Genomic DNA, 144,179 nt, shown 5'->3' with positions numbered 1-144,179 from the left:
TAAACTTACCTCGTTGTGTAGAGTATGAACCTCATTATACAACGATACTACCATCTCACGTAGAGCGGTAACCTCACCACGTAAAGTAGACACCTCCACACGCCATGCACCATCGTTATCGCGTAGAGTACCGATCTCCTCACGCAAGGCATTGACCTCATCACGTAACTCCCTTGACTCATCCCGTGGAGGTGGAGAACAGGGAGATAGAAGTCGTGGCATCTTTGCCGGTCGCCTATCATGAGGTGATGGTGGAGAAGAGGCTCGATGATGTGATGGGATAGGTGATGGCTCTCGTTGTAGAGGTGTATAGTCGGGTCGATCAGGTGATGGCTCTGGGTGAGGTGATGGCTCTCGAAGTGGAGGAAGTGGAGGATGCTCATCATTCGTGCCATCAAGAAAACGCTGACTAGCTTGCCACCAATCAGTAGCAAGCTTAGCCTCCGTGGGTGTCAGTCTCATTAATGGAATGTTGGCCTCCTAAAAATATAAAAACTCAAATAAAGTTAAACGTCTACTATTAATAACTTGTTTATATATGATAGTATTTGTGTTAACTTACATTATTTATTGTCGCATATGGTATTAAGTCTTCCCAATCCAACAGACGTTTCCTCTTCCAGGAAATAGCCCTAGGAATATCATTTGAGGTTTTTAATGCATATATCCGTATGCTGGGGAAAGCCTCAAATATCCAAATATACAAACAATATAATAACAAACATTAGTAATTGTTAAATAATTAATTATAATTTTGAAAACATTATATATAAATTCTTACCTTAAAGGCCCAAACAAAGCCTGACAAAGTGTATTTCGACCCATCGCCCCGCAAACTTTTGCGGTCATCAAAGGCAGACGACAACTTAGTCCAGGTAGCTTTCCATATATACGAACCCCACGGAAACAGATTCCATGCATTTAGGTCCTCTACCAATAATATTAGCTCCTGAGGAATAGGTTGTCTGGCCTCTCTGCCTAAAAAGCCGGCATACAAAAGTAGTAGAAGGCATACTCGGACAACATCGACGTCATTCATCCGAGTAAAACCATCTTTCTTATTAAACAATTTCTTCAGGTCGTCGACGTGTAAGTTCGGCTTCTCTATTGACTCATCAGGAAAAACTCTGGATAATCATGATGGGCGGGTGATATGACGAGTGTACCGGCCTATATCATCGTGTCCGAATCGTAGACCAGTGATTAAGCAGAACTCCTTCTGCCCAAAACAAGTATACGCCGGTGGAAAATGAAACCATATCTCTTCCTCACCACGTTGTATACTGTCGGGTAGATCGTTAGTCATGGTCTGAAGCCACAAATGGGTCAAATTAGCATCTCCACCCAGATGCTGTACTCTCAGCCATGGCCCGAAGCAGGTTTCCTCAAACAATTTTCTTTGTGCAGGTGAAAGCTTCAAAGCAATTGTAGTGGCTAGGCTAACTTTATTCCTTAATGTCAATGAAGCCGAAAAAAATTTCTACAAAAACAATAAACATACCAAGTTAGATATACCAAAAACTACAATGTGAAGATATACCAAAAACAATAAACATAAATAGTAGTTTATTCTTGAAACTAAAATTTGCAACACTGTTTTGTCTTTTGGTTGAAATGAAAATCGCAACGCGGAAATGACTATCGCAACGAGAGAATCGCAACGCGAAATGACTATCGCAACGAGAGAATCGCAACGCGAAATGAAAATCCCAACGAGAGAATCGCAACGCGAAATGAAAATCGCAACGCGAAATGAAAATCGCAATGCGATTTTGGTTTCGCGTTGCGATTATCTCGTTGCGATAGTTGTTTTCGCGTTGCGATTTTCATTCTCGAAACTATTCTTCTTCTGCATTACTTCAACCAAAAGACAAAACAAAGACAAATATTAACTTCACAGGGTTAAATACTAAACAGTTTAGCAGTATTGGCAGCAATCGAATGAATTTAATAAGAAATCTAAGTGAAATGGTTAATCTATTATTGAAATTACCAGTAAACTTATCATCAATTTCAATATGAAAAACCTAAAATAATGCAAAAATTTCAAAATAAAAATAATTAAAAAAACTAACCCTCGGAGGTTGATTTTCCATTTCTGAATGATTGTGAGGGATTTCTGACCGTGAATGGTTGTGAGGGATTTCGCCGGAGATGGGGACGGAAATCTTCAGAGATGGGGACGGATTTCGCCGTAGAGAGTGAGAGATGGAGATGGGACTGAGTGTTGTGATTTTAGGTTTGAGGTTATGAGTTGCGATTACTGTGGACGGTCCAGTTTCCGATATATTAAGAAAAAATTCGTGTTTGGAATTTGAAAAAAAAATACGCGTTAATACGAATGGCTCTATATAAATCGCATTGTGATAGTAAGATTCGCATTGCGATTTACGTATTCGCATTGCGATTTTCCTAATTCGCATTGCGATTTTCCTAATTCGCATTGCGATTTACTTAATCGCGTTGCGATTTACGTATTCGCATTGCGAATTATGAAAATCACAACGCGAATACGTAAATCGCAATGCGAATTAGGAAAATTGCATTGCGATAGTCAGTATCGCATTGCGATTTTCCAAATTCGCATTGCGATTTACTTATTCGCATTGCGAATTGGGAAAATCGCAACGCGAAATTGGAAAATCGCATTACGATAGTCATAATCGCGTTGCGAATCTGGAAAATGATTTGCGATAATGGAGATCGCGTTGCGAATTAGCGATCGCATTGCGATTTTGTTGGTCATTTTGGCAAATCCGGAAAAAGTTGGTTAAAATCGTATATTATGTGGGATTTTTGATCACTGAGGTTATTTTCTCTTAATATTATTGATTTATTAAATTATGATAATTTATATGATGACAGGTTATCTTAGTAAATGGTGTTATAGTTTAAGTAGTTCTTGAACTTTAGATGAAATACTATTTTGACTTTATACAAGATATTGTTTTGATTTTAAATTTTAAATAATAAATCGATTTGATCCATAAATTCAATTAAAATTTTTAGTTATTGATCATCACTTTATTGTAGTCGGTTAACATTGATCTTCATCACTAATGATCTTTGGATTTTAAAGTTTTTTTTTTATAAAAAAAATTAGCATCTTGAACATAAATTCAGTGTTCGTTTCATCGATAAATAATTCAAACTCAACTAATTTAGCCTTTTTTTTACTTCCTTTAAAACTAAATTGGTAAATTTACCATTAATATATTTTAGAATTAAATATACTCAAAATTTAAAGAGTACACTACACGTTTAGTACATAAATTATTATTTTTGGTTTATTTTATTACTTAAACATTCAATATTTTTCAAAATTATATCTAACGTTTATTTTTTGTTTCATTTTAGTATTTCTGTTAAAAATTTAACGTCAAATTTTGAAACAAATTAAAAATTTATGTATCAAAACGGACCAAAAATGATTGTTTAGGTACTAAATGCGTTAAGTTTTTAACGGCGAGTACTAAAATTAAACAAAAAACTAAACATTAGGTATGCTTTTGAAAAAATTAAAAGTTTAGATATTAAAACGAACCAAAACTTATAGTTTAAGTACTAAATGTGTAATTTACCCTTCGATTTTTTATTTATAATATATTATAAATTTTATTGTGTTATAATTTTCTGGTCGAAAGATGATAGCAAGTGGGGAGAAAAAGAATTATATTATTATTGAAACAAACACAACGCGTGACAGTAAAAAATAACACTAGTTGCGCAATGGTGTCTATGAAATATAATTTTAATTTAAATCATTAAAATTATGATTCATATTTTTTTTTAATATTTCAATTTTTATATCAAATATTCATTTATCTAAATTCAAATATAAAATTTAATTTAATAAAAATTAAATTTAAAATTAATATTTTCTCAATTTATGCAATATATATATATTCACTTAGAATAACAGTTAAAAATCTTATGGTCCGTTTAGTTCTAGAAAATATTTTCTGTTTTTATTTTTAGAAAATAGTTTTAATTTTCAATTTTTTGAAAATTAGAAAATATGTTTGGTTAATATAAATGAAAAGCTAAATTCAAAAAAAAATTATGAAAATATATTCGATGTCTAATTTTTTAAAATAAAGATGAATAAATAGTTATTAAATAAGTAAATTAAATATAATTATTAGAAAATTTCATTATATAAATTTAACACGTGAGTTATGTAAAAACGATAAAATTGATAAGATATTTTATAATAGAAAAAAATTATTTAATTTTTCACCAACTAAATCAAACAGGCAAGATGATTATATGATAGTTGACAAAGTGTACATGACAATCTACAATGTTAATGTAATAATTAATTATGTTGTTGTGGCATTACACGACAGATAATGATGTGGTGAATGAGTGTAATTGATATTTTACTAAGTTTGAGGGCCTAATGAATATTTTAGAAAGTTTGAAGATTTATTTAATTTTTTTAAATTAAGGTATTATTTAAATTTAAAATATAAAATATAAATAATTATTAAGATATTTGATACATTAAATATAAAAATGCTAAAGATTAAATTATTAAAAAATTAGTTTAAGAACCACATTGAGTGTAAAAAAAGTTTATGGACCATATTGATTTTTTTCAAAAGTTTGAGAGTTTTAGATACCATTAAATTAAAAAATTATTGTTAGAAGGATTTGAACATATTTAAGTTAAGTTAAAAATCTAGATTTCATATTTTTATTTTTCAAATTTCCAAAACAATTTTAACGAAAATACTAAATATTTTTTTATGTTTTCATATTTTTACTTATTTTTGTTTTTTATTTTCTAGAAATCATTTTTTAATTTTACTACCAAACATGTTTTCTTCAATGTTTTCTATGTTCTAAGAAAATGAAAATAACTTATATTTTCTTGTACCAAAAGGACCCTTAATTTTTCTTATAAAAAAAATCTTAATTTTCATTGTGCTAGAACCTTAGAGGATTAGTGAGTTGTTCACTATGTGGGCTAAAGGCTACCGCATCTGATCCGTATCTAAAATTTTATTCAATTTTCAATAAATTCAAAATTAAAATTTAAGTTATATGTATCCGATTTGACTATCCACTTTTATCTCAAATATCCTGTAATTTCTTAGATTTATTCTAGAAGTTACAACTGAATCATATTGATCACATAAATAATCCACGAATAAAATTTGTTTAATAAATTATTTTAAAAATATTAACCAAATATACTATCATAAATAAATTCAAGTCACGTTTTAAAGAGGTTAAAAATAAATATTAAACATCTTACAGCATACAATCGAGACTACACCTCTATTAGCCAAACTCGTCTTATAATTGGATAGTTTTTTTAATTAAATTAAAATTAAGACTAAATTGATAGAATATATAAATAATGAGGACCTAATATGTAATTATACGAATTTTATTAACTATCACGACAATATCTCTGTTTGCTATTAACAACCAATAATTTGACTGACAATAATTAAATAATTTAAGAATCTGATTGAAAAAAAAAATTAAACAATTGATGATTAAAATGAAAAGAAACGATATTTAAGTGATCATAGATATAATTTACTCTTATTATTATTAACCCATGCAAGCAAATCCGAATAATTTAAAAATAGAAATCGTGATTTAGACTCCCAAATTATTCTCTTCGCCGCACCTTTACCAGGTTAATTTTCCTTATTCTCGGAATCTATTCACTATTTGGATAAAAACTTTTTTCCCCATTTTGCAAATTCCACTATTATCGATTTAAGGGAAATTTAATCGTGCGACAGTTTTAATATACAGTTAAAGAAAGATGTTACTAGTTTTGTTATTATTTTTTTAATAAAATCGATAAAAAATATCTAAAACATTATTATTTCTATCTAAAACATTAATTTTTTTAACATTTCTGGTAAAGTGTCAAATAATAACAAAATTAGTAGAAAAAAAATAACAAAACCAATAGCGCTTTACCGGATATATTAACAAAACCGGTAAAACGGCCAATAATAACAAAATCGATATAAATAATAATATTTTTGATAAATTTTTTACTAATTTTGTTAAAATAATAATAATAAAACTAGTAGTACATTTTATTAGCCGTATATTAATTTAATACATGCTCTTTGATTCCTCCGTATGCCAAATCTTATTCCATTCTAACCTTTGACCAATTCAACAATCAACCCTACCTTTCCTTCCTTGAGTCAACAACACATAATACCCTCTTTTGATGAGCACATATACTCCCACATTTTTTTTATTGCCCTCCAATTTCAAACTTCTATTCTGATTAATCTCATATCTTTTAATTATTATAAAGCACAACAACAAAATGGTAACGTTTATTTAAATAATTATTTTAATTTTTGTGTCTTTTTTAAGTATTTTAATCTAGTTTATTTTAAAACAAAAAAATTCATGTAAATTGTTAGTTAATAAACGATCAATACTCCAAAATAAGAAACTTTTTGCCCTAAAATGAAATGTTGGGAGATAAATTGCGGAAAAAAAGAGAGAACTAAATTAACTATCTAATCAACGTTAGAGACTTTTTTGCCCTAAAATAAAACATTGTGACAAAAATGCTCGAAAAAAGGAATATGAACCAAATTAAATATTTAATTAAACAGTAAGGATAGGGGTGGGCGTTCAATTGAGTCAATTCTAAAAATTGAGTTATTCAAATTACGAGTCTTATTTTATAACTCAAATTTGTGTGTCATGAGACTTGATAAACTCAACTCAAACTTGAAAATTAATCTATTAATTACTAAAATTTCATGATATTCGAGTTTTATTTAATAACTTATCTTGAATTTATCATTTTTTTCAAGTTGAGTTTATAAAATTATAATTTAAAGTTAATTCAAGTCATTTATTTTCGAGTCAAATCAATCAAAAATCAATTTTTTGAGTTATGTTTTGCTCCCCTAATTAAAGGAGTTTTTTTAACATTATACCTTATTATAACTTTAAAAGTAAATATACTCATGAAACCAAAAAAAAAACATATACTTTTGATTGCCGCACAAAACATGAAAACTCTCTCTCATTGCTCGTGTGAGAAGACAAATTGTTCAAATACATCTTGGTTCTTAAACAAGCAAAGATTTGAGTGAAAAAGATAAGATCCAATTCATGCAACGAACTTAGAAGACATGTAGAGCTTTATCATACTTTACCTTTTGTCAAACACAAAAGGGTTGCAGACGTTAGCTAGGTTTCTCATTTAAGCCATCCGAAAACGAATCAATGGCATAGACGTTTTGTCCGACCAGGAGCCCCTCCTTTTAGCGATAACACGTCGAGGACAATCCTGGATAAACCACAAATGCCTTAGTCAAGGACCAAATCAAGTCATGGCCTAGCATTTAAAAGGGGGAAAGAGCAAGGATGAACTTACAAGTTCTTCGATTCCGTCTCTAGTTCTGGTGTCTCACAATTAATGAGGATCTTGTTATCCATTTTGGACACCGAATGGTTCGAAGGCAGAGCAATCCCTCTGGGTGCTGAATGACATCTAAAATACGTTACTTTCCAAATGTAATGGGTAAAATGGTAATCTTAATGTAACCTTCTTACATGGCTTATGATTACTTGGTGAACTTCCATCCAGCCGTAGGAGTTTCTATATTGAACCGAATTCATCAGATCATGATAAATGAAACTTAATCCTCTGTAAACGAATTTCTGAAGAACTTACGACGCATATAACATAGTTGAAGGCAAGGGGAAGTCACCTTAAGATTCTCATAACACTCCTCTAGACTATCATTATATAGTATATGATCAAAGATGCCAGATAGGGGTGCTTAACAAGTTGAACAGCTCGAACTCAACTCGGTAACTCGAACTCTTAATAAGCTGAGTCAAGCAAAGTCTAACTCGTCTCGATAAATTCTCGAGCAACTCGTTAATTTTTTAAAATATATTTTTATTAATTACTTTAAAATTATTTCATTCAAAAAAATAAATCTAAATAATAATTACTAATTTATTAATAAATAATAAAAAATAATAAGTTAACTATTATTTTTTAATAAATAATAAAATATTATTAATTAATAATATTATTTTAATATAAACAAAACAAAACAAACCCAACCCTAATATCCTGAAATAGTATTAGTAAATTTTATTTCTAGTTAAAAAATAAAGGTAAATTTTTTAGTGAGCTTAACGAAAAACAAGTCGATGAATGAGTCGAACTTAACGAAAAACAAGTCGAGGAACGAGTCGAGCTTAACGAGCAACGAATCGAGCAACAAATTTTTTTAAGAGCACAAGTCGAGCACAATTTTAACGAGCTTAACGAGCAATGAGTCAAATCGAGCAACAATTTTTTTTAACAAGCACGAGTCGAGCATTTTCCAAGTAGCTATTGACTCACTCGATAAGCCCCCTAATGCACGATTTCCCTTGCTCAATTTCTGCTTCTGCATATCGGAGCCGCTTTAGGATTTGCTCCTCTGTCTCAGTCCCCCTATTTACAGCATTCTAATTATAACAAGACTATGACAGCAACACGGTGATAAATATCATATGGATGTTACTGACTCACCTTGCACGGAGTCGCTCTTCACGCTCTCTCATTGAAGATGGGCAGATAAAAATGAAAATGGCATCAAGAGAATTTGCTCTCACAGACCTTGCTCCTTGAACATCGATGTCAAGAATGCACCTCTATAATGAAATTTAAAAAGATTTAAGATAAAACGCATTCAATTGAGGAGAAAGGTAATATTATCTAAAGGTCCAAAATTCAATACTGAAGTCTGAACCATATTTCAGTCCTACCTACATGATATCATCTAAAGACCATCAAGTTGCCTGAAGTATATACAAGTGGTATACCTTTGCTAAAGTATGCAAGGAGATCATTAGTATATCATTAATTGTTAAAAAGGGTTGGCTGATGTGAATATAATTGCATAAGATCTTATATGTTAAAGTGTTCCCATAAGAAAGCAAGCTATCTTTGTGAACTGATTCAATTATATTCGGATGTTAAACCACTGGGTTTTCCATTTAGTACCATGACTACTATTAATATGTAAAGTTTACCTTCCCAGAGGCTGCTACTGCCTCAACAGCTTCTGTAAAGTCAAAAAGGGTGTGCCACTGATTTCAACAATTCGGTGCCCAATTTCATTGAAAATAGAAATAGAATTAATTACATTTTAGTCTCTATACACTTTAGGGTATTTACAAGATTAGTCCTTAAACTTCAACTATAAATATCCTAATCTATTTAGCTTCATAATCATTCCAAAATCATTTCTTCTTCCCAATACTAAAGAGTTTAGAGAGTTTTCTTGTGAGTTGTGAATATTTTGTAAACACCTGTAAATTTTCTCTCTTTAGTAAAAGATCTGCAGCAGTCCGGAGACGTAGGCATAATTGGATGAACTCCGTTATCAATTTCGGGTATTATTTTTCCGCTTTTATTTCGTATTCTCACTAATCTTGTTATAGGGAAATTACTCGTTTATTTTCCAACAACTAGTATCAGAGGTTTTGGTGATGATTTTTTTTTTTAATTTTTCTGCAAGGTTACTATTTATGTGAATAGTAAATTTTGTGAATAGTAAAATTTGGTCGGCGATACGAATTTATCGACGGAGGTGTTCTAATACACGGTGGTTCGTGGGAATTGTAAAAAACGATCCAAAAGAAGCCAGATTCGAGTGGGAGCGATGGCTTTGAGAAACGAAGTGGATGAGCTCAAAAAGGAGCTGCTCATATGCAAGGGAGAAATGAGTGAATGGGGTACGCTCAACATCTTCTTGGAAGGACTTAGACCAGGGGCGATGTTCGGGGAGAGCAAGGAGATGACAGAGACTTTCGGAGGCCATAGTTGTAGCCGGAAAGCTGACTGAGCTTGCAAGAGACAAGCCAAGTAGCGATGTGTCGTCCAGGCCCATGCCCAGGGATAGTGTCAACAGTGGGGGAGACCGGGAAAAGGTGCAGAAGGGAGATGGTAAAGAAAGCTCTTTGAATGACCAAGGTGAGCCATCGATTGTTCGTAGCCAAGGAAAGCCATCATAAAAGAATGACAATGCTAAGTCCGGTGTAAAGAAGAAAGGGAGCAAGGAAAAATTAAAGTTCTACTTCTGTGATGGTCTTCATTTGATTAGAGAATGTCTTGAGAAGCGTCGTCTTACAGCCATCATGAAGAGGATGGAAGAAGGAGAAGTAGCGGGAATTGACGAGGTCGTAAGTGTTAAAGCTACCGAGTCAGGAAAAAGACTTGGCCCGATTGATGGGATCAATATGGCAAAGCAAGGATCGAGACGAGGCAAGACTGTTGATGATGAAGCGGCCAAACCCAGAGGAAAACCCGATGTGATTGCAAGTGTCCAAGCAATTAAGACTAGGGAAATACTTGGTGAGGCTACGTGTTCCAAAATAGCCGAGTAAAGGAGCAAGAGTAGTGCGACTACAAGTTCTCATGTAGTCAACTCAGGATCAAAACATGACGAGACTGCGGATGTCAAAGCAGTCGAGCACAAGAAAAGACCCGATGCGATAGTAAGAGATAAAGCCGTCAACCCGAGGGTGCAAAGTGAGCAAGTCTGCTCACAGTATGCCAGGATGGAGGTGTGGTCCAAGTTGAGGCATCTCAAGCATAAAGGGACACTTAAGGAGTATGTGAGTCGATTCAGAAAACTCATGCTCAAAGTCCCGGGTTTGACTGAAGAAGATGGATTATTCACCTCCATGTTTGGATTGAAGCCATGGGCGAATAGAGTATTGGAGAAGGGAAGTCAAGGAGTTGTGTAAAGCTTTGACAACCGCCGAGTCCATCAAAGAATATGGAGTCAAGAAGAACAAGACTTCCAAAGCAAAGCCGAAAGCCGAGGGTAGCGACAAGAGATTCCGTGATGAAGGCAAGTCAGAGGATGAGCAATGTTGTTCCTCCAATGGTAGAGAAAATCCACTCAATGATGAACCAGATGGTGAGTCTGGGTAAGATGTGTGCAGTCTTGGCATAAGTTTGAGTGTCAAAGATGCTAAGTCGAGGGTAAGAGTCGAGCAAACGAGGGGGCACATACTTAAGATGCCAGAAGTGTTGCAAAACTACCCGAGGGGAGCCAAGTCATCCAAGGTGATGGATGAGCCCAAGATCAAGTTGTCCAGAGAATAGGACAAACCTAGGATCGAAGAGGCATTGAGAGTTGGCTCAATAAGGTTCATTTCTACCAAGGCAAGTAGAAGCCAAGTGCAAGAAGAGTTGTTCGTATCCAAGGCGTTTGTTGAGCATGTTCGTGTAGAGAACATGGCTTCAGAGACCATCTTAAGAGAAAGGTTGAAGCAGGGGCTTGCTGAGGATGTTCAAGTGAGGAACAATCCTTCAAAGACTAGTGGACAAGAGTCGAAGAGAGCCAAGATGTTGAGGGACAAAGAAACCACGAAGAAACTGCCCAATAACAAGTGGGTTTACAGGACGGTGACTACGGACAAACTGAAGTTGTATTCAGCTTCAGTTGGCATGATAGAGTAACGAGACCAGAAATGTTGTTGCATCGATCGAGGTGTGAAGACAGATTAAAATCAGTCTTCAAGTGGGAGATAATTGTAAAGTCAAAAAGGGTATGCCACTAATTTCAACAAAGGGGCATCGAATTTGGTGCCCAATTTTGTTGAAAATAGAAATAGGGTTAATTATATTTTAGTCTCTATACACTTTAGGGTATTTACAAGATTAGTCCTTAAGCTTCAACTATAAATATCCTAATCCATTTAGCTTCATAATCATTCCAAAATCATTTCTTCCTCCAAATACTAAAGAGTTTAGAGAGTTTTCTTGTGAGTTGTAAGTATTTTGTAAACAACTATAACTTTTCTCTCTTTAGTAAAAGATCTGCAGCAGTCCGGAGACGAAGGCATAATTGGCTGAACTCCGTTATCAATTTCAGGTATTATTTTTCCGCTTTTATTTCGTATTCTCACTAATCTAGTTATAGGAAAATTACTCGTTTATTTCCCAACAGCTTCAATACTAGTTCCATATAGATTCCCATGTACAAAAGCAAACTCGAGAAATTTCTCATCTTTTATATCGTTCTCCATTACACTTCGATCAGTGAAATGGTAGTGAACTCCATTGTACTCACTGTCCCATGGTGCACGGGTTATGTGGCTGACAGAGAACCCAAGCATAGATAGGAATTCCTTCATAAGCATGTTTATCAATGTCCCCTTACCAACTCCAGAAGGACCACTGATAACAAGTGGCTTCTCAGCGTCGCCTCTCATACCCTTACTCTAGGAAACAACTTCAGTTCCCAAAACTTTTTCCTGTTCCTTAAACATACTTGGTCTCCACGTACCAATATTTGAACAGATCAAGCACTTTCAAACAATAAAATATTAAGAAAGTTTTTAATCAAATCAGAAGCATGAGGTTATTGAATGTACAAATGCAACGAGAACGATTTATTCTAATTCTAGGGTATGTCAAGCTCATCGTATTCATATATTAACCCTTAAAAGATCTTAAGTTTTCAGAATACCACCTCAAGAAACCACACGCAGTCAACTAGGATTGAATCCCTAATAATAATCATTATTTGATCTTCATTCAAAATAACGGTTGAATGGCCTTTGCATGGCATTGGTTTTGTTCCCAGAACTGTGGGAATCACCCTGAAAATAATACCAGAAACAAATAACTCATAACTCTAAACTGAAACCCGAAAGAAAAAGAAACTGTATAAGCTTGTTCTAGCCAAAAGCTAACCATTTGCCTGTCGATTTGTCATAAATTTGAACCCCAATATATGATGTAGAATCATTGTTTGCCCCACCAAACACGTACTGCAAAGAGATACAAACAAAAATCCTCAGACAAAAAAGATGGTTGAACGTATTAACTAAAAGATAACAAGTACCAACCGGTGACAAAGAGAAGCACTTTATAGGGGGAAAACAAACAAACTAAGCATTAAATTATCATACTGTTATATCACCAATGCAGGCAGAGGTCTCAAAGCCTTTGGATTTGAAACTGTCGTAACCGTCTTTCGGTTGAGCTCGAAATTGGGCTTCAACTTGAATGAAAATGTATTGGAGTCGTCACCGATAATTTATTTTAAAACAAATGGGTTGATCGGATACCCTATTTCTTACCTGATATGCGTCTTACCAAAGATGTGTCGGATTTGGGAGTCGGTTACAGTTAAGGAAGGATTAGCACCATTGAACTGTCATTTCGGTTCTATGTAATTTCCAGTTGTTTTTAATTAAGAAAATTGAAAGTTTAAATTAAAAGGTAAAATAACGATCCAAATTACTTACCTTAAATTGACTTATGAAAATACCCTTAAAATATCAAAATAAGATGTTAGATGAATAAAATAACTAAAAAGTCTATGATAATAATAAGGATGAAGTAAAAAAATAAAAACAAATACAAAGAATGATAATAGTTATAACAAAAATAAATAAAACAAAAATTAAAAATATGTAAAAATTTTAAATAAAAAAAAAGGTAAAAAGGCTATCCCGTCATCTTATTGGCAGTGAGAGGGTAATTTGTTTTAGAAGACAAAATGCCCCCTTTTATATATATATATATATATATATATAACATGTTGTTGAATAAATTAACAATAATAATAAAAATAATAGATATATATATAAAATAAAAAATATATATATTATTAATAAACGTATAAACATATAAATAAAAATAAAATACAAATAAGAAAGAATAGATAATACAAATAAATAATAAAATCCAAGCAAAAAAATAAAAAAAAGAACACATATGTGTATATACAGTAAATAAAATAGAAAAATAAATTATATAAGAATATGTACATATATATATATATAAATAATAGTAATAAATAATAAGTATATATATATATATATAGTAATGTTTTAAAAAAAGAATATATATATATACCTCACATCAAAGTATTATTAAAATAATATATATATATATGTGTATATAATAATAACATTTAAACAACTCCCTCCCATTGTTTCACCGAAAGTGGGGGAGGAAAAAAATTAGTGGATGGAGACAAATGTGGGGGCTAGGTAGGTGTGTGTAGGTAGTATAATAATAAAATAATGTATATATATATATATATAATAATAAAGATTAAAGATAAAAGATCTAAAAAATAAAAAAAATATATAATATAATAATAATGAATAAAAATGAAAATAATAAATATATAGAAAATAAATAAAAATATAATTAAATATATACATAAAATATAAAAGAAATAATAAAAATAAAAATAAATAAATATATACACATGTATATATAGTAAAATAAAATAATCAAAATTGTAATAGTATTAAAAACGCAATATATATATATATATATAATAAAAATATAGTTAAGTATATATAATGAGGGTTAGATTGACATAAAAACGAAATTTAGTGGCCAAATTTAAAGATAACCGAGGGAATTAAAACCTATTTGGGGCTAAAATGAAGTAATTAAAACAAGGGAGGACTAAACCTGGATTTACCCTTTTATACACAAAACGCGCGGATCCTATATGGAAGGGTCGGGTTGCACGCATGTTATAAATGATCCATGGATCATGTATTTAAGCCAACAATTTTTTTTAAAACACATTAGCCTCATTTTTGTAACCAAAAGCCCCCTCATTTCATCGTTCTCTACCCAGTTCATGTGTTCTTGATGAACATATGAATGCCACCGCCAAATCCAGATTTCGATCGCCGTTGTTGGCGTCGATCGTCGCTCTCCAGCGACAAAATATAAAAAGTTTCTGTTTTTTGAAAGCCCTTCGTATACTCGTTCCAAAAATCTAAATAGTTTTTTTAGATCAAGCCTCGAGGAGATTAGATCTACGAACTAAGGTTCGAAAAATCCCCCTCCTCTGTCATTTGCTTCTTGTTTCGAATCAACCAAAAATGGAGTATGAACGACACACATGCAAGATAAAGAACGGAACATAAGCAAGGTAAGCTTTTTACCTATTATTTCACTGCAAATCGAGTTACAAAAGACTCTGAATTTGTATCGTATTTTTCTGGTATTTTGCGTGTAATCCTCTTGAATCTTGTCTGTAAACGTTACATTTATTTATAGGAAAATAAAACACTATTTTTAGTTTACTAATTGAACTAAAAGTCTAAGGTTTGTTTCTTGTTGACATTGGTGCCGAGAAATCCGGAGGAGAACACGGTTGTGGGGCTGGAACGGCGCTGGGATAAACTGATGGAAGGAGAGCGGCGTACTAGGGTTTCCTGGAAACCCTGATCTTAGAATAAGTCTTGGGCCGCTTGGGTTTTGGTTGTTGGGCCTTGTCCCTAATTTGTTGCTATTGGACCAGAAATGATGTGTCTACAGGTGCCCCTCTTTGCTTGTTTTCGTGTAACAAAAATAGAGTAAAGATTAAAAGACACGAATTTTGTCCATATCGAATGCACTCTGTTGTAGAGTTCAAATCTGATGTTAAGGTTGGTTTGTCAATTTGATCTGAAATATGAAATGACTCCCTCATCGTGAGGTCGAGTTGAACTGGAAACTTCTGAGCACGATATCCTTCGTCGTGAAGTTGAAATTGAACTTAAAGCTTTTGGCAAGTGACTCATGAATCGCCTTCTAGCTCAAGATACTTTGTTGTGAAGGTGAAACTTGACCTAAAGACTTTGGTGTTGCTGTGTCACAGATGACTCCTTTGTCGTGAAGTTGGATCAATTTGTTTGTGAAGTTGGAATCATATATGGCCCCTGCGTCGTGAAGTTGAGCCTGAGAATTGGATATCCTTCGTCGTGAAGTTAAAATCCAATGTAAGTTGCGCTGTTTCGAGGCCAATATCATTCGCTGTGAAGTTGAGATTGACCCTAAAACTGCAAAGTTTATTGACAGACAATCCTTCTTTGAGTTGGATATCCTTCGTCATGAAGTTGTAATCCAATCTAAAGATGGATGCTGCTTGTGTACACGATTCCCTTCGTCGTGAAGTTGAAATCGCGGGTGGCCCCTTCGTCATAAAGTTGAGCCTGGAATTGATATCCTTCGTCGTGAAGTTGAAATCCAAGTAAGTTGTATTGTTTTGAGTCCAATATCCTCCATCGTGAAGTTGAAATTGGTTTTAAAACTGGGAAGCCCCTTCGTCGTGAAGTTGAGCCTCAAATGGCACGATATCCTCCGTCGTGGAGTTGAAATCGTGGATGTGTGGGTACGATATCCTCCGTCGTGGAGTTGAAATCGCGGATGGCCCCTTCGTTGTGAAGTTGAGCCTTGACTTGAATATCCTTCGTCGTGAAGTTGAAATCCAAGAATTGTATATTGCGGGTAGACACGATTCCCTTCGCCGTGAAGTTGAAACCGTGGATGACCCCTTTATTGTGAAGTTTGGCTTTGAGCTAGATATCCTTCGTCGTGAAGTTGAAATCTACTCTCGAAAAAATTGTGTTGTTTCGAGTCCAATATCCTTCACTGCGAAGTTGAAATTGGCTCTAGATAAAACCTGCAAAGATATGCATATATGCAATGTTACGGATGTAATGCTTATAGGTATGCCTACAATGCATATGCAACATATGTTATTCTGGGCTCTGGAGAGAAATCTCGATCTCAGGTGGCCTTTCATTGTTGACTCTTGATTTTGGAATCTTGAAGTTTTTGATCCCTGACCTTAAATTCTTCAAATGTTCAAATCTGATGTGCACATTCTATTTGTTTCTTGATTTGGAAAATGCTTCTCGACAATTTCAAGTATGTGCCTGAGCCTTAATCGGCTTCCGGGTACCTGTACTTTTCAATGAATCTTTGTACAGTAATATGCGATTATCTTTTGCCGAAGTAAACAAATCATTAGGTTTAAATTCAATCCAAGATGCTCAAAAATGAATTGATTTAGAGAAAAATATTGTCTTTATTTATAAGGAAAAAAAAGAACAAATAGTACATGAAAAATACTTTGGAGAATGAATGCATGGTGAAATATGAAATGAATGTCTTTAGATCTCGATAATGTGGGCACTTCTGAGATGAAAAGCTGTAAGGTGGTCTTGAATGCAACCCTTGCCAATAGATATTCAAAAAATGCGACAACATTCAGGAGAGTGCAACAGTTCTCCGACTCGTTGAGTCTTGTAGAAGATTCTAATGCCGAGATGTTTCCATTGTATGGATTTCTTGAGTCAATATCCAAATTGCCCTTTTGGGTTTTCAACTTGGACTCATCCTTGGTCGCAAGACGCCCTTTGCGGGTTTTCATCTTGAACCCACCTTATTTTTCTTTTTCTTTTTCTTTTGTTCTTTTTTCTCTTTTTTTCTCTTTTTTCCTTTTTTCAATTTAGGCAGCCCTTTCGAGTTTTCACCCTAAACGTTTTTTTTCCTTTTTCTTTCTTCGACTTAAGACGCCCTTTCGGGTTTTCATCCTAAGCGAAGTACTTTTTGACTGCATTCGAGTTGATGGGATGTGGCAGTTCAGGTCTGTCCATTTCCTTCAGGACAAGGGCTCCTTCGGAGAATACATTTTTCACGACATAAGGTCCTTCCCAATTTGGTGTCCATTTTCCACGGGAATCTTTCTGGACTGGCCAAATTCTTTTTAACACCAGATCTCCTTCGCAGAATATTCTCGGGCGTACCTTTTTGTCATGTGCTCGGATCATCCGTTTCTGATAGATTTGACCATGATGAATGGCTTTCAATCTCTTTTCATCTATCAGATTAAGTTGATCATATCTGGACTGTATCCATTATGCATCATCCAGTTTGACTTATGTCAAGACCCGAAGTGACGGAATCTCCACTTCGATGGGTAGCGCTGCTTCCATTCCATAAGCTAGTGAAAATGGAGTTGCCCTAGTCGAGGTTTGTACTGAGGTTCGATAAGCGAACAAAGCAAAAGGCAATTTTTCATGTCAGTCTTTGTAAGTTTCAGTCATTTTCTCCACTATCTTCTTAATGTTTTTGTTTGCTGCTTCTACTGCTCCGTTCATCTTTGGTCTGTAAACAGTGGAATTATGATGTTTTATGTTGAACTGTTCACAAGCAGCATTCATCATCTTGTTGTTTAAGTTTGTAACATTATCGGTAATGATCATTTCATGTAGATCATACCGACATATAATCTCTTTCTTCAGAAACTTGCAAATAGTAGACTGAGTGACACTGGCATATGATGCAGCCTCTACCCATTTCGTGAAGTAATCAATTGCCACGAGAATGAAACGGTGACCATTCGAAGCCTTTGGATAGATTTGCCCGATAACATCCATGCCCCACGCAGAGAAAGACCAGGGCGATGTCATTACATGAAGTGGATGAGGTGGAACATTGATTTTATCTCCGTAAATCTGACATTTATGACATCTTCTAGCATAGTTAATGCAATCACTTTCCAGTGTGGACAAAAAATATTCGTATCTCATTATTTGTCTTGACATCATATGTCCATTTGCATGTGCTCCACAAACTCCATCATGTACTTCTTCCACTATCATTTTTGCCTCTTCAGCATCGACGCACCTTAACAGGACTTGATTATGGCATTTCTTGTACAAAACCTCCCCGTCAAGGACGTATCCAGCTGTCATCCTTCTAATGGTTCTCTTATCAGTTTTGTTGGCTTCTTCTGGATAACTCCGATGCTTGATATACTGCAGAATATCGTAGTACCAAGGCTTAGTGTCTTTAACTTCTTCAATTTGGTAACAATGAGTCGGGTACTCATATGACTGCATGTCAATTGGCATCATTTCAGACTCCCCTCCAGCCTTGAATACGGCTGCCAAGGTAGCTAAAGCATCAACCATTTGATTTTCTTCTCTAGGCACGTAGTGGAAGGTGACTTCATCGAATTCTTTGAGCAGATCCAATATTAGTCACCGGTATTCAATCAGCTTTGTATCCTTGGTTTCCCATTCTCCGCGGAGCTGATAGATTACTAATGCTGAATCTCCGTATATCCGCAAGGCCTTTATGCTTTGCCCCAGTGCAGCTCGGATTCCCAAGACACAGGCTTCATACTCTACCATGTTATTGGTGCAATCGAAGTTCAGTCTGCTGGTAAATGGGTAGTGATTCCCTTCCAAAGAGAACCGGATTGCCCCGATGCCATGTCCTAATGCATTTGATGCACCATCGAAATGCATTCTCCAGGAACTGTTCGTTGAAGTACTTGCTTCTTCTAAGGATATAACCATCAAGTCTTCATCTGGAAAATCAAAGTCCAAGGGCTCGTAATTCTCATCGGTTCTACTAGCCAAGAACTCCGATATGGCACATTCTTTGATTGTTTTTTGGCTCACATACTTGATGTCAAATTCAGACAAGAGCATCTGCCATCGGGCTAACCTTCCAGATAGAGCAGGTACACTCATCATGTACTTCAGGGGATCTAACTTGGAAATCAGCCAAGTAGTGTGGTACAACATGTATTATCGGAGTCTTTTTGTGGCCCAGACTAAATCACAACAAACCTTCTCAATAGGAGGATATCTAACCTCGCAATCGGTGAACTTCTTGCTTAAATAGTAGATGGCTCTTTCCTTCTTCCCGGATTCATCATGTTGACCCAGGACACACCCCATGGAGTTCTCGAATATGGAGAGATACAAGAACATGGGTTTGCCCAAGATAGGGGACATCAGGACAGGAGAGTGAGACAAATACTATTTTACTTTCTCGAATGCAATCTGACAGTTTTCATCCCATGTTCCTGGATTGTTCTTTCAGAGAAGACGGAAGATTGGGTCACATTTGTCAGTTAATTGAGATATGAACCGTGCTATGTAGTTCAATCTGCCCAGAAAACCTCTGACCTCTTTTTGTGTTCGTGGTGGAGGTAGACTCTGAATAACGTTACCTTTATCAGGATCGATCTAGATGCCTTTTCTGCTGACCACGAAGCCTAATAGTTTCCCGGATATTACCCTGAATGTGCACTTGCTAGGGTTCAATCTCAGTTGGAACTTCCTCAATCTCTGTAAGAGCTTCCTTAGATTCTCGACATGTTCATTCTCGATTTGTGCCTTGACAATCATGTCGTCGACATAAACTTCTATCTCTTTGTGCATTATGTCATGGAACAGGGTCACCATAGCTCTTTGATATGTTGCCCCAGCATTCCTCAGTCCGAAGGGCATTACCTTGTAGCAGAAGGTTTCTCACATTGTGACTAACGTTATTTTCTCCATGTCTTCAGGATGCATCTTGATTTGGTTATATCCAAAAAAACCATCCATGAACGAAAAGAAAGTGTTCCCGGCTGTATTGTCTACCAATGTGTCAATGTGAGGCAGAGGAAAATTATCTTTAGGGCTCGCCTTGTTAAGGTCCCGGTAATTGACGTACATGCGAACCTTTCCGTCTTTCTTTGGAACTGGCACTATATTGGCCACCCACTCTGGATACTTAGCCACTTGAAGAAAACCGGCATCAAATTGCTTCTTGACTTCTTCTTTGATCTTAAGGAATATTTATGGTTGCATCCTTCTTAGTTTCTATTGCACGGGTTTATATTCTGGCTTAATTGGCAGTTTATGAACTACCATATATGTGTCTAGCCCCGGTATGTCTTGATAGGACCAAGCGAACGCATCTTTGTACTCCTGAAATAAGACTATCAGGTTTTGTCTTGCTTCAGCCGATAGAGTTGTGCCGATTTTAACCTCTATTCTGTCATCTTCAGTGCCTAGATTCAAGATTTCGATTGCCTCTTCATGTGGTAGTATTTGCTTTTCTTTTCTTTCTACCATTCTCAACAATTTGGTAGGCAAGTTGCACTCCTCTTCATTGTCGCACTCGTCGAATTCCCCAAGACAGATGGCTTATTCAAAATCCACCTCCATATCAGAACCATCGGTGCCTACATCATCGTCGTCTAGGGACCTGAAGCAAGAGAGAAACGTGTATGTGTGAGAGGAAAATATCCCACATGGAACAGTCAAGAATCAAATTCAAAAGAAAAATGGAAATGAAGTGCTAAAATGAAGAAAATAGACAATAAATTCAAAAAGAAATGAAAGAAAATTTGTTTGCCATGGACATAGAAAAAAAATGCATCTTTTATTGAACTTAAATAGAAATGTTTATTCACCCTTACAAAAGATCACCTATTGCTCCGGGTATAGGCAAATAGGGATAGTTCGAATATTACTCTGAAAGACTCTTGTAAACCACAGGTAGTTCTTCCACCGACCAACTGTTAGGCACGAACCCAGGTGGCAGTGGGCATATCTAGGATCTTTCTCCATTGTCAACATCTTCTGTGGTCACGAAATTGATTTCAGATCTTCCAGAGCCGTTTATAACTCGAATATGGTGGTTTCAAACAAATAACCACCTGACTTGAATGTTTTGTAAAGAGGCGGGAATATTATAGGCTTCTATTGGAGTTCATTTCTAGTCAACCTTGCTAATCTCCTCTCATGGTTCTTTTGGACCTCTTTCCTCTTTTCCTGATAACTGGGCTAAAAACCGAGCCCAAACTGATCTAACTTTGAAATGGGAATGATTGGATTTATCCCCTTGTAACTGCTTCCCAAACCCCTTTTCGATCCTGGTACCTCAGCCCAGGGTTTGCTTGATCTCTATCTTTGTGCACTTGGAGAGTCGGGGTTTAGGAATCATTCTTCCTTCTGCCACGAATGTGACATTTACGAATTCTAAGGAGTGGAATGAGCACTCCACCGATTCTTCATCTACTTCGATGTATGGGGCCTTCGTGGTCACACTTGCCACGATATCTTTCTCAGTATTGATAATTGCTAAGGCCCCGTCGATAACAAATTTAACTTTTTGGTGCAGCGTGGAGGGTACTGCACCTGCTTGATGAATCCATGGCCTTCCCAAAAGACAACTGTAGGACGGCATGATATCCATCACAAGGAACTCAACCTCATAGGTGGCTGGTCTGATGGTCTACGATACCTCGATCTTACCAATTACCTTTCTTTTGGTCCCGTTAAATCCTCGGACCACGTTCTGACAGGCTCTCATATGAGAGGTATCTATTGGCAGCCTCTTCAATGTCACTAAAGGCATCACGTTCAGGGCCGAGCCATTGTCAATCAATACACTCGGTAAAGCGTGCCCCTTGCAATAAGTAGTGATATGCAGTGCCTTTGTTCGGTCTCTTCCCCCGGATAGAATCTCATCATCTGAAAATGAGATGAGATTATCAGCTTGTATCACAACCGTCTTTTGGTTGGGCCCCGGGATTGGGCTTCGACTTAAAAAATGTGGATTGGAGTCGCCACCGATCATTTATTTAAGAATAAATAGGTTGATCAGATACTTTATTTCTTACCTGATCTGCATCTTTCCAAAGATGTGTCGGGTTCGGGAGTCGGTTACAGTCAAGGAAGGATTAGCACCCTTGAACTGCCCTTTCGGTACTACGTAATTTCCAGTTGTCTTTGATTAAGAAAATTATAAGTTTAAATTAAAAGATAAAATAATGATCCAAAATTACTTACCTTTGACGGATTTACAAATATACCCTTTAAAAGTCAAAATATGGGTTAGAAGAGATGAATAAATGATAAATAAAGTAAAACAAATAAAATAAGGAGATTAAGAAAGAAATAAAGTAAATATAAAATGAATAGAATATATAAAATAAAAAATATAATAACACTAATATATACATAGCAAACAACTAAATAAAAATAAAATGATAATGCAAATAAATAAATAAAACAAGTAAAAGAATATAAAAACATAAAATATAGGATAAAGATAAAAAGAAAATAGATAAATAAATGAGTAAAATATATAAAAAAGTAAAAGCATATATATATAAGTAAAATAATAAAAAAAAGAAAATCAAAAGTAATAGACGTATTTATACATGTAAAATAGGAAATATATATATATATATAATAACACTAAAAAAACATATATACATATATAATAAAATTAATAGAAAGTAACATGCATATATAACAAGAATAATAAAGTAGGAAAAAATGATTTAGGGGGGTGAATTAAATATTTAAAACAATGAACACGCCTCGGGGGTAGATCTAGGTTCGAAACTTCGAAACCCCACCCCTTTTTGGTTATATGCGCAACCCACGTTTTGGGTTATTCGAACCAAATCTCAAGAAAAATAACGTGCACATGCGAGAAATGAACGAACCAATGTAAAAAAGATGCTACCTTTTATTTCCTTTTTGAATCGTTTACAATAGCTTTGCCCTTGTATTTTCCGTGCTATCCTCTGTGTTTTGTGTGTAAATCGTGTGTCACAATAGTGAGTTACAATGACTATTTATAATGCTTGTGAATCATATCTTTAAGAGTTTAAATCATAGTAGAACTCTATCCTATGTTTAGGAGTTTGAATCCTAAAATTCTATCCTATTTTTAGGAGTTTGAATCCTAGTAGGACGAAAAGATGTGTTGACAACTGCCCCTCTTTTCCCATAGTCGTATAACGGGGATAGGGCAAAGATTAAAAGACACACTTTTCATTCAGTGGAGTTGAAAATTGACTCTGATATTTCAATAACTCCCTATCGAATTGAGTTACAGATGACTCCTCCATCGTGAAGTCAAGTTCATCTTGAAATGATATGAAATTGAAGCCGTAATTTGGAATTTGAATCAGCACGTGGCTTCCCGTTGCCCTCCGGTCTTCTTCTCGGTTTAAAGACCTTGGATCGGAATCGAACTCAGAAATCTTCATTGACAGATAGTTTTTTCTTGACTTAAGCTATGCTTCTTGAAAATGGTTGCTTGTCACTAAGGCAAGGCTAACCCAGATCCTCTTCTCAACTTGAAAACCTCGACTGCAACCAGAAAGTAGTGCGATTGATGTGTCATCGAGCTGAATGGAATCGAACTCAATAATTTTGATGGCAGATAACCATTCTAGCCTTGAGTTATACTGTAAATGATGTGCCTTGGAGTTGAGCGTAGTCGAACTCGAAGGTCTTTGTTGACAGATAATCCTTCTTTGAGTTGGATATCCTTCGTCGTGAAGTTGAAATCCAATCTAAAGATGGATGATTCTTGTGTGCACGATTCCCTTCGTCGTGAAGTTGAAACCGCGGGTGGCCCCTTCGTCGTGAAGTTGAGCCTGGAATTGGATATCCTTCGTTGTGAAGTTGAAATCCAAGTAAGTAGGATTGTTTCGAGTCCAATATCCTCCGTCGTGAAGTTGAAATTGGCTCTGGAATCGGGAAATTATTTGTTGACAACCAGCCGTCCCATCGTTGTGAAGTTGAACTTGTGTTGTCTCGAGTCCAATATCTTTTGTTGTGAAGTTGAAATTGGCTCCGAAATTGGGAAATTGTTTGTTGACAACCAACGGTCCCTTCGTTTTGAAGTTGAACTTGCATCGTCTCGAGTCCAATATCCTTCGCTGTGAAGTTGAAATTGGCTCTGAAATTGGGAAGTTGTTTGTTGACAACCAGCGGTCCCTTCGTCGTGAAGTTGAACTTGCGTTGTCTGGAGTCCAATATCATTCGTTATGAAGTTGAAATTGACTCTGAAATTGAGAAGTTGTTTATTAACAACCAGCGGTCCCTTCGTCGTGAAGTTGAACTTGCGTTGTCTGGAGTCCAATATCCTTCGCTGTGAAGTTGAAATTGGCTCCGAAATTGGGAATTTGTTTGTTGACAACCAGCGGTCCCTTCGTCGTGAAGTTGAACTTGCGTTGTCTGGAGTCCAATATCTTTCGTTGTGAAGTTGAAATTGGCTCTGAAATTGAGAAGTTGTTTGTTGACAACCAGCGGTCCCTTCGTCGTGAAGTTGAACTTGCGTTGTCTGGAGTCCAATATCCTTCGCTGTGAAGTTGAAATTGGCTCCGAAATTAGGAAATTATTTGTTGACAACCAGCGGTCCCTTCGTCGTGAAGTTGAACTTGCGTTGTCTGGAGTCCAATATCTTTCGCTGTGAAGTTGAAATTTGCTCTGAAATTGGGAAGTTGTTTGTTGACAACCAGCGGTCCCTTCGTCGTGAAGTTGAACTTGCGTTGTCTCGAGTCCAATATCCTTCGCTGTGAAGTTGAAATTGGCTCTGAAATTGAGAAGTTGTTTGTTGACAGTCAGCTGCCCCTTCGCTGTGAAGTTGAGCTTGTGCTGTCTTGAGTCCAATATCCTTCGTTGTGAAGTTGAAATTGGCTCTGAAATTGGGAAATTGTTTATTGACAACCAGCGGTCCCTTCGTCGTGAAGTTGAACTTGTGTTGTCTGGAGAGAAACTGTCTCAAGGGAGACAAAATTTGTTTCAAGGAAGACTGTCTCAAGGGAGACGAAATTTGTTTCAAAGAAAAACTATCTCAAGCGAGATAAAATCTTGTTTTAAATGAGACTGTCTCAAGCGAGACAAAATTTATATTGGAAATGTCGAATCTGAAGATGAATGTCGATCTTTCAATCTGTCGAGTTGGTTGAAGTGTAGCTTCTTGCTGTTGAGTTAAGTAACCAACATCAATCTTTAAAGGTGTTTTTGAATCGAGTATCTTTCGTCTTGAAGTCGAAACTTGACTCTAAAAGCTGTAAAAAATTATGTATGTAGGAAAAAAATGATAGATATGATGCTCTTAAATGTATGCATAAGATGCATGTAACATGAATTGGTTCTGTTTTATCTTCTGAAAAAGGTCTGAAAATTCGTATTAGGATGTTAAACCCCCAAACCCAATATCCAAAAATGCCCCAATATTTGATGTTGAATCTTCATAGATGCCCCAAATGTTCCTCATTTCTTGCTTCAGCATTGATTCTGAGCATGAGTTTTGTGTCTAAGAGTCACATGTCATTTACCAAGATCCATTCTAGAGAGACTGTCTTGTTTGAAAAAAATGTTTTTTCCTTTATTTTCAAAGTTCTGAAAATATCAAAAGTTTTGAAAATATTGTCCCTTTCACGGTTTTACAATTGAGACGAATCATAAAACTAGAGTTAATTGGATATCAAAGAATTAATTACAATGTTAATCCTTCAATAAATTATAGCTATTTGACACGTGCCAAGATCAAAGCTATCTTTGGGAAATGGTTAAGTACGGAAAGGATAAAAAAAATCTCAGGTTATTATGTTTGGTCAAAGGTTTGGCATTTGATGCTCAAAGGTTTGGCATTTGATGCTCATAGGTTTGGCATTTGATGCTCAACGGTTTGATGGGGTAGCTTGCATGCTCCTCTACTGGAAGTGTTCTCTGACTCCCAACCTTCGTGGTCATACTCGGGTTGTGTGATGCCGTATCAAGGAATTTGTGTGATCGCCTCAGTTGCACAATTTTTATATTCGAGCCGCCATTTCAGGTTTTCAACTCGAACCCTCCTTTAGTTTCAAGACGTTATTCAGGATTTACGTCTTGAACCCCCCTTTGTTATTTTTCTCTACCATGCATTAATTACATTGTTTTTTGCAAACAAAGATTAATCATGATGGGCGGGATGAAATCTGAAGATAATCTCTTATGTTTAGAAATCCATGTATGATTAGAAGGGACTTTTAAGGCACGTAATGTAGGTCAGGGTTCATGGTTATAAAAGAAAATGATAAATAGGCCCAAACAAGTGTTTCAGGGTGTTGAACCAAGGATTAATTCATTCTGATGCCTTCAATCATATCCTGCTCAAAATGTCTCTCTCTTGATGCTCTATGATCTTCGAGTGAAGTGATTCAGTGATTCGAGAATGATTGTGCTTGATCAATCTCATAGTTTGAAGCTTGATGTGCCATTTTAAACAAGTGTTTCAGGGTGTTGAACCAAGGATCAATTCATTATGATGTCTTCAATCCTACTCAAAATGGTTCTCTCTCTTGATGCTCTATGATCTTCGAGTGAAGTGATTCAGTGATTCGGGAATGATTGTGCTTGATCAATCTCATAGTTTGAAGCTTGATGTGTCATTTTTTTAGGGAATCTTTGCATGTGTTTTTTGTCCCTTTTTCTTTTTTATTTTTGTTCTTGTTTCTCTTTTTTCTTTGTTTTTTTTTCTTTTTTCTTTTTTGTTCTTGATTGGATCTTCGCACTTGCCATTTGGTCCACCTTTTGGTATCTCATCTAAATCAATGTCTTCGCTCATGTGAGCATATTTCTTCCACCTTGCCCCCCAGTGTGGATGGTGAATCAGAAGAAAAATACTACAGGCTCAAAAGGGGACACAAGGGATATATTTTTTCTCCTGTTGTGAAGGGATAAAGAAAGAAAGCCGTTCATCATTTTATACATGTAAATCTTCACAGAAGAGGTATCCCCAGGGGGATAGATTTTCAAGATTAATTCTATTCACATGAAAACAGTGTAATTAATGCATGATAGAATTATTTCGAATGAATTTTTCTTCATTGTTTTCCAGATGTCTCAATGTTCAGGCTCCCTGCGAGATACCCCAAGTTGGTTCTTTAGAAGAATGCTCATGTTAAAATGAACAACTCAATGCCTTGGGTTTTAATGGTAAGAAAGGTTATTTTTGAGTCTAAAAAAGACAGTGGTGTGATCTTATTGACTCAAAGAAAGGTGTGGGTGTATCAAAAAGATAAAGGTAATGTTCAAGAATTTCAAAGGGAGGTAATGTCAAAATTTGGTCTTTTTGGTAATGACCATGAGTTATTTTGGGTAAAGAATCAAGGTATTTTGTTTTGGGGTTTGAGACAGGATAAGAAAAATCTAACCTTGCCATATGTCAAAAATCTATAATTCTTGAAGAATTAAAAGAATCCTTAATTCATTTAATATTCGAAGAACTAAAGATTAGAATTTGTTCAATTGCTTCACCTTAGAAAGTAGCATAAATTCAATCCTTTAAAATATTAAGCAAACGACGAAAGATTAGAGACGTGTTTAAACAAAACAATCCTCTAAGTGCAAATGGTATCTTGCGCTTCAGCGCCTTATAGTTCTTAGAGGAATGTTTGGGGCTTCTTATGTGGTAACACCTAACAGCTTCAACATCGTAGTCCTTAGGATATGGGGATTCTTTTATTAGATCATCCTGGCCGGCTTTGTCCTACCATCAGCTGATCAGGCTCTTTAATGTTACAATCTTGCTTCCATGTGGTTAAATCTACTTCATCGAGTCCTTCATGACTTAATTTCATGTTTGTGAAAATGCTTGAAAATGTAGATGAAGATGCAAAAAGGCAAAAATGCAAAATGCAAGAATGCATGAAATGTTCAAGGTATTGATCCAGAAAAAGTGTCTATTATTATAAATAATCTTTACTTAGACAAAAATGTTTTATCTTGTAAGAGACATAAAAACGATCAAAGGTACATTCAGACTAAATCCTCTAGACCCAGAACAGCTTCTAGTAGATTGACAAGTCTTCTGTCTTCATCTGTCACTGGTTGTATGCCTTGTCGAACCATTCCAGCTTCCCTTGCCATGCCGTGTAGATGACGAGCTGCCTTCTGTACTTGATCCAGGAAGTCTCGGATGACTGCGTCTCTGGGCTTCACCCTTTGTTGTTCTTGCTCCCAACGGAAACGCCACTGTAAACCTCTGTCGAAGAGCACTATCTGAAGCTCGCTCACTTTCTTCTTGAACCTATCTATAATAGCTTCTAACTCAGCTATTGTTTTGTCATTTCTCTCATGTTGTTTCTCCAGATTAGCCATCTGGATTCTCAAGCATTGGTTTTGATGCTGACTGTCTACTAAGCGCCTCTGGGCAGTCTTCATCTGTTCCTTCCAAGCTCTCTCATCAGGCCCTTCGAACTTTCTTTTCAGGCTATGAGCTTCATCTTTCCAGTATTCAGAAGCCACTTTCAACTTGGAGTTATCCTTGACTATATCTTGATACCCATTTCTCAAGTCTTCGAGCTCAAAACAGACTTTTTTATGTTCTTTTTCAAGTTTATCTGCTCGATCTTTCTGAGAGTCGACATCTAGCTTCCACTGATAGCGCTCAGCTTCAAGTTCCTTTACCCTCTGCTTCAGCTCGTTATTCACAGCTTCAAACTCTATCTTGGCTATCTCAAGTTCAAAAAAAAAAATGGGCCTGAGATATTCTTCCAGGGTTCAGGTGTCCTCACAGTCTGGCACCAGGATATTGTCATTTTTTCTCAATCTTCGCCACTCCACATAGTCCGAAGTAAGCATGTTTCTGGCAGCTACAACATCCATCCGGAATACTTTCTTTCATGAATCGACTGCTTCCTTGATCATCTTCTTATAGTTGTCACCGTGATACTAAAACTCTGATTTAGCTAGTCCGTATATTGCTGGGACAAATTGACGTGCCCCATAATGTCTAAGTGCTAACAATGGAGCATACCCAACTGCATCCCAAAGTTCAGGTAAGGTCATAGTGTCAGAGTCCCCACATTGGAAAAGAACGTCACTGAGGAACAACCAGGGGGCTCTTCAAGTAATATCTCAGTCTTGATAGATGAGTGAAGACTTTCATCCACTTCTCTTTTGAAGTTCCTTCATGCCATTTCATGGTGATGAACTCTCTCAAAGGTGAATACGTAGTACTAAATCAGCGGTAGGCAACCCAATTAGTCTTCCAGAAGTGGTTGTGAATCCAGACTTGAAGGAGCTGAACACATCTAATGAATCTACCTTTTTTAGCTCTTCAGCAATGGTTGAGAGACCGAAAGGTCTCAGCTAAGATGGTTGGTGCTGGGTTGACTCGTTTCGGAAGTTGCTCAAACAGTTCCACCACGGCTGCGTCAATGCATCCCAAAATCTTCGGAAAGATGATCAAGCCATATAGACCTAGTGCAAAAAAGGTCTATAGTCTTCCATTCATCAAGGTGGTCATTCATTAGTTTCCTTATGTGGATCCACTGAATTCCTTGCACGTTACCTTTGTTTCAGAGTCGGTCAGTCACCCACTTTTCATCAACTCCTACAATCTTAGCCAGTCTGTTCTTGAAAGGCTGACTCTTGATGTGTTTGATATAGGCTCGCTCCAGTTTAATGCTTTCACAGTGCAATAGTGTAGTATACTCCTCGATGGTAGGTACCATGTCCTCTTGGCTAAAAGTGAAGCAATTGTATCCCGGGTTCCAGAATTGAACCAAGGCTCTGATTAAGGGCTCACCGGTCTTAACATGAAGCAAAAGTGCAATGTCACCATACCGTTGACTGAACTTCTATTTTCGATCATTCTTCCAACTGTCCCAGATGTCTCAAAGTTCTTGCACATTGTTCTGTTTTAGGCTGATAGAGGCATAACTAACAAGCTATGACACATAACTTCCTTGAAGACTGCCTCCCTTTTATTTCTGAGTCTTCTCGGACCATAGTCGTACCTCGGGGTTTTTAATCTCCTGTATTACAATACCTTTATCCATTAATTCAGATTATTTTGTGTAACAAACACATTTTTAGGGATCAATGGCCTCTTGTTATGATGCAAATGATGAAAAAATAAAAGAGGAAAAAATAAAAAAAATTTAGTGAGGTAAATTAAAATAATAAAATGAAAAATCCTACCCGACATGATATTTACCCGAACATGCTTAGTATTCCTACTCGGATATGATCTCTATCCCGCATGCTAATTTCAAACAAATCCTAACCGCATATTTGTCTAGTTCACATGCTTTGAACAGAAAGTAAAGCATGAAATAATTCTGGCATCCTAGGATTTGAAATGAGGTTTTGGGGTAGGCTCTAATTCTTCAAAGTCTCCCGGTTTAGGTGCTAAAAAAAGGTACCCGAGTTCTCCTTGCTGGTGCCCCCTTGGGCTTGCCAGACCCTTAGTCCTAAACCCATCACAGGCTTGTGTGTGGACTAAGTTAAACTCGAGAGGACACATTCCCTTATGTCTATGCGGAAAATAAATTCACACGAAGACATAAGGTATATAAATCCCGAAGGCTACTTGCTAGGCATATGCGGTGAATAAATTCACATGAATGCGTCGCTTTCACCCCCCACTTAAAACGGGTTCGGAGCTCGGGTTTAGAGCCTTAGATGAAAAAAGACTTTAAGGGCTGAAATCATTGAGAAAACGGTTAGTACAACTATTTACTCAAAAAAATATAATCAAAAGTAAGCAATAAGGATCGAAATGTTACCTTAAAATTTAAACTTACCCTTTTCGTTAAAAAGACAACTGAAAATTACCTTAGCCTGACTCACTTGAGAGTCCCCAGCGGAGTCGCCAAGCTGTCGCAACCGTCTTTCGGTTGGGCCCCGGGATTGGGATTCGACTTAAAAAATGTGGATTGGAGTCGCCACCGATCATTTATTTAAGAATAAATAGGTTGATCGGATACTTTATTTCTTACCTGATCTGCGTCTTTCCAAAGATGTGTCGGGTTCGGGAGTCGGTTACAGTCAAGGAAGGATTAACACCCTTGAACTGCCCTTTCGGTACTACGTAATTTCCAGTTGTCTTTGATTAAGAAAATTATAAGTTTAAATTAAAAGATAAAAATAATGATCCAAAATTACTTACCTTTGACAGATTTACAAATATACCCTTTAAAAGTAAAATATGGGTTAGAAGAGATGAATAAATGATAAATAAAGTAAAACAAATAAAATAAGGAGATTAAGAAAGAAATAAAGTAAATATAAAATGAATAGAATATATAAAATAAAAAATACAATAACACTAATATATACATAGCAAACAACTAAATAAAAAATAAAATGATAATGCAAATAAATAAATAAAACAAGTAAAAGAATATAAAAACATAAAATATAGGATAAAGATAAAAAGAAAATAGATAAATAAATGAGTAAAATATAAAAAAAAGTAAAAGCATATATATATATAAGTAAAATAATAATAATAAAAAAAGAAAATCAAAAGTAATAACGTATTTATACATGTAAAATAGGAAATATATATATATATATATATATATATATATATATATATAATAACACTAAAAAAACATATACATATATAATAAAATTAATAGAAATTAACATGCATATATAACAAGAATAGTAAAGTAGGAAAAAATGATTTAGGGGGCTGAATTAAATATTTAAAAAAATGAACACGCCTCGGGGGTAGATCTAGGTTCGAAACTTCGAAACCCCACCCCTTTTTGGTTATATGCGTAACCCACGTTTTGGGTTATTCAAACCAAATCTCAAGAAAAATAACGTGCACATGCGAGAAATGAACGAACCAATGTAAAAAAGATGCTACCTTTTATTTCCTTTTCGAATCGTTTACAATAGCTTTGCCCTTGTATTTTCCGTGCTTTCCTCTGTGTTTTGTGTGTAAATCGTGTGTTACAATAGTGAGTTACAATGACTATTTATAATGCTTGTGAATCATATCTTTAAGAGTTTAAATCATAGTAGAACTCTATCCTATGTTTAGGAGTTTGAATCCTAAAATTCTATCATATTTTTAGGAGTTTGAATCCTAGTAGGACGAAAAGGTGTGTTGACAGCTTGAATATTGTTCACCAGTCGATCCATCTTGCTGACTGGTATGTCTTGTGGTACGAACGTTTGATTAAGGACTTTCAACAGTGTTTCTCGGTGTGCCTCTGAGTTTAAAAATAGTACTAGCATTGAAGTACGTGTAGGTAAGTTGTGGAGCTATTCTACAATGTTGTACTCGATGTGCTTCAAGATCTTGAGGAGCTCTTTAGCTTCTTCCTCCTTTATAGGTTCATTGACAACTAGCACATCTTCTTTAAATGGCTCAAGTGGCCTTTGCCCTACTTTGCTAACACATCCTTTGGAAGTACTCACCTGGCATTCGTACTTCCATGGCACTTTTCGATTGTCCTTGTATTGAAAAGGCCGAGGTATCGTGATCACCACCTTGGTTGGTGTTGTTACTATCATATTTGCCTTAGGGGTAATTATCAAATGAATACTCCTACCGAATATTTTATCTGATGATTCTTCGGTGGCACAAACATCTGCTTCCAAAGAATCTTGAACTTCTTCGTAAAATTTCAGCTCTTTCCAGTCCATCATGAGTTGGACTATCGATATGAATTCTGGGCACTCTTGCACATTATGCCCCTCTTCGTCGTGGTAATAACAATGGTTAGCATCTTCAATCCTTGTTGCATGTGATTGGGGTACAAGAAACCCAGCTTTTACCATTTGGCTCTATACCCAAGCCAAAGGAGCTTTAACTTTTGAAACACAGGTTTTGATTCTCTTGCCATTCTCGGTGGTGATTGCATTGATTCCTGTCTCCTGATGATTGGGCAAGGGATTTTAGGCGATGTTCGATGTTTCAGAGTTGAAATGGATCAAGTTCTTGTTCTGCATTCGTTGTACAAGCCTCTAGAATGCGAGATAATTTTCGATTGAATGCCCCTGAACACCTCCATGATATTCACAGTGGGAGTTCTCGTCAAACCATTTCGGATAGGGGGCTTTATCGGATCCATAGGATAGGTGACATTGCATGAGTGTCGAAGAGCTGCTGATATAACTCTTTATATGTCATGGGAATGGGATCGAACTGCTCCCTTTCCCTTTCTTTCCTGGGTTCTCTCTGAGATTGGTTAGAAGTACCAGATGGTACAGCAGCAGTTGCTTTTGAACTTGAGACCGTAACACCTTTGTTGGTGCTGTAGGTATTGACATTGTTGATCTCTCGCTCTTTGTTCTTCATGGGAGGCTTTCTACTAGAGTCACCTCCCTGAATCTTTCCTTGTTTTATGGCCAGTTCGACCATTTCACCAGCCATAACCAGATCTAAGAAACTTCCCGATGTGATTGCCACTAGATGCTCGAAGTAAGGTGTCTTTAGGGTCTGTACAAACAGTTTTCTAGTTTCTTTTTCATCCAAAGGTGGATGAACTTGCACAGATAAATCCTTCCATCGATGTGCTTACTATCGGAAACTTTCGCTATGCTTCTTTTCCAGGCTATGCAGCATAACTCGATCTGGTCTCATATCATTGATATGTTTGTACTACTCTAAGAAAGACTTTGCTAAGAGCTGGTTGTACCACCGGATAGCTGAACCGGATAGGCTCTCCTGTAAGTAGTGGATCAAGATTTGGTCATTTCCCCCATATCATGTCATATTCCGACAGAACATGGTGATATGGGCTGAAGGGCAGTTGTTCCCGTCGAACTTCTCGAACTCCGGGACTTTGAATTTTGGTGGAAGCACCAAATCAGGAACCAAGCTCAGCTCCATTGCATCCACTCCGTAATAGTCGTGGTCCCCTTTGACCATCTTCATCTGATCTTCCAACATTCTAATCTTCTATTCTATTTTCTTTGTCGTATCCTCCTCGTCAAAATCCGGGATAGGGCAGTCGTCTGGATGATGTCAGGGTTAGTTGCAGAAGTTTGTATATTTGCAACCGATACAACTTTCCCTTTGGTGGCAGATGAATCACCTTGCAGTTTGGGTAAGATCCCGGATGAGACAACCACTTGTGGGGTCGGTGGTATAGCTGCCCTTTTGGATGAACCTACCCCCTGGTGCATTGACCTACTGTAAACCCCGAAAACTTAGCCATGATTTGGTCTACCAAAGATTCCTGACTTTTTGTGATGGAATCCAGGGTACTCAAACTGTTTTGGGTTATCTTATCTTCAAGTTCTTTCTGCAATTTTTCCATGTTCTCCTCTATTTTCTCAATTTTGGCTTCCATTTGTTTCTTCTTTGTCCGAGTATTATGTGGAAGATGTGTGTCTTGAGCTCGTGGAGGTAAACTTGGTGTTTGCTCTTTCTCTTTCTAAGACATGTTATGTTAGTTAATACGAATGTAAAAACATGGAAAACATAAAAATAAACATGAAATATAAAATGCAAAGAATGCAATGCATGATGTATATAATTTAGAGGCATTGATCCAGAAAAGTGTCTGTTATTATAAATAATCCTCATTTAAACAAAAATGTTTTATCTTTTAAGAGACATAAAGACAATCTTAAAGGTACATCCGGACTAAATCCTCCAGACCCCGAACATCTTCTAATAGGTTGACAAGCCTTCTTCCTTCATCTGTCACTGGTTGAATGCCTTGTCGAACCACTCCAGCTTCCATTGCTAGGCTGTGTAGATGACGGGCTGCCTGTTGTACTTGATCCAGGAAATCACGGATGACTGCGTCTCTGTCCTTCACCTTTTGCTGAGCTTGCTCCCAACAAAAATGCCATTGTAAACCTCCGTCAAATGGCACCATCTAAAGCTCGCTTGCTTGCTTCTTGAACCCATCCAAAATGGCTTCTAACTCAGCTATTTTTTGTCATCTTTCTCATGTTGTTTATCCAGATCAGCCAACTGGATTCTCAAGCATTGGTTATGATGTTGACTATCTGCTAAGAGCCTCTGAGTAGTCTTTAGCAACTCATCAGACTCATCAAACTTCCTTTTCAGGCTATGAGCTTCGTTTTCTAGTATTAAAAAGTTCATTTCAAATTGGAGTTATCCTTGACTTTATCTTGATACCCCTTTCTCAAGTCTTCGAAATGGACTTTCTTGTGTTCTTTCTCCAGTTTGTCTGCTCGATCTTTCTGAGTGTCGGCGTCTAACACTCTGATTTAACTAGTTCGTATGTTGCTGGGACAAATTGACGTGCCCCATATTGTCTAAGTGCCAAAAGCGGAGAATATCCAACCCCACCCCATAGTCCGAGTAGAGTCATAGTATCAGAATCCTTACACCGGAAAAGAATGTCACTGAGGAACAACCAAGGGGCCCTCCAGGCAATATCCCGGTCCTGAAGAAGCATGAAGACCTTCATCCATTTTTCTTTCGAAGCACCTTCATGCCATTTCAGAGTAATGAATTCACCCAGAGGTGAATAAGTGGTGCTAAATCGGCGGTAAGCGACTCCGTTAGTCTTCCAGAAGTGACTGTGAATCCAAACTTGAAGGAGCTGAACACACCCAATGAACCTTCCTCCACCAGTTCTTCTGCAATGATTAAGAGACCGAAAAGTCTCGGCCAAGATGGCTGGTGCTGGGTTGACTCACCTTGGAAGTTGTTCAAATAGCTCTACCACAGCAGCATCAATGTATCCCAAAGTCTTCGGGAATATAATCAGACCATACAAACCCAGTGCAAACAAGTCTATTGCCTTTCACTCATCGTGATGGTTCTTCATCAGTTTCTTGATATGAAGCCAAGCAATTCCTTCCCCACTACCTTTACATTGAGCCCGATCAATTACCCATTTTTCGTCAACCCCGGCAACCTTGTCCAGTGCTTTCTTGAAAGGCTGACTTTTGATGTGTTTAATGTAAGCTCGCTCCAGTCTGATATTCTCACAGTGCATCAATGTAGTGTACTCTTCAATAGTGGGAACCATGTCCTCCTGATTAAAAGTGAAGCAACTGTATCTCGGGTTCCAGAATTGAACTAAGGCTCTGATTAAGGGCTCATCAGTCTTGACATGAAGCAAAAGTACAATATCACCGTACCGTTGGCTGAACTTGCGTTTCTGATCATTCTTCCAACTTCTCAGATGTTTCGAAGCTCTTGCATGTCGTTCTGCTTTAGGCTGATTGAGGTGTAGCTAACCAGCTCTGACACATAGCTTCCTTGAAGACTGTCTCGCTTTTCCTTCTGAGTCTTCTCGGACCATAGTCGTACTTCGGGGTTTTTTATCTCTTGTATTACAACACCTTTATCCATTAATTCAAATTATTTTGTGTGTAACGAACACCTTTTTAGGGATCAATGGCCTCTTGTTATGATGCAAATGCTAAAAACAAACACAAAGACAAAAAGTTAGTAAAATAAAAATGATAAAATAAAATAAATAAATGATGAAAGAAAAAAACAAAAAGTAGAAAGACAAACAAATAGCAAGGTTAGGGTAAAAATATCCTAAGTTTTAGAATGTGATTTCGGGGTAGGCTCTAATTCTCCATAGTCTCCCGGTTTAAGTCCTAAAAAAACGATACTCGAGTTTTCCTTCCTGGCGTACCCTTGGGCTTACCATACCCTTAGTCCTAAACCCATCACAGGCTTGTGTGGACTAAGTTAAACTCGAGATGACACATTCCCTTATGTCTATGCGGAGAATAAATTCACACGAAGACATAAGGTATATGAATCCCGAAGGCTACTTGCTAGACCTATGCGGTGAATAAATTCACACGAATGCGTCACTTTCACCCCCACTTAAAAACGGGTTCGGAGCTCGGGTTTAGAGCCTTTAGTGAAAAACAAGCTTTGAAGGATGAAATTATTAGAAAACGGTTAGTACAACTATTTACTTGAAAATATAATCAAAGATAAGCAATAAGGATCGAAATGTTACCTAGATTGTCATAAAATGTCCTCCCCCACCCCCACCTTTTTTTTATAGATAAAGAGAATAAGAGCAATTTCCGTCCAGATGAATTTATATTACACAAGACGAATCGATGTTTAATGGCTCACCATGGAGAACCAATGCCTCCAATACAAGATTCTCCTGATCAATACACATGGAAACAAAAAAGAGATCAAACCAAAAATATTTATATTTCTCAGATCCATTAAACAATGTAAACCAAATGCACTGAAATGAAAGATATCGTTTATTGCATAGAATCAATGTAATTAAATTACATGTAAGACAATAACAAAAATAAACGTAAAAGGAAAAAAAAACAAATTTTGAGAGGTCCAACAATTAGAAGCCCAGAATCAGAACCCCGATTCAAATCGAACATCACAATGCATAACATAGAAGTATAAACAGGCAGGGAAAAAGCAACAATAAGAGAGGGAAACAAGCTACAAAATCAAGTTTCAGTAGGTTTTTATGTTAAAACTCAAACAACCCATGTCCTTCAAACCCGAATAGAATGAAACAAAATGAAAAAAAAAATCAACAAAACGCCTTATTTGATGCTGAACAGAGCTATGACTTTTGAAGAAAAGAAAGCTGGAAAAGAGATATAAACAGATTTGTTAGACAGCAACTTCACACCTTCGATAAGAGGCAAAATAAGGATCTTCGGAAGGGGAAATAATCGAAGTGTTTAAATTGGTTAGGCAGAAGGTAATTGCAAAAGGTTAAATATTTGAATGGAATAAGAGGCAAAGGGGTTTCGCTTAAGCTTTCGTGGTCCTTTTAAGGCAGAAATATAGGCAAGTTAGGATTGTGTCAAATCAGAACAAACTTGGGATTGAAAAAAGAAGAGGTAAATTTGATGTAGAAGAAAAGCTGGTTTGAAAGAAATTGTAAGATTTATGAACACACATTGTATGCCTTTTATATTTGAGGAGGAAATAGTTTTTTTTTTAATTATATTAAAAATTGAGCTTTGATGTTTAACGAATTTTTCGTTTCAAATATATGTCTAATATTTTCTCTATTATATTTTTAGGAGTCTATCATTAAAAAATCGTTATGTGACATGTGTTATGTTCAGATTTAAAAAAAAATATATTTTAAATAATATTTTATTTAAAAAATATATAAAAGTGACACATGTCATTTAACGATTTTTTTAAAATTGTAGACATCTAAAAATGTAACAGATAAAAAATTATGTACATATTTTTTAAAAAAAACAATTGTTTAGATACTAAAATCAATTTTGAGTATAATTTAATCACTTATTTTTGTAAAGCCTTATTTTTTACCCAAATAATAATATTTTTTGGGTGAAGTACACAAATGATCCATTGACTATAGGATGATACTTATTGAGTCTCTTAATTATTAAAAGTAATAAATTGGTCCTCCGGCTCTATACTATTATTTTATTGAGTCACTCGACTATTAAAAGTTACAAAATGGTCACCCGACTATTCATATGTTCCAAATTCATTATTTTTCATTAAAAAATTGACGAAAATATGAGTTGACGGTTACCTACTGATTAGGATATGATAAAATATGATATTAAAATCTCATACGACTATCATATCACAATCACATGTCAACGTCCAACTCATATAACAATAAACTTTTTAAAGGTTGAGCTTGAAACACAAGAATAATCGGATGACTATTTCATAATTTTTTAATAATTAATGGATTCAACAAAGTAATATTATATAGTTAGAAGACTATTTTATAACTTTAAATAGTCAAGAACTCAACAAAACATCGTTCTATAATCAAGAAACCATTTGTAAAATAAACTCATATAATTAAAGAGTTCATATATAATAAAAGTAATTTTTTTTATAAAAAGCACATTTTACTAAAATCACATAATATGTGGAAAATGCTTCATGTAGAAAACGCCTTTTTTACCAAAAATCACACCAATTTCAGACTTAAGTTAGGGATGTGGAGTTTTAATTATTATATAATTAAATTTAAGGTTTAAATTAAAATTTATCCTAAAATATTTCATTGTTTGAATTTTAGTCCATAACTTAATTTTTTTATGAAAATAAATCCTTAAGTTATAAATTCAAACCCTAAATCATTAACATTCATGCTATTAACACTAAAAGATCCATAAAATATTTACTTTTTTGAATTCAGTCCCTAGCATATTTTCATCAAAATAAATTCATAATGCAAAAAATAAAGCTCTAAACCACTAACTCATTCTTGCATTATAGTACTAGATTTTAAGAGTTAATGAAATAAAAAGAGTTGGTTTCATAGTTTGACTAATTTAGTGTTCGAATTGAAATAACTAATTTACTATCACTCCATTTTCACAAATGGGTTAAGATTTAGGGTTATAGTGTTTAATTATTTTCACTGTCTTTTTCACAATTAAGTTACTAACTAATTTACTACAGTAGTTAAAAAAATAATTGTTATTCTTAGAAAACCAACGACCGTAACATGAGCGATTGAACATACATTATCAAATAATTGTGAAAATATTTATAACATATATTATTTTATAATCATAAGTTAACTGGGCAGACTAAGAAAGCCCATACGAAGACTCATAGGTAATTCCTTGCAAGCGTTATAATTACACATATTCCCAATCAATAACAAGGGCTGATGAAACCGATTTAAACGGATCTGGGCGTGGTCCGACATATTAGTCCGGCTGTCCTTGAGAGGCCGGGATCGCCAGTGGCGACTGCAACCCAACCCTCTTTGAAAAAAGTGAGAAGCGAGTAGCATGACAATTCTCCTGCGGACGTTGCTATGTCGAATGTCATTCCAATTGTAACAGTTGAAGTGTTGTCATCCCCCGCCAGGGTTGTTCTTCCTGTGACACTTGGAGAAAAGTCTTATGCAGACACTCTTGCTCAGGGCGTTAGTTATGGAAATGGACAAAGTTTGGATCTGCTTGACAAGATATTGACATCCAAGATGGGGATGTGGTGGTTGACAGAAGCGGTCCCTATCCGGTTATCACTTTTTTTGATAGAGTTCATGAGGTGATCGATAACAACATTAAGCGGTCTGTTATTGTCAAGCTACTGGGGAAATCTATTGGTTAAACAGCTTTGTGGAAAAAAATTGAACATGCTATGGCAGTCGTACTAGAAACTTCAACTTGTTGATTTGGCGAACGATTATTTTCTCGTTCGATTGGAGGAGGAGGAGGATTACATTAAGGCGTTGGCAGGTGGACCAAGGGTAATCTTCGGTAGTTACCTTACAGTCCAACCATGGAGTCGCTCCTTTAGCACGACAGACGACCATCCGTCGCAAGTAGTAGTCTGGATCCGTGTTGTTGGATATATGAACTGCAAAACTACACCGTTAGCACTAACTGGAAATATAAACAGTAATTAAAAGGAACAAATTCGTAAACCGTATCGTGGCAAAAACCACTGCCTTAGAAACGAATTCGCCCCGATGTGTGTAATCGCTGCAGTAGGCGGACCGTCCCCCGAGATTAACACGGTCGCTCCGAATTCCGTACACCCGAAACCGGAGTGGACTGCTGGTGGTATTGCTCTTCTAATTGGAAAGCACTCAGAGAGAACTCACAGAGAGAACTGTAGAAAACACTTTTGTAAGTGAATTGTGAATGTTTTAGAGTGAGTTGAGAAGCTGAATATAGCTCTCTATTTATAGGCTAGAAATAAGGTTAATATCTTCATAAAATTTCAGGATTAAATCTCTTCTTTTGTAACAGCTGAAACGTCTAGATAAACCTGACTCAAAAATAGTCCAGGTTTATTTGCATCATTATTCAGCTGTTATAACTCCTGAAATTATATCATGTAACCCTTGGAATTAAATCAAATAACTCCTGTAACTCCTGATATTAACAGCTTGTCTCCTCTGTACAAAGCTGGAAATCAGTCCATATACATCTTAACGTTTTTGATTTAATTTAGGAAAGAGCTATTTAATTTCTGATAACTCATAAATCAGTTGTTATCATTTGAAATTTAAACAGTCCTCAACAGCCTATAAATATCAGTTGAAATCTTTCACATTTTCCATTTGTTTCTTTCAAAGAGAAATTCCTCAAGAATTTTCTCTAAAAAGATAGTATCTGCGTGGACGTGTCGAAAACACGTATTACCACGACCACGACCACGAACACGACCACGACCACGAGCTGAGCTGAGCTGTACCGTGCCGAGCCGAGACGAGACGGACGGCGGCGGTGGCGGTGCGCGAGAGTCCCCCTAGTTCTCTATCACTCAACAAGGAAGTGGGAAAGTCAAGCCTTAAATACCATTCCCAATAGTGTTTTCAATACTATGTGGGATTGAGCATTACCGACATTCCCCCACTAATGCGAAAGAAATCTTCTGAAACTCGAACACAAACTTTCCAGAAGAGCAATAGCGAGATTAGTTGCTTAAGCACTAGTGAACGTATCTGGAACTAGTACATAGTGATGATGAGCAATCCTTCTCTTAGATAAGTGAAACTAGTCTGGACCTTTCTAAGATCAGGGTAAACTCATAACACACAACTAACCCCTTCATCCACCTGATTCCTCGATGTGTAAGATATATATATATACAAAGTATATATTTGGCCATTTTACCTCAGGATTCTAGTAAGTGTGCTAGAAAAATGTCCCAACATTTTTCATAGAAGGCGGCTAACCCTTCTCACTTACATAGATTATTTCATCAAGTTTATCTCAACATAAACCACTCTTTAAAAAGGGATATGAAATAATTAAGAGCTTTTATAATAGCTCAACCTCACAAAGGGCATGGTGACTTTCTTCAAGTTCATTATTAATGAACCACCCAAACTCTAGGCTAAGAAGTCATTAAGAATAAATATTCAACCTCATTTATCGGTAAATTCAATAAGTCATTCTCACTAGAACCATCCAAATACTTGGATTTGAATTTATTAAGAGTTTAACAAACTCAACATTTCTATAGGTAAGTTCATCATTTCCTACCCACTCACTCTGGGTTATGAACTTATTAAGAATAGATATTCAGCCAAAATCGGTAAATTCATCAAGTCTTTCTCACTAAGACCACCCAAAGCCTGGGCTATGAATTTATTAAGAACAATTAAGCTCATCCTGGGCATGCACATTATTCATCATAGGGATAGGCAGTAGGAATGTGCACTATGAGTCTTTACATGGTTTCGTTTGACCACATGGAACTTAGATAACTAAGTTGGGTATCCACCATGAATTCCTCAATCAATGGGCTTTAGACCCATCCCCCTCGACGAATCTAGGACCAGCTTCAGACTTAACCCTTTGGTAAGTGGATCTGCTAGGTTCCTTTCCGACTTCACATACTCTAAAGAGAGCACTCCATTCTTTATTAAGTGTCTCACTGACTCATGTCTTATATGAATGTGTCTTTTCTTACCATTGTAAGCTTGGTTCTTAGCCACACATATCGCAGCTTGTGAATCACACAATAATGAAACTGGAGGAGTCGGTCTTCCCCACAAAGGAATATCTGCTAACAAACTTTTGAGCCACTCGGCTTCTTGCCCAGCTAGGTCAAGAGCTATAAACTCTGACTCCATAGTAGAACGAGCAATACAAGTCTGCTTTGATGATTTCCACGAGATTGCTGCTCCACCCAAAGTAAAAACATACACACTCGTAGAGCTTACCTCATCATTATCAGAAACCCAGTTGGCATTACAATATCCTTCCAGTACCACAGGAAAGCCAACAAACTCAAGTTTCCAATCCAAAGTAACCTTAAGATACTTCAATAAGCGTTTAAGAGCAATCCAGTGCTCACCACTCGGATTATAAGTATATCTACTCAGTCTACTCACAGCATAAGCAATATCAGGCCGAGTATAGTTCATTAAGAACATTAAGCTTCCGATTAACTTAGCATATTCAGTTTGGGAAACACTACTTCCTTTATTCTTAACTAGATGTATGCTAGGGTCATAAGGAGTTCGAACAGGGACGACATCAAAACTGTCAAATTTCTTTAGCACTTTCTCTATATAATGTGCTTGACATAAAGAAAATCCCTTCTCAGTTTTGGTAACTTTGACTCCTAAGATTACATCTACTTCTCCCAAATTTGTCATCTCAAACTTAGTGGACAAGAAATTTTTAACTTTGTTAATGGACTCAATGTTAGAACTGAAAATCAACATGTCATCAACATAAAGACTTATGATACACATTCAGTGTCAACATCTTCGAATACACACAAGCATCCGAACCATTCACAACAAACCAAAACTAAGAATAGTTTTATGAAATTTCTCATACCATTGTTTAGGAGCCTGCTTAAGTCCATAGAGTGACTCTTTGAGTCTACAGACTTTGCCTTCCATACCAGGTGCTTCAAAACCTAGTGGCTGCTCCATGTAAATCTCCTCATCTAGATCTCCATTCAAGAAAGCAGTCTTAACATCCATTTGATGTACCTGCAACTTATGAATAGAGGCTAGTGCAAATAATGCACGAATCGTTGAGATTTTTGTAACGGTAGAATATGTATCAAAGTAGTCTAAACCAAACCTTTGAGTGAACCCTTTGACGACTAACCTTGCCTTGTACCGCTGAATCGAACCATCTGGCCTTAGTTTCTTCCGGAAGACCCATTTGTTGGAGATTGGTTTGAATCCCTTAGGCAAGTCAACTAATTCCCAAGTATGATTAGACATTATCGATTCTAGTTCATCACTAACAGTGCTTTTCCAAAAACTAGCATCGATAGATGAACTGCAAAACTACACCGTTAGCACTGACTGGAAATATAAACAGTAATTAAAAGGAATAAATTCGTAAACCGTGTCGTGGTAAAAACCACTGCCTTAGAAACGAATTCGCCCCGATGTGTGTAATCGCTGCAGTAGGCGGACCGTCCCCCGAGGTTAACACTGTCGCTCCGAATTCCGTACACCCAAAATCGGAGTGGACTGCTGGTGGTATTGCTCTTCTGATTGGAAAGCACTCAGAGAGAACTCACAGAGAGAACTGTAGAAAACACTTTTGTAAGTGAATTGTGAATGTTTTAGAGTGTGTTGAGAAGCTGAATATAGCTCTCTATTTATAGGCTAGAAATAGGGTTAATATCGTCCATAAAATTTCAGGATTAAATCTATTCTTTTGTAACAGCTGAAATGTCTAGATAAACCTGACTCAAAAATAGTCCAGGTTCATTGCATCATTATTCAGCTGTTATAACTCCTGAAATTATATCATGTAACCCTTGGAATTAAATCAAATAACTCCTGTAACTCCTGATATTAACAGCTTGTCTCCTCTGTACAAAGCTGGAAATCAGTCTAGATACATCTTATCGTTTTTTATTTAATTTAGGAAAAAGCTGTTTAATTTCTGATAACTCATAAATCTGCTGTTATTATTTGAAATTTAAACAGTCCTCAACAGCCTATAAATATCAGTTGAAATCTTTCACATTTTCCATTTGTTTCTTTCAAAGAGAAATTCCTCAAGAATTTTCTCTAAAAAGATAGTATCCGTGCGGACGTGTCGAAAACACGTATTACCACGAGCCGAGCCGAGCCGTATCGTGCCGAGACGAGACGGACTGTGGCGGCGGCGGTGCGCGAGAGTCCCCCTTGTTCTCTATCACTCAACAAGGAAGTGGGAAAGCTAAGCCTTAAATACCATTATCAATAGTGTTTCCAATACTATGTGAGATTGAGCATTACCAATATTCCCCCACTAATACGAAAGAAATCTTCTGAAACTCGAAAACAAACTTTCCAGAAGAGCAATAGCGAGATTAGTTGCTTAAGCACTAGTGAACGTATCTGGAACTAGTACATAGTGATGATGAGCAATCATTCTCTTAGATAAGTGAAACTAGTCTGGAACTTTCTAAGATCAGGGTAAACTCATAACACACAACTAACCCCTTCATCCACCTGAGTCCTCGATGTGTAAGATATATATATATATACAAAGTATATATTTGACCATCTTACCTCAGGATTCTAGTAAGTGTGCTAGAAAAATGGCCTAATATTTTTCATAGAAGGCGGCTAACCCTTCTCACTTACGTAGGTTATTTCATCAAGTTTATCTCAACATAAATCACCATTTAAAAAGGGATATGAAATAATTAAGAGCTTTTATAATAGCTCAACCTCACAAAGGGTATGTTGACTTTCTTCAAGTTCATTATTAATGAACCACCCAAACTCTGGGTTAAGAAGTCATTAAGAATAAATATTCAACCTCACTTATCGGTAAATTCAATAAGTCCTTCTCACTAGAACCATCCAAATACTTGGATTTGAATTTATTAAGAGTTTAACAAACTCAACCTTTCTGTAGGTAAGTTCATCATTTCCTACCCACTCACTCTGGGTTATGAACTTATTAAGAATAAATATTCAGCCAAAATCGATAAATTCATCAAGTCTTTCTCACTAAGATCACCCAAAGCCTGGGCTATGAATTTATTAAGAACAATTAAGCTCATCCTGGGCATGCACATTATTCATCATAGGGATAGACAGTAGGAATGTGCACTATTACCACGACCACGAGCACGAGCACGATCACGAGCCGTGCCGAGCCGAGCCGAGATAGACGGCGACGGCGGTGCGCGAGAGTCTCCCTTATTCTTTATCACTCGACAAGGAAGTGGGAAAGCCAAACCTTAAATACCATTCCCAATAGTATTTTTAATACTATGTGGGATTGAGCATTACCAAAACGTATTCCTGGTCTCCCTTATCGTTACTATTCCAAGTTGTTTTTTCGCTTGCTTGCTGCTGAAATTTGAAAAATTATAAAGGTTGATTATAATACTTCAGTCGGAAAGCGGGGAAAGTTTGCTCGGTTGGCTGTCGCTATTGATCTTAATAAACCATTGCTTCCGTGTATTGGCATTGACGAGTTTGTGCAGCGTATAGAGTATGAAGAATTGTAAAATATTTATTTTAAATGCGACATCTATGGTCATTCCTAGGAGTTGTGCAGTGTGGTGGTTATTGTTGGTCTGAGCCCGAATGCGCAACCACGGACTGATTCAGGCACTAAGGCATCTATGAAACCAAGGGAAAGGCTAGGGTTTTTTTTGGGCATTGTATGATCGTGGAGAATCGAAGACGAAGACCCCGTAAAGAATTGGTGGCACCTGCTAAGCCCCAAATGCAATTGGTTTGTCTTCTAATTAGATGTTTGCAGTTCTTGATCAACTATCGGATGCTCCGAAAAGGAGACTACGGACCTAAACCTTATATCGGAGGCTCAGATTGCTATTGGGTTGGGAACATGTAAGGGCAATGAGGTTTTATTGGATAATGGATGAAAGGGGGATTCACCAAGAAGACTTCACAAGTTGGCTAGTTCGTGGTACTACCGGGTGAGAAGACCGTCATGCCTGAAAATGAAGTACAAAGTGGGAGTGGTTCAAAGGGTGCCGGTGATATGCCGACAGTTTTCACGGCGGTGGCTACTAATATTCGGAATAGTAAAGGGGAGTCTCATAGAGTTGTTCAGATTGTTAAGGATCTTCCAACTCATGGTTCGAGTATGAAAGAAGGAAACAAGAAGATAGAGCTCGGTAAAAACTTGAATCCCCAGACTAAAGGTCTCAAGGTCAAGAAGCAGGTTGGGCACAAAACATCGAGTTGGCCATTGCTTTTTGATTGGATCCAGTCGGCCATTGCTCAGTAATGTGACCCAGGGAGGTTAAACAAGAAGATTAGGTAGAAGAGACTAGTGGTACGGCTAGCGATGGGTTAGATCTGTCGACTAACCTTTCTTCTTAGTTCTAGTTTATCCATGATTAATTGTATCTTTTGAAATTTTCAGGGCGCAACGAGCCTTATCTTCTGTCATTATTTCAGAATCTTTGTGGTTGTGCATCATCCATCTGTAGTATTTTTGTTTGAAATGAGAATTAGTGGCTCTCGGGATGATACGGTAATCCATCAATTGGGCTTTCCAAATTCATATAGAGTAGATATTTCTGGTTTTAGTGGTGGTATATGGCTGTTTTGGAGGGATAAGGTCCTGATTGAGATCCTTCATCTTTCAAATCAATTCATCCACACTAGAGTTCGATACACAAATCTGGCATTTTAGATTTACATTACTGCGGTGTATGCAAGCCCGAATGTTATGATCCGTAACCACCTTTGGTAGAAGTTAGGCGGGCTGGATCTGGGATCGGATAACCCTTGGCTTTTGGGTGGTGATTTTAATGTGTTGTTGTGTGCTTCAGAGAGAAATGATGGTGTTGTTGGTAGAATTGGAATAAGCATTAGTTTCTCTAATTTCGTGTTTGATAATGGATTACTGGATATTGGCTTCCGAGGCTTTCCCTTTTACCTAGGCCCATGGTTCTATTCTTTAGCGAATTGACCACTGTCTTGTTAACGTGGAATGGTTGATTCGATACCCGTTATTCTCTGTTCTTCACCTGGAAAAGCTAGGTTCTGACCATTGTCCTCTCCTCCTTCATGCTCAGTCTCAACAGGTAGTTTTAAAATCGCCTCTATTCCGATTTTTGCTTGCCTGGTAAAGACACTCGGAGTTTAGCTTCGGGAGTCTTGGCATAGCCAGGTCGATGTAATGTCTAATCTTGCTATTCTCATATCGAAGTTGGCTGACTGGAATACTAGTAATTTTGGGAGCATTGGGAGAAGGAAAAGGTAAATCTTAGCATGTATTAGAGGGATACAACGCGCTCTAACGTTCTGACATTCAGATGCTCTTCAGGATTTAGAATCCAGTCTGAAGGAGGAGTTAGAAACGATTCTCTAACAAGAAGAGAGCCTGTGGTTTCAAAAATCGCGCTGCAATTGGAACCTATTTGGAGATAGGAACACGAGAAATTTGCATCCATGTGCTAAGGGAAGATGTCGGGTTAACACAATTGTGGCCTTGCGTGGTGATATTGGTAATTGGTGCTCGAATCAAGATATGTTACGTTGTCAAGCAAATGCCTTTTTCCAAAATTTGTTTTTGAGTTTGGGAGAAGGAAGCTATACCTATAACATTCGGGGGTGCTTTCCCCAATTGGATCCAATGGTGCTGCATAGTCTCACTTTACTTGTTAACAATATCAATGTTTATCAAGTAATGTTTGATATACAGTCGGGGAAGGCCCCGAGTATTGATGGCTTCCATGCGTACTTCTACCAACAGAACTGGGATATTGTCGGATGAAGTGTATGTGAATTCATTCAAAGAGACTTTGAAAGTGGTGAGATCCTTGCAGAAATCATTCGCACTCTTCTGTTTCTTATTCCGAAAACTGATGCTCTTGAGAGTTTCTCCAATTTTCGGCCAATAAGTTTGTGCACAGTGGTTTTCAAGACCCTAACGAAGACAATGGTTAACCGGATTAAGCCTTTTCTACCTAGATGGATCTCAGAAACCCAAACTAGCTTTGTTCCGACACGTTGCATCACGGACAATATCATTATTGCTCAAGAGGTGGTTCATTCGATGAGGTGAAAGCATGGTAGCAAGGGGTGGATGGTCCTTAAAATTGATCTCGAGAAAGCTTATGACCGGTTGGAATGGGATTTCATTGATGACTCTTTGGGGGACATTGGTTGCCCGTAGCAACTCTGTAAACTAATTATGAACTGTATCTCTATTGTTTCAACCCAGGTTCTTTAGAATGGCACCACTTCAGAGCCATTTACTCATTCTTGGGGCATCCAACAGGGGATCCCCTTTCCCTATATTTATTTGTTATTTGCGTGGAGCGTCTCTCTCAAGCAATTCAAGGAGTTGTGTCGGAAGGTAGTTGGAAGCCAATTAAACTCTTGAGGAATGACCGAGCCTTTCTCACCTATATTTTGCGGATGATTTTATTCTATTTACAGAGGCATCACTTGATCAACTAGATGTATTTCAACAGGTTCTCAAAGATTTCTGTAACATCTCTGGGCACAGAGTTAGTTTGAACAAGACGAATATCTGCTTTTCGACTAATGTTTGTGCTCATGTCCAAGAAGATATTAGTGAGTGGTTTCAATTCATGAGTTGAATCGCTTGGCAAGTACTTAGGGTTCCGTTGCTTCATAGGAGAGCCACATATCAATTTTTGATCCAACGTATGCGAGATAGACTAGCTGGTTGGAGAGCCAAATCTCTCTCGTTTGAGGGTCAGATCATTTTAGCATAGTCTATTTTAGCCGCCCTCCCGTCTTATATAATGTAATCTTGTTATTTCCATAAGAAGGTGTGTGAGGACATGGAATTGTTGATTCATAATTTTATCATTGATTCATAATTTTATCTGGGGCAGTTCTGAGGATTTGAGGAAGATTCATCTTGTGAGGCGGTCCGAAGTCTGTAAACCGACAGATAAGGGTGGCCTGGGAGTGAAAAATTTACATACTCATAATGTCGTTTTTTTTAATGAAAATAGGGTTTTGGATGATTGATCAAAGTGACCAACTATGGGCCCGTGTTTTGCGTTCCAAATACAAGGTTTGTGATTTAGTTACAGTTTCGGTTGGGAGGGTAGGAGGCTCTCGGCTCTGGCAAGGAATTTGCGCTATCTGGAGTGAGCTTCGTAATGGACTGGTGTGGAATATGGGAGATGGAACCTGGGTCAAGTTCTTGAGCGATTTCTAGCTTGGAAACTTAGGTCCGTTACGTGATCTCTATATTAGGACATATAATCCCATGCAAGACAATGTGTTGGTTCATGAAATGGTTTCGCATGATGGGCAATGGAGGTAGTCTTTGTTGCGTAGTGTTCTAACTTCTACTCTGCTTCTATACATCATGGCAATTAAGCCTCCTACGCTAAACAGTGGCCCCGACATTGTCGGTTACCGATCGGATCCTATGTATCAGTTCTCCACTAGATCAGCTTATAAGGCTCGATCGGGAGGTGCTCTTGTAGAGGAGACCCAGTTGGAAAACTATTTCATCATTCAAAGGGCTTCCACAGGTTAAATCTTTTCTATGGTTGCCTTATCTTGGCAGGATTCTCACCAACGAGGAGCACACTCGTCGACATCTGACTAATGACGCAAGTTGTGGTGTGTGTGGCAGCACCGTTGAGTCTTTATCTCATGTTTTTCGACTCTGCCCGGTTGCTAAAGGGATTTGAGAGGGGCTTATCCGTCCTCACGATTGAACGAATTCTTAAGCATGGATTTTCGAGCGTGGCTTTTAAAGAACCTATCTCAACCAGCTTATTTTTCGATCCTTTGTGAGGGGTGGCAGGGTTTATTCGGTACTATCATTTGGGTTCTCTGGAAACGTCAAAATCAAAACATTTTCAGTCCTGAAACGTTGCCGATGGATTGCGTTCTAGTTTGTAGCCACATAATGCAGGCAGAAGCTTAAGCTGATCTTGATTTTCGGATTGTAGGGTCTATTCGATACTCTAGACCAACTGTTCAGTCTGGAAATTGGGGTGGCTCCAGGTACGGTATTGTTAAAGTTGAACACGGATGGTGCATGCATAGAATTGCATCCGTAATAAGATTATATTTATATATTTTACAATTATCTTTTAATATATTAATATACTCTTTTATTATTTTATTTTGAAAATAAAAATTTAATTTTATTGATAAAATTTTATTAAAAACAAATATAAATCGTAGAAATACTATCATACTGAATAATGAGTAATAACAATTATACTATTAATGAATAACATATAAACAATATTACTAAAATCATATGAAATTTTTTTATATTGTAACATAAAAATATTCATTTTATATAACTTACAGTTAACCACTAAAATAAATAGCATGATAGATCTAAAGCATTTTCATCTTCGTAATTGTCTTAATTTTGATTTCTTCATATTCTAAGTAAAGAAAACATCACATTATGTGCATCATAAGATGCATCATTAGTAGGAAACATGTTGTATGATAAATGATGACAAAAAATATCCATAACTTGGATTTTATTCAAATTTATTCAAAAGTAAGGTGGATAACATGAATTTGGTTGGTAAGAATGAGAACCAAGAGATGATTCACTAATTTCATTATCATTTGTAGCTGAATTTTATTTTATTTATAATATTATTTATTTATTTTGTCAAGAAATATATTCTTTTTTATTTTATTTATAATATTATTTATTAATTTATTCTTTATATTATATATTAGATAAAATTTTATAGTTTCATAGTACATAGATAAAATACATATACTATTAAAGTATTATGAAGTGAATTCATCTCTTATACAAAATTTATATAATAATAAATAAACATATAATTATGATACTTAATGTTAATATAAAAATTTAGTTTAAAATTAATCACTTTAATTTTAGATATGAGAAAATTTCAATTTAAATTAATTTAATTTTAAAATAACGTTAATAAATAATTTAATTAATTCAAATTTAAATAACTAATTTTAAACATAACTATTACAATACTATTAATTATATATATTTATAATCCAATTTTAATAATTAATTTAGAACAATTCATCAATGTAATTTTATATTTCAGATAATTTAAAATTTATTACGGCGTTACGGCTCAATTTATAGCGTGTTGCAGTGTTAGTAACGGTTTTTTACCGCAACAATCGTGATGAGATTCTCTTATCGCGTTGCGTCGCGGTAGCCTTAAAAAACGTTATGATGTGGGCATTACACTACGTTGCAGCCGCAATTTAGTACTATGGGTGCATGTCGATCAGACTCTAGATTAGCTGCCTGCAGGGGAGTTATTCTGGACCATACGGGGGATTAGGTTGTGGGATTTTCAAAATCTATTTTTCGTGCTGGGCGTGGGAGGCGGAGCTGTGGGGCATCTATGAAGGGCTGAGTCTGGCTTGGGATATTGGGTATCCGATGTTTGTTGGTGGAGACGGATTGCAACGAGATCATGACTGCTCTTACATCCGGGCTTTGGAGAGGGGTTGGGATCTTCTATGATTCATCATGTTTGTGATCTGAGGCGTCGGAATTGGGTCACGCGTTTGAACTTGCTCCCAGGGAACAGAATCGAGTGGCAGACTGCATGGCAAAGTTGGCGTGAAAGAGACCTTTTGAAATGCAGGTTCACCATGATCCGCCGCAGGAAGTGGGACGAGCATTTTTTTGAAGATAATCTCAGTATCTATGTGCTGACCTGCGTTCTTTCTTTACCATTCAAAAAAAAATAAAAAATAAAATAACAAGCTTAGCAAACGAAGCCTGTCATCACTTTATGAACCATTGCATCATATTATGTGTTGGTCATACAATATCCGTAAAAGTGTCAATTGGTATCACCCATATAATGCTTTTTTCGAGAATGTTATACCCACCGGTACCACTAGGTGCCTCCAAAGATACTGCTCTACCATCACAGTATTTGGATATCATAGGCCTGCATTTGTTATCATAAGCTCTTGGGGACACTGCTTCCCACCTTCAACTACCATCTACACTCTCTTTCACTGTTCACAATCCTGACACTCAATGAGTGATAAATTGAAACCACTTAGTCAGTCATCTTATCATCACAAGTGGAATTACACAAATAGTTTATAGCTTTCCCGTTTGTAACCAAAAAAAAGTGGAATAGATAAAATTAAGGAGATATACCTCATAACAGCCATGTATCATGTATCAATAGTTGCCCACCCTTAGTCCTATTATCAATAACAACCATATCTCACACACTTTTTCTTATTTTTTCAACCATCTTTTTCCATCAACTACTTCGCAACTCTTCAATAACATCTACAGTAGTCAATCGTCGTAATCTAAGATCTCCCATTTAAATTGCCCATGTATGTTTTTTAAGATCTCCCTTCAATAATTAAAATCACTCCAAAAAGGCATATCACATGTATATGAGTAATAAACATGAAAATATATGGTTTACCACGTTTGGGTTTTGCTTTTTATTTAATCAAAGTGAAAAAAAATTAGGTATAATTTCAATAAAAAATATGGTTTAAACAATTTAATGAACATTATTTCCAAGTTTCCTTCTAGGTCACCAATAACAGTTCACATTAATAGTAAGATTAAGGAATAGTGATAATAGAGCTCTTATAAGTGGGGGAGTTGAGAGGCAACCTAGCATTTTAATAGATTTGAAGTGAAGAAAATAAATTGAAAATAGTATCAAATCAAATCAAATCAAATTTTATTTTTATTTAATTTGTAATCAATTTTATTTTTATAATATAAGAATAAGCATTTTACATTTCAAATAATAAAAAAAAACTTAAAATATAATGATTGTTAATTCTTATTGAGATCTAGTATGACCATCATTATCATCGAACACTTTCCTATGGCTTGATAAATTTCCCAACTACTGTAAAAGCAAAGTTGGATAAAGCAAAGCAACAATTTCTTCACAAGTGAATGGCAAATCAAACTTTAACTTCGACAAAAGAGAAGCAAACATTAGGTCTTCAAGATTCAGATCCCGACTTAACAATGAAATTCTGGCGGCTGATGGGGTTCATCACCAAAGGTGGACCAGCCGCACGTGGCCACACCTGAAATTTCTTGTCGGTTTCTTCCCACCATTCCTTGTTCAAAACAGTGTGAGGTGTAGTCCCTAAGTTGGAGAGGAAGAGCCATAATTTATTAAGCCCCCTGGAATAGCCTATGACGAAATATACAAAAGTACAGCAACTTGCCTCCAAAAATCTTCTGATCTGCAACAAGATTATCAGCTACATAGGCAACGGCAAACGATGCCGCAATAGAACCAACTATATATTTTGCAGCCATTTTCAAACTGCAATAGCAAGATACATGAAAAGAATGACTAAAAGTTGCATGGCATTGTGTAACAACAAATTATTGCCAGAGGAAAAAAAAACGAGAGACAAAAAAAAAATGAGACAGAAAAAAACTGATATTAGCCAATGCAAATTCAAACAATATTCAGGATTTCAGATCTTTATGTTTGCTCAAATAGTGTAGATTTTCTCAAAGTCAGCATTCTAACCTATATCCCTCTGCTCCCCTTTTATCTGTCTCTTCCCTTTCAATCAATGATTCAATACCTGATCTCTTCTAAAGCAAAACAAAATCCTATCTGTGATCTTCCGAAAGATGAGCACAAATAAATTCACGATAATCACTATAGATTAATACAGAAAAGTGATCAAGAAGTACCCAATTCTATGGTCTTAGATTAATGCATTTAGGATTAAATTGTAGCAACTAACAATTGACTAACTTTGCCAAGTTTATATGAAAATAACTGATTGATATAAGGATTTAACAACCCCAAAAATAATAGAGCCATGGATAAAAACTTGATCAGCGAACAAAGCCATTGAGATCAACTGTAAAGAATGAAAATTAGGTCTTAAACATGTGAAATGTATAATTCCACATCATATTAGACATATTGCAACCAACCTCTAAGTTTAACTTATGAAACAGAGAAATCAAGTTCAGAAAGGGCTCCATGATATATGGTGAACTACAAAACCTCTAATCAATTTCTTGTTAATTTCAGCAAGTCTATTTTCAGAAGTTGAGTTTGCCCGAAAAGGAGCACACTGGTAGCACCATCCACTAGCATTCAAATTGGTTCTAAAGGCACATGCTTCATGAAGAATGGCTAGGTTGGGAGCTCGAGTAGGAATTATTATAAACGCCTCTTTATTTTGGGCTTCCACTGGGATAGTTTCAAGTTTAAGTTGAGTTATTAATGGAAATCCTCATCAAACTAGGGAGTATTGGTCTTTACAGACTAGGATCTCTCAAGAAATTATTATCAAACAACTTCCAACTTCAATGCTCTACACATTACTCCAACCTACACAAATTTCCTCTTTCTGGCATGAAAAAGAATCAATTTCCCAAGTTCCCTAATGAACTAGAAGCAGTAAAAACTGCTTATCTCCTATGAATCCCTATATATTATGCTTCCATTCTTTAAGAGAAACAAAAACTAGAAACCCAAGAGGAAAAGCCAAACTTTCAAAATGAAACCTATGGAACACAAAAACAATCAATAAGACCCTAAATTACTAATCTTCTGGCCTTGATCAACCAATCTGACTCAAATCCTTGCAAATCCAAGTCATAAAAAGCAAATCCTTTACCCAAAATCAATACATAAAATCAAGAAAACAATTATCTCCTTTTCTTCCGAATACCAAACAAAGAATAAAATAAACGAATTAAAAAAATTCAGAGAAAACATATTTAGTGGGTAATTGCTTCGTAAACGGAGGTTTAATAGCCATTTAGATCCAAGGGCTACACTCTCTTATTCAATCCGACGGTAGAGAAGGGTCTAGTATAATTTAGGGGATGAAAGGCCCGAAGGTTCTCGGTTAAAAACCTGGGCACAGCAAAATGAAGGGTAAACTACACGCTTACCACTAAACTTTACTCTATCTCCTATTTCACTCATCAAACTTTCAATGTTTTCAATTTGCTCATTGAACTTTATACATTGAATTTTTTTTGTTACTCCGCCATTAAACTTGTAATGTCGTTATGACGTGAAATAAATAAATGATTTCATGCATTATTTTATTTTATTTTTCATATGACATGTCATACTTTTATTAATATTTTAATATTATATAGGATTATACGCTCAAACCCTAGATTCTGAAATTATATTATATAAATCCCAAATTATAACCCCTGCCCTCACCTTCCCTCTAGTGGCCTTTAACACCCCTAGCCTGTATCCGACCCGGATCCGAGTCCGATGTGTCACATTGACTTTTCAAAGCGTTTTCCTTTATAAATGGGTTAAAATTTAAATTCACAATTCAAGAAAATAAATACTTTACATTAATTAAAATCAATTGGTTTTTACAAAATATATCAGAGTTTATACAATTCAAATCTTTAGACTACATGCCAACTACATTTTATGTAACAAAATACATGTATTAAAATATATTTCTGATCTGATCTTTGGAAAGGAGAATCTGACCTGTCTTGCTTCTCTTCGCTTCCTAAACTCATCGAAACCTACGTGTGAAACATTCACACGCTAAGTCAATGACTTAGTGAGACATATATAAAACATATAATGTAACTCTAACTCATATCAATGCATGAACAATTAATACTATCATATCATACAAAAGCATATATCCTTTCATTTAACAAATACACACATGCACATATATCATCATCTTCATTCTTAGCATTATCACTAATTCCTTTTATCATATGATCCTATACTTATCATTTATACACATCATATATCACACATATCACTTCACAAGGAAACAAACATATTATCATATCAATTTTATTTATATTATCTTTTTATTAGCCCATGTACACATGTGAGAACTAAAGATATGTGAGTAAATTAAGGTTGTGTTCCTATGCTGTCACCACAGCTCGTATAATTCCCACTGAGTGGCATATGAAATTTGTCCCGAAGGACCACTATGTTCCGAAGGTCCACTCCTTAAGAACCATATACATATTCCAATTGACCAAATAAGTGTACAAAAGTACTGCATATATGTTCCAAAGGATTACATATACGTCCCGAAGGACCACGTAAAACCCTCGACTCTTGGCATGTCAACTATACCTCTAACTCTCATGACACATGACATGGGCATTATCTTTATACTTGCACATATTCACTTATTCATATCACATAGACACATAATTCCATATTTCCTTATCACATAGCTCATGTAGCACATATATAGCTCATATTCTTTCTCACATATTCATGTAGGTCATATCATATGGCTCATATCATATTCTCATGTATCTCATATATCTTGTCACATGACTTATATCATGTGATCATCTATTTACATAGCTTGTATTCATATTCATATTCATATATTATTATATCCATTTTGTCATATGCTATCATTATATTATACTTATATTTACACAGATCATATATACATATACAATAAATATATAACAAATATAACACATATACTCATATTCAAGTACTCAGTCTCACACACAACAATCATATCAACTCATGCCTATTTTCATGAATTCATGCATTATAATATAGGAAATAGACTCATCACAACTCTTATTTCCTTTAAACATCATATATAAACTAGTATGCACTCACCTGGCCTCACTAGTCAATACCGATCTCTTATCTTTTTCCTCGATGACTACTACTTGTCGACTTGTCCGAACTTTGCACTCGATCGATATCTACACAATCATACATATTATATACATATCAGCATTCCAAATATCATAATTCAATCCTTAATTTCTTAGACCATAAGAAAGGCTTAATTTCATTTTCTACTTGGAGTAGTATCGGTACCCCCTCTAGGGTATCGATACTTCCCTAGCTGTGGTATCGATACTTCCCTGTAAGTTATCCACATGGCTCTATCGGGGTAGGTTTACTAAATTCTCTACATGAAGTCTGGTTCTAGCAAAGGGTTCCCAAGTTGTCCTTACAACCTGGTAAGGCTAACAAGGACTCTGATTCTGGTCCATTATAGACTTGCAAATCGGATTCAACTTAGGGGATCACACCACTAAAAGTGTATCTCGAAACTGATATCTGGACATGCAACTTAGAATGATCCAGAGGTAATTTGTTAGACTCGTACGAAGAAGCCTAATGTTCCCCATGAGGTGTGGCGTTTCCCCCTACTTAGGTAAATCGGGATTGAACTCAGGTTTAGAGCTATGATATGCAACAATATTAAATATTCACAAAACTGTAAGCATTATCCAAAGAGAAAATCTTTTTTTTTCTTTTTTTTGAAATAATATAATGAACTATAAATTAAATAAATTTAAACTCAAAATTTCTAAATTCCAAATATAGGACAATCAACTTGTGACTTGACTCTCGATTTTTTTTAGAAAACAAAATATCCCTATCATAGTCGCAAAGCTGTTGTCACCATTTTTCGCATGGGTGGAAAAAACTTGTACGACTTAGTGGTTTTTCTTTGAATTTTTTTTGAAATGTGAGGAGTCGCCACTAACCATTTAAGGTGCGATTGGAACACCATAAAAATAAGGTGATTTTAATAAAAAATTTTATTTTACCAAAATACTGAGTTTTGGGGTCTGTAAAAATCCAGTTATTACGCTCGGGAGTCGGTTACGACTGGGGAAGGGTTAGCATCCCCACATCGCCCATAAATTGGTACCTAGTTGATTACCCTATTTTGAATTTTGAAAATTTCGAGTTCGAAGTCTTATTTAAATTATAAATCACTATGGATGCAAAGTTAAGAAGAGTATTCGTTTATCAAAACTAATAGCATTCGCCCTCTAGCATAAACGCTGAAGATCAACTATTTTGCCCAATAATCGAACATTGCCTCGAGATTTTAAAAAATTATGATGCGGTCTTGAAAAACGATGTCGACCTATTTCGGGAATCATCAGTAGTTGCTCCCTGAGTATGCTTGCGGGAGCTATACCATTAACTCCCTAGTAAGATAACATTGCCTTTGTTTTAAAAAAACAAATGCATTCACACAAATGATTTAAAAATCCATTGTCTCTAGGTGTGTTAATTGAAGAAATTTCTAGCCTAAAGTGTCAAATTATTGAAAATTAAAGGACTTAAGAGATTAAGCTTAAGGTGAAGTCTCTAATAATTAACCTATTAATTTTTATTAGCCAATTATTGGATCGAATAATTGATATGAGAACTCAGGCATTTTAGCGAAAGCCTAAACCAAACTATCCTTTAATTTAAGGACTAAGGTGGTAAAAATCTAAAATCCTAAGGACCTAAGCGTAAAAAATCTCTAGTTTGGGGACCTAAGTGTAAAAATTAAATTCTAGGGACTAAAGTTTAAAAACCCATAAAGTATAAGCACTAAGGTGTAAAAAATCTAAAGTCTAGGGGTTAAGGTATAAAACTATAAAGTCTGGGGACTAAGATAAAAAATAGAATAATTCAGGGATTAAATTGTAATTAAATACAGTTAGGGACTAAATAAAACTTTATTTAAATTCTAGGGACTGAAACAAAAAAAGGAATAGTTAAAGGATTAATTTGCAATTGCACACATTAATTTAAAATAGTGGCTAAATTGTAATAAATACGAAATTAAACAGTAAAATTGAAATTAAGACAATGACTTGGTGTAAAAACATGGCAAAATTTGGAGGACCTAAAAACAAATAAACCAGTAGTTAGTACTAGGAAATAAAAATGAAAAATTACTAAATAAAGGACAAAATTCAAATTTAATCAAGTAATTAAAACAAATCTGGTGACCAAAATGAACTCAGAGTAGAGATACAATGACCAATGAGAAAGTTTTCTCCTCAAGCCCCAAAATGAACGTTTAGGCCATACAACGTCGTTTCAAGTCTGTGGGCAATAGGGGCCAAACCGACGCCATTTCAAAGCGCATATAAATAGACATATTTTGATTTTTTTTATTTCTGCATGAACTCCCTCTCTCTACACTTTATTTCTCTCCTCCCTCTCTCAAGAAGGCCGGTCGAAACTCGAAAATTGCGCTGTCATTTTCACCAAATTTCATGGCCAGCTCCTTCTAGGCACGGTGGTCTCGGATCTGGGGTTCGTTTTGTGAGAGAAGGCCTCCACTGTCATAAAAAAGGGCCAAGAACCCGCTCGACTTTCGACTTTCGACTTTCGATCTGCCACCGTCTGCCGTCAGACCAAGTTGGTTATGAGGTATGTTGTTCATCGACGTCTCTTCTCCCTTCTCAACGGTTGGATCCTCGAACGGGCCTCCCGAACGCTGACGAAGACTCCGGTAGAAGGTAACGTCCCTTCTCCTATTCTCGATCCTTTTTTACAATTATTTAAAGAAATTTTAGATAGAGGGTTCTCTTTGGTGGTTCTTTGCTACGAATGAAAGAAAAAAACTTGTATTGTTTTATTCTAATGGTGTAAGAATAGAATTTTTTTTGAGGAAATGCTTCTCTTTTTTATTGCTATGAAATGGTTTACAATGGTGGGGATCCTCTGTTACAAGGATTTTTTTTGAGAGAGGGATTCCCTTGTTTACAATGTTTTGTTGGGTTTTGTAGAACCCTTCTATGTTAGAAAAGCAAAGTAAAAAAGAAGGAAGCATTTTCTAATTTTTTCTTCTCACTTGCTTCCTTTCTTTTTCTTTCATGCCGGTAGTTTTTGGCTTGAAGCATGGCTTGCTGGTGTTGGATCATAAACTTGATCCATTATGGGAGCCTAAACCCAAACCCAAACTAAATTGATGTCATTGCTTACATCATTTAAGTAAAGATGTCATTGCTTACATCATTTAAGTAATGATGTCATTGCTTACATCAATTTAGTTAGGTGAGAGTTAGGTATTTGTTGAATTTGTAATGGTTTAAATTAGTTTTTTTGTGCGGTGTAGGATTATTCTTGAGTAGTATAAATACCCCTCCCCATTTTAGTTTTAAGAATCAAGAAAAATTAAGAGCTTCTAAGTGAGTGAAGAAGCAAAGTCTTATAAGAGTGAGTTGTAGTTCTTGTTTTTGAGTGAGAGTGCTCTTGTAATATTTGTTTGAGTTTCAATAAAAGTTGTTTGTGTGAGTGTTTTATTTCCAACAAAGTGGCATCAGAGAGAGTTGGAAAGATCGAAGGTCTCGACGAGAGAAATCCGATGCCGCCAGAATTTTCTCAATCTGAGTTCTGACGCACCGCCACGCACCGCCGGAAGACTGCTGCCAGAAAATTGAGTTGACTCACCGAGTTGAGCCGAGTCAACCAAGTTGGAGCCCTTGACCGAGTTGTCCAAGTCCCTCTCAAGGTTTTTTCGGCGTTCCGGATTCATTCGTGCAATCGGATTTTATAAAATCTCATTATATTGAGAGATATGGCAAATGGTATGGCACCATTCCAAGTTCCGACACTCAACAACAACAACTACGACAATTGAAGTATCAAAATGAAGGCACTTCTTGGATCACAAGATGTGAGGGATATCATAGAGAAAGGCTATAACGAGATTATGGATGATGATGTTTTTGTTACTCTTACACCAGATCAAAAGACAACTTTGAAGGATTCAAGAAAGAGATACAAGAAGGCTCTCTACCTCATCTACCAAGCATTAGATGATGATGGTTTTGAAAAGATTTCAAGTGCAAGCTCTAGCAAGGAAGCATGGGAGAAGCTGCAAACCTCTTACAAAGAATCCGAGCAAGTGAAGAAGGTTCTTCTCTAAACATTAAGAGGTGAATTCAAATCCTTACACATGAAAGCATCTGAGTCTATTTCAGATTATTTCTCAAGAGTAGTAGCTGTTTCTAATCAATTAAAAAGAAATGGTGAAAAGTTAGAAGATGTGAGGATAATAGAGAAGATACTCCGTTCGTTGGATCCCAAATTTGAACACATCGTCGTGACGATTGAATAAACTAAAGACTTGGAAGAAATGAAGATCGAGCAGCTCCAAGGATCATTGCAAGCATACGAAGAGAAGCATAAGAAGAAGCATGAGTTTACTGAGCAACTCCTCAAGCTGCAACTCAAGGATATGCATGAGAGCCAACGCAATGATAGAAACCAACGTGGCCAAGGCAGAGGTAGAGGTCATGGACGAGGTGGAAGTTGAGGTCATGGACGAGGCTGGAATTACAACAATAACAATTCCAACAACAACTATGAGAAAGGAGAAAGCTCAACACGAGGCAGTGGAAGAATTAATCCAAACTCTAAGTATGAAAAATCTCAAATTCAATGTTATAATTGTCAAAAATTTGGGCATTATGCTTCAGAATGTAGAGCTCCCAACAACAAAATTGAGGAGAAGGCCAATTACGTGGAGGAAAAGACAGATGGCAAAGAAACTCTTCTTCTAGCACGAAAGAAAACTGATGGTGGCCAAGCAAATTCCTGGTATCTTGACAGTGGTGCAAGCAATCACATGTGTGGAAGGAAAGACATGTTTGTGGAGCTAGACGAGTCAGTAAGCGGAAATATTTCGTTTGGAGATGATTCCACAATAGCAGTAAAAGGGAGAGGTAACATTCTTATCCGTTTGAAAGATGGGAGACATCAATTTATTTCAAATGTCTACTATGTGCCCAATATGAAAAGTAACATTTTAAGTTTAGGGCAACTGGTAGAGAAAGGTTATGATATTCATATGAATAATTATAATCTTTCTATAAAAGATGATAAGAATAAATTCATTCCTAAAGTGCCGATGTCAAAGAATAGAATATTCTTGATCAACATACAAAATGATGTTGCAAAGTTCCTGAAAGCTTGCTACAAAGATGCATCGGCTTTGGCATCTTCGATTTGGGCATCTCAATTTTGGAGGTCTAGAGCTGTTATCTAAGAAGGAGATGGTGAAAGGACTACCTCACATCAACCATCCTGACCAGCTCTGTGAAGGGTGTCTAGTTGGGAAACAATTCAGGAAAAGCTTTCCAAAGGAGTCAGAGACAAGATCTAAGAAGCCACTTGAGCTCATCCATACCGATGTGTGTGGACCGATCAAGCCAAGCTCTCTCGGTAACAATAACTATTTTCTTCTCTTCATTGATGATTTTTCAAGAAAAACCTGGGTATATTTCTTGAAACAGAAGTCAGAAGTTTTTGAAGTCTTCAAGAAGTTCAAAGCAGCAGTGGAGAGAGAAAGCGGTAGAAAGATCAAAGCCATGAGATCCGATCGAGGTGAAGAATTTACTTCCAGGGAGTTTCAAGAGTTCTGTGAAGCAAATGGAATTCGTCGACCAATGACAGTTCCTAGATCCCCCCAGCAAAATGGTGTGGCAGAAAGAATGAACAGAACAATCCTCGACATGGTACGAAGCATGCTCAAAAGCAAGAAACTACCCAAGGAATTTTGGGTGGAGGCAGTAGCGTGTGCAATCTACTTGACAAACCGATCTCCAACAAGACGTGTATGGGGAAAGACACCGCAAGAAGCATGGAGTGGAAGAAAGCATGACATTTCCCACTTGAAAACTTTTGGAAGTATAGCCCATATTCACGTACCAGACGAGAGAAGAACGAGGCTTGATGATAAAAGCGAGAGTTTTATCTTCATCGGCTATGATGCAAATTCGAAGGGCTACAAGTTGTACAATCCAAACAATAAGAAGTTTGTGATTAGTCAAGATGTGGTCTTTAATGAAGAAGGAGAATGGGATTTTAACTCTCATACAGATGACTTCAATTTCTTTCCTCAGTTTGAAGAAGATGAGCAGACAATGAGGGAACAACTAGATGAATCTTAACAAGAGCTTGCAACTCCACCCACTTCACCAACATCAACCACTCAAGGAGACTCATCACCTTCATCATCGTCAAGTGGGAGTCAAAGTGAAAGAGTTGTACAACGCACAAGAAGCCTTAGAGATCTCTATGAGGTAACTGAACGACAAGATAATCTTACATTATTTTGTTTGTTTGCCGATTGTGAACCAGTGAGCTTTCAAGAAGTGGTACAAGAAAAGAAATGGAGAGATGCGATGAACGAAGAAATCAAGGCCATTGAGAAGAATGATACATGGGAACTTACCTCACTTCCCAAGCAACATGATAGGGAAGCGGTGGCGGATTGATGAACGTTGCTCTTGTTGAAGAATCAAACCTAGAAAGCTCTAGACTCGATGAAGAACAAAGGGGATGAATAGGGGAAGGTGGCGGCAGCAGCTAGGATTCTTTAGGATTTCTTTTATGTGCTGGAATCAAGGCAATAAGATTAGAATAAAATAAACAAAAGATAAATAAACGGAAGATGAAATAAGATAATAAAGAAATCAGAAGACCTCCCTTATGAAGGTGAACGGTAAAGATGATTGATGGTGCGAATGGATTTGTGGATAATAGATGGATAAGTGTCCTATCGAGCCCTCCTAGTCGCAATGAAAAGGCAAACACGATAAATGGCTCTAACCAACCCTCCTAGTCGTGATGAAAAGGCAAATTGGAGTGTGAAGATTAATCTCCCTCACAAGAACTTGAAAGAACTCCAGGAGAAGAAGCTTCGAAGGCACAAGGCAATCAACACTTGCAAAAACAAAATCTCGTTGTATTATTGATCAAAGAAATCTGATTTACAAAGTAGAATGAAGCCTCCTTTATATAGGGGCTGAGTTCTAAAGGTCCTAAATAACTAATGAATAAAATAATGATAAACTAAACATGTCTTAACTCTAATTCCTAATAAAATAATAATAACTAAATATAATATTTTAACCCAACCTTAATTCCTAATAAAATAATAAATCTAATCCTAATAGATAATGCATCATCATATATTAAGTTATATTACAAATAATCAATAAAAATATTGAAAATTCGTAATATTTACAAAATCCCGTATTAATCCCGTATAGGATTTTCTGCATGCACCGTCTTCAGTAAAATGGCTATATCTTGAGTTCCCGATATCGGATTGATACGATTCAAGAACCGTTGGAAAGATAAGAGACAGACGGTTGTATATAAAGAAGATATGTTGACCAAATAAGATCAGGATCCCATTCAAAAAGTCGTCTCAAGTATGCTACTGTTCTGATCTTCTTTTCCAAATCTTGGACGAGTGGATCATTTGGAAGAGTTATTACTTCTTCCTTTGATGTGAGCCTTGTGATGCATGTATCATCCTCCCTTTCTTCAAAAAGATTCGACCTCGAATCTGAAACATTAAAGGGAGCAAAATTAGAATAGTTTAATAATTCATTCACATTATGCTTACCGAATAGATATGCTTTGAATCTTCGAGACTTTGTTCTTCTAATAGGTTCGAGTAGAAACATTAGTCCAAAGAAGCATGTATTATGGACTCTGGTGCATGTAACATTCCCCCACTCCTCAAAAGGATTCGTCCTCGAATTTGAAAATCCAAAAGAAAGAGATTTAGATGTGTTGAAAGAAAAACTTGTGAAACATTTACCAGAATCAATGTGATGTGTCTTTATGCGTTTTAGTCGAGGTTTCTTCTTTGTAGGAACTGATTTCTTGTAGTCTTGAAATCCTCTTTTCCAAACAAGTCTTGCAATAAGATGTTTTGGTTGAAATTCAACATGGCGCCGGCCACTGTTGGCTTTCTGTATGATTATTTCAGATAATTTATCCATGGTTTTATTCGTGTGTGGTGAGAATGAGTGTTTAAAAACCATGTCAACTGGTTTGTTAAAGTAATCCCTTAAGTCTTCTAAGTGTGGTTCATGAATTAATGATTCCCAGGAGGATATTTGTGGACTGTAGAACCTGTTTAGTTGGCAAGGAAACTCATATACAAGATAAAGCTCATTAAAAGCACTTTTAAAAGTATGGGTAGAAATATCAGAAATATCCGAGTTATCGTGATATACATCTTTGATATGTTCAATTCTCGGAATAGTAATATGAGTTTGATAGGTAAGAGTATACCTTCGTGGTAGTGTATCGTCTACTGTGTTTTGCTTACCTCGGTATGTTACGCACTTAAAGGAGTTGTGTTTAGTATGGATGACAACTTCACGAGCCTTACCTTGTAAGAAGGAGAAGAAGTACGTTACAATGTCATTAAAATGAGTAATAAAATACTTACCTTTGGACTCTCGTAAATCGTGACTCTTCATTAATATGACATAGTGATTAGGGCTTTCAGTTGGTAACCCGTCAGGAGGGTCACCTAGCACTATTCGACAACTCTTGGCGATGGAAGATGGTGTGGGCCAGTCTCGTGTTGCTTTTACTTTCTCATCATTTACATGGATTCCCTGTGCACGAACTATAAAGCATGTGGAGTTGTTCAAGTCATGTTTCGTCATTAAGATGACGTTACGACTAAGGCTTTCATGGATGTATCCTTTTTGTAACAAATCTAACTCTTTGGTTTCTTCGAGATTGTATGTTTGACGAGGTATGATGGAACCTTGAATTAGATTGGTTTGGTGTTGTTTTCCTATTTCCAGTGGTAATCCGTCAGGTGGATCACCTAACACTTCTCGAAAATACTGTAACAAAGATGAAAACACACTAGGCAAATCCTTGTTAATGTTAGAAATCGAAACAATTGATTCTCTAAAGCGAACAAGGATGAAAGGCTGTTTGTAAAGAAGGTTCTCTCTCAATTCTTTTGTGCTCACACGTAGATTTTGAGTCACTCTTTTCTTCTCACAATTAGGTTCACTCACCTCCCATGGGTCATTATGCTTTTGGATTTTGTAACTAGTGACCTCTTTTTCTTTTGCCTCTTTCTCAACTTTTTCTTTTTTTGATTTCCTTACCTCCTCACAAATTTGATCTTTAGGGGCTGGAAGTGTGTTATTCTTTGCTGGTCGTTCTTTCTCATTGTCAGGTTTGTCATCTCTTGGCTTTTTCAGACAAGATGGAGCATAAGATGAGGAAGGATTTGAATGATTACCTTGGTAAGAGGATGAAGTACCTTGGTAATGTTCTCGAAATCTCCTCTGGATTTGTGCTTCGATTGTCATTGCTTTCTTTAGTGTATCTTCAAGGTTTTCGTACCCATGGAGGTCAAGAAGATCAGTGATGTTTGAGTTCAAGCCAACGACGAATCTTGACACGGTGACCTCTTCTTTTTCGGTTATGTTAGTCCTATTGAGTAAGGACTGCATCTCCTTGTAGTAGTCTTCAACTGAACTTCTACCTTGTCGAAGTCGGTGTAGTCGTAGTTTAACTTCTCGTGTATAATGTGTCGGTAGAAATCGCTTCCTCATGGTTTGTTTGAGGTCGGTCCAAGAAGTGATTGTTGGAATTTGGAAGTTCTGGATCATTTTCCTTGTTTGCATCCACCAAGTTCGAGCATATCCTTCGAATTGCATGGTGATGAGGTGAACTTGTTTAGCTTGGGGGCAATCATGGTATGCGAACATGAGATCAACTTTTCCTTCCCATTCGATGTACCTGTCTGGATCGTTGTCTCCTTTGAAAGACGGGATCGTGAACTTTGGTTTTGTAAAGAGTTTGGGTGCTTGGAAACGTGGTTGTTCTTTCTCGGGTACCAAAAGTTCAGCATTGTTTGGTCTTGGATTATGGTTTGGTAGATCCAGTTGTGGTTCTTGTCGTTCTCTCACGATTTCATCAAATCTTTCAACTTGAGTCGTGAGTCGGGCAAGTGTGGCTAAGATAGCCGTAAGTGTCTTGTTGTTATTGTCGCCCATTCTGAAATCATAACACTCAAAAGAAAATTTTAAAGTAAAATAAAAATAAATTCAACAAAGCAAGAAACCTCACAAGTCACTCCAAGAAAGTAACACAACGAGAGGCAAGTAAGCCGATCTTGTACTCTTTAAAACTCACTTTACCAAGTAGTCTTTCACATTTCCTATCGGAGTTTGATTACTAGCAAAGGCGATAAGAAAAACCTAGAAGCTCTAAGAGGCCAAACAAAGGTTAGACTCCAAGAGAACGAGAATGCAAAGAAGGAAGAAGTATGCAAACTCTTTAGTCCTACTAACACAAAGAAGATAATGTGTTAGATAATGCAAAAGAACAATAACAAGGAAAAACAAAAGAACCTAAAGCACTAAGAGTCAAAGAAAAAGGGACCAAACCAGAAAACCTAGAAAACACTGGATCAACTTGAGAAACGTTTTTGAGGGGGTTACCGGTGTCCAAAAATTATGAAACATTTCTTGAATGTTTTTCGATGCGTCAAGAAGCTACCTGTAAAATTTCAGAACCAAGTACCTTCAGTAGTATCCAGTATACTATGTTGAACGGTGAGTCCTCAAATAATCTTTTTTTCTTGATCACTTTTTTCGAAGTTTTTCTTGATCTCCAAAAATTCTGATATTTTGTGTGAATGATCTCCAATATATGAAGTTTCAATCTGGAAATTTTCACCACGAAATTCCTCCTGTAAAATTTTTAATAAATTCGACAAGATTCTAAACCGAATCTGCCGATGAAACTTGAATGATGTATTTGAAGGCTCCAATGAACTCCGATTGGGGTGAAATTTGGACTGGGGATTAATATTAGAATTATTATAATATATGGATAAAATAAGAGCTAAATATATTCGTTTGCAATTTTTTTGAAAATTTGGCTTTATTGGCTTTTTTTTGTTTTTTTTCCTCTTTTTTTTGCCTTTTCTTTTGTTTTTTGTTTTTGTTTTTTTGAAAAAAAAATAGAAAACTAACAAGAAGGATTTAAAATATAAATTAAAATTAAATAAAAAGAACCTGAAACGCTGAATCGTTTGTGAACTAGCTCCGTTGGGGTACCTTGACGGTTTTGTGTGCAAGAACAAGCAAGATTGCTTGTTTCTCTCCAAGAATCGGCCCAGCTCTGATACCAATTGATAGGGAAGCGGTGGCGGATTGATGAACGTTACTCTTGTTAAAGAATCTAACCTAGAAAGCTCTAGACTCGATGAAGAACAAAGGGGATGAATAGGGGAAGGTGGCGGCAGCAGCTAGGATTCTTTAGGGCTGGAATCAAGGCAATAAGATTAGAATAAAATAAACAAAAGACAAATAAATGGAAGATGAAATAAGATTATAAAGAAATCAGAAGATCTCCCTTATGAAGGTGAACGATAAAGATGATTGATGGTGCGAATGGATTTGTGGATAATAGATGGATAAGTGTCCTATCGAGCCCTCCTAGTCGCAATGAAAAGGCAAACACGATAAATGGCTCTAACCAACCCTCCTAGTCGTGATGAAAAGGCAAATTGGAGTGTGAAGATTAATCTCCCTCACAAGAACTTGAAAGAACTACAGGAGAAGAAGCTTCGAAGGCACAAGGCAATCAACACTTGCAAAAATAAACTCTCATTGTATTATTGATCAAAGAAATCTGATTTACAAAGTAGAATGAAGCCTCCTTTATATAGGGGCTGAGTTCTAAAGGTCCTAAATAACTAATGAATAAAATAATAATAAACTAAACATGTCTTAACTCTAATTCCTAATAAAATAATAATAACTAAAGATAATATTTTAACCCAACCTTAATTCCTAATAAAATAATAAATCTAATCCTAATAGATAATGCATCATCATATATTAAGTTATATTACAAATAATCAATAAAAATATTGAAAATTCGTAATATTTACAAAATCCCGTATTAATCCCGTATAGGATTTTCTGCATGCACCGTCTTCAGTAAAATGGCCATATCTTGAGTTCCCGATAGCGGATTGATACGATTCAAAAACCGTTGGAAAGATATGAGACAGAAGGTTTTATATCCAGAAGATATGTTGACCAAATAAGATCAGGATCCCATTCAAAAAGTCATCTCAAGTCTGCTACTGTTCTGATCTTCTTTTCCAAATCTTGGACGAGTGGATCATTTGGAAGAGTTATTACTTCTTCCTTTGATGTGAGCCTTGTGATGCATGTATCATCCTCCCTTTCTTCAAAAAGATTCGACCTCGAATCTGAAACATTAAAGGGAGCAAAATTAGAATAGTTTAATAATTCATTCACATTATGCTTACCGAATAGATATGCTTTGAATCTTCGAGACTTTGTTCTTCTAATAGGTTCGAGTAGAAACATTAGACCAAAGAAGCATGTATTATGGACTCTGGTGCATGTATCATTCCCCCACTCCTCAAAAGGATTCGTCCTCGAATTTGAAAATCCAAAAGAAAGAGATTTAAATGTGTTGAAAGAAAAACTTGTGAAACATTTACCAGAATCAATGTGATGTGTCTTTATGCGTTTTAGTCGAGGTTTCTTCTTTGTAGGAACTGATTTCTTGTAGTCTTGAAATCCTATTTTCCATACAAGTCTTGCAATATGATGTTTTGGTTGAAATTCAACATGGCGCCGACCACTGTTGGCTTTATGTATGATTATTTCAGATAATTTATCCAAGGTTTTATTCGTGTGTGGTGAGAATGAGTGTTTAAAAACCATGTCAACTGGTTTGTTAAAGTAATCCCTTAAGTCTTCTAAGTGTGGTTCATGAATTAATGATTCCCAGGAGGATATTTGTGGACTGTAGAACCTGTTTAGTTGGCAAGGAAACTCATATACAAGATAAAGCTCATTAAAAGCACTTTTAAAAGTATGGGTAGAAATATCAGAAATATCCGAGTTATCGTGATATACATCTTTGATATGTTCAATTCTCGGAATAGTAATATGAGTTTGATAGGTAAGAGTATACCTTCGTGGTAGTGTATCGTCTACTGTGTTTTGCTTACCTCGGTATGTTACGCACTTAAAGGAGTTGTGTTTAGTATGGATGACAACTTCACGAGCCTTACCTTGTAAGAAGGAGAAGAAGTACGTTACAATGTCATTAAAATGAGTAATAAAATACTTACCTTTGGACTCTCGTAAATCGTGACTCTTCATTAATATGACATAGTGATTAGGGCTTTCAGTTGGTAACCCGTCAGGAGGGTCACCTAGCACTATTCGACAACTCTTGGCGATGGAAGATGGTGTGGGCCAGTCTCGTGTTGCTTTTACTTTCTCATCATTTACATGGATTCCCTATGCACAAACTATAAAGCATGTGAAGTTTTTCAAGTCATGTTTCGTCATTAAGATGACGTTACGACTAAGGCTTTCATGGATGTATCCTTTTTTTAACAAATCTAACTCTTTGGTTTCTTCGAGATTGTATGTTTGACGAGGTATGATGGAACCTTGAATTAGATTGGTTTAGTGTTGTTTTCCTCTTTCCAGTGGTATCCGTCAGGTGGATCACCTAACACTTCTCGAAAATCCTGTAACAAAGATGAAAACACACTAGGCAAATCCTTGTTAATGTTAGAAATCGAAAAAATTGATTCTCTAAAGCGAACAAGGATGAAAGGCTGTTTGTAAAGAAGGTTCTCTCTCAATTCTTTTGTGCTCACACGTAGATTTTGAGCCACTCTTTTCTTCTCACAATTAGGTTCACTCACCTCCCATGGGTCATTATGCTTTTGGCTTTTGTAACTAGTGACCTCTTTTTCTTTTGCCTCTTTCTCAACTTTTTCTTTTTTTGATTTCCCTACCTCCTCACAAATTTGATCTTTAGGGGCTGGAAGTGTGTCATTCTTTGCTGGTCGTTCTTTCTCATTGTCAGGTTTGTCATCTCTTGGTTTTTTTCAGAGAAGATGGAGCAGAAGATGAGGAAGGATTTGAATGATTACCTTGGTAAGAGGATGAAGTACCTTGGTAATGTTCTCGAAATCTCCTCTGGATTTGTGCTTCGATTGTCATTGCTTTCTTTAGTGTATCTTCAAGGTTTTCGTACCCATGGAGGTTAAGAAGATCAGTGATGTTTGAGTTCAAGCCGACGACGAATATTGACATGGTGACCTCTTATTTTTCGGTTATGTTAGCCCTATTGAGTAAGGACTGCATCTCCTTGTAGTAGTCTTCAACTGAACTTCTACCTTGTCTATGTCGGTGTAGTCGTAGTTTAACTTCTCGTGTATAATGTGTCGGTAGAAATCGCTTCCTCATGGTTTGTTTGAGGTCAGTCCAAGAAGTGATTGTTGGAATTTGGAAGTTCTGAATCTTTTTCCTTGTTTGCATCCACCAAGTTCGAGCATATCCTTCGAATTGCATGGTGATGAGGTGAACTTGTTTAGCTTGGGGGCAATCATGGTATGCGAACATGAGATCAACTTTTCCTTCCCATTCGATGTACCTGTCTAGATCGTTGTCTCCTTTGAAAGACGGGATCGTGAACTTTGGTTTTGTAAAGAGTTTGGGTGCTTGGAAACGTGGTTGTTCTTTCTCGGGTACCAAAAGTTCAGCATTGTTTGGTCTTGGATTATGGTTTGGTAGATCCAGTTGTGGTTCTTTTCGTTCTCTCACGATTTCATAAAATCTTTCAACTTGAGTCGTGAGTCGGGCAAGTGTGGCTAAGATAGCCATAAGTGTCTTGTTGTTATTGTCGCCCATTCTGAAATCATAACACTCAAAAGAAAATTTTAAAGTAAAATAAAAATAAATTCAACAAAGCAAGAAACCTCACAAGTCACTCCAAGAAAGTAACACAACGAGAGGCAAGTAAGCCGATCTTGTACTCTTTAAAACTCACTTTACCAAGTAGTCTTTCACAGTTCGTATCGGAGTTTGATTACTAGCAAAGGCGATAAGAAAAACCTAAAAGCTCTAAGAGGCCAAACAAAGGTTAGACTCCAAGAGAACGAGAATGCAAAGAAGGAAGAAGTATGCAAACTCTTTAGTCCTACTAACACAAAGAAGATAATGTGTTAGATAATGCAAAAGAACAATAACAAGGAAAAACAAAAGAACCTAAAGCACTAAGAGTCAAAGAAAAAGGGACCAAACCAGAAAACCTAGAAAACGCTGGATCAACTTGAGAAACTTTTTTGAGGGGGTTACCGGTGTCCAAAAATTCTGAAAAATTTCTTCAATGTCTTTCGATACGTCAAGAAACCACCTGTAAAATTTCAGAACCAAATACCTTCAGTAGTATCCAGTATACTATGTTGAACGGTGAGTCCTCAAATAATCTTTTTTTCTTGATCACTTTTTTCGAAGTTGTTCTTGATCTCCAAAAATTCTGATATTTTGTGTTAATGATCTCCAATATATGAAGTTTTAATCTGGAAATTTTCACCACGAAATTCCTCCTGTAAAATGTTCAAGAAATTCGACAAGATTCTAAACCGAATCTGCCGATGAAACTTGAATGATGTATTTGAAGGCTCCAATGAACTCCGATTTGGGTGAAATTTGGACTGGGGATTACTCATAGAAGTAATATAATATATGGATAAAATCAGACCTAAATATCTTCGTTTGCAATTTTTTTGAAAATTTGGCTTTTTTTTTGTTTTTTTTTCCTCTTTTTGTTTTTTTTCCTCTTTTTGTTTTGCCTTTTCTTTTGTTTTTGTTTTTTTGAAAAAAAAATAGCAAACTAACAAGAAGAATTTAAATCTAAATTAAAATTAAATAAAAAAAACCTGAAACGCTGAATCGTTTGTGAACTAGCTCCGTTGGGGTACCTTGACGGTTTTGTGTGCAAGAACAAGCAAGATTGCTTGTTTCTCTCCAAGAATCGGCCCAGCTCTGATACCAATTGATAGGGAAGCGGTGGCGGATTGATGAACGTTGCTCTTGTTGAAGAATCAAACCTAGAAAGCTCTAGACTCGATGAAGAACAAAGGGGATGAATAGGGGAAGGTGGCGGCAGCAGCTAGAATTCTTTAGGGTTTCTTTTATTTGCTGGAATCAAGGCAATAAGATTAGAATAAAATAAACAAAAGATAAATAAACGGAAGATGAAATAAGAAAATAAAGAAATCAGAAGATCTCCCTTATGAAGGTGAACGATAAAGATGATTGATGGTGCGAATGGATTTGTGGATAATAGATGGATAAGTGTCATATCGAGCCCTCCTAGTCGCAATGAAAAGGCAAAGTAGAATGAAGCCTCCTTTATATAGGGGCCGAGTTCTAAAGGTCCTAAAAAACTAATGAATAAAATAATAATAAACTAAACATGTCTTAACTCTAATTCCTAATAAAATAATAATAACTAAAGATAATATTTTAACCCAACCTTAATTCCTAATAAAATAATAAATCTAATCCTAATAGATAATGCATCATCATATATTAAGTTATATTACAAATAATCAATAAAAATATTGAAAATTCGTAATATTTACAAAATCTCGTATTAATCCCGTATAGGATTTTCTGCATGCACCGTCTTCAGTAAAATGACCATATCTTGAGTTCCCGATAGCGGATTGATACGATTCAAGAACCGTTGGAAAGATAAGAGACATAAGGTTGTATATCCAGAAGATATGTTGACCAAATAAGATCAGGATCCCATTCAAAAAGTCGTCTCAAGTCTGCTACTGTTCTGATCTTCTTTTCCAAATCTTGGACGAGTGGATCATTTGGAAGAGTTATTACTTCTTCCTTTGATGTGAGCCTTGTGATGCATGTATCATCCTCCCTTTCTTCAAAAAGATTCGACCTCGAATCTGAAACATTAAAGGGAGCAAAATTAGAATAGTTTAATAATTCATTCACATTATGCTTACCGAATAGATATACTTTGAATCTTCGAGACTTTGTTCTTCTAATAGGTTCGAGTAGAAACATTAGACCAAAGAAGCATGTATTATGGACTCTGGTGCATGTATCATTCCCCCACTCCTCAAAAGGTTTGTTAAAGTAATCCCTTAAGTCTTCTAAGTGTGGTTCATGAATTAATGATTCCCAGGAGGATATTTGTGGACTGTAGAACCTGTTTAGTTGGTAAGGAAACTCATATACAAGATAAAGCTCATTAAAAGCACTTTTAAAAGTATGGGTAGAAATATCAGAAATATCTGAGTTATCGTGATATACATCTTTGATATGTTCAATTCTCGGAATAGTAATATGAGTTTGATAGGTAAGAGTATACCTTCGTGGTAGTGTATCGTCTACTGTGTTTTGCTTACCTCGGTATGTTACGCACTTAAAGGAGTTGTGTTTAGTATGGATGACAACTTCACGAGCCTTACCTTGTAAGAAGGAGAAGAAGTACGTTACAATGTCATTAAAATGAGTAATAAAATACTTACCTTTGGACTCTCGTAAATCGTGACTCTTCATTAATATGACATAGTGATTAGGGCTTTCAGTTGGTAACCCGTCAGGAGGGTCACCTAGCACTATTCGACAACTCTTGGCGATGGAAGATGGTGTGGGCCAGTCTCGTGTTGCTTTTACTTTCTCATCATTTACATGGATTCCCTGTGCACGAACTATAAAGCATGTGGAGTTTTTCAAGTCATGTTTCGTCATTAAGATGACGTTACGACTAAGGCTTTCATGGATGTATCCTTTTTGTAACAAATCTAACTCTTTGGTTTCTTCAAGATTGTATGTTTGACGAGGTATGATGGAACCTTGAATTAGATTGGTTTGGTGTTGTTTTCCTCTTTCCAGTGGTAATCCGTCAGGTGGATCACCTAACACTTCTCGAAAATCCTGTAACAAAGATGAAAACACACTAGGCAAATCCTTGTTAATGTTAGAAATCGAAAAAATTGATTCTCTAAAGCGAACAAGGATGAAAGGCTGTTTGTAAAGAAGGTTCTCTCTCAATTCTTTTGTGCTCACACGTAGATTTTGAGTCACTATTTTCTTCTCACAATTAGGTTCACTCACCTCCCATGGGTCATTATGCTTTTGGCTTTTGTAACTAGTGACCTCTTTTTCTTTTGCCTCTTTCTCAACTTTTTCTTTTTTTTGATTTCCCTACCTCCTCACAAATTTGATCTTTAGGGGCTGGAAGTGTGTCATTCTTTGCTGGTCGTTCTTTCTCATTGTCAGGTTTGTCATCTCTTGGCTTTTTCAGAGAAGACGAGATCATGAACTTTGGTTTTGTAAAGAGTTTGGGTGCTTGGAAACGTGGTTGTTCTTTCTCGGGTACCAAAAGTTCAGCATTGTTTGGTCTTGGATTATGGTTTGGTAGATCCAGTTGTGGTTCTTTTCGTTCTCTCACGATTTCATCAAATCTTTCAACTTGAGTCGTGAGTCGGGCAAGTGTGGCTAAGATAGCCATAAGTGTCTTGTTGTTATTGTCGCCCATTCTGAAATCATAACACTCAAAAGAAAATTTTAAAGTAAAATAAAAATAAATTCAACAAAGCAAGAAACCTCACAAGTCACTCCAAGAAAGTAACACAACGAGAGGCAAGTAAGCCGATCTTGTACTCTTTAAAACTCACTTTACCAAGTAGTCTTTCACAGTTCGTATCGGAGTTTGATTACTAGCAAAGGCGATAAGAAAAACCTAAAAGCTCTAAGAGGCCAAACAAAGGTTAGACTCCAAGAGAACGAGAATGCAAAGAAGGAAGAAGTATGCAAACTCTTTAGTCCTACTAACACAAAGAAGATAATGTGTTAGATAATGCAAAAGAACAATAACAAGGAAAAACAAAAGAACCTAAAGCACTAAGAGTCAAAGAAAAAGGGACCAAACCAGAAAACCTAGAAAACGCTGGATCAACTTGAGAAATGTTTTTGAGGGGGTTACTGGTGTCCAAAAATTATGAAAAATTTCTTGAATGTTTTTCGATGCGTCAAGAAACCACCTGTAAAATTTCAGAACCAAGTACCTTCAGTAGTATCCAGTATACTATGTTGAACGGTGAGTCCTCAAATAATCTTTTTTTCTTGATCACTTTTTTCGAAGTTGTTCTTGATCTCCAAAAATTCTGATATTTTGTGTGAATGATCTCCAATATATGAAGTTTCAATCTGGAAATTTTCACCATGAAATTCCTCCTGTAAAATTTTCAAGATATTCGACAAGATTCTAAACCGAATCTGCCGATGAAACTTGAATGATGTATTTGAAGGCTCCAATGAACTCCGATTGGGGTGAAATATGGACTGGGGATTACTCTTAGAATTAATATACTATATAGATAAAATCAGCCCTAAATACATTCGTTTTCAATTTTTTTTGAAAATTTGGCTTTTTGGCTTTTTTTTTTGTTTTTTTCCCTCTTTTTTTTGCCTTTTTTTTTATTTTTTATTTTTTTTGAAAAAAAAAATAACAAACTAACAAGAAGGATTTAAATCTAAATTAAAATTAAATAAAAAGAACCTGAAACGCTGAATCGTTTTTGAACTAGCTCCGTTGGGGTACCTTGACGGTTTTATGTGCAAGAACAAGCAAGATTGCTTGTTTCTCTCCAAGAATCGGCCCAGCTCTGATACCAATTGATAGGGAAGCAGTGGCGGATTGATGAACGTTGCTCTTGTTGAAGAATCAAACCTAGAAAGCTCTAGACTCGATGAAGAACAAAGGGGATGAATAGGGGAAGGTGGCAGCAGCAGCTAGGATTCTTTAGGGTTTCTTTTATGTGCTGGAATCAAGGCAATAAGATTAGAATAAAATAAACAAAAGATAAATAAACGGAAGATGAAATAAGATAATAAAGAAATCAGAAGATCTCCCTTATGAATGTGAACGATAAAGATGATTGATGGTACGAATGGATTTGTGGATAATAGATGGATAAGTGTCCTATCGAGCTCTCCTAGTCGCAATGAAAAGGCAAACACGATAAATGGATCTAACCAACCCTCCTAGTCGTGATGAAAAGGCAAATTGGAGTGTGAAGATTAATCTCCCTCACAAGAACTTGAAAGAACTCCAGGAGAATAAGCTTCGAAGGCACAAGGCAATCAGCACTTGCAAAAACAAACTCTCGTTGTATTATTGATCAAAGAAATCTGATTTACAAAGTAGAATGAAGCCTCCTTTATATAGAGGCTGAGTTCTAAAGGTCCTAAATAACTAATGAATAAAATAATAATAAACTAAACATGTTTTAACTCTAATTCCTAATAAAATAATAATAACTAAAGATAATATTTTAACCCAACCTTAATTCCTAATAAAATAATAAATCTAATCCTAATAGATAATGCATCATCATATATTAAGTTATATTACAAATAATCAATAAAAATATTGAAAATTCGTAATATTTACAAAATCCCGTATAGGATTTTCTGCATGCATCGTCTTCAGTAAAATGGCCATATCTTGAGTTCCCGATATCGGATTGATACGATTCAAGAACCGTTGGAAAGATAAGAGACAGATGGTTGTATATCCAGAAGATATGTTGACCAAATAAGATCAGGATCCCATTCAAAAAGTCGTCTCAAGTCTGCTACTGTTCTGATCTTCTTTTCCAAATCTTGGACGAGTGGATCATTTGGAAGAGTTATTACTTTTTCCTTTGATGTGAGCCTTGTGATGCATGTATCACAACATAAGGCGATAGGTGTCAAATGGGTGTACAAAACAAAGCAAAACGCCAAAGGAGAGATTGAAAGGCACAAGGCGAGACTAGTTGCTAAAGGCTATAGTCAAAAGGCTGGAATTGACTATGATGAGGTATTTGCTCCTGTTGCTCGATTAGAGACTATCAGACTAATCATTTCTTTGGCAGCTCAAAACAAGTGGAAGATACAACAGATGGATGTAAAGTCCGCCTTCCTAAATGGAGTTCTTGAAGAGGAAGTTTTCATTCAGCAATCATCAGGCTATGAAGTCAAAGGGCATGAAGACAAGGTGTTGAAGTTGAAGAAGGCTCTTTATGGGCTAAAACAAGCACCAAGGGCATGGAATAGCCGAATCGACAAGTACTTCCAAGAGAATGGCTTCAACAAATGCCCCTACGAGCATGCTCTATATATCAAGATCAAAGATGAAGATATTTTGATCGTGTGTCTCTATGTGGACGATTTGATCTTCACTGGAATCAACCCAAACATGTTTAATGAATTCAATGATATGATGATGAAAGAATTCGAGATGACAGACATGGGGCTCATGGCATACTACATTGGCATTGAAGTTAAGCAACAAAATGATGGAATTTTCATTTCACAGAAAAGCTATGCAAAGGAGATACTGAAGAAGTTCAAGATGGAGAACTGTAAGCCAATAAGAACACCGGCAGAATACGGGATCAAGATGACCAAACATGAAGAAGGTGAAAGTGTAGATCCAACATTCTTCAAAAGTTTGGTAGGAAGTCTACGCTATCTAACTTGCACGAGACCCGATATTCTTCACGCAGTTGGATTGGTTAGTCGCTACATGGAATCTCCAACAACCACCCATTTTAAAGTCGCAAAGAGAATTCTTCGCTATTTGAAGGTACAATTGACTTTGGCTTGTTCTATTCAGTTTCTAATTATTACAAGCTTGTTGGATATAGCGACAGTGATTGGGGTGGATACATAGATAATCGAAGGAGCACTACTGGATTCGTATTTTTCATGGGAGATATTGTGTTCACATGGATGTCAAAGAAACAACCGATTGTCACATTGTCCACTTGTGAAGCAGAATATGTTGCTGCTACCTCATGTGTTTGTCATGCAATTTGGCTTAGAAATCTATTGAAGGAGATAGGTTTGATACAAGAAGAGCCTACCAAGGTTTGTGTCGACAACAAATCAGCCATTGCCTTATCAAAGAATCCAGTATTCCATGATCGAAGCAAGCACATCGACATTCGCTACCACTATATAAGGGAGTGTGTTGCAAGAAACGATGTGGAAGTTTAATACGTGAAGTCACAAGATCAAGTTGTCGATATTTTTACCAAGCCACTGAAAAGTGAAGACTTCATAAGATTAAGGAACCTACTAGGGGTCACGAGATCAAGTTTAAGGGGGGTGTTGGATCATAAACTTGATCCATTATGGGAGCCTAAACCCAAACCCAAACTAAATTGATGTCATTGCTTACATCATTTAAGTAAAGATGTCATTGCTTACATCATTTAAGTAATGATGTCATTGCTTACATCAATTTAGTTAGGTGAGAGTTAGGTATTTGTTGAATTTGTAATGGTTTAAATTAGTTTTTTTGTGTGGTGTAGGATTATTCTTGAGTAGTATAAATACCCCTCCCCATTTTAGTTTTAAGCATCAAGAAAAATTAAGAGCTTCTAAGTGAGTAAAGAAGCAAAGTCTTATAAGAGTGAGTTGTAGTTCTTGTTTTTGAGTGAGAGTGCTCTTGTAATATTTGTTTGAGTTTCAATAAAAGTTGTTTGTGTGAGTGTTTTATTTCCAACAGTTGGTGCATGTAGCAATGAGGCAAAGAAGGCAGCAATGAACATTAGTGGCAGGAATGGGCATGCATGGGCATTGAATACACCATATATTAAGGGATTATATTCTCCTTTTTTACTTTTTTGTTTTATCATTTTTTTGTAATATAATAATAAAAGTAAAAAAGAGGAAAAATGGTGATTACACCATGGCTGAAACCATTGCTGCTAACTGAATTTTACAATCTATGTGAATATGAAAGCTCAAAGCAATGCAGTTTCTTCTGTAGGGATTGCATGGGATCAGCTTTCTGTGAAGAATGCTTGTACCATCCTCGTAAACACGTTGGCCATCAAAGTCTCCGAGTAAGTTGTTTTCTTTTCTTGTAAATTTTACAAGAATTATAACGTGCATGATTCCTATTAGCATTATTGGTTTGAAAGGTTTACAAATCTTAAAGCAGACCGGGGCTTAGGGTTCATAGCATAAGGAATCTGATGGAAGTTTCCGATATTCAACCTTATACTTGCAATTCCTCAAAGCTTGTTTATATTAAAAAGGAAGAGAGGAAAGAGCATGAAAATCGCGTTAATGGTGGAAAAGGTGAAAAGTGTGACGTTTGTGGGTATGAACTTCAGTATTCGACATCAAAGTTTTGCTCCATTGAGTGCAAAGTAAGAACCCTCTTTGTTTCTCTATCTCAAGTTTTCATAGAATTTTCTAATTATGGGAAAATAAAATTAAAAAAAAAGAAAAGAAACGTTTTTAATGATTTGTTTTATAGGTCAGTAGTGAGAGAGAAGTGATGGAGGAAACAAAGGAGGAAGATTTTGTTCCAATTTCAACAACGTGGCCTGAATATTCTTTTAGGAAAGGAGGAGAAAAGGGGTGCCACGAAGGTCTCCCTTCCTTTAGATTTTCTTTCTTTCTCTTCTATGGGGTTTAGGGTTTATGCATCGTCTACATTCATAGATTTATTTTGTAATTTTGTATCCGGAATTGACTGCAATATCAATTAATAAAAAATTGCTTCGAATGAGAACAAGCAACTTAATGTATTCCCATAAAAATTGTATTTTTGTATTCATAACTTGGTGATAGAGTTTGGGGGGTAAATTTAAAACTTTAAAGAATTTAGAGATTTAAAATAATTTTTAAATTTTTTTTGAAGGGTTTAGTTTACATTTTTTTCCCAAAAAAAATAGGATCTAACTAAAATTTTTGAAATTTTAAGAAACTTAATAATTTTTTTAAAAAAAATTATGGGAAGAGGTTTAATCAAGAATATCTAAAACTTTTAAAATTTAATCTAAATTTCTAAAAGTTTTGAGGGGCAAAATTACTTTATCCCTTGCAACTTGCAACTTTTGACTGATTTCACTACCCGATTTGGTCATACTTGCTTCCGCTGAGGCTCAACGGTTGAAGCCGCATCAACAAAGCTTCTAGACCATTTAAAGGAAGATGTAGCAGGAGCTTAGTTGGTTTCTGTCTCTTTTACTCCTGCTTAAAATACCCATAAATGGAATGCCAAGTTCTGGTTTCTTTTAAGTCCATGACATTTGTGATCGGTCCCGAAACGGTGCTATAAGCAATGGTGTATAGTGTAATCAAGGATGGACCGCGAGGGCAAGAGGACAATCACCCCCTAAAAATTTAAAATTATCATATATTTTAGATTTTTTTCTATCTATTTTCTACTGAAAATCTGTTTTGATGGAATAATTTCAAGTTGGCACTTGAAATTTTATAATTTTCAGTTCGTTCCCTAACGTAAAATCATGTGTTCGTCTCTAAGTGTAATCCCTGCACTTGATTGTGTTTGAGAATGTGAAGACTTCCCTGCAGCCAGCCAGGAATTGGGCATTTTTTTCTTCTTTGTGACTTTGTCATAATTTGATGGATCACATTCAGTATTAACATGCGTTTCTTTGGATATTCATCTGGAATCAAGCGAACTCCTTCAGCACATAAGGGACAAATGACAACGGCAACATCATACTTTATCAGGGTTTGGACAGTGATGTTTAATATAGCTTCGATGTTCAAGGCAATATACCTGTTTAGAATGAAACACAGAAATTTCACCCAAAGAACTTAACACTGTATTAGGCTAACAACAATCTGTCATGCAGAAATCATTTAAAAAAGGATACGAGCTTTTGGTTAATGTAAATTCTTTGGTAGCTGAGATGCATTGCAGTAATTTGCACATTTTTAATAAGTTTTCATTTAGGTTTTAACTTTACAGGAAAAAAAATAGGAATAGAGTAAATTGTCTATGAATGATCTAAATCAAAAACATAATTAACACATATTAGATGCAGTGTCTAAAACTGCAATAACTTGAAAAACCCAAATTTATTTTCCAAAAAAGGGAGAAATCCAAGAAAGAAGGAATACTAACGGTAAGGTAATATTGAAATACAGCAGAAAAGATCAAAAGACATGTGGAAATGCTTTCTTGATTGGATAGCTTGAATACCTTTACAGTTTGCAATATTACTGTTTTATACAGCAATGCAACAACTCCCTATAACTGACTAACAAACTCAACAGTCTAGCTTCTAGACCTTCTCTAGCTTCTGATATGCACGAGCTATACGTGAGTTGCATGACACTACACCATACACACGCACTCTCACACGAGCTGCATCACTCATTCTCTCAACATTATCCCTGCTTCTTCCCTTCTTCAACAATCAAACAGACATTTATCTTGTCACGAAAACTACCAAAGGCAGCTTTTGCTAAGGGTTTTTTCAAGCCATCAACAACTTGATGAGCTGCTGGAACATAGCTCACACATAGTTGATTTGCAGCTATCTTTTTCCGAACAAAGTGCACATCTAGATCTACATGCATGGACTGCGAGTGGTACACTGGATTAGCACTCGACACAATTGCACTGGTGTTATCACACCATATTATTGGCTGTTTGCATTGTGACACCTTCAAATCAGTGAGCAAAGCATCAACCCATGCTACTTCAGCTGCTGTGTCTACAAGGCTTATGTATTCAGCTTCCATGGTTGAACGTGACACCACCTTCTGCTTTTTAGCACTCCAAGTCACCAAGCTTTCTCCAATGAAAACACAATAGCCCGACATCGACTGTCTATCATCTGCACATCCACCCCAATCAGCATCCGAGAAAGCTGATATATACAGCTTGCCTGGCACAAAACCCAGTCTATAGTCCAACGTTCCAGCTAAATAACGCATAATACGTTTAGCAACAAGCAAATGTTGTTCTCTTGGTGCATGCATATACTGTGCCACTTTGTTCACACTAAAAGCAATGTCGGGTCTAGTGTGACATACGTAGAGCAACCCTCTTACGAGGCTTCGAAATTCACGTGCATCAACCAACAGCTGCCCATCATCTTTCTTCAACTGCGAGGATGCAACCATAGGAGTAGAGGTACACGAGGCCTTAGTCATTTTCTCTTTTCAAGCAACTCTAGAATATACTATTTTTGACTAAGAATCAACAGCATGGAGTAAATCTGATCCAAGGACAGAGTCTCGCATGTAGTAGTGATGACTGCCATGAACGACTGGTATTCACGCGACAGTCCTTTAAGAATGCTCACGATGTGCTCAACTTGAGACACCGGGCTTCCACAAGACGCAAGCAAGTCACAAATTTCCTTAACTCGAGTGAGATAAACTCGCATAGAGTCATCGCCTTTTTTCATGGACTGAAGCTTATAGTGTAGATTCATGACCGTGGTGGTGGATTGATTGGCAAAATAACTGTAGAACCGTGTTCCACACAGCAGCGGCTGACTCATCACGAACGAATTACGGAAATAATGGGGCACTGATCGTGGATAAGAGCCATGATGCAAGGGCACTGTCTTGAGCTATGAAGTCTTCATAGGCTTCATTAGTGACAGTTTCACCGTTTGCATCAATGATCGTCTGCGGAGGGGCTGTGGCTACGAACTGTAAGTAACACCAGCTACGAACTGTAAGAAACACTAGCTGCTTCCATAGAAGGAAGTTCATCTCATCGAGCACCATGTTTACCCGTTTGTTGGTAAACATACGAGCTGATGAGGAGGATGAATCACCAAAGAGAGCCATCGCAGCTTCAGCAGAGATCTCCAGGACCAAAAGCGAATGATACCATATTGAAATACAGCAGAAAAGAAGAAACGTAGAAATGCTTTCTTGATTGAATAGCTTGAATACCTTTACAGTTTGCAATATTACTGTTTTATACAGCAATGCAACAACTCCCTATAACTGACTAACAAACTCATAACAATCCAGCTTCTATAACTTCTCTAACTTCTGATATGCATGAGCTATACATGAGCTGCATGACACTGCACCATACACATGCACTCTCACACGAGCTGCATCACTCATTCTCTCAACAGGTAACGATCATGGATTTAAATAGCGGTCCTCTATGTTGGTTTTTGACTTCCCTTCATTCTTATACATTTTTAATATTCATCAAAAGGTATGTCAATCATTCAATACATCATCATATATAGGCTTTTTATATCAGCCCCTACTAACCAATCCAGTTGTAACTGTAACCACCTAACAACCCCTTCACGTCTTTTGCATGAGCTCACACTTATAGAACACACTAATACATGTCATGTAATATAGCATGTATGAGACTTTACATACTATGCATAACACATGCTAATATTCTCCGTGATTTGTCAAACTTCAAAATCGCCAAAACCAACATTGAGTTGTTGCCGAAACGTTGGAAAGGAAGCATTCGAGAGTGACTTGGTAAACCCATCTGCTACTTGGTATCAGGGACAAAGCCACTAAGGACTTGGGAGGGACTGTGCCCCCCCACCACGACAACCCTACCAAAAATTTGTTTTTTATCCTTTAATTTATATATAAAATTTTAAAATTTATGGAATAATTATGAAATTGACCCCAATTTTAGAAAAGTTATAATTTTCCCATCAAGTTGAAATCCAGGTTCCAACCCTGCTTGGTATTGACCTGGAATATAATTGATACACATGATATCGCTAGCCACCTTCTCCCAAAAAACATGAACGTCAAGCTAAATATGTTTCAAATGTGCATGAAACACAAGATTGACACTCGTAGCTACAACACTCGTGTTGTCGATCACCATATTAGAAAGCAACGATTGCAACCACATAATCTCGTAAACCAATAAACTATTCCATGATATTCCGCTTCTGTTGTGGAACGATAGATTTTTCTTTTCGAGAACACCAAGAGACAAGATTGTTACCAGGATAAATACAATAGCCAGAAAGAAATCTTCTATAATTAGCATTACTAGCACAATCCGCATCAGAAAAAGCATGAATCATAGTGGCACTCGTAGAAGCCCGAAACACCAAACCATAGTCTAAAGTAGCAGATAAGTCGCAAAATTCTTTTGACAGCCAACCAATATATTTCATAAGGTATATGCATATATTGTGCCACAACACTGTAGAAAATATCAGGTCTACTGTGACTTAGATAAAGCAAACCACCCACCACACTATGACAACACTGCAGATCATCAAAAGGACAATCACCATCACTAGTAAGCTTAGGCATAGAAAGCATCAGAGTAGGTGCCGAATGAGCATCAACCATATTCACGCATTCTAACAATTCACAAATATATTTATGTTGACTTAACAACAAGGTGCCATTATAACACTCAACTTCAAGCTCAAGAAAAAAATGCTAATTCGCCAAGATCTTTTATTGAATATTGTAACCCCAACATAGGCACAACCTCTTCAATCAAAGTATCATCACTTCAAGTGATAACAATATCGTCAACATAAACAAGAACAAAAAGACACCAATCACCATCCTAGCCAACAAAAAGAGATGCATCACCCTGAGTTCCAATAAAACCAATGCTAAGAAGAAAAGTACGAAGTTTAGAATACCAATTCTGAGGAGTTTTCTTTAACCCATAAAGAGCCTTCTCCAACTTGCACACCAATGGTTCACCATCAACATATTCTTGTTCAAAGCCTCTTGGTTGCACCATAAAAACCTCTTTAGCCAATTCACTATTAAGAAATGCATCTTTGACATAAATTTGTAGTAGCCGCCAATTATTTTTAAACAACTAAAGACAAAACAACATTCACAGTTGAAGACTTCACCACCGGACTAAACATATCTTGACAATCATGTCCCGGTACTTGAGAAATCCTTTGGCAACAAGTCTTGCCCCATATCGAGAAACTGATCTATTAGGATGGCGTTTGACCTGAAAAAGCCACTTGCACCCTATCGCAACCTTACCTTTTGGCAACGAAACTAAGTTCCATGTTTCATTATGAATAAGCACCTCATATTAAGTAAGAACGGCTTGCTTCCACTTTGGTGAAGTAAAAGCTTAACGAATTGACACAAGTTCACTTTCATCAAAATCTTTCTCCATCACATGAAACAACTTGGGTTTAAAAATTCTCCGTTTGCTACGAGTCACCATAATGTAAGTGTTACCAAGTGAAGAACTCGAAGCATCATGCACCAAATCTAGACTATAACATGTATGATGGTCTATCATAGCATCACGATGTGATCAAATGACACATGACCTGCTTAGTCACTAACACAAGGCTAACTTTGCACACATGTATCAATCAAATGTTAACCAACACACTCCTTATGCAAACCACAATCCTCAGACAAGGGGCCATCATTCAAAGAACTATCATGCCCAACATCTGAAGCAGTAGTGGACTGGTCAACCATTGTAGGACAAGATCCTGATCCACCAGGATTATTACACAAAGAATCATCCAAGGGAACACCCGTAGAACCAGGAGGAACATTTGTAGTATGACAGTCACAGACACATCCAAAATTTAAAACTCCAACATTAGCGGGAATACGAAAAACATCAACACTCAAAGATGATGAAGAAACTTCAGTGGAAACACAATCAAAATTAGTGGAAGAAAATGGAAAGACCAATTCCTTAAAGACAACATGCCAAGACACAAATACTCGTCCATCCTCCGCCAAACAACAATAACAGGACTATAGCTAAGAAAAGTACATGGTTGTGAGAAAAAAAATTAAAATTATGGGTCACAAAAGGTCTCAAACAATGAAAAAAATGACACCCAAAAACCCGCAAGTGATCATAATTAAGCATATTTCCAAACAACTTCTCAAATGGAGAAGCACCACGCAACGCAAAGGTTGGTAACCGATTAATCAAATGGGCAACTGTCACTACCGCATATGACCAAAACTTTAATGGTAGAGAAGCTTGATCCAAGAATGTTAGAGCAATATCAACAATACGATTATGTTTACGCTTAACGATGCCATTTTATTGTGAAGTATGTAGACATATCACCCGATGAAGCACACTACCATCTTGGAGCATCTAGGATAATCGAAGATACTCTTCTCCCCAATCACTTTGCACCGCTTTAATACACACGCCAAATTGAGTGTTTACCATCTTTTAAAATAGAAGAAATAAATTCAATACTTAAGGTTTATCCTGTAACAAATAAACCCAAACATGTCGAGAATAGGCATAAACAAACAAAACATAATATTTAAATCCATTGGATGAAATATGTTGATGATCCCAAAGATCTGTAAAAGCTAATTGAAATGGAGCAACATATGTCGACTGAGAATCCATAAATAGAAAACTATGATTCATTCCCATTTGGCAAGTGATAACTCCTTGAAAAGGTCATATTTTGGGACCTTTTCACTTAAGTTATTGAATGTCTAAGAGCCCATTTAGGACCATTTAGATGCATTTAGGAGCATATAGTTGCATGTGGTGGATTTCAGTTTGCCGTGGCATTTTATTTTTACAGCAGTACTGCTTTATGGGAAAGGTACTTGTCTGATGGTGTGCAGGTATTGAAAGCAAGGAAAAGAGGAAAGAAAATGCAGTGGCATAAGGAGACTGCTGAGCAGAATGAAAATGCCGAGTCTGATTGGCATTTCGAAAGCGAACAAAGTGAAAGAAGATATTTTTGCAGCCAGCGGTCTCTGACTCCTCGAGAGCTCTGCCCAAGAAATCTGCCTCGAAGATCCTGCCTGGAGGAACCGGCACTGCAATCGCCGACTTTGATAATAACGCCGCCTGACCTTGCAAGTTCTGTATGTCCTTGGGCGTCTGCAGTGGGATTGTGCCGGGTCTAAGCCAGCAACCCAGGCTGGATCACAACCAGTTCTGCCCGACTCCCAAGTAAATCAACCATGGTTTTGGGGTTTCCTAGGATGGTTAACACCAAAGCTTAGGATTTCTTTTCCCCTATAAATAGAGGAGGAAGCCATATTGAAGAAGACTTTGGTTCCAGCCATATTTGAGCTAAAAAGTTAGAGAGAGAGAGTTTTATCTTTCTCTGTCAATCCTACTTGCCGTGGCATTTCTCCTTGACAAGCTGAAGGGAGTGGCGTTCTGAGCATCCGAGAGGAGCCAGTCCGCTAGGAGCAGCTTGTGGTGGCAGAGGGAAGCATTAGGCAGTGCACGTCGAAGGCTTTTTCTCATCCCCTTAGTACTTGTTTTCATATTTTGTTGATTGGGTTGTAAGGAACGAATGAATCTTGCTTTGTGCTTGTTGATTTCGAACCCCACCATGAACTAATACTATTTGGTGGGAGTTCGTGATAACTCCTTGAAAAAGTCATATTTTGGGACCTTTTCACTTAAGTTATTGAATGTCTAAGAGCCCATTTAGGACTATTTAGATGCATTTAGGAGCATAGAGTTGCATGTGGTGGATTTCAGTTTGCCGTGGCATTTTATTTTTACAGCGGTACTGCTTTATGGGAAAGGTACTTGTCTGATGGTGTGCAGGTATTGAAAGCAAGGAAAAGAGGAAAGAAAATACCGTGGCATAAGGAGACTGCTGAGCAGAATGAAAATACCGAGTCTGATTGGCATTTCGAAAGCAAACAAAGTGAAAGAAGATATTTTTGCAGCCAGCGGTCTCTGACTCCTCGAGAGCTCTACCCAAGAAATCTGCCTCGAAGATCCTGCCTGAAGGAACCGGCACTGCAACCGCCGACTTTGATAATAACGTCGCCTGACCTTGCAGGTTCTGTCTGTCCTTGGGCGTCTGCAGTGGGATTGTGCCGGGTCTAAGCAAGCAACCCAGGCTGGATCACAACCAACTCTGCCCAACTCCCAAGCAAATCAACCATGGTTTTAGGGTTTTCTAGGATGGTTAACACCAAAGCTTAGGATTTCTTTTCCCCTATAAATAGAGGAGGAAGCCATATTGAAGAAGACTTTAGTTCCAGCCACATTTGATCTTAAAAAGTTAGAGTGAGAAAGTCTCATCTTTCTTCGTCAATCCCACTTGCCGTGGCATTTCTCCTTGACTAGCAGAAGGGAGTGGTGTTCTGAGCATCCGAGAGGAGCTAGTCCGCTGGGAGCAGTCCTTGGTGGCCGAGGAAGGCATTTGGCAGTGCACGTTGAAGGCTTTTTCTCCTCCCCTTAGTACTTGCTTTTATATTTTGTTGTTGGGTTGTAAGGAACGAATGAATCTTATTTTTTGCTTGTTGATTTCAAACTCCACCATGAACTAATCCTATTTGGTGGGAGTTCGCATGGTTATTTAAGTTGTTATTTTAATGAATGGTTGTTATTTCATGCTCTATTCTGTTTTTTTTATGATGCTTAAAGCCTTGAGGTTGTAGGAGCTACGAGAGTAGCCTTTCCTTAGGAGGGTTCATGAGGTTCGAGAGAATGCCATGGCAATTTATCTTTAGTCTTCGAGAGAAGTTAGGGAGGAACTACATAAACAACGGGTTCTAGATAGTAACTAGGCCTAATCCACCTTAGAGATAAGGATATGATTTCATTCGACTAAAAGGAGTTGTGTATAAATGATAGGTTAGATGTTAATGCTGCCGCAAAAAGGTATTGCGAGACATATTCTATTAGATGAGTCAATAGGATCACTGCTTGGGCTTATGCAAATCGGTTTTACCAGGGCATCTTTAGTCTGTCGAGTCCCTTACTAGAGATAGCATAGGGCACATCAGTAGACTCTGTCGGGCAGGGTAAGCAGAGAAGAAGCACCATTCAGAGAAATAGACTTAAGTTTTCCTTGTGTCTCCCATCACTCATTTCCATTGCTGCTTGTCTTGTGAGAAAGCTAAAGTCCTACATATATTAAATCTAGTATTTGCATTTTTATTTTGCCTTGACATTTCCATTTGTTTTCACGTATCACAATTTAATTTGCCACGACATATCCATCTGCTACCACACTATCACCACTCCATTTCCACTACGTCCATTCCATTTTGCCACTGCATTCTCATATGTATATACCATAACTAACTTTACTTAGGTGACAAAGTAAAGTGCCTTGACAAACTTATTTGATTTCCCCAATTCCCTGTGGAGACGATACTCTACTTATCACTTTATTACTTGTTCGATTGTGTATACTTGCACACATATCCGCATCATATTTTAGTACTCACAAAGAGCGGACAAGTTTTTGGCGCCGTTGCCGGGGAATTGGCAACTGGAAGTTAATTAGTTTTGTCATAGTATTTTTATTTTACTTGTTCAATTTTTTTGTATAGTTTTACTTGTTATTTTCCTTGTCTTTTTCAGGTTTTTATTTTACGTACTCAAAGTGCTCCAGCAAAGATGTATCAAATTGGAAATCAAGGAATAGGTCAAGAGGAATATCAACATGCCGAGGCAATTGCGAATGCTGGGAATGCAGCTAGGCCTCGTAGTATTCGAGATCATTTAAATATTATCATGGACGAACTAAATCCTGGAATTTTGGCACCCATGATTCAGACAGCCCACTTTGAGCTCAAACCGGTTATGTTCGACATGTTGGACTTTATTGGACAGTTTGGTGGTGCTCCTCATGAGGATGCAAGGCAACATGTTCGGGCATCCAACTTAGCATGTCTATTATGCCACGACAATCACAATGAGAGTGACTGCCCGACCAATCTAGAGTCCATCAACTTTGTAGAGAACTACAATCGAGGTAACAACAACCCCTATTCTAACGATCTTGGATGGTGTCAACATCCAAACATTTTGTGGGGAAATCAAGGAACCAACAACTCTAGTCAGCCCGCTAGGCAGCAGAACTTCAGTGACTCCCAGGGTTTTCAAACGAATATGCCATGGCATAATTCTAACGAGAGAGTACCATATTCATCTAACACAAGCTCTTTGGAGGCCACGATGCAAGATTTTATCGCAACAATAAAGACCATGCTGCAAGACCATGCGACCTCTATAAAAAGTCAAGAAGCTCTGCTTCAGAGCAACAGTTCATCGTTGAGGGCTTTGGAGGGTCAGGTTGGCCAAATTGCCACGGCATTACATTTTTTCCCACATGGCAGTCTACCTAGTGATACTGAAGTCACTAAGGATCAAGACATGGAGCATTGTGGTACATTCAGCTCAAGGAGTGGCATCCAAATCTATAAAGATGCTAAGTTTGGGGGGGAAGACACTCGGAGAGCCCGATCATGAGGTTATGCACGAAGATCCGAAGGTGCAAGAAGATTCACATTTGTTGGAAAATAAGGATGAAGGTTCGAAGAATACAACCAATGAAGAGAAGAAAAATTTTGCCACGGCAAAAGAAAAAACCCCATTAGTAGGAGTTGATGACCAAAAGAAAGCTGCAGAATTTTTCCGTAACAAATTTTTATGCAGTGATAATCACTTCAATCTTGATGAAGAAGACGAAGAGGAACTCGAGGATATTCCAAAGGAGATGAGTAAGTCTAGCTCACCCATAGCTAGACCGGGTATGAAATTTGAACCTTTGAATTCTATTGAATTTACTCATCCTAAACCTCAACTAGCTGCTCATTTTTCTAGGCTAGAAATTGTGAAAGAACTAAGGAATGAAATGGAGATTAAAAAAAAAATTCACTAATGAGAAATTATTATTTGCTACGGTAATTTCGTGGTATGCTGACATTGTCAAATTTCTCGTTAGTGTTGTTTTGCTTCCTTACTTGACTGGCCTAGGAAAGAACAAGGTCATACACCATGGTGGCTACTGGCATAGGGATAACCTCGACCTCTCCAACGAATTTGCTGCCCAAGTGATTTCAAGTTGCCACAGCAAAAAGGAGCGAAAAGAGATCCCATTCCACTACCATTCAACTTCATGCATAGAGCACTTTGAAGGAGAGAGGACTACTGCAAAGGTCCTAAAATTTAGATGTGAAAGACCCGAAATGCCAAGGCAATTTATTTTTAAGGCATAACTGTTATATGTGTGGGGCATTTTGGTCTACACTGGTGCTCCGATCGAGCGTGACAAATCTGCACTTTTATTGGACGATGTCGATACCGGCCAAGCATCTTGAAGATGCCTTGACATTTCAGATTTACTCTTGTGCATAAATAATATTTTATTATGCTATCGTTTTAGTTTATTTTCTTTTAAGTGCTTATTTTTCTTTGCATGGTCCATCCCATGCAGCCCACCGAGTCAATGAAGGAGAAATAATATGAGATGCCACGATAAGTTCCTTTGCGAATGAGCCGACGTCGCCTTAAGAAGGCATCTCAGCGTACGGAGACCCTGCTCCCAGCTTCCCCAGAAGGTCCTAGCACTCCTCCAGTCGCACCCACGTCTGACTCCGAACATTCCAGCCCCGCTAAGCTCCGCAAGCGCACTCGCCGTGCGACTACTGTACCACCACCATGAAGCCAAGGTACCTTGCATTGCATTGCATTCATAGCATGTAGTTTTCATTTTTCTTAGATTTAGTAAGCATTGGGGACAATGCTTCTCTCAAGTTTGGGGGAAGTAGGGTTCTCACATCATTGTATGATAGTATTAGTAAAATGAATATGCCATGACATTAGTAAATATAGAATTAGTTTTCTGGAATTAATTGAGGATGCCCGACGATGAAGAATTCTTGATGGCTAGGATAAAATGTACATGACTGGTTGAGGATGATAGACCAACTCTAGGACTTGCTTCTTTGAAACCCTTGAACACGAGTGTATGTTTTCCATGCTTGAGAAACTTAGAAATTTTTTATAAGAGAATTCTTAAATGTCGTGGCATAAAACTGTGAATGATGAAAACCCCACATAAAAAAAGAAGAAGAAGAAATAGAAGTTATAAATAAATGCCTTGGCATATCTGTAGAGGAACACTCCACTATGTCTTGGCATATGAGTGAATGAAAGTAGTCACAGGATGACTCTACCTGACTAGCTCGGGGGTGAAAGGTATGCTCCCTTTCATCTAGAGTGTGGGATGGTAGAGTGATGGGCTGACTCTCCTCGTAGCAGAAGTAATAAAAGAAAACAAAGGGGAGTAGTAATTTGAAAATGTCATGGTAAATTGAGAAAGCTTGAGTAGAAATTTTTTTGGTTTGTTAAGCATGGACTGGATACAAACACGCACACACCAACATAAAGAATCTTGCCCTAGGGGACGGTACTTGATTTCTCAAACTAGTCTAGCATGTTGAAGCCAAATGCTGAGGGCTGAAATTTTATCCCATATAACTATTATGCTTCTGAACTTGTCATGGTATTTTTGTTTTGCTTATCACTATCCATTGCTTGAGGACAAGCAATAGCTTAAGTTTGGGGGTGTGATAACTCCTTGGAAAGGTCATATTTTGGGACATTTTCACTTAAGTTATTGAATGTCTAAGAGCCCATTTAGGACCATTTAGATGCATTTAGGAGCATATAGTTGCATGTGGTGGATTTCAGTTTGCCGTGGCATTTTATTTTTACAGCGGTACTGCTTTATGGGAAAGGTACTTGTCTGATGGTGTGCAGGTATTGAAAGCAAGGAAAAGAGGAAAGAAAATGCCGTGGCATAAGGAGACTGCTGAGCAGAATGAAAATGCCGAGTCTGATTGGCATTTCGAAAGCGAACAAAGTGAAAGAAGATATTTTTACAGCCAGCGGTCTCTGACTCCTCGAGAGCTCTGCCCAAGAAATCTGCCTCGAAGATCCTGCCTGGAGGAACCGGCACTGCAACCGCCAACTTTGATAATAACGCTGCCTGACCTTGCAGGTTCTGTCTGTCCTTGGGCGTCTGCAGTGGGATTGTGCCGGGTCTAAGCCAGCAACCCAGGCTGGATCATAACCAGCTCTGCCCAACTCCCAAGCAAATCAACCATGGTTTTGGGGTTTCCTAGGATGGTTAACACCAAAGCTTAGGATTTCTTTTCCCCTATAAATAGAGGAGGAATCCATATTGAAGAAGACTTTAGTTCCAGCCACATTTGATCTTAAAAAGTTAGAGAGAGAAAGTCTCATCTTTCTCCGTCAATCCCACTTGCCGTGGCATTTCTCCTTGACTAGTGAAGGGAGTGGCGTTCTGAGCATCTGAGAGGAGCTAGTCCGCTGGGGGCAGTCCTTGGTGGCCGAGGAAGGCATTTGGCAATGCACGTTGAAGGCTTTTTCTCCTCCCCTTAGTACTTGCTTTTATATTTTGTTGTTGGGTTGTAAGGTACGAATGAATCTTGCTTTGTGCTTGTTGATTTCGAACCCCACCATGAACTAGTCCTATTTGGTGGGAGTTCGCATGGTTATTTAAGTTGTTATTTTAATGAATGGTTGTTGTTTCATGCTCTATTCTGTTTTGTTTATGATGCTTAAAGCCTTGAGGTTGTAGGAGCTACGAGAGTAGCCTTTCCTTAGGAGGGTTCATGAGGTTCGAGAGAATGCCTTGGCAATTTATCTTTAGTCTTCGAGAGAAGCTAGGGAGGAACTACATAAACAACGGGTTCTAGATAGTAACTAGGCCTAATCCACCTTAGAGATAAGGATAGGATTTCATTCGACTAAAAGGAGTTGTGTATAAACGATAGGTTAGATGTTAATGCTGCCACAAAAAGGTATTGCCGAGACATATTCTATTAGCTGAGTCAATAGGATCATTGCTTGGGCTTACGCCAATCGGTTTTGCCAGGGCATCTTTAGTCTGTCGAGTCCCTTCCTAGAGATAGCATAAGGCACATCAGTAGACTCTGTCGGGCAGGGTAAGCAGAGAAGAAGCACCATTCAGAGAAATAGACTTAAGTTTTCCTTGTGTCTCCCATCACTCATTTCCATTGCTGCTTGTCTTGTGAGAAAGCTAAAGTCCTACATATATTAAATCTAGTATTTGCATTTTTATTTTGCCTTGACATTTCCATTTGTTTTCACGTATCACAATTTAATTTGCCACGACATATCCATCTGCTACCACACTATCACCACTCCATTTCCACTACGTCCATTCCATTTTGCCACTGCATTCTCATCTGTATATACCATAACTAACTTTACTTAGGTGACAAAGTAAAGTGCCTTGACAAACCTATTTGATTTCCCCAATTCCCCGTGGAGACGATACTCTACTTATCACTTTATTACTTGTTCGATTGTGCATACTTGCACACATATCCGCATCATATTTTAGTACTCACAAAGAGCGGACAGCAAGCAACACACAAAGTCTTACTCAAATCATTCGTAAGACGAGTATTACACGATCTACTCAGTTTAAGCAAAACATTGCAAGACGGATGTCCTAACCGTCTATGAAAAATATCAAAATCCAGACTAGTAGTATTTGAAAAATTTGCTTGACCAAGCATAGAATCAAACTAATATAGGCCACCATCCTCCCTTCCTTCAAGCAAAACAGCCCCAGTTCCTTTTTCACGAACCACGCATCGATCCGCATGAAACTCTAAAAACATGTTATTGTCTCTAGCAAGATTAAAAATCGAAAAACGATTTTTTGTAATATTTGGTAAATGAAGTAAACTATTCAAGTGTAAAGAATGAGACGAAGTAGATAAGCTAGAACGACCAATACGACCAATATGTAACCCTTTATCGTAACCGAAAAAAGCTTATCCGCGCCATAAGCATAGTGCCATCCTCAGCAAGAGTAACATCGACTGTGATATGATGTGTTGCATTAGAGTCAACACACCACGATGCCTATTATACACCCTTCACTCGACTATAATTAGACCCACGACCATACACACCAACGAACACTGACCCAACCTGGTCATTACTCCCACCACAGCCGTATGAATTACTAGTAGCATTGGATGTGTAATAACACAAATTCACAAAAGGTGGCGGGGAATTATTCAAACTTTCAGTGGTAACTCCAGTAGTGCCCACACCTCAAAAAAATCTTGTCAAACCTGTGCCAACAACGATTCACAAGATGACCGGGCTTGCCACACAATTGGCATTGAAACCATTGTCGACCACCACGACCTCTCCCTCCTTATGTATTAGAGAAAACCCGTGCTTGCCTGAGCTACTACACAGGTTGAGCTACAGAACCAACAACTGGATGTACGTCAGATTATATCAAATTAGACAAATCCTAACCTGTGGTGCTCTGATGTTTGACTATAAACAGATCGTTACAATCTTAAACAATGGGATGATATTCAGATGGGGGACCGTTCAAGATTGTAACGATCTGTTTATAGTCAGACATCTGAGCACCACAGGCGACAAGAGCATCACACACTTTCTTGGCCTGTGTAATGTAAACTCGCATGCAAAAATTGCCTTTTTGAATCAGCTTAAGCTTGTAATGGAGTTCATTATTATGGATGGTGACTTGTTGGCAAAGAAGTGAGTAACCATGGACCAAATTTTCGATGTCATTCCAGCCCTGACGAGATGATGAAGGAGAGATATACCGATAGTAGACAAAAGCCAAGAGGCTAACGTATTATCTTGAGCAACAAAAACTTTGTAGTCATCATTATCGACAACGGGTTCATCATCACGAACCACTGCGACAGGGGAAGGATGAACGCCACCGTTGAGGAGCTTCTCTAACCTATGGTTGTGAATTGTGAGAAGTATTTGTTATTTCCACAGCAGTTAATTTGATTCCTCAAGAGTGCACTAACCCGCTTGTTGGTGAAGACACTATGACCACCAAACCACCGGAGACAGGCATGACTATAGGAATGAACACCACAAAGAAAAATAAGAAGAAACGTAGTGAAGAAGGAGAGAAGAAAATAAAAAAAAACCCAGGACCCCGATACCAATCTGCTTTTAACTTTCCTTCATTATTATGCTTTTTTAATATTTAATCAAAGGATAAATCAATCATTCAAAGCCCTACTAACCAATCCAGCTGTAGTTGTAGCTACCTAACAACCCATTTACGTCTTTTGCATGAGCTCACACTCACAACACACACTAATACACATCATGTAATATAGCATGCATGAGACTTTATACACCATGCATAACATGTAACACCCCGACCTGTATCTGACCCGGATACGAATCTGATATGTCATATTAACTTTTTAGCTCTTTGACTGTTTGAAAATTTTAACTAAAATTTTACTTTTATTGGAAAAATGAAAACACATTTACAAAACATATCAGACGATCTACAATTTGAAACATAATTAGTACATGCCAAAAACCTTTCAAATCAAAACTTATACAATTCAATTTTTTCTCTGTTCTAATATTCTCACCAGTATGTTTTCATGCCCTTGCTTATTCAACTTACTCCTCGAAGCTCGTGGATCCTACTTGTGAAAATAATTACACGATAAGTCTATGACTTAGTGAGGCATAATGAGTATAATAAAATCATAAAACATTTATTTACACATTTCATAGAAAACATTTCTAAAAAATTCAAGTTACTTTTCTTAACAAAAATATATACTTTAATCAATTGTTCAGTTTATATTACTTTATTTTTAATAGCTCAATGCAGACTACTAAGAACACTAGGTATTTGAGTACAATGAGGTTGTGCACTAATGCTGTCACCACAACTCACATAATTTGCACCGAAATGCCACATATTTATCCCGAAGGACCACATAGGTTTGTCCGAAGGATCACATAGTTTTGTCCCGAAGGACCACATAAAACCCTCGACTCTTGGCATGCCAACTATACCTCTAATTCTTATACATATACCTTGGGATTTAGCTTTACCATTATTTTTCATTTCACTATTTAAAGTGTATCTTATTCTCACAAAGTACATTCACATATGGTTCACTTTCACGTATATCACTTTTGCTGAGCACATAGATTATTTTTATATAGAACGTTTTCACAAATCATCTTCACGTAGAAACCTTTACATAGTATATCACATAGTATTATATTTAAATCCATATATCATTTCATGTCAAATTTCATAAACAAAATATATCAAGTATCTGAAAAGATTGTGTCATACTTCAAATCATTTACATTAACAAATTTTCAAGATTTGGCTATTGACAAACCAAATTATTCAAAATTTATTTATCAAAGTATGATAAAAGTGTTTCATGGTAAAATTCAAAACACTTCCTTTCAAAACATTCGAGGTTGACTCATGACGAGTCTTCCTCTTATTATATTTAAAAGAATAGTAAAATCACTCACCTTTGCCTCACATAAGTTCTACGCAGACATCCTTTCACTGTGGCTTACTAACTTTACATATCCATTCGTTTAGCACTTGCTTTCAATCAAAGCTACACATTTAATATGACCCATGAATATCAAAACTAAATTACATTGAACCAATTAACTTTTACCTAAACAAAATGAAACATCAAATTTAACATTTCAGCCTTAATAGTATCGGTACTCTTCATGAGTACCGATACTTCTCTTATATGGTACCGATACCTACTTCAATATCGATACCATTTCGACATTCTGAAATTTCTTCTTTACTTATAGTATCTATACCTTATCCTTGGTATCGATACCTTCACATCAGTATTGATACTTCTTCAACCAATATCGATATTGTTCACCCAGTTCATACTATTTCCTTCAATTTAACCTTATAGTATCGGTATTGTTCTTCCAGTGCCGATACCTTTACCCAATATTCATCCATTTCACTTCAAAAATTTACCCAACTTCACTAAAATCTCCTACTTAGACTCCATTCATGCCTTTAAACTCATTTACACTTATTACCACTAACTTATATCCATTAAAACCCCTCAAACACCTCAATTTCCCCATAAAACTCTTGAAAATAAATATCATATCAATTATTCAAACTTGTTCTTAATCCTTTCTAACACTTCTAACCCCTTAATTAAACCCTTGACAAGTCAAATATGTCTTTAAAGATCCAAAAACAATCAATCTAAATCAATTATCTTAAAAACTCATTTTATTAAATCACCATTAAATCCTTAATCTCTTAGTTTCAATTCATCCTTAAGCTTTATTAAGCTTCAACATCACCCAAAGAACCAAAACCAAATCAGAAATGAAAGAAATAATCAACTTTAAAATCTCTTACCTTAGCATGGAGGTTCACGGGGAAGAGAAGAAGAGATGAGCAAGCTTCTAGAGCTTTCATTTCTTTCTTTCTCTCTTAATCACGTGTTAAATAACCTTTAAAAATGAATTTTTAATTCATTTATTGTCAAAAGACCATTTCATCCTTCAATCCTTCAATATTTGATAATAAGTACTAAAAAAATTCCCAAAATTAATACTTGAACTTTTTCAATTTATCAAAAGATTACCGCTAACTTTTAAATCCTTACACTTTAATCACTGACCCGATGTTTGGGGTGCTACAAATCTCCCCCTTAAGAAAATTCATCCTTGAATTTTCACTGTACAAAAAGATAAAGAACTTTTCTCTTTACATCTTATACACGTTTCCACGCCACATTTTCCTCTTTGTGATTACCCAAAACACTCTTACTAATGAAATCATCTAATTTCTTAGTTATTAAGCTTCATATACTATTTCTTCTTTACAGTTGATTCAATTGAACTTTTATTTCTTCCAGTTCTATGATGTGAAAAAGATCGGATCAATATATCTTGAGCATCGAAACATAAAAGACATTTGTGAATCCTTTCCATTCTGGTGGCAACATTCACTAATAGGTTACTGGTCAAACTTCTTTAAGATCTCATAAGATCTAATGAATCTAAGACTGAGCTTTTCGTTGTATACAAAACATAGAATCTTCTTCCAAGGCATGATTTTGAGAAACACTTCATCACTTATTTGGAATTCAATTTCCTTTCTCTTCAAATCCATTTAGGACTTTTGTTGATCAACAACTATCTTAAAAATTATCTTAAATAATATTCACTTTTTATGCAACTTCTTTGATCAAATCTAGCCGCACAAAGTCTCAATCTTTCAATCCAAACCAACATAATAGTGTACTATATTTTCTTCTACTCAAAACTTCACTTAAAGCTATCTTGATATCTTTCTTAAACTTACTAAAATACCACTCACTTAAAAATAACTCAATGAAAATTTTATCTATGGCATATAAACATTCATAAGAATTTAGTCTTCCCTTTTCCTACTTATTTGTACTTAACAAGTACTAAAATTTCATCTTTCTCTTAAGATCGTTAAATCAATCAAATGTCAAAGGCTTAAATGAAAGTGTCTCTTGACCCTATCGTATTAGCATCGTACTTAACCTTTCATGATTATAATTGATAAACACGTCCTCATTCTTCAAAATTTCAATCTATATCATGCCTTTACACTCATGCGATTCAACACAAACCCTTGTCTTTTGAGATCCTTATAGATATAACATCCTTTACCTTGAAGTTAACAGTTTCCTATCAACAAAGTATCTCCAATTATTGCTAACTGGATATTATGAATCAGATGATTTCTTTCATACTTCTTTAGTAGCTTAACAACGTAACTAAAACTTTTTCTTCTTATACAAACACACACATCCTATAATTATAATACACATTGATATGAATAACACCATATTTCCAAATTCTAATCATACTAACCTTGGAATTTATATCAATATTCTTTGTAACCTCTTAACATTTCTTGACACTTACCAATCTAATTAAGTAATTTGTCTATCCTCAATAACTTAGTCATAGAAAATACAATCATTGATTATATTCTTATCAATCCTTGTAATTTCATTCAACTATATCTCAAGTTTCCTTAATACACATATCCTTTTCCTCTTAGCTGAGTTTACATAGCAAAGGAATATAACCTTTGAAAAGCCTCACTTATGCTTGGTCAATTTAGTATTCAAATTTTCTCCTAATCCTTTAAAATCAATCACACATGCCTTAATATAACTTTTAAAATCTGAATATCCTGATCGGACTAACCATCTATATGTGGATGAAATTAATGCTAAATTTAAATCAAATTTAAAGGCCTTTCTCAAATAATTCTAAAACCTTAAAGTAAACCTTAGATCTCATCAGATACAATTAAAACTGGCACTCCATGCAGTCTACTATCCCCTAGATGTATAGTTCCACATACTTATCCATTGAAAAATCCTTTCGAAACATAATGAAATGCGTGATCTTTACTAAATGATCCACCAATACCCAAATTGAGTCCTTTTTTTCATGTCAAAGGTAACCTAGTTACAAAATCCATGGTCATGTTTTTATCATTTCTATTGAAAACTGAAAATTGTTTCCTTTCTTTCAAATTTATGCAATACCTTATTTCTAACATATCTAGCTTATGAGCTAAACCATTTAAAAAAAAATATTTGTCATACTTAGTGCTCCAAACCATTCACTTTAATTAACAAAACAAATTAAACTTTATCTTAGCATTCCTGGTGCTATATTCTTCTTCTTCTTCCAGCAACCAATGGACATTTCATATGAATTTCTATAACTTTCTTAATATCCTTAGAAAGTTTTATCATTTCTTTGTTTTATTTCCGACTTGGTAATTTGACCAACACTTCAAGTTTCTCCTCTTTATCACCAATGTCGTTGATCCAATAATTTGCCATCATCCTTAAACAAATATAATAATTTAAAACTTCCTTGTAACATAGGTTATCTCTTTTTCTGCATAATCCAATATCATTCTCATAACAATACTAAAACATCTTCATACAACTTATAATCAGTATATATTGCCAAATTTATTGCACCTTCTTAACTTTGGTATTCTACAATCATTTATAAAGGATATCATTCTTTATTATTCCTTATACTCATAATTTCTCTACTTCAAACGAAACCCACTTGTTTTATTTTTGGTACTCTTTATAATCATTTTCAAATTTTCTCTGCTACATTGCATTTATTTCTCCGACTTACTTTTCCAAACTATAAATTTCAACTGACCTTATTATACCTTCATTGCGTTTCCTTGTTTCTTACTAATCTAAATAACTATTACCTCCTTTACTAATAGCTTGCTTAATGGGGAAGGGTTACTAAAAGGTCTTTATGAATCTTTTAAATAATTAGAGAATTCCAAAAGATTTCGAATTCAAAATAACTTTTCTACTTTCTACTCAAACATTGTTCATACTTGCACTATACTTTCTACTATTTATCCATACTCTACTTCATGTCCTTCTTTTATCTTCATCAAATCCAATATCATTGAAAAGTACAATTATTGTTGGCTTTTGGGTACAACTGGGAATTCAATTCCCTAGCACTAAACATCAACGAAATCTAGTTCAACTCCAAAAATTTTCGCCAAACTAGCCTTAGTCCATTCTAATTCTAATTTTCAATCAAATTTATAAAGAAATGTTTCTATACTTTTAACTGTGAAACTCGTCAATCTTTAACAAGAATCTTTATCAATACGAATCCTTGTTGCATCTTATCATGGAAGTTAATCATTCATACTTGTTTCCTATAAAATCTTTTTCTTCTGAACCTTTCTAAATCATTAACCTTGAATAACAAATTATTAGGGCTTAATATAAGAGAGATCTAATCCGTAACAAAATTTATCCTGAATTCTAGGTAGAGACTTATATAATATTCATCCTTTCTTTTGTGACCTAAAACATTTAACCCTCACTTTCTATTCTAATATAAAATTTAAATCCATCAGTTCTCAACTTATTTCTTACAATCAAATGTTTATGAACTTCATATCCTATTTTACCTTGGGAACCCTCGTAGTCTGACATCTATTAATATTTAATTTCTTAACTAGACTAGCAAGGACAACATACTCATTACACCATCAGATCAGAGATACTTGTTATTTCGTCGGTATGTACAAACCAAACATTTTTTACAGTCGACCGACCTGTCTATTTTGAAAACTTGACTCAACTTAGGTTCTCATACCAATAAATGTAACACCTCCGAACCGTGCCTGACCCGGATACAAATATGAGGTGTCACATTAACTTTTTATCTCTTTGATTCTTTGAAAATTTTGACTAAAATTTTACTTTAATTGGAAAAATGAAAAAACATTTACAAAGCATATCAGAGCATCTACAAATTAAAACATAATTAGTAAAAGCCAATAATCTTTCAAATCCAAACTTATACAATTCAAATTTCTCTCCGATTTAATAATTCTCACCAGTATGCTGTCATGCCCTTGCTTATTCAACTTACTCCTCGAAGCTCGCGGATCCTACCTGTGAAAACAATCACACGCTAAGTCTATGACTTAGTGAGGCATAATGAGTATAATAAAATCATAAAACATTTATTTAAACATTTCATATAAAACATTTCTCAAATAATTCAAGTTACTTTTCATAACAAAAATGTATACTTTAATCAATTGTTCAGTTTATATTACTTTATTTTTAATAGCCCAATGCATACTATTGAGAATGCTAGATATTTGAGTACATTGAGGTTGTGCACTAATGTTGTCACCACAACTCACATAATTTGCACCGAAGTGCCACATATTTGTCCCGAAGGACCAGATAGGTTTGTCCCAAAGTACCACATAGTTTTGTCCCGAAAGACCACATAGAACCCTCGACTCTTGGCATGCCAACTATACCTCTAATTCTCATACATATACCTTGGGCTTTATCTTTACCATTATTTTTCGTTTCACTATTTAAAGTGTATCTTATTCTCATAAAGTACATTCACATATGGTCCACTTTCACGTATATCACTTTTGCTGAGCATATAGATTATTTTCATATAGAACATTTTCACATATCTTCACGTAGAATCCTTTACATAGTATATCACATAGTATTATATTTAAATCCGTATATCATTTCATGTCAAATTTCATAAACAAAATATATCAAATATCAGAAAAGATTATGTCATACTTCAAATCATTTACATTAACAAATTTTCAAGATTTGGCTCTTCAAAAACCAAATTATTCAAAATTTATTTATCAAAGTATGATAAAAGTGTTTCATGGTAAAATTCAAATCATTTCCTTCGAGGTTGACTCATCATGATTTGTCTTCTTATTATATTTAAAAGAATAGTAAAATGCACTCACCTTTGCCTCACATAAGTTCTAAGTAGTCATCCTTTCACTGTAGCTTACTAACTTTACATATCCATTCGTTCAACACTTGCTTTCAATCAAATCTACACATTCAATATGACCCATGTGTCGAAACGATTTTTAACCGGGGCGTGGGGTGAGATTTTGAAAACCGTGTCATTTTTAATTATTCTCTTTTCAATTGAATTTTAATTAAAAACAATGCTATTTTAGAAAATCTCTCGTTTCGAAAAATTGGAAATTCCTTTATGATAAAAATATAAGGTTCGAGGAGTCGCCACCAATCTTTGATTAGGGTGTGATTGGGCACCCAAAAATGTTGTCATTTTAAATGAAAATTAATTTTAATTAAAACGACAAATTTACGGTCTACGTCACCAAAATCCAAGTTCGGGAGTCGATTACGTGTGGGGAAGGATTAGCACCCCCACAATGCCCTAAATTGGTACCTAGTCGATTAATTAATGTCTTTGCAATGAAATTTACAAATTAAAATTTTAATTTGATTTACGATCCATTAGAAGAACAAAAATGCAAATTTATAACACTGAAAAGCAACAAAATATGTTAATTTAAAATTGCCAAGTCATTAGAAAGATAAAGGATATTCGATTATTTAAAAATATCGAGACCAGATCTTTAGGTGAGTTCTAACGATCTTTTCTCAAATAATTTAAATAGCCGAATATTTCTTTTTATTTCATTCCCAAATTTTACAGTGATAGATCCAAATTTAATTAGGCGTTACTGACGGGATATAATTTTAATTTAAAATTGCCAAAATAACTCTCTAGTAAGTTAGGAGAAGACATTTCGACAGTTTTAAATTAAAAGAATATTACCCTTAATCCAATTATGTGATCGTATGGAATCATGCTTATGAGGATATCATACACATAATGATATGAAAATGCCAAAACTTATATGCATCCTAATAAAAGGTAAATACCAATATTCACAATGTTAATTTATTCGACATATTAAATAAAATGAAGCAAGGCACAAAGTTATCCTTTATTACTTAGTATATGCAAATATAAGCATGCAAAAGACCATATTAACATTAATAATTAAATTACACATAATATTTACATATAATCATGAAAACATAAAAAACAACATAATAACTTAAATGAATAAACACTTAACTCTTAATGCTAAATTCATAGATTAAACAATGATCAAGTCATAGAACACTAATAATAATATTTCATGTACTAAAATCAGAATAAAACCATGAATATATGCAGGACTAAACTGTAATCTTCAAAAGAAATATATCACATGTATAAACAAATAAAATATCAAAGGGAGTGAATCCCGAAACTAAAATGCAACATGCAACAACATGAGATTCAAATGTCTAAAGAAACGAAACTAAGTACATTACCACTCAGGACTAAAATGCAACATGCAGAACACGAGGGTCAAGTGTTTAAAACAGAAAAGAGTAAATATATACTAACACTTGGGACTAAGATTAACCTTGCGTAAAATACAAAGACCAAATTAGAACATAAAAAACGAATTTAGGACTAAAATGAGTTACAAGTAAAAACTAAATGACTCGGAAAATGAATAAACCAAATGCCCAAAACGGATGCCCTAAACTGCTCAAACTACGTCGTTTTGATAATCCGATATATATGTTATATTAGGTAAAATTGAACCCTAATTCCCATTTCATTTTCAGCAGCCGCAACGCCTTCTTCTTCCTCTCAACTCTCTCCTTCTTCTCCTATGGCCACCCTTCGAGAGCTTCAAAGCTCTCATCTCGTAAATCACCGCTAGTAAGCTTGGAAAAGAAGAACGAACGCCTAAAACCCACCACCTTTCATCACAATCTCCCAAAACGTTACTCTAACCTCCCTAAACTGACATGCAAGCACTTGGTCGACCTAAGGACGCAACCCCCGGCAGCTCTAGTCCTGATCAACGACTCCGACTCACGGTAAAGCAAGGTAAGTGAGACATTTCTCTCATATTTGCTATAGTTTGTGTGTATTTTTGCTTGGAAAACCGAAAGGTAGCTGCTGATGGATTTATGACTTTTTCGAAATGGGTTTTAATGAAGGATGATGAGTTCCTCTTTTTTAGTCTTTTGATTCGAATGAAAAACAGAAAGAAACACAAATTTTGTAAAATCAGATTTAGGAAACAACCTTGTAACTTGATTCTGATTTCGTTTATCTCATATTTTTTTCTTTATTTTCGAGAAAAGTAGAAATTATGGGAAGAGCTTTTATTACCTTTGTTTTCTGCTGCTGATGAACCCCTCTGTTTTAGTCATCTTTCTTTTTTGTTACAATCAATCCCCCCTCAATAATGACGGTTACGCGTCTGAGCCAACTGACCCCATGGATGCGTGAACTCGATCCTCTCTCTAATCTGGTTTTTTATTCGAAATGACACAAGCAAACACACAAAGAGGAACTCTGTTGCTTCAAAAATGAAGAGATGCAAAACGTTTTAATTTTTGTTTCCAATATATATTTATCTAAAATCGAAGGGGAAAACCCTCGGTTTACAAAGTATTTTCTACGAAAATGGGTGAAGAAAACCCCCAGTACATTCCTTTCAAAATAAAAATTCCAAACGAAGCCCTCTATTCTCCAATCTTTTTTGAATCGAAAGGATCAGACCCCCCCTGTTTCCCCTTGTTGATGGTCTCCTTTTCAATTGATATCCCCGTGATTCTACATTGATTGTTGTCTTTCCTATTGGTTTCTGGTTCTGTTGAATGCCCTCGTTCTTCGCGTGTTGTAGGTCACGGGTGATGGGGAGCCGAGCTTGTCTGCTCGGGTATGGTCCTGGCAGGAGCTTCTGGGAGTCTCGTTCAGTGGAGCCTGGGCACAGGGTCTTCATGTGTGGAACGTGGGTAGCACGGGTTCCTGGGGTCTCGTGCATCGTGGAGAAGTGAGTGCATGTGTGCTCGGTTGTGCTTGGTGGCTGAACGTGGCATTGCTTCATGTGGATTCCCGGTTGTAGTTCACGTAGGGAACATGGCTGCTGTAACCGAGAGGCATGGGTGATGTGGAGCAGTAAAATCATGTGAGCAGCAGTATCTTGGGCACAATGATATGAGCTGAGCATGTTGGGTGGCCGACAGGCATATGTAACAACTTGTTGGGTGGGTGTGCTCGTGGTTGGCATGAGCAGTAAAATCATGTGAGCAGCAGTATCGTGGGAGGCATGAGAAGCCCGAGTCGGGTTGTTGTATCCGGGTCGGATCGGGTTAAGCTTGGGCCTTGTAACCGGGCTAGATATTTGTAATCTATTTTAGACTTGTATGTGGACTTTGGACTAAACATTTAATTTGGATTCCGGATTAGCTTGGGCTTCAATTTAAATCTTGAATTCCAAAATGAAACAAACATGTTACAATCCAACTAAGCATCAAGATTTCTAACTGCAAGCCTCTATGATTCATCACTTGAATTAATCCTTCATCGAGCACCTTCATATTAATTTGATCATCTTCAAATGGATTCAAATGACCCGGACAAAATTAGGGTATTACAGCTGCCCCTCTTTGCTCGTTGTTGTGAACACAAGAACGTAGCAAAGATAAAAAAAAATTGACCTAATTTTGTCTGACTGCATCATCCTCTTCCCTTCTTCAGTCTTCCTCGTGACTTTCGCCTCTATCTCACGTTCACAAACCCGAGAATCTTCGACTTCCTTTTTTTTATCTGACGGTTTGCTCCAACACTCTTCTGAGAAAGCTTAAAATGGCTCGGACGACTTATATTGTACTTGGGCGTTTTTGTCCAATTCCATCTTCTTGCTTCAAAATTTGATAAGAGATCTGCTTCACTCCTCCTTCGGGGTAAGTGATACTTGAAAATCTTTGGAAAACATGTATGTTCCCTATTCTTTCAGAGAGTATAGGACTCGATTAATCTTCAATCAGCGTACTTGCTCTTTATTCTTTTCAGGGAGTATAGAATTCAATAAATCTTCAGAAAAATGGGTTTGCTCCCTATTTCTTCAGAGAGTATAAGACTTGAATCATCTTCAACAAACTTGTATGCCCACTATTTCTTCAGAGAGTATAAGACTCGAACAATCTTCAACGATTGCGTCTGCCCCCTATTTCTTCAGAGAGTATAAGACCCATAATCTTCATCAATCGCATCTACCCCCTATTTCTTCAGAGAGTATAAGACTCGAACAATCTTCAACGATTGCGTCTGCCCCCTATTTCTTCAGAGAGTATAAGACCAACAATCTTCATCAATCGCGTCTGCCCCCTATTTCTTCAGAGAGTATAAGATCCGAACAATCTTCAACGATTACGTCTGCCCCCTATTTCTTCAGAGAGTATAAGACCCACAATCTTCATCAATCGCGTCTGCCCCCTATTTCTTCAGAGAGTATAAAACTCGAACAATCTTCAACGATTGTGTCTGCCCCCTATTTCTTCAAAGAGTATAAGACCCATAATCTTCATCAATTGCGTCTGCCCCCTATTTCTTCAGAGAGTATAAGACTCGAACAATCTTCAACGATTGCGTATGCCCCCTATTTCTTCAGAGAGTATAAGACCCGAACAATCTTCAACTATTGCGTCTGCCCCTTATTTCTTCAGAGAGTATAAGATCCGAACAATCTTCAACGATTGCGTCTGCCCCCTATTTCTTCAGAGAGTATAAGACCCACAATCTTCATCAATCGCGTCTGCCCCCTATTTCTTCAGAGAGTATAAGACTCGAACGATCTTCAACGATTGTGTCTGCCCCCTATATCTTCAGAGAGTATAAGACCCACAATCTTCATCAATCGCGTCTGCCCCCTATTTCTTCAGAGAGTATAAGACTCGAACAATCTTCAACGATCGCGTCTGCCCCCTATTTCTTCAGGGAGTATAAGACCCACAATCTTCAATGATGGGTTCGCTCCCTATTTCTCTAGAGAGTATAGAACTCGAACATCTCTTCAAACGGGTTCGCTCCTTCCTTCTTTAAGGAGTATAGAACTCGAACATCTTCAAACGGGTTTGCTCCTTCTTTCTTTAAGGAGTATAGAACTCGAACATCTTCAAATGGGTTCGCTCCCTCTTTCTTTAGGGAGTATAGAACTCGAACATCTCTTCATGGGTTCGCTCCCTCTTTCTCTAGGGAGTATGGAACTCGAACATCTTCAACTGGGTTCGCTCCTTCTTTCTTTAAGGAGTATGGAACTCAAACATCTTTAAACGGGTTCGCTCCTTCTTTCTTTAAGGAGTATAGAACTCGCATATCTTCACACGGGTTCGCTCCCTCTTTCTCTAGGGAGTATGGAACTCAGACATCTCTTCAAATGGGTTCGCTCCTTCTTTCTTTAAGGAGTATGGAACTCGAACATCTTTAAACGGGTTCGCTCCTTCTTTCTTTAAGGAGTATAGAACTCGCATATCTTCACACGGGTTCGCTCCTTCTTTCTCTAGGGAGTATGGAACTAGGACATCTTCAAACGAGTTCGCTCCCTCTTTCTCTAGGGAGTATGGAACTCAAATAATCTTCATTTGCTTCACCACTTTATTGTGAAGGCTTGAGTTTGATTTGCTTCAAAGGTCGAACCTGAAAATCAAACATTATCAATCATTAATGTATGCTTGAAGATTCGAAAAACATTATACTCAAAAATTTAGAATTTAAGAGAATCTTTTCGAAATCATTTCTCTTGTGAGAGCTTGTCTCGCCGCAATTGAATACGAGAGTCTTCCTTGACTTGACTGCCATTTGAACCTCTCCCTTTCTGAGACCTTGAATCAGTTAATGACTCCTCGCGCGCGTTTCCTTTTAATCACTTGATCAGCTTCTTTGTACTCGAAAACTTTTTCTTTTTCTCTTACATCTGATGGTCGGATGGTTTGTTCCAACACTCTTCTGAGAAGGCTTAAAATAGATCTGCTTCACTACTTTTTGGTGAAGACTTAAGATGGTTTGCTTTACTACTCTCTGGTGAAGACTTATGATGGTTTGCTTCACTATTCTCCGGTGAAGGCTTCAGATTGATTGCTTCACTATTCTCCGGTGAAGGCTTCAGATGGTTTGCTTCACTATTCTCCGGTGAAGGCTTAGGATTGACTTTTCTCCAATCTCATGTGTGCAAGTCTTTCTTCATACACGAAAATCTTCATTTTTCTTCTACATCTGATGGTCTTCACTTCAAAGCAATGCTTCTTCTGTGGACTAGACCTCTCTGTTCTTCAGGGTATGCCTTTTTAAATGCAACTCTTTGCATTTAAGGTTTGAAATCTCCCTTTCAATCATCGGGATTTCAACATTCTGCATCTTCTCTCTTCAATGGAAGACCTGTCAAAATCATGTGTTTATGCATAAATCATTAATGCAATTAAATGTATCTGTGTCATGCATTTTCTTTTATGCAGATGATGTTCTCATGAATGCATAAATGTTGAATCAATCTTTGTTTGCCTTCAAATTGGCGAACTCAGTCTTCTTCTACTTGATCATTCTTTCCAGGGTCTGTTTTCTATACTCGTGTAGCAACTCATAGTTTCCAACTTGCATTTTTTACGAGCCCTTTGATATTCTTCTATCTTCTTGTCATCTTTGTTTTCTTTCTTCACTTCGGAGAAAGTGTTTTCTCTCTCAATATCTTGCTATAGTCAGAAATACGACTGTGTTGCCCCATTTCCGTCCTTAGCTCAACTATGCTTTCAGAGTTGTTCTTTCAGGACTCTGCCATTGATCGATGCAGTTGATTTGCTTTACAAGGTAAGCTCAGCTCAAATTCCCGGTCTGCCCCTGACACTTTAAGTTGTGAGACTTATTCTCAATAATTTCTTGGTCTGAATCTTGTCATCCCAACCTGATGTGGGTTCAGTCTTTCCCCAACATTATCTTATACTGGTACGGGCCTTCAAAATGCCCCAACACCTCAAATTGTAAGGCTCATTCTTAATGCCTCCTTGGTTTAAATCTTATCATCTCAACATGATGTGGGTTCAGTCGTGCCCTAACATATACGAATGTTCTCATTCTGGTGTCACTACACAGTAGTGTTGTCAAATAGTTTGAGGGCTTTTCTTCATGCTACTTAAGAAGTGATCAACCCTTCTAACACAATGTCTTTCATTTTCATTCGGGCTGAGATATGTGCCCCTTCTGAATGATGAGATAATCTTCTTCTTACTGGGTTACTGACAATGTCACAAAGAAATGTTGCCAGTTCTGTCTTTCATCTATTCTGATCTCTTGGACCTTCTACTTCAAGGTCGCGAAATGCTTCATATTATGGCGCCGCTTATTCTCTTTCTTCCAATGGAGGCATAATGAGCCTCTCCAGCTGCAAGGACTTTTCACATTTGAAACTTGTCCTGTTTGAAAATGTTTTTATCCCTTCTCTTATTTTTAGGGAATGTGAAAAAAAATTATGAATAAATTTCAAAAATGTTGTCATTTTCTTCAGACTCACAATCAAAACAAATTATAAATAAGAGTTCAATGAATATCAAATAAGTAAAATTCTCTTTTAATCCTTCAAAAGTTATCTACATTTGAAAAGAGTAAAGATTAATGCCGACAAAAGGCTTAGGCTGACTTGGGAAGGTAATGTGTTTTAGGTTAGCTTCCTGCATCCTTGATCCTGGTATTTTATTGATGTGATGAGGCAACCATTTTGCTTCTCTTCTGGAAATGTTCACTGGTTCTCAGCCTTCGTGAGCACCTTTGGACTGTGCAATGCTTTGTCAAGAGATGTATAATATCACCCTTCTGCACAGAGGTTGACGATCTTTGTGTTCGAGCAGCCTTTTCAGGTTTTCAACTCGAACTCTCCTTTGGTTTCAAGACGTTATCTAAAATTTTACGTCTCGAACCCTCCTTTTTATTCTTCTTCTTATCATGCATTAAAGATTTTATTTTAAAAAAAATTATTTACAAATAAAATTAACCCTGAGGGGCGGAATGAAGTCTGAAGATAGCCTCTCCACTTAGAAATCCATGTATGATTAGAAGGGACTTTTCAGGCACGTAATGTGGGCCAGGGCTCATGGTTATGAAAGAAAAGGATGAATAGGCCCAAACAAGTGTTTAAGGGTCATCGAACCAAGGATCAATTTGTTCTGCTGTCTTCAACCTTGCTCTGCCTGATTTGAATCTGCTCGTGCATATTCTCTTCTTCTTCTTTTTTCTCAATGTTTCACGATCTTCGGGTGAATAAAATTGAAATGTTTGAACCACTCTTCTTGAGGGGTTTGATCGATTTTCTTTCATTCTTTTTTTTTCATTTTTCTCATTTTCAATTTTTCTCTTTCTTTTCCTTTTTTATTTTCTTTTTCATTTCATTTTTTTTATCTTTTCTTTTTCTCTTTCTATATTTCTCTTCTTTCTCTTTATGATGTCAACTCAATTTGATCTTAGAGCGCTTTATATTTGGTCTACCTCCTGGTGTCATGACTTGCTTCTGTAGCAAAATCCGGACTGATAATCTTCACCCGTGCGAGCAGATGTTATTCACTTTTGCCCTCCAGTGTGGAGGGTGATCCTTGGTTTGGGTTGAATCTGAAGAAAATTACTATAGGCTCAAAAAAGGGACAACAAGGGGTATATATACATATATTTGAAGGGATAAATGAAACAAAGCCGTTCATCATCTCATACATGGAAGTCTTCATAAAGTAGGTATCCCCAGGGGGATGAATTTTCAAGATTAACCTTATCTATATGAAAACAATATAATTAATGCATGATAGAATTATTTCAATGATTCCCTTTATTTCTTCTTCTTCTACGTAGTCCTCGCATGCCCTTGATTTGTTACACTCCATCTTGTCTTTCTTGCAGGAAATGTCCTCGTCATGCCCTAGGGATTTATTGAGGTTGGGGAATTGATGTCAATGATTAGTCTCTGTGTTATTTCGGGTAAGGAGTCCACCAATGGTTCCTCCGGCTTTGGATGGGATATGAAAGTTCTAATCTTACCTCTTTTCAAAAGCATATAATTAATGAAGTAGTAAAACAACCTTTAACTCAAAAAAAAATTACAAGATCAAAACTTGATTCATTGCTCATGACCTTTGGAAAATAACGTAAGTTCATTTAAAAATCCTTTTTAAAAAGTTGAGAAAAATGACAAAAACATGTTCAAACAAGATGTTGCAAATGACAAAATGTTTTATGATGAACAAAAGGATTTATGCACTGTCAGGATGCTCCCATTATTCTTCTGATGCAGAGATGTTTGATTCGATCGGGTGCTACGCATTGTGCTCTGGTGCCCCACTCGAGCTCGTCATCCATTGTTCCACCAATTCTTGTGTCAACTTCCCATTTTCCACGAGCCTCTCTATCTCCTTGAAGAACATCCTACAATTCTCCGTAGCATGCCCCAATGCCCCTAAGTGGAAATTACAGACACTATCTGGATCGTAATTGTGGCCAAAAGGGTTTGGTGGTAATTTCATTAGTTTCGGTTTGAGATGTTGAAATTTAATCAAATGTGGGTACAACTCTGAGATAGGAATTTGAAACACCTTCAAAGTACTTTTCGATCGTGGGACCTTCTTTGGACGACTCGAGTAACCAGCTGCCCCTTTTCTCTTACGATTGTGGGAGCTATGGACGTGACATTCATTCACCTCATCAGCTCTTCGCTCTTCATTTCTTGAGCTTTTGGAAGTGACTTTCAAGTTTCCTTTACTGATTGCATCTTCAATTGCTTCTCCAGCCACCATAAGATCCTTGAAGCCATTCATCGAATTTCCCAGCATTAACTCAAAGTAGGGAGCTGGGAGAGAATCATGAAATATATATGATATTTCTTCTTCTAGCAAAGGAGGTTGAACTTGTGCCGCCACTCCTCTTCATCTCAGTGCATATTCTTTAAAGCTCTCAGTAGCTTTCATTCTTATCTTTTGAAGATGATGACGCTTTGGGGCTAAGCTTTTAACATATAGATATTGCCCCAGAAAAGCATCAGCTAGATTGACCCACGTCTTGATCTGCTCTTTGTTCAACCGGTTAAACCACACCACAGCTGGCCCAGCAAGACTATCATGAAAGTAATAGATCAACAGATTATCATCATCTAAGTACCCTTCCATTTTTCTGCAAAACATTTTCAGACGAAGTAGAGGTCAACTGGTGCCATCATATTTCTCAAAATTAGGTACTCTAAATTCATGGGGGATGACCAAATCAGGGACCAAACTGAGTTCCTGGGCTTCTAACTCCTTGTGAGTGGCATTAACAACCCTCATATTTTTAACAGCTTCATTCAACCACTTGAATTCGTTCTCATACTGCCCATAATTGACGAGGCTCTTCCCTTGGTTTAAGTTAGATGCTCCGGGGCAAATTATCACTCTTGATGCATTAGTATGATGCCATTGATTTCCTTTATCATCCATCGTTTCTTTACCAATAGTTCGTGGTGCCAACACCTGGACCATTTGATTCGATGCGCCTTGCAGAGAAACCGATGCTTGATTCCTAGTACATTTTTGTAACTCGAACGACTGTTCTTGCAACTGATCTTGCGATTCCCGATTAGATTGCTCCATTGCTTCCATGATGATGTTGAATTAGTATGAATGAATGATCTTGTTATTACTGTCACATAACCTCCCACAAGTTATTTCCAGGTTTTCATAATTAATGCATGTAAAATACTTAAACAAATACATGCAATGCAAAATGCAAATGCAAATGCAAATGCAAATGCACAAGGTGTTAATTCCAAAAGTGACCACTTAAGAACAACCGTTCACTTAGACAACAAGAATTCAGTAAGTACACCATATAGTCAAAATTCAACTGCGGTTCTTCATCTCTTCATTTCCTTGAGTCGTACTCTTCATTGGATCTCCAATGTGAAGTGGTCTTCATGTTGTTATGAAGGGTCTTCTCGTCCTTGGTATGATTGTATCTATCCCTTGAGTCAACATCTTGGCCTTTGCAGCTTTAAAGGAATTCTTCAATCAGCTTCAGATCTCTTCGTTCATCGGATGTCCTCCTTCATGGATCGTTTGAACGTCTCTGGATCTCCCGGTTTTGACTACATAGTGGAGAATTTCTTGCCACAATATGTTCAGCCTTCTTCTTTGTCAATCACTTGCGAATTAATACCCCTTGATGACATGAGGATGCAAATGCAATAAAATCAAAATAAAATAGACATAGAACAAACACAGGTTAGTACACATAAGATAAACAACAAAATAGTAGGTAAAGTAAAACATCAAATAAAACCTACCCTCATATGCTGGCTACCCAATCATGCTTTAACAGATCCTACCCAACATGATATCTACCCACATGTTTTGTTATTCACAGAAAATCCTAATCGCATGATATCTAGTTCGCAGGCTTCATATAAAACCTAACCGCATGTTTTTCTAGTTCTCATACTTCTTGCAAAAATAAATAAATTTGAGGAAAAAAGGATAGAATGAGTTTCCCCTCTGTGACTTTTGAAGAACCACGGATAGAGATTCAATATAAAACGGGCAGAGTTTCGGTATCACTAAAAAGGGTCCTCAAATTGTCCTTTGCTGGTGCCCCCTTGGGCTTGCCAGACCCTCGATCCTCACCCATTATAGGCTTAAAACGGATCAAGTTCAATTCAAGAGGATACATTTCCCTATGTCCATACGAGGAAACTCAATGTTTCACTCGTAAACATAAGGAATGTACCCCAGAGGTTACTTGCTAAAGCCCATGCGGAGAAAAGTAATTTTTCTCACGTAAGTGTAGCGTTCACCCCTACCTAACGGGACAGAGCACAGTTAGAAGGCTCTAAATATCAAAATGGTTGTTGCGACAGTAAAGGAGAAACCTATAATCCTTTCCCTCGATCCAAGAAACACAACAAACTAAAGTGAAGGTCAAAAAACTGAAACATGTAAATCACACGTTAGTACAACTATTTATTTGTTAATTAAAACGCAAATTAAAATGCAAACAACAATTTAAAACAAATCAGGGATCAAAAATCAAATTAAAGTGAACTTACAACTTTCGTTTGCAAAGACAATTAATTAATCGACTATAGGCCTGACTCTCTAAAAAGTCCCCAGCGGAGTCGCCAAGCTGTCGAAACGATTTTTAACCGGGGCGTGGGGTGAGATTTTGAAAACCGCGTCATTTTTAATTATTCTCTTTTCAATTGAATTTTAATTAAAAATAATGCTATTTTAGAAAATCTCTCGTTTCGAAAAATTGGAAATTCCTTTATGATAAAAATATAAGGTTCGAGGAGTCGCCACCAATCTTTGATTAGGGTGTGATTGGGCACCCAAAAATGTTGTCATTTTAAATTAAAATTAATTTTAATTAAAACGACAAATTTACGGTCTACGTCACCAAAATCCAAGTTCGGGAGTCGATTACGTGTGGGGAAGGATTAGCACCCCCACAACGCCCTAAATTGGTACCTAGTCGATTAATTAATGTCTTTGCAATGAAATTTACAAATTAAAATTTTAATTTGATTTACGATCCCTTAGAAGAACAAAAATGCAAATTTATAACACTGAAAAGCAACAAAATATGTTAATTTAAAATTGCCAAGTAATTAGAAAGATAAAGGATATTCGATTATTTAAAAATATCGAGACCAGATCTTTAGGTGAGTTCTAACGATCTTTTCTCAAATAATTTAAATAGCCGAATATTTCTTTTTCTTTCATTCCCAAATTTTACAGTGATAGATCCAAATTTAATTAGGCGTTACTGACGGGATATAATTTTAATTTAAAATTGCCAAAATAACTCTCTAGTAAGTTAGGAGAAGACATTTCGACAGTTTTAAATTAAAAGAATATTACCCTTAATCCAATTATGTGATCGTATGGAATCATACTTATGAGGATATCATACACATAATGATATGAAAATGCCAAAACTTATATGCATCCTAATAAAAGGTAAATACCAATATTCACAATGTTAATTTATTCGACATATTAAATAAAATGAAGCAAGGCACAAAGTTATCCTTTATTACTTAGTATATGCAAATATAAGCATGCAAAAGACCATATTAACATTAATAATTAAATTACACATAATATTTACATGTAATCATGAAAACATAAAAAACAACATAATAACTTAAATGAATAAACACTTAACTCTTAATGCTAAATTCATAGATTAAACAATGATCAAGTCATAGAACACTAATAATAATATTTCATGTACTAAAAATCAGAATAAAACCATGAATATATGCAGGACTAAACTGTAATCTTCAAAAGAAATATATCACATGTATAAACAAATAAAATATCAAAGGGAGTGAATCCCGAAACTAAAATGCAACATGCAACAACATGAGATTCAAATGTCTAAAGAAACGAAACTAAGTACATTACCACTCAGGACTAAAATGCAACATGCAGAACACGAGGGTCAAGTGTTTAAAACAGAAAAGAGTAAATATATACTAACACTTGGGACTAAGATTAACCTTGCGTAAAATACAAAGACCAAATTAGAACATAAAAAAACGAATTTAGGACTAAAATGAGTTACAAGTAAAAACTAAATGACTCGGAAAATGAATAAACCAAATGCCCAAAACGGATGCCCTAAACTGCTCAAACTACGTCGTTTTGATAATCTGATATATATGTTATATTAGGTAAAATTGAACCCTAATTCCCATTTCATTTTCAGCAGCCGCAACGCCTTCTTCTTCCTCTCAACTCTCTCCTTCTTCTCCTATGGCCACCCTTCGAGAGCTTCAAAGCTCTCATCTCGTAAATCACCGCTAGTAAGCTTGGAAAAGAAGAACGAACACCTAAAAGCCACCACCTTTCATCACAATCTCCCAAAACGTTACTCTAACCTCCCTAAACTGACATGCAAGCACTTGGTCGACCTAAGGACGCAACCCCCCGGCAGCTCTAGTCCTGATCAACGACTCCGACTCACGGTAAAGCAAGGTAAGTGAGACATTTCTCTCATATTTGCTATAGTTTGTGTGTATTTTTGATTTGAAAACCGAAAGGTAGCTGCTGATGGATTTATGACTTTTTCGAAATGGGTTTTAATGAAGGATGATGAGTTCCTCTTTTTTAGTCTTTTGATTCGAATGAAAAACAGAAAGAAACACAAATTTTGTAAAATCAGATTTAGGAAACAACCTTGTAACTTGATTCTGATTTCGTTTATCTCATATTTTTTTCTTTATTTTCGAGAAAAGTAGAAATTATGGGAAGAGCTTTTATTACCTTTGTTTCTGCTGTGATGAACCCCTCTGTTTTAGTCATCTTTCTTTTTTGTTACAATCAATCCCCCCTCAATAATGACGGTTACGCGTTTGAGCCAACTGACCCCATGGATGCGTGAACTCGATCCTCTCTCTAATCTGGTTTTTTATTCGAAATGACACAAGCAAACACACAAAGAGGAACTCTGTTGCTTCAAAATGAAGAGATGCAAAACGTTTTAATTTTTGTTTCCATATATATTTATCTAAAATCGAAGGGGAAAACCCTCGGTTTACAAAGTATTTTCTGCGAAAATGGGTGAAGAAAACCCCCAGTACATTCCTTTCAAAATAAAAATTCCAAACGAAGCCCTCTATTCTCCAATCTTTTTTGAATCGAAAGGATCAGACCCCCCCTGTTTCCCCTTGTTTATGGTCTCCTTTTCAATTGATATCCTCGTGATTCTACATTGATTGTTGTCTTTCCTATTGGTTTCTGGTTCTGTTGAATGCCCTCGTTCTTCGCGTGTTGTAGGTCACGGGTGATGGGGAGCCGAGCTTGTCTGCTCGGGTATGGTCCTGGCAGGAGCTTCTGGGAGTCTCGTTCAGTGGAGCCTGGGCACAGGGTCTTCACGTGTGGAACGTGGGTAGCACGGGTTGCTGGGGTCTCGTGCATCGTGGAGAAGTGAGTGCATGTGTGCTCGGTTGTGCTTGGTGGCTGAGCGTGGCATTGCTTCATGTGGATTCCCGGTTGTAGTTCACGTAGGGAACATGGCTGCTGTAACCGAGAGGCATGGGTGATGTGGAGCAGTAAAATCACGTGAGCAGCAGTATCTTGGGCACAATGATATGAGCTGAGCATGTTGGGTGGCCGACAGGCATATGTAACAACTTGTTGGGTGGGTGTGCTCGTGGTTGGCAGTGGCTTCTGCTCGGTTCTTGTGGAGAATCACAAGGTCTTCACGTGGGAGGCATGAGAAGCCCGAGTCGGGTTGTTGTATCCGGGTCGGATCGGGTTAAGCTTGGGCCTTGTAACCGGGCTAGATATTTGTAATCTATTTTAGACTTGTATGTGGACTTTGGACTAAACATTTAATTTGGATTCCGGATTAGCTTGGGCTTCAATTTAAATCTTGAATTCCAAAATGAAACAAACATGTTTACAATCCAACTAAGCATCAAGATTTCTAACTGCAAGCCTCCATGATTCATCACTTGAATTAATCCTTCATCGAGCACCTTCATATTAATTTGATCATCTTCAAATGGATTCAAATGACCCGGACAAAATTAGGGTATTACACCATGAATATCAAAACTCAATTAAATTGAACCAATTAACTTTTACCTAAACAAAATGAAACACCAAATTTAACATTTCAGCCTGAATAGTATCGATACTCTTCCTGTAGTACTGATACTTCTCTTATATGGTACTGTTACCTACTTCATTATCGATACCTTTTTGACATTCTGGAATTTCTTCTTTACTTACAGTATTGTTACCTTATCATTGGTATCGATACCTTCACATTCGTATCGATACTTCTTCAACCAGTATCGATATTGTTCATCCAGTTCATACTATTTCCTTCAATTTAACCTTATAGTATTGGTACTGTTCTTCCAGTACCGATACCTTTACCTAGAATTCATCCATTTCACTTCAAAAATTTACCCAACTTCACTAAAATCTTCTACTTATACTCATTTATGCCTTTAAACTCATTTAAACTTATTACCATTAACTTATATCCATTAAAACCTCTCTAACACCTCAATTTCTCCATAAAACTCTTGAAACTAAAAATCATATCAATTCTTCAAACTTGTTCTTAATCCTGTCTAATACTTCTAACCCCTTAATTAAACCCTTGACAAGTCAAAATATATCTTTAAAGATCCAAAAACAATCAATCTAAATCAATTCTCTTAAAAACCCATTTTATTAAATCATCATTAAATCCTTAATCTCTTAGTTTCAATTCATCCTTAAGCTTTATTAAGCTTCAACATCACCCAAAGAACCAAAACCAAATCAGAAATGAAAGAAATAATCAAGTTTGAAATCTCTTACCTTAACATGGAGGTTCACGGGGAAGAGGAGAAGAGAGGAGCAAGCTTCCAGAGTTTTCCTTTCTTTCTTTCTCCCTTAATCACATGTTAAACAACCCTTAAAAATAAATTTTTAATTCATTTATTGTTAAAATACCATTTTACCCTTCAATCCTTCAATATTTGATAATAAGTCCTAAACAAAATTCCTAAAATTAATACTTGAACTTTTCAGTTTATCAAAAGATTACCGCTTACTTTTAAATTCTTACACTTTGTTCACTAACCCGATATTTGGGGTGTTACATAACACATATGCTAATACTCTATTACTTTAATCATGATAAATGTAACACAACCAAGAATGTAATCACAATCATAATATAAATCCCTAACAATGATAGTAAGTGAAAGGCAAGAAGTCAATTTGTTGACAGTGTTGGACAATGCAATGTTTCCCAAGATATGGGAATTGTGGATTCCCCTTTCTAGTTAAATACCCTTAGGTGAATTAAACTAAAAAATATATAGATCATATGATTTAAAAAAATTAGTTCTTTTTTTGGGTGATCTGGTGGTATAATCTCCCGAATTCAACATATTTCAGTAGAAAATAAGAGGCAAAAGTTGTTGTTGGGATATATAATTATACTAACACAATATTGTAGAGATGAAAAAGAAATTTTAATATTTTAGAGAGGAAGAAAAAACTATATAAAATAACCTGGAATTGAATTGCTTTTTTTCATCACTTACAATCCTTTTGCTTATGCAAAACTTGTAGCCTTTGGAGTTTGATTAATAATTAATAAAACATATTTAGAACTCTGGTCATCAAGTTTGGGTCTACCTTGGTCGAGTACATGTGCATAAACAATGCTTCTAAACACTTCAAAACGTCTCACACTTGGATTTCTCCAGCTTAATTTTCTTGAGAAGTAACATTATCCACTTTCTTTATTGGTGACCGATTGGACATATAAATTACACATGAAACATCACCACCCCAAAACTCTTCATGGATGTTCCTCACCTTCATCATACTCCTATCCATGTTAAGAATGCTTCTATTTTATTTTCATTCCACAACTCCATTTTGTTGTGGTGATATGGGCACCGTCAAAGGATTATGAATTCCATGTGATTTACAAAAATCTTTGAATTTATTGAAAGTAAATTTACTTCCTCTGTTAGACCTTAAAGATTTTATCTTATAGTCACTTCTCTTTTCAACAAAAGCTTTAAAATTTTTAAAAGAAACAAAGGCTTCTGATTTATAGTTCAAGAAGTAAACTCAAGCCTTATACTATAATCATCGATGAAGAGCGAGAAGTATCCGTATTTATCAATTGATGGCAGAGTGATTAGTCTACATACATCAGTATGAACAAGTTAAAGAGGCTTGGTTGCTCTTGATGTTGCTTCTTTTGGAAAATTCATTTTGCATGATTTCCTTTGAGACATGCCTAACACAATTGTTAGGGTGACTAATGGTCAGAATTCCATTTACTATCTTATTTTCTCTGAGCATTTTGAGGGCTCCAAAATTCAAGTGAACAAATCTCATGTTCCAACACTAAGCATCATTTTTCATGATAGACTTCAAGCACTTTGCATCAAATGTCTTGAGATTCAATAAGAACAATCTATTCATCGACATTGATACTTTAGCAACCAAGTTGGTTTATTGATATTTTAAACAAAGAAAACAGTCTTTCATGTGAACTTCATAACCTCGTTTAAGGATATGTCTCAAACTCAAAATATTACTTTTTAGCTTTGACACATAATAAACATAAGTAATAAGATTATGTCTATCATCCTTTAGAAAAATCAAAATTGTTCATTTCCCCTGAATTTGGATTTTCGAGGAGTCTCCAAATGAAGCATTATTTTAAATTTCTCATCAAGTTCCACAAATGACTCTTTATCTCCACACATGTAATTGCTTGATCTATTGTCAAGGTACTAAGTGCTTGTATCATTGTTCACTTCTATCTTGAATGTTAGTAAGAAAGTTGGCTCTTCAACATCTTGTTGATTTTTAATGAGATTGACCATCTCTTCATTTTAATTTTCATTTTGAAATTCCAAAGAAAAATGATCAAATTTATAACAATTATAACATTCAATATTGGACTTGTCATACCTCATTTCATTCGATCTTTGATAATTAAATCTTTCTTTTCCTCTTGATCTTTCCCAGTTTCTTAATGATGAGTTTACATAATTATTTGTACAATATTCAAAATCAATTATTTTATATCCTCGTTGGTCATGACCTCAACCTCGTCCATTTTCTCGACCCTTTTGGTTCTTTTTTTGTTGTTTTTCAAAGATACGTTGATTTTGAGGGCTTGTTCAATTAACTCATCTTGTCTCCTATTCAATCTATCTTCTTGGGCTTGCAACTCACCTATAATTTGTTCAATAGTCATAGAGTTTAAATCATTTTACTTAATAACGCAGACCATATAATCAAACTTTGGAGTCGAAGAACGAAGAATCTTTTTAATCACACAAACATCCTCTAAAGTTTCTTTGTATCTCTTTTTTTGATTGACAATGGTCATCACCCTTGAGTAATAATCCGAAATTGATTTGGATTTCTTCATTTGTAAGGTTTCAAACTTTCCTCACAATATCAGAAGTCGAACTTTCTTCATTTTGTCAACTCCTTGAAGAGGATTTTGTAAAATCTACCATGTTTCTTTGTAATGTTGAAAATTTTCACTTTTACAAACATCAAATCATCTAGAAATTGGTGGACGAAAGTGAGAACTTGTTGATCCTTTTTTCTTGTCTTTATCAAAGTCTCATTTTCTATTTGTGGTATTGACATCTAGTCTTAGGGAGATTTATAACCATTTTTTTAGTGATCTCTCAAGTAACTTATACCCTGAATAAAGCCTTAATATGGGGACACCAATTTTCTTATTTGTCTTTTGTGAGACAAGAAAATTGAAATTGAAACATACTATTGTTGGTCATCTTCGCTTACTATCAAACTAAACTCTAATACCACTTGTTGGGATATGAAGTTACACTAACACAATATTATAGAGGGGGAGAATAAATAATATAAAATAATTTGGAATTGAATTACTTTGTCACATCACTTACAATCTTTTATATAAAGATTACAACTCACTATAGAATAGTTATAATTATTCATTACACTCTTTCATCCTACATAGTCATATTTATTTATCATGAATAGTCATCTATTCACGATGAATAGATATATTCATTCATGTTGAATAAGCACATACATTATCATAAAAAAATATATTTATTCAAATTATAATATTTAATAGTTGAAAATGAAAAGTTGTCTAAAACTCCTATTATGTAATGGAAAAAAATATCTAGACAGATTAGAGAAACTTGTTATTACTGGTTGTTAACTTTGTAGGAGAAGGACATATCAACTTATATATTTTTTTTTGAAAAATATGTGGGTCTCATTAAAAACTTATTTTACCAACATAAAGTTGGGTCCTATTAAGCGAAAAGAGTGCCCAACTATCCATTAAACCATTATAACAAATGGTTTCCTACAACGAGTTCAATAAACTCAGGATAGTCCAGATCAAAGTAAAAGGAAACATTGGAATCAAGAGCTCGTTTTTCTAACATTTGAGCCACTTGATTCGCTTCTCTACGAATGTGTGAAACAATACAACTAGTGAATCGGGTACATTTGGAACGAACCGATTAAATGAGTAATCCTAGCGTGGAATCGTCAGTTTCCCTTCTATTGAACTTAGACACAACCATCGTGAAATCAAGTTCAATAACAATATTTTGCCATTCTTCTTCCAATGCGATATTGATCGCGGTAGTGAGACTATAAAGCCCATTGAGATTGGAATCATAACAACCATCAAACGTGATTGCCATACCATCTAAGACCTTCCCTCGATCATCTCGGGCAACTACACCAACGGTCGCCAATCTATTGATCGGTTTATAAAAATCAACTGCGTTTAGTTCGATCACCTCACCGGTTGGTGGCCACCAACAATCAAGAGCATGAGAATGTTGACCATAGTTTCTTGTGGGACCTTAAGCAGTAATAAATTCTCTATGAAGAGTGTAAGCATTGGCGAAAATCAGCCATGGAGGTTGCAATCTTGTTGAACATATTTTGATATAACAAATTTAAGAGAAAAATGTCTTTGGACTTGATTTAACTTATTCAAAGTTTTCAAAAATAATTAAAAGTCCATAAAACTTGAATTTGAACACAAAACAACTTTTCTAGGTAAACAATATCGATACTATTCTTACAGTATCGATACCACATGAACAATTCATATATTGTTCTTGCAGTATCGATACCAAAGAGAAGAGGGATATCGATACTCATATGGCAATATCGATACTACCTACTGGTTTTAAGTGTGTTTACATTTCAGTAAGCAAAAATAATATACTGTTTCATAGCAGTATCGATACCATAAACCTAGTATCAATACTCTCCTAGCCTAACAGTCATCTAATGGCTATTTTATTTAAAAGTTATTAGGGCAGTACTAATATTTTCTGATTTAGGCAGTTTTATTTTGCAAACTTTTAATCCCTAATGGCTCCAAACTTCCTCCAACGGCTAGAAAACATTCCAACATCATATAAAAACAAGTTGATGATACTTGAGGAAGGTATAACACCTATCCAAGGAATCCACATTAAGAGAAAAACTCTTTCAATCTTATTTTTCCTTTTCTCTTGTACATAGAGTGTTTTTAGTGAGCTTAATTGTGTAAACACCTACCTGTAAGGTTTTATTGTTTAAATTTCTTAATCTTTTGTAAAAAGGGTTATATCTTAGCCATTGAAAAGATAAGAATTTGTAAAAGGTTACTCTTAAACCTAAAAAAAAGAAAGAACAAATAAATTAGTGAAATTATTAAAAATCATTAGTGTGGAGCTAAGGTAGCGGATGTGGACTTCATTTAAAGAAGTTGAACCACTCTAAATACTTGTGCAAATTTTCATATCCTTTCTCTTTGTACCGAAAATTTTCAATTAGCCAATTCACTCCCTATCGGCACATTTTCAGTTGATTGATAGAGCAACGAAAATCCTAACAAATCTTCCATCATGGACTAAGGAGTTCCGGCCATTCCACAAATTCCACAAGACTACTATAAAACCTGCAAAAGCATCCATTCCAAGCCGAGCAGCTGCCTATTCTAACCATAATAAAGGGGATGAGCAAAGAGATAATGTAATCGAACCTGGGGTACCAGCAAGCCGCAGAATTTCTTGCGCAAAGCTCCAGTCTCCAACAGGTCCCTGACTATGCCATGAGCTTCATTAATGGAACATCATCCAAGTGAGTGTTGTCGTTTTTTATGTGATTTATTTGAACCGAAATAGTAGAGCCTCATTATACGAAATTTTGCAGGCCATTTGCACGTCTATGGTGGGATGAAACTGTACCAACGGTAGTTACTAGAGCAGAGCCTCATAATCAGGTTATTATCATATTTGTGTTTAAACTTTAAAACCCATTTACACCTAAATGCTTCATCATTGTTTTTTTCTTCTTTGGGGTGGTTAATAGGCGATTTTACACCCCCAACAAGATCGAGTCCTATCAATTCGGGAAAACGCTCGACTACATGGCTTTCCTGATTATTACAAACTTTTTAGCCCTATTAAGAAAAGGTAATTTGCCTTCTTAAAAAAGACTTTAATTCGGATTGGTTTAAACTATTATTTGAATACCCAAAAAAAAGGTAATATGCATAATTCTATTGAAAACAATTAATTATACATAAGACTTCTATGTCTTTTCACATTTTTCACACAATATCGTACCAAACATACAATTTACTGTTACCAATAATGAAACCAACACCAATGAAGTGTCTCTGTAAATTTTTTGGCTAATCGGGTTTGAAATACTACTTGAATGGAAAAAACGTTACTGTCATACATTAGATTTTTTTGTATAATCACCCGTATTTGATCTATTGATTGATCAATTTAGATCGAGTATTGTAGAAGTAAGGACTACCCTTTTCAACATAATTTACTCCATTCACAAATGTCAAAATTCGAATCTCTGACTTTACTCAAGGATCTAATGCGTCATTTGACTAGACTAACTGATTATTGATATTAGATTGTAAATTTTGAATTTATTTTTATCATTGAAATTATATCTTTTCACAATTTTTTATTATTTTCAATAATTTTAAATATTTTTTAATTTACATTTTTATTAATTATTTGAAAGAAAATTATAAATTTTGTTAAAAAAATACAGAATTGATATGATTTGGTAAATTTTAAATTTATCTTTCTTTAACATTTGAAGTAATTTTATTTTTGTAATTTGATTTTCAATGTTTTTAGTTTATTATTGAATTCATGTATTTTTTAAATTATATTATTTATTTATGTTTTAAAATTTAAGGATTAAATGGATAAAAACTATAAATATGAAGAATTTAAAAATGATTTTATCTTTTTATAATTTTTACTTCGACAACCAATAGTAAAATTAGATAAAAGTTAATAGCGAAGGAAGAATTTGAAATCAGTAATAATATAAAGATTCAATATCAAATTCAAAATTTCAAAGTTTATAGGGGCCTAGCCGATTTCTTATTTGGAGAAAGCTCTGTGTTGTGTTAATGCTCCATTACTAGAAGGATGAATTAAGGAGTGTAAGCCCAATTTGATCAGAGATAAAAACAATCCGTTCCAATAATGAAACTGCTCAATCAACTGAATCAGGATTTCTATTTTCTTTTATACAATACGCAGACTTAGGGATGATAATAGATCCTAGATCCGACACGAATCCATAGATTCAAATCCGTTTTATAAGATTTGGATCTTGAAATTTTGGACCTGATGGATTCGAATTGTATTTGGATCTTCTGATTAAAATACGGACCCGAATCTGGATCTAACATTAAGATTTTGGTTCTGGACCCGTTTACCCGTTTATAGAAAAACTCACATTTGGGGTTTTAAAATATATATAAACAACATAATAGGTTTTAAAATATATATAAATAATTTATAGACGAAGACGTTGAGTTCTTATTGAGTTGGATTTTATACTCACCTTCTCTATGAATTGCAATTACTTAATATTATTTTTATTGACATGGTATATAAGAAAGTTATTGTATTACATAACCTTAATATTAATATTTAAATTTCACAAATATTTTTTCATTAAACAAAATTTTATCTTTGGTTGATTGTTGTTTGTTTTAGGATATTGATGATTTAAGTAGTGATGAAGACTAGTAATATAAGGAGGTAGAAGAGTGGTACTTGGCTTGTGATAATAGAATGTTTCATGATCTACATTTTTTTAATGTTTGTGTTATTTAAAAGATATTTTGTGTAATTGTGTAGGAGTTTTTTTTTTAGACTTTAGTTTATCGTTTTTTTTTATTTTGTTACTAGTTTTATTGAAATTAATCTTTCATCCATTGGAGATGTGATGTGAAATTAGTCAATGACATTTTTTATTACGTTAAAAAATAGATTAGAAGATCGTTTTTCTAACATACCCCTTTTGGAACCAGATCTAGATCTGGGTCCCAATTTTTCAAACTCGCAGATACGAGGTGAATCTGGATCCAAGATGTAAAAAAGGGTCTAGATGTAGGTCTAGCAGGATTCGGTCCAGATCTGGCTTGTTGCTATCCCTACACAGACTACCTAAATTGTTCCCCACCTATAAAATAAAAAAAGTTTAATATAAAAATAAGTGTCTAAACTATATTTCGAAATATTATTTGATGTCTAAAGAATTTTTCGCTAAAAATAAATGCCTAAAGTTTCCATGCTACACTTTTTGGTGCCTAGACCGTAATGGCTATTAAATTTGATTGTTATCTAATGTGTATCTCGTATATAAAATTTTCAAAAATTATTTCGTTTAAAAAATTAATATTATAATTAAAACCCTAAATTTTACATTATTCATTTTCGATCAGCCACCATCGGCTTGTGGTCATCACCGTTGACACCATCAGAATCGTCTCGCCGTCGTGACCAAAACACAGTCCCCCACATCCCCGTGAAACTGCGCCGATCATCGTGAAAAATGCCGCGTAAAGTCGTCGTAATTTTAGGTTTTCATTTACGTTTTCTAGCGATTTCGACGCCTAGAGTTGTTTATACATTACACAGCTGCCACTGTTGTGTTCCTCGTCGTGTTCTGAATAAAACCCGACCAATGGTGACCATTCACAGTCGGAAATGGGGCGATGGGAAGGAGAGGAATGACGAAGGGCAAGGGGCAAGGGGTTTGATTTTTTTATTTTTTTAAAATAATATTTTTATTAATAAAAATAAAAATATATATATATAAAGGTATGCACATAAATGTGTAACAGAGGAACGTTAGACGTTTACTTTTAATGAAAAATATTTAGGCACTAAAACGTATTTGAATGCATAGTTTAAGCACTTATTTTTGTATTAAACCATAAAAAATATCACATCCTTGTACGTATTATTTTGATAATTAAACTCAATCGAGTGACACTCATCTACAACGGGCAGAAACAATTTATATTCCTTGTGATGATGGAAAAGGGTACTTGTTTATAAATATTTATTCTAAAAGCTCATCTTTATGACCTTGTATAACAACTTTTACCCGTATACGCAGTGACGAAACCAGAATTAAATAATGAAAGGGGCCAAAATATTAGACTGCTTAAGAAAAATACAAAGATTTATTATGTATTTAAACTCGAAATTCAACATGAACCAAGTGACCTTAGTGATTAAGGGATTGTTGTTATCCTTGAGGTTACGAGTTCAAGCATATATGTAGGGCATGAGCGCTCATTGTCAAATAGTTGAAAGTCTTTATATAGATACTACCTTGTATTCACCCTAAATTTATATATAAAAAAACTCAAAACTCACAAGGTAACTTCTCATTTGTCTAATATTTAAACTTACAAGGAACTAAATTGTAATTAGACAAAAAATTTGAGAACACATACTTATCATTCTTTAGTTCGTCCCCTACTTGATTAAATATTTAATAAATTTAAATATTTTTAAATTTAAATATCAATTTTTACATAAACCAAAATACTATTAAACCAAAATTATATCAAATATATAAATTTTAACAGGGGTAGAGGCTCCATTAGGCCCTAAGGGAGCTCTGCCCCTGCGTATACATACCCAAATACGAGTCAAAGATGTCACATAACTTTACATACATTTTAAGGTTGAAAATCCAGTAAAATTTTGAACTTTTAAAATTTAACCAATTTAATCCTTTCAAGAAATAATGTAATCACGTAAAATCATATTATAGTTGTAGACACACATTTTTGTCTGAGTTTTAATAATTATTATTATCATATTTATTATTAATATTATTATTTATTATTACTTATTATTATTATAAATAAAATATACTAACATAATGTATTTTGAAGGTACAAATATACAAACCAAATTACAAAATTTTACAAGGCAACCTAAAATCCACCCCAAGCCCGATACATGCGATCTACCAGGCCCAACAGAGACCCAAGCCCATGAGTAAGAGTCATCAGCTAGGGTTTCTCACTCGTAGCTCCATGCGCCGCCCATCTTCAACCATTGAATATGATCGAGATCCAGCAGTCCATAAGTATCATTATTTAGGGTTTTAACCTTAGACAAAGATCCAGCCGCCGCCACCAGCGAATATGGACCGTCCGATCTGCCTTGCGTGAGATGCATGCGTCCAACTATCTGACCCAAATCCTAAACCCATTTTAAAAATAAAATAAATCCCAAAAATTGGGATTTGACCACTAAGATCAAAGAAATCATTCTTACTCTCTGCTACCACCACATCTATCACAAATCAAACATCTATCACAAATCAACACGCAAAAAAGGAGATTAAAAGCAAAATAAAAAGAAAAGGGGTTCAATCAGTCTTGAAAAAAAAGGAGAGAGGGAACTTACCAAAGAAAAAACCGAGACTTTCGAAAGCAAAAAAAAAAAAAAAGAAAAAGGAAACTTACCACCAAAATTGCACTTCTCGTCACTAGAGAGAGTGGATGAGTCTTTAAAAACCAAAGGTAACCCATTCGTTTCTTTTAGATCTAGGACGATCGGGATAGTTTTAGGGGGACTGAGTCTCATTTTTGGGTTTAGGGTGGGGAGAGCATCATTTTAGGCATTTTCTTTAGAGCTCCGATCATCGTGTACGGCGGTAGAGAGCTCCGACGAACGGTGGCTGGTGGCCTCCCTCGACGGGTAAGAGAAGATAGAAGGCAGAGGATAAAAAATCTCTCTTTAGAGAAAGAAAAGAAATGAGGAAATGGGGTTTGGGGGACATTTAGGCCCCTTTTTTAGGTATTTATACCCTACATTAAACGTCGTCGTTTAGGAAGGGATCGGGGAGCATTTTATCTTATGTGAGTTAATCACGTCTTAGGACCCTTGAGCTTTGTAATTTCGTCCTTTAGTCATTTAATGAAAGTTTTATCTTTCTGTTTTGAGCACTTTTTTCTTCATATTTATTTTAGTCCCTGTAAATTTTTTTATTATGTTTGCTTAAATGTTTATACTTTTGCTTGTTAATTTTACATGATTTTTTCTTTGGTCCTTTTTATGTACCAATATATGAATTTGAGATTTATGCTTTGGATTCTATATTAGCCTTTTATTCATTTTAGTCTTTAATATTATTTATGGCTTATTTTATTTCCAGTGCTTGCATTGTTTAGTATATCAGATTATGGCTCTTGTTGGTTATTGGTATTGTCGTTTGGTCCTTCGAATCTTTATTAATACTATTATGATTCTTCGAAATATCTTTTATATTCGAATGATGTTTTTGCTAAATATATTTAATATATGTATTTTATTTAAAAGCTAAAGCAATGTTACTTTATATGGGGAATCCATGGAAACGTGCCTTAACTAACGAGGATAATTTCCCCAATGATTGTCCATATAAAGTAACATCTTTTTATATTAGATTATATATATAATTTATTAAAAATTAGGTCAATATTATTTTGTATGAAGAATCCATGAAAATGCTCCCTTAACTGACAAGGAATGTATTTTCGAGAATTGTTCGTGCAAAATAACACATATTATATTTTTCTAAAAAGGATCATAATTTAAATGTATATTCGAATTTGCCAATTTCAATATTTTGATGGCGTATAATCACTTAGGTACTGATTTCGGGCACTTTGGAGGTTCTAATCTTTCTCCACGCATAATCGACTCCCTAACCCTTTCACAAAACGAATTTTTGATCAACACAAATCATTTTTTTATCTTTTAAAATTATTTTTCTCAAAATTATCTTTTAAAATTATTTTTCTCAAAATTATTTTTCTCCAAATTTATTTATTTATACATTTATTTTAAAACTTGACCTTTTCCAAGATTAAGTTGGATCGCTCCCCGAAATAGCCCTAAAAATCTTAAGGATCGTTCCAACAGCTTGGCGACTCCACTAAGGATATTAGAGAGTCAGGTCGTAATTTTATACGTCATATTTTTAGTTGAAGATGGAAAATATGAATAATATTTAAATTTTGATCCTTATGTTTTGTTTCCATCATATCACATTGCATCATACATCTTTTATTTATTTTTTAGTTGTACTAATGTGATTGGTTTACGTGTTTCAGATTTCTGACCTTTTTTAGTTTGATTGTTAGTTGGTTCGAGGCAAAGGATTGTGAGTTTCCCCTTACACACACTATAACCGTTCAATATTTAGAGCCTTATAACTATGCTCTGTCTCGTTAGGTAGGGATGAACGCTACGCTTACGTGAGAAATATTATTTTTCTCCGTATGGGCTTTAACAAGTAACTTCTGGGTGCGAAACATTGATTTTCCTCGCATGGTCATGGGGAAATGCATCATCTCGAATTAAACTCGATCCGTTTAACCCTATAGTGGGTGAGGCTCAAGCAGGCACCAATAAAGAACAATTCGAGGACCCTGTTAATAATACCGAATTTCTTCCAGTTTTATACTGAATTTTTGTAAGTGGTTCTTCAAAAATCACGAAGGGGAAACTCACTCTAACCTTTACCTCGAATCTATTTATTTATTTTTCAAAAAGCATGAGAACTAGAAAAGTATGTGGTTAGGCTTTATATTTCCATACGATGAATGTGAACCAGAAAAAATATGGTTAGGATTTAGTCGCCAAATAAAAGCATGAGGGTAAATATCGTGTTGGGTGGGTAAGGTTTATGATATATTTTCTTGTTATTGGATTATTCATTGTATATTCTAACACATTTTTTATATTGTTGCATTGCATGTTCATTCATGAAAAAAAAGTGTTAGTTCAAGAAGTGGTCATCAGAGTAGAAGGTGGTCATAAAATGGATAAGAGTTTTCATAACAATGAAATAAAGAATGCAGAACTGATGTCATGGCCTGAAGAAACTTAGAGAAAGAAGGGGGATAATATGACTGAAGACTATATATCAAGGCTATTAGAGGTCGCTCCAGTCAGTCTGAAACAAAATGATCTGCAAGGGCTACTTGAAATCTAGGAGAGTTGGAAATCTTATATGAGGCATGCATTCAGGCAAAAGTATGGCGACATAACTCTTTTGTTATATATGAATGTAAATGAGCCATTGATCAAGGCTTTGATCTAGTTTTGGAATCCAACATATAATTGTTTCACTTTCAATAAAGAGGACATGACTCCCACACTGGAGGAGTACACCTCCCTGTTTCATTTCGAAACGATACACTTGGATATAATCTATTCAAAGACGACAAGAGTACAACCCTTCAAAAGCAAGCTCGTAAAGATTACTAGAATGGGGGGAAAATGGGTAGTTGACCGAATCTAAAAGAAATGAGAGTTTGATTGTTTTCCTTGGTTGTGTATTAAGGAACTGATTGTCAAACACAGTGATATTGAGAAGAGCATGTAAATGTTCACTTTGGGAATTTACGGCTTAGTGATTTTCCCAAAAGTTCTTTTCCATATAGAATATGTCGTGGTTGATTTATTTGAGCGTTTGGAAAGGAAAGTAAATCATGTTCCTGCAGTCTTAGCTGAGACATTCAGGTCACTTAACAGTTGCAAAAGAGCAGAGAGTAGCCGCTTCACTGGGTTTGTTCATTTGCTTACTGTGTGGATCTGTAGCCATTACTGGAATATTGATCGAGAATACAATTGTTTATTTTCAAGTGCCTATTCACCCTTGAAAGATTTCCTTACCAAAGAATGACCAGAGTATCTCACGAGAAAAGATTGGGTTTCACTTTTCAGGAATTTACAAGATCACGATATAGCGTGGCTCGTCCCCTGGTTAGCCTTTGTCGATATATTGCACAATTGTGGGGATTCTGATTGGATAACTCTGTTAGGGTTATGGGGTGGTATAGGTTATGCTCCACTAATGGTGTTAAGGCAATATGGGGCACGTCAATTCGTTCCAGCCACCTCAGGCCTAAGTAAGTCCAAATTTTTAAACCACAAAGATCACTACAAGAAAACAACTCGTTTAATGTCAGATGCTTGGAAGTTAACCTTTCGAACTGATGTGGTAGTAGTCGATATCATGTTAAAACCAGATTATGTGGCTTGGAGAGACGCAAGGAAGAATGACATCATTCCCTTACCTGACCGTGATCGAATTATTCCTTTATAGGATCAATTCAGATATTTGCCATATGAGTTGGAAATACTGAGGAATGAATGCGAAGCCGAAATTACCGGGAAGGAAAAAGAATGTAAAGGTTTTAGGCAAGAGAATTTCATGCTGGACCTCGATATTAGGGTCCATAGCAAACAATTTGAGCTTATGCAAAAGAGAAAATATGAGGTTGAGGTTTATTTGGTGGACTTACAGAAATATTATCGAAAAATGAATCAGACCTGGGAAATTGTTAGACTAGGAAAGACTTTATAGCAGTGGAAGTTGGAACTCAAGGCTGAAAAAGATCATCGACTTAAGGATGTTAGAGCTGAAAGAGAACACCGAGTTAGAGAACTAGAGGCAGAGAAGAAGAAAATAGATCAAGAGCCTGAAATAGAGAAGAAGTCATGGGCTCATGCCCTAACTGGTGAAAGAAAAGAAGCCAAAGAATTAAGGCAAAGACACACCCTGAGCAAGAAACGAGAAGAGAAGCTCACTTTTGAATTTAGGGGTTACAAGAAGAGATTGTGGGGCTCAAAGTTGAAAAAAAGTTCAGATTAAGAGAGATAGAAGGGGAGAAGCGAATAGTCGAGCAATTAGAAGTAGAGAAAAGTAATATGTTTAAAGGGTTCATAATAGAGGTGAATAGCATGCCGAGTGAACTCGAGATTAGAGGACGAAGAATAGAGGAGCTTGAACCTAAAAAGAGACGAAGCATAAAAGAGTTGAAATTAAAAAGGCAGCATCGAGATCATGTGCTTCAAGGTAAAAAGGATGAAGTTTTCCTTTGGATACAACGATATGGGACAAATAATGAGCGAATAGAGGTCCTCAATCAAGAGATGCAAGAGATGGAAGTAAGGCATGAGGAATAGTTAGCTTAGGCTCAGGATAAGAATGAAGAATATAGTGCTTACATTTTACAGTCTGAAAATTCTTTATTTATGGAAAATTATCAGAGCGGGCGACAGATCTAAGGGTTAGCCTCGAAGAAAATACCACTTTGTGAAGAAAGGTTTGGGACCTAGAGGATGCTCTATGAAGTTGTCAAGTACAGACCATTGGTCATGAGTGCACTATCCGAAGCACCAGGCAGTAGTGGTAGAACGTGAGTGATCACTTTGAGGAAAAAAAAATGTGAATCGTGTAATCATCGAAACCACGAATAAGTTAAGTGGTGTTGCAAGGCAGTTAGGAGATATGGATATCCAAGAAAGAGTCATCCAGAGATATACAAATCCAACATCAAATTTGGAAAAAATGGTCAATTGGCTTGTTAATGAGATAATAGAGCTGAATACTAGGGCTATGCCTTTTCTGTAATGGATTCATCTTGTAACGTTGATGTTTTTGTCTTTAAATGGAAGTTGTTCTAAGACTGATCACATTTTATGAATCAATGCCTTTCTACATCCATTTGCACTTTATTTACCGCTCAAGTTTTATGTTTTACATTTTATTTTCACTCTTACATTTATTTGTTTAGCATTTTACTTCCATATAATTTATATTCATCATCAAAACATCAAAATTAACAATAAAGGGTACATTATAGAATACTGGAAACTCAAAATACATGAGAGCTTCAGGAAAGGTCAAGAGGAAATGCGGGAAAAAATGTTGAAATCCCAAAATGATCTGATGGAAATGTTGGCAAGCATACTACAAGGGAGAAATATAAACAGAGAAGAGACTCTAGCTGTAAGTGCTACTACCGATGAACCTCTGTACCCTCAGGTTTCATACTACGAGCAGATCGTGGAAAGGCTTCGGCTGATGATGTTACTACTAAGGAACCCGTGAACCCTCAAGGCTTTACACTGCCACATATTAGTATACAACAAGGAGCGACTACTCAGTCGGGAAGGGTGCACATAAATTTGTCAGCACCTCCGTAAACCAACAACTGAAGATGTCCCAGATTTTGACGAAGATGGCAGAAAAGAAACAAACAAACACTTAGAAGAAAATGGAAACAACTTGAAGAAGAAATTTGGGATATGAAGGAGGATAATAACATGTATGGGATTAATGTTAAAGAGAGCCTGACAGGATTAGCCATCCGGTGATACAATCATTTGAGCAGGGCTCAAATTAAATGATGGAAGGACTTAGCTAAAGCTTTTCTGGAACAATATAAGCATGTAAAGGACATAAGGCCTAATCGTATCATGTTGCAAAGTATGGAGAAAAAGTCTAACGAAAGTTCAAGCTATATGCCCAAAGGTGGAGGGATGTGGTTGTACAAGTTCATCCGTCACTAGAGGAAGAAGAAACTAACATGCTCTTCTTGAACACTTTGAAAGCCCCATTCTTTGGCCACCTTATAGAAAATTCATCCAAGAGTTTTGATGATGTGGTCACGGGAGTGAGAAGCTTGACAGAAGAGAATCTAGCAGGAAGCCATCAATGAAAAGAAAGGAAACTGAGGTTAATAATGTGCGGAAGTATGAATCTAACAACATTATTGTATTCAGACCCCAAGCCACTGGGTCATCTGCACAAAACCCTACTAGAAAAGGGGCAAGAGAACCAAGACAAGAAAGAGAAAGGCTTCAATTTGACCCGATCCCCATGACCTACAAAGAATTATTTTAGATCTTGTATGATAAACATGTGGTGTTGCCTTACCACACTTCGCCGATGCAACCTCCCTACCCTAAGTGGTATGACACCAGTGCTCAATGTGAATATCACACTGGGGCTTCAGGGTATTCAATAGAGAATTGTCTTGCTTTCAAAAAGATCATTCAAAGATTAAGTTAGAGGAATGTCATCAACTTTGGTGACAGTGAACAACCCAATGTGGCTTAGAATCCACTGTCGAACCATGCTGGGGAAGGTGTTAATGAAATTATCGAGGATAGAGGAAACAATATTATAACAGAGGTAAATGAGGTGAAGTCATCCATGCAGTGGATGTGGAGGCAGATGATCAAGGTGGGCTTGCTAGTCTCAAATGTGATTGACAGGAATAAGTATGCATGCCCATACCACAACTGTAAGGATCATACTATACAAGATTGTGTTAATTTACATGCCTTGATGTAAAGGTTAATGAATAACAAGGAAATGAAATTTTGCCAAGAAGTAGCTGAAGAGGAAGAAGCAGCGATCTGTGAGTCCGAAGGTTCATCCAAGGGGATCTACAATGCCAAATACCCTCTAGTCATAACGAAACAAACTCGCATGACATAAAGGGTAACCCATAAAGTGGTGATCACACCCTGTGTTCTTTCCCTTATAAAGATAATAAATAGGTCCCCTGGAGATATGAGTGTCAGTTAGATAATGAAGGTGCTTTAGAGGTCACAAAAGAAGAAGTGGATGAGGTAGGCTACTTCATTAGAAGTGGGAGTTGTTATTCTCCTAATCAGACCAATGAACCTAAGAAAAAAGCTGATGCTAATAAAGAAAAAAGGGTCGAGATACTACAGAAGGATGATGAGCCAGTCATTAATAAGCTTGGAATGAAAAATGAGGCTGTAAAGTTCTTGAAATTTTTAAAGTATAGTGAGTGCAGTATCGTGGAGTAGCTACACAAGCTGTCGGCTCGTATCTCGATCATGGCTCTTCTATTAAGCTCCGAGGCAAACCATAACACCTTGTCAAAAGTCTTAAATCAAACTTTTGTACCAAAAGATGTGTCTGTAGAAAAGATAGACCGACTATTCTTAAACCAGAACATCCCAGCTAATAATTTTATCTCTTTCTCCGATGACCAAACCCTGTCCAAGATGGTTGGCAATCCCAAGGCCCTACACATTACCATCAAGTGTAAAGGGCATGTGTTATCCTGGGTGCTAATCGAAAATGGCTCGGTGTTAAATAAAATGGCATTGGTAACCTTGAAAAAAATTATCGGTCGATAGCACACACATGAGAAACTGCCAGAGTATCGTTAGACCATTCGAAGGAAAAAAGAGAGAGGTGCTGGGAAAGATTGATATCCCTTTGACCATAGGCCCATCAACTTACGAGGTTGCATTACTCATCATGGATATCATGTTGACCTACAATTACCAATTAGGAAGGCCGTGGATCCACCAAGCGGGGGCAGTGCCATCCACATTGCATCAGAAACTTAAATTTGTGATCGAATGGAGGCTGATATGTATTAATGTTTAAGAGGATATTATTGTTTATGTTTCCACCGCTACTCCTTACGTGGAAGTAGATAAGGATGCCATTGAATGCTCCTTTAGATTCTTGGAATTAGTTAATACCACATTTTTGGTTGAAGGGAGAAGGATATCTAAGCCCAGGTTATTAATTGGACCCGAATGGGATTAAAGCTAACTTTAGAGAAAGGGCTAAGGTTGGGAAGGGGCTAGGAAGTCGCCTACAGGGATCCGTCAATCTAGTTTGCCATGTCATCAAGAGGGACCATTTTAGCTTGGGATACCACCCGACCTTGAAGGAAAATATGAAGTTATTCAAAAGAGCCAGGAGAGGAGGAAAGCCATATTAGCCGGGGAGGATATTAAGTGGAAGCCTCTGACTTTTCCACCATTATATGACACCCTTGTATCTAGGGGCCATATGTTTCAAAGTGACCATTCATTTCAAGAGTCAGTTGTTGAGAATACCTTAAGGGAGGATAAGCAAATTCTTCTTCATGAAGAACCCATTGAAATCTTGAATCTGGGATCTGACGAAGATAAGAAAGAGGTAAAGATTGGAACCACCCTATCTGCTGAGGAAAGACAAAGTCTGATTGAGTTGCTTCAAGAGTACAAAGATATGTTCTCTTGGTCATATGAGGATATGGAAGGTTTAGATACTGATTTAGTGGCACACAAATTGCTGATAAAGCCAGAATATAAACCGGTACAACAAAACTAAAAAGGATGAGACCCGAAATGCTGCTGAAAATCAAAGAAGAATTAAAGAAGCAATTCGATGTCGGGTTCCTAAAATTAGCCAAGTATCCAGAATGGGTGGAAAACATCATTCCAGTACCCAAGAATGACGGGAAACTTTGCATGTGCATTAACTACAGAGTTCTTAACAGGGCCAGCCCGAAAGATAATTTCCCTATACCGTACATAGGCACTCTGGTAGACTATAATGCTAGACAATACTGCTAGAAATTCCCTATTTTCATTCATGGATGGGTTTTCAAGTTACAATCAAATAAAGATACATCCGGAAGATATGAAAAAAAAATTACGTCATCACCATGTGAGGCATATTTTGTTACAAGGTGATGTCATTTGGGCTAAAGAACGCATGAACAACTTACCAGAGAGCCATTGTAACACTGTTACATGACATAATGCATAAAGAAATAGAAGTCTATTTCGACGATATGATTATTAAAGCCAAAACGGATGAAGAACACATAGAGAATATGAGGAAACTCTTCTATAATTAAGAAATGTCAGCTGAAACTCAATCCAAGCAAGTGTACCTTCGGGGTAACGTCTGGAAAACTTTTAGGGTTTATAGTGAACAAGAAATGAATTAAAGTAGATATGGACAAAGTTAAAGCTATTCAAGATTTACCACTACCACAAACACAAAAAGAAGTTAGAGGATTCTTGGGAAGATTAAACTATATCACATGGTTTATTTCACAATTAACTGAGAAATATGATCCCATTTTTTACCTTCTCTGTAAAAGTAACCAGGGATATGGAATTATGATTGCCAAAGAGGTTTTGAAACAATAAAGAGATATTTGTCGAATGCTACGGTCTTAATGCCACCAATCTTAGGCAACCCATTAATTCTTTACTTGTCAATCTTTGAGAATTCGATGGGGTGTGTATTAGGGCAGTATGACCAAACCGAGAAAAAAATAGATAGCATGCTAATACCTCAAAACAAAGTTCACTGATTGCGAGGCAAGATACTCACCGATCGAAAAGTTGTGTTGTGCTTTAGTTTGGACTGCCCAAAGGCTTAGGCAATATATATGTTATACCACACTATTTGGTTGATCTCTAGACTTGATCCTTTGAAATATCTAATGGGTGTACCCGCCTTATATGGGAGATTGGCTCGTTGGCAAATCCTATTGTCTGAGTTTGACATTCAGTATATAAGCCAAAAAGCGGTTAAAGGGAGAGTTATAGCTGATTTCATTGCAAGTAGGGCTTCAGAATAATATGAATCGCTAAACTTTGATTTCTCGGACAAAGATTTGATGGCTATTTCAACTGAAGAGGCAATTTCCTCTACTGATGAACATTGGAAGATGAATTTTGATGGTGCCTCGAATGCCTTGGGATATAGGATTTGGGCAATTTTGGTCTCACCTAGTGGACAACACTATCCTTTCACCAGTTAGCTAAACTTCAATTGCACAAACAACATGGTTGAATATGAAGCATGAATTTTGGGTCTTAGAGCCGTCATTGAACATAAAGTAAAAACACTCAAAGTTTATGGGGATTCAACTCTGGTAATGTATCAAATTAGAAATGAATGGGAAACAAAAAACTCCAAGTTGTGGAATACATAAGTTGGTCATGGAGCTTATCAAAGAGTTTGAAAAAGTGACATTCCATTACCTCCCCAAAGAAGAGAAATAAATGACGGATTCTTTAGCCACTTTGGCAACAACCTTCAAAGTCAATGAACATTCAAGTATGATGCCTATCGAGATGAAAACTTATGAGTATGTAGCCCACTGTTATAGCATAGAAGAGGAAGATGATGGAAATCTCTGGTATTATGATATCCTACATTACATCAGATGCCAAAGCTACTCTGAGCGGATAATTGAAAAGGATAAAAGAACTATTCGAAGGATGGTTGCGTGATATGTGCTTGATGGCGAGATCTTATACAAGAAAAGTCATGATTAGGTTTTATTGCGGTGTATGGATGCCAAAGAAGCTAAAATGATCATTGAAGAAGTGCATAAAGGAGTATGTGGTACACATACTAATAGACATACAATGGTAAGACAAATAATGAGATTTGGGTATTACTGGTCAACCATGGAAAATAATTGTATCAACTACGCCAGGAAATGCCACATATGACAGATTTATAGAGACAAGATCCATACTCCTCCTCATCCGTTGCACATAATGACTGCACCGTGGCCATTCTCTATGTGGGGCATGGATGTCGTTGGTCAAATTTCATCTAAAGCTTCAAATGGTCATCATTTCATATTGGTGGCAATAGACTACTTTACCAAATGGGTGGAAGCGGCTTCCTATGCAAATGTCACTCAATCAACAGTCTTCAAGTTCTTAAAGAAAGATATTATATGTCGGTATGGGTTACCTAAAAGAATCATTTCCAATAATGCCTTGAATTTAAACAGCAAGATGATAGATTCATTATGTAAACAATTCCAGATAAAACATCATAATTCCACCACTTATTTCCTAAAGATGAATAGGGCAGTTGAGGCAGCCAATAAGAACATCAAGAGTGACTGAGACTTATAAAAACTAGCATGAGAAGTTACCATTTGCTATGCTTTCCTATCGAAATTTACTGAGGATGTCAACTGGGGCAACTCCATTTTCTTTAGCCTATGGGATGGAAGCTGTGTTACCCATCGAGGTTGAAATTCTGTCACTTCGGGTGCTATCAGAGGTTAAGCTATATGAAGTAGAATACATACAAACTTGCTATGACCAACTGAATCTGATTAAGGAAGAAAGGTTAAAAGCTATCTGTCATGGCAAATGTACCAGAAACATATGATGAGGGCGCATAATAAGAAAGTTCACCCATGAGAGTTTCATGAAGGAGATCTTGTACTTAGAAAGACATTGCCAATTCAGAAAGACATTCGAGGCAAAATGAATCCATAATTGGGAGGGACCTTATGTTGTAAAAAGGCCTTTTCCGGATGAGCTTTAATCCTCACCAAAATGGATGGAGCATAATTACCTAACCCTGTGAATTATGATGTTGTCAAAAGTACTTCACCTGAAGAAAAATAAGAAAAAGAAAAAGAAAAAAAATAGAAAAAGAAAAAGGAAAATGAAAATGAAAAAAGAAAAAAAAAAGAATAAATAAAATAGGGGTTCAAGATGAAAACCCGAAAAGGGCGTCTTGAAACCAAATGAGGTCTCAAGTTGAAAACCCGTAAAATATGTCTTGAGAATTATTCAAATTCAGAATTCATGCATGGTGAAGGTTTTGAATTAGTTTTTGAAAACTTGAATAGGGGAATCAAATGTGGTTCAGGGTTAGGACTGGAAATCGAAAAGTCTTGGATAACCATAAAATAAATAAAGAACGCATGAGATTCAAATACTGGTTTAAGGCATCCAACATTCGGGAAATTTGATAGTATAGGGGGAACTTCACACCCTTAAGAATTGTCATCATCCTCAAGATCCTTTTGACAGAAGCTACATCGAGTTGTTCTGCGGTGTGCCAGTTCAAAAGTATTCGTACTATTGACATCTAAGGATGCCTATTGTAATTTCTTTTGATTATTCCAGTTAAAAGTTTGTCACGTGTTTACCCAAAAACTCTTTATTTATATAAATAAAAAGAGGTCTTTTCCTTGTTAAAAACATGTTGCAAGCATCCTAATTGAAATAAAATATGTAGATTAACTCAGAAAACATGAGATCATAGTGTATTATTGTATAAAAAGTTTCAGAAAAGTACATGTATTCTGAAGCTAAAAATGACTTTAGCATGGGGCTTACAGAATGTTATGCTACAGAAAGTTAGAGCCTTAGGATTACACGTAAAAGCTCAGCAAGGTGGGATAATCCAAGAGGTTGTTACTGATCACGTAGCTGGCCATGAGTAGTGTATGGGTTCAAGAGTAATGAAAATCAGAGTCACATTCAACCAAAATGTACGACCAAGGTTGTCAGTCAGGGTGAACTGCTATTGATTTCTTGTGTCCAAAATTTGACTGAATTATTAGGTTGTCGACAAAAAAGAGTTCTCGTTTAAAAAGAAAATACCCTAAACATAACTGCACCATTGCATACATTTTAGGCATAAATAGGATCATGACATAAAATGCATGATAATGATAAATGCAATTGAGTACTTACATGTTATCCAAAAGAAAACGATGGACGTGTAAGGACCCAACATAAAAGTAACAAAGTCAGATTTCCATGTTTGGTGGTGGCAAGAGAAGTTCCCATAGTAGAAATCACTTTTCAAATATTATCCTCCCAAGACTTTCAGGTATGATGTTTTCGAATCCTAAAACACAGAGTAACAAGGGTTAATGTTTAATTTTCATATTTGATATTCTTGAAGATAATAATACAAATCGAACTCGATTCAATCTTCCTTGAGTAACAGTGGAATGAATCAATGAACCCATATATGATTTTCCCTCAAGAAGAAGCCGAACAGATCCATCTCATTCAAGATTTGATATTCCATAAGTAACAGTGGAACAAGTTTTCCTCGATTCAATCTTCCCTGAGTAACAGTGGACTGAATCGACGTCCTCAGATCTGATTTTCCCTCAACAAGAAGCGGAACATATCTATCTCTTTTAAGATTTGATATTCCCTGAGTAACAGTGGAACAAGTCTGCCTCCATTCAATATTCCCTGAGGAACAACAGAAAGAATCAATATTTCCAAATATGGTTTTCCCTCAAGAAGAAGCGAAACAAATCTATCTCTTCCAATATTTGATATTTTTTGAGTAATAGTGGAACAAGTCTGCCTCAATTCAATCTTCCCTGAGGAACAGTGGAAAGAATCAACAACCCCATATCTAATTTCCCTCTAAAGAAACATTGGAGAAGATCTCTCATCAGATTTCAAAGCAAAAGAGAGAAACGGACAAAAACTCGTTGTCTTGTTGTCTTTGACATATTATCATATTTATTATTATTATCATTACAAATAAAATATACTAACATAATATATTTTGCAGGTCCAAATATAAAAACCAAATTACAAAATTTTACAAGGCAACCCAAAATACACCCTAAGCTCGATACACGTGATCCAGCAGGCCCAAAAGAGACCCAAGCCTACGAGTGATAGTCATCAGCTAGGGTTTCTCACCCATAGCTCCATGCGCCGCCCATCTTTCACCATTGGATCTGATCAAGATCCAATGGTTCAAAAGCTTTATCATTTAGGGTTTTAACCCTAGATAAAGATCCAGTCATCGCCACCAGCAATTATGGATTGTTCGATCTATCGCGGTGAGATGCACGTGCCCAACTCTTTAATTCCCTGTCACATGAACCATCTATGGAGGATTCCCACATTATCGCCGCCAGCAATCCGTACCAAATAGTGACAAAAAAACCTGTCAGTCAGATATCTAACCCAAATCTTGAACCCATTTTAAAAATAAAATAAATCCCAAAAATCAGGATTTCACCCACCAAAATTAGAGAAATCATTCCTACTCTCTACTACCACCAAATATATCACAAATCAACATGTAAAAAAGGCGATAAAAAGCAAAAGAAAAACCAAGGGGGTTCAGTCGATCTTGAAAAAAGGAGAGATGGAACTTACCAAAGAGAAAACAAGACTTTCAAAAGCTAAAAGAGAAGAAAAAGGAAACTTACCACCGAAACATCATTTCTCATCATCAGAGGGAGAGAATGATCCTTTAAAAACCGAAGGTAACCCATTTGTTTCTTTTATATCTAGGACGATCGGGATAGTTTTAGGGGAGTGAGGCTCATTTTTGGGCTTAGGGTGGGAAGA

At 36.2% G+C, this 144,179-nt stretch overlaps 2 protein-coding genes and 2 pseudogenes across 4 annotated transcripts; 1 reads left to right on the top strand and 3 right to left on the bottom strand.

The window, feature by feature from the left end:
* Nucleotides 1-7,230: 7,230 nt before the first annotated feature.
* On the bottom strand, nt 7,231-34,063 carry LOC120136444 (annotated as a pseudogene).
* Nucleotides 34,064-53,363: 19,300 nt separating this feature from the next.
* On the bottom strand, nt 53,364-53,832 carry LOC120136457. The gene is made up of 2 exons (XM_039152492.1): nt 53,694-53,832; nt 53,364-53,611 (listed from the first exon to the last, which is right to left on the bottom strand). Exons 1-2 carry the CDS (start codon nt 53,785-53,787, stop codon nt 53,463-53,465), a joined length of 243 nt encoding a protein of 80 aa, XP_039008423.1. The 5' UTR covers nt 53,788-53,832; the 3' UTR covers nt 53,364-53,462.
* Nucleotides 53,833-79,516: 25,684 nt separating this feature from the next.
* On the top strand, nt 79,517-80,408 carry LOC120136469. 3 transcript variants are annotated; one of them, XM_039152496.1, is made up of 3 exons: nt 79,517-79,814; nt 79,913-80,123; nt 80,234-80,408. In XM_039152496.1, exons 1-3 carry the CDS (start codon nt 79,705-79,707, stop codon nt 80,393-80,395), a joined length of 483 nt encoding a protein of 160 aa, XP_039008427.1. In that variant the 5' UTR covers nt 79,517-79,704; the 3' UTR covers nt 80,396-80,408. The 3 variants fall into 3 exon arrangements, with proteins under 3 accessions (XP_039008427.1, XP_039008429.1, XP_039008428.1); XM_039152498.1 differs by having other exon boundaries at nt 80,242-80,330; XM_039152497.1 differs by having other exon boundaries at nt 80,239-80,330.
* A 345-nt stretch (nt 80,409-80,753) lies between these two features.
* On the bottom strand, nt 80,754-120,951 carry LOC120136443 (annotated as a pseudogene).
* Nucleotides 120,952-144,179: the final 23,228 nt, after the last annotated feature.

This window comes from Hibiscus syriacus, unplaced genomic scaffold (assembly GCF_006381635.1).
Source record: "Hibiscus syriacus cultivar Baekdansim isolate YM2019G1 unplaced genomic scaffold, ASM638163v2 tig00110630_pilon, whole genome shotgun sequence".
In the NCBI taxonomy this organism is placed as follows: Eukaryota; Viridiplantae; Streptophyta; class Magnoliopsida; order Malvales; family Malvaceae; genus Hibiscus; species Hibiscus syriacus.
This window is presented reverse-complemented; position numbering and strand designations above follow the sequence as displayed.

Coding starts and splice junctions, on each gene's coding strand:
- LOC120136469 (XM_039152496.1), top strand. CDS start 79,705: ATGAAAGCTCAAAGCAATGCAGTTTCTTCTGTAGGGATTGCATGGGAT. Junction 79,815..79,912: donor TTGGCCATCAAAGTCTCCGA/GTAAGTTGTTTT, acceptor ATCTTAAAGCAG/ACCGGGGCTTAGGGTTCATA. Junction 80,124..80,233: donor TTTGCTCCATTGAGTGCAAA/GTAAGAACCCTC, acceptor TTTGTTTTATAG/GTCAGTAGTGAGAGAGAAGT.
- LOC120136457 (XM_039152492.1), bottom strand. CDS start 53,787: ATGGCTGCAAAATATATAGTTGGTTCTATTGCGGCATCGTTTGCCGTT. Junction 53,612..53,693: donor AGATCAGAAGATTTTTGGAG/GCAAGTTGCTGT, acceptor TCTCCAACTTAG/GGACTACACCTCACACTGTT.